Here is a 144,179-nt window from a genome sequence, read left to right as displayed (position 1 = left end):
GGAGGTGATTGTCACCACGTACTCTGCTCTGGTGTGAGGCTGCACCTCGAGTGCTGTGTTCAGCTTTGGGCCTCTTGCTACAAGAAAGACATCGAGGCCCTGGAGCATGTCCAGAGAAGGGCTACAAAGCTGGTGAAGGGCCTGGAACAAAAGTCCTGTGAGGAGCAGCTGAGGGAACTGGGATTTTTTAGTCTGGAGAAGAGAAGGCTCAGGGGAGACCTTATCGCTCTCCACAGCTACCTGAAAGGGAGCTGTGGGGGGCTTGGGGTCAGCCTCTTCTCTCAGATAATTAGTGATAGGACTAGAGGGAATGGCCTCCAGTTGTGCTAGGGGATGGTTAGGTTGGAAATGGAGACATTTCTTCTCAGAAAGAGCAGTCAGGCATTGGAATGCGTTGCCCAGGGAGGTGGTGGAGTCACCATCCCTGGCGGTGTTTAAGGAAAGGTTGGACGTAGTGTTTAGGGACATGGTCTAGTGGGCGATATTGGTGATAGGGTGATGATTGGACCAGATGATCTTGGAGGTCTCTTCCAACCTTAATGATTATATATAGTACTGTATAGCAAATTTAACTTCACCTACAGGAGATGTGCTTTCTTAAAAAGCAGCTATCAAGTATCTCATGACCTTCTGAAGTTAATCAGAGCTTCACTAATCACTGTGGAAAAAGTGATGTAACTGCTTCCAGTGAGCCCAGATCATTCAGAAAGTAAGGGTCCAAACTTGACTAAATCTAACTGACACTGTGCCACAGCAATCAGGTCCCAGAGTTTGGTGAAGTTGCATCCACATTGCATCCCTGTGAAAGCAGAATCTTTCTGCTCTGACCTACAGGCAGAAATCATCCAAGCTTAAGTTGAAGTGAAATCTAGTCGTGTTTGTCATAAAATCTGTTTTCTCCATGAATAAGCACAAGTATAAAAGCCTAGAGCTGGAAGCTCAAAGGAAAGCAGCTGTTGGATATTTGTAATTTAACCTGCCAGGAGTACAAGATTTTCTTTACATAATAGGCTGAAGTCATGCTGTGAAAAGCAAAACTGCCATTTTGAAGTCTGAGGAGATTGGAATAAAATCCTTGCTTAAATCAAGGCTTCAGGACAAAGAATTGGAAAAAAAAAAAAAAAAAAAGAAAAAAAAAAAAGACAATCCCAGTGAAGCAACCTTGGCTTTATAAATAGGAATTAATTTTATGAAGCCTGCTGTTCAGCTCGTGTTACCAAATGTAATTGCTGTGTAGGTCACTGAAGCAGTGCACTTTTAATTGGCTTGTGGACTCTGGCAGAGTTCAGAGATGCACAAAAAACTCTCAGGCCATCTCCACCAAGCACATTGTTCCAGCAGGATGCTGGCCTTGCAACCCACAGGGCAAGCACTGAGGTATGTTAGCATGTCAGACAGCAAATCACCTCTTATTGCAGAGGTATCTGTACAAACACAAAATGCGTGCTCTGTGGTCACAGTCCTGTTCCTTAATGATCTGATGTGCTACCCCATCGTTCCTGAGAAGTAGCAGGCAGTCAGCAATCATCGCTATTGTCTTTCCATGACTGCTGATACAAGGCTGCTCTGGGTTTTACAACCTTTCTGCACTCATACTCTTCCTCTGCCTGCACGTTTCCTCACAGCCTCCTCCCCTCTTCTCCCATCCTGCACCTTGAACTGCCATCCATACAAGCCCCCAGGCATCCACACTGTGACTACACTCATTTACTGACACCTTCCCCACTGCAGAAGGTATGCAGGTTGGGTATGCCAGTGCAAGCTGGCAGTGTCCCCACCACCACCACATCTCCTTTGCTCAGAAGGCTGTGCTTGGCTGAGGGCATGCACTTCCACAGCCAGGACAGGGCTGTGGCACACAGCCACACAGGAACTGGGACAAACCTAGGCACAGTGATAATAAGTTTCCTTATTTAGCTTTTTTTCTAAGCATTTCTCTTCCCTGCCAGCTACAGCCCTGCCTTGGGGCCCAGAAGCAGTTGTGTCTGCTTTCTCCCTGTACAAAGCAGTTTTGACAGCAGAAAAGACTGGATTCACCTCCCAGTGCCTTTCCCCCAAAAAAGGAGGAGCATCAGGAGAGCAGCAGCTTGAGTGAGAGCCCAGAGCTGGTTTGGAAGGTGCTGGCCCCAGGTCTGTCTGCACTCAAACTACAATCTTTGCAGGTTCAATCTTTGCTTGTCAAGAGACGAGTTCATTTCTAGATGATCCCCCCTCACACAAACCACAGCACACTGTGGTGCATGTAATGAGGTGGAGGGTAACAAGCCCTAAAAGTAAACAGAAATAGGAGTCAGTGGACACTTCAGATAGCAGCTGTCAAACCTGAGGGAATCCAGGAGTCAGTGGCAAAGAGGCCCTTTACAAAGTGATTAGCTCTCCAGGTTTGGCTTACCACATGCTTAATTTGGGAGTCCCTAGTCACCCAAATGACCAGGGCATGGGAGACTGTGCTGTGCATGCATGGGGTGTTGTGCGGACACACTCTGGGCAGCTTCAGTCTGTGCCTGTCTGCAGCTCAAAAGCCAGTACTACTACCATGAAGCAGACAATATAGATATGAATCCAAACAGATGGGTGCAAAATACAAGTATTAATGAAAAGAATGACAGCAGCAGCAGCAGAATGGTCACTTTTTCAGCCACAGACGTGTCTTTTACAGTCTTCAGTTTTTATTACCCGTATTTTTGCTGACGAAGAATGTCTCAACCTGACAGCAAGTAGACTGAAAACAATCCTTTCACTACTAAAACTTATTAATACACAGATGAAGCATTAAGGCATTTTAATAGACAGTTATACAAGCACTTAAAGAAACTAGAACTGGTGATTTAGGAGAAGAAGTCAAGTTACTTCTTCATTGCATCTTATTTCTACCCCATTGAGGCTCAGTGAATTTAGCCATAACTGACAAATACTGGCAGTCTGGTCCAGTCTAATACACAAAATACAGGTGTCATGTTAGTATGGTTTATTATAAAGCAAGGGATGGACTGAGGCAATGTGTGGGACCGTATTTATTTATTATCTTCCCTCTCTCCCCTTACCCTCCTCCAACAAAGAAGCTGCATCTTACCTTAAAAGATTAACAGAAATGCTAGTCCTCTACTTCTCTTTAGCTTTAAGCTTCAGAAATAATGCAGGAGAATCAGCTAGTTCAATACTTCAGCACTTGACAGCACATTCAGGAATCTGAAACTCATCCTACAAGAAGAGAAATGAAAATTAGTCATTGTACATGTTGGGCAATATATCACATGCTTAAAGCTGCAGATGCCTGGTAATGCCATGCCACTAAACAATAATGAAATTCACAATAATCACAAATATGAAAGGTTATGCCATTTTTGGCTTCCAAGGTGCAGTGCACACAAGCAATATTCTGGTTACAGTACCCTGGAAAGAAAACATGCATCTTGCAACCAATATGTCACCCTGTAGTGCTTTCCCAGCTTAAGAACTCTGTTCAACCAACAGTCAATGCAAATGCATAGAAACAAAGCTTTAGACATGTCATGATAAACCAGTTATGGAAATGCAGCACTAAATGTCTAAAGAATGGTAACCTGGTACTAATTTGAACTGAGAAATGCAGCAGAAGCCCACATGAGCTAAGCAGCAGTGCTATATAACCTGGGAAGATGCTTCTATATATGAATGACATGGAAGAATTTTATAAACTGCAATAAAGAGGCAGTGCCTGCTTTGTCCCATTTCCCTTAGTAGGCTTTTTTAGAAGTCTTATCTTGCAAGAATTTGCACATACTCCTAGCTCTTACACAGTAAAGACATTGAGACTGAAGTTCATAGCTGCACCACTGTAGCACACAGGATGGCTTTTCCCTTTTTCCCACAGCAATTCATATTCTGCCACCAAGGTTTAGACCACTTATTTCTCAACTCCAACTCACTTGGCATGTTTAACTCCTAAAACAAGCTAACTTTGCAGAACCACACACACACAGATGCCACCAAGACCCCCGTTCCTGGCTCTGATGCATCCTGTCTCACAACCATTTGCAGGTACAGTCCCAAGTCAGTACACTAGGGCTGTGCTGGAGACCTTCTGTATGCAGACATTGAGTAGTTTCATGCTGCTGCTGCTAGCACATTTGACAGCTGTCAAGGGATAGGACAGGAGAACAGTTTATATCTAACATAGTTACTTAAGAGGTTTGAAGATTATTTTATGGAAAAAAAACACATCAGGTTTTAACTGTGTACTTTCTTAGAGCTTTGGTATGAGAACACAAGGTGATCATTGGCCCAATCTGTGTAACTATAAAGGTGCAGGTTTAATGGAATACAAGTAAATCATACCAGGTAGGAATTAAATATTTTTTACTGTAAATTAATAGATAAACTGGCACACAAAGCAAGACATGGACCAATGCCTCTACATATACGTTTTTCAAATTCTACTCTGTTTACAAACCCCCAAAATAGCCTCCTAAAGGTAACTGTCTTCAAAAACCAACAGAAGTGGCATTTTTCTTAGGACACAAGGGCTGTCAATCCCAACATGCAAGAAGCTGGGCAGGGACATCAGGAGACCAGCTTGATTAAGACAAGACTGCTTAGCCAAACTAAAACACAAAAGCAAAATGCATAGGCACTGGAGGCAGAGGTACACATACTGGGAAGATTATAGGGATGTGGCCTGGGAGTGCAAGGAGAGGATCAAGATAGCCAAAGCACAGCTGAAACTCAGTTTGACTAAATATATCAAATAACACAAGAAGGGTTTCTTCAAGCACATGGGACAGCAAAGGAAGATAAACTTTCCCTGCAATGAGCAAAACATGAATGAGTTCTTCAACCTGCATAGAAAAGGCTGAGCTGCTCAAACAGCTTGTTTGCCACAGTCTTCATAGGTAAATGCTGTAGCCACATGGCTGGAGTCACAAAAGGTAAAGGCACAAACTGAGAGAATAAAGAACTACCCACTGTAGGAGAGGATCAGATGTGAAACCGTCTAAGGAACCTGAAGGTGAACAAGGTCCTCTGAGACCTAATGAAATACACCTGCAGATCTCATGGGAACTGGTAGATGCAAGTTCCTAAGTCACTGTCCATCAGTTGCAGTCCAGCAAAGCTTCCAGTGACTAGAAAAGGGGAACACAACCCCCGTTCTTAAAAACGGAGAAGAGGAAGACCCAGGGAACTACAGGGCAGTCTCACATCTATGCCTAGCAAGATCATGGAGAAGATTCTCATGGTAATTATGCTAAGGCACACATAGAATAGAGAAGTGATTGCTACAGCTGACATGGTTCACTAAGGGGCAAACAGTGCCTGACAAATCTTGTGGCTGTCTACAACAGAGTTACAGCATTGATGGTTAAGGGAAGAGTAACCAACTTCATCTACTGGGACTCGTGCAAAACATTTGACATTGTCCCACACAATATCCTCGTCTCTAAATTGGAGAGACACTTTTTGACAGATAGGCTACTTGGTGGATAATGAATTGGTTGGATGGTCACACTTAGAGCCAAAGTCAATGGCTCAATGTCCAAGTGGAGATCAGTGACTTTTGGTATTCCCCAGGAGTCTCTACTGGGACCAGAGCTATTTGACATCTTTGACAGTGATAAGGACAGTGGGCTTGGGTGCACCTTCAGCAAGTCTGCAGACAACACCAAGCTGTGTGGTGCAGTCAACATGCTGGAGGGAAGGGATGCCATCCAGAGGGACCTGGACAGGCTCAAGAGGTGGGCCTGTACAAAAAACATGAGGTTCAACAAGGCCAAGTGCAAGGTTGTGCACCTGAGTCAGGGCAATCCTGCCCATCTATACAGGCTAGGTAACCAGCAGATAGAGAGCAGCCTTATGGAGAAGAACTTGGGGGTACTAATGAATGAAAAACTACACAAGCTTGCACATCCCAGAAAGACAACCAGATCCAGACTGCATCAAAAGACAGCTGGCCACCAGTTCAAGGGAGATAATTTACAGTGGCCTTCTAGGACTGCAAGAGGGTCTTCTGGAAAGCTGGAGAGGGACTCTTTGTCAGAGAAAGTAGCAAGAGGACAAAGTGTAAATTAGTATATTAAGCTAAAAGAGGGTAGCTTTAGATTAGATGTAAGGAAGAAGGGTGGTGAGGCACTGGAACAGGTTGCCCAGAGAAGCTGTGGATGCCCCATCCCTGGAAGTGTACAAGGACAGGTTGGATGGAGCTTTGAGCAACCTGATCTAGAGAGAGGTGTCCCTGCCCATGGCAGGGTGTTGGAACTACATGATCCGAAGTCCATTTCTACCTAAATAATTCCCTTAATATTACAGAATCATAGGAAGTATAAGGGTCTGTCTGTGGGAGGAGAAGAGAGGAAGGATTCTGCAGGAAAACCCAAGCAGATGTTACACTCTAGAAAAAAATCCTAAATACACCATCTGTTACAAAACCAGAAATCCAAATGCCCCAGATGTCCCCTTACTTGAACTTTAAAATAGCATTCAGTGCATCTACACAATATAGAAGTTAACACATGAGGAAACTTGCGATGTTAGAAGACAATTATGTCCTTGGAGCTACATGTTCACAGATAATGGCAAACACCAAAGTCATGGTGTTTGTGTATAATCTCCTGTTCCACACTTTTGTGGAAAGTTTTAAAGCAGCTTCCTGTAAGAGTTTCAAACTGATGCCAAGACTTCAGATCTTCAAGACAGTCAGTTACACAGCCAGGCTCACATTTTGAGGACAATAAAAGTGTTATTCAAATACCTATTACCGTACTCAGAAAGCCTCATCCACACATCATGGTGTCATGATTGTTTAGATATTATTCATAAATCATTTTTGCCTCAAAAGATTGTCTTTGGATGCCCTCCCAAAGCCATCTTGTCTTTATCAGGTACTCACATTCATCTCATGAGTGTTTGTGCCCACACCTGATGCAGATCAGTTTGACAGCACAACTGTGTGATAAAGGCCACAACCAGGGAATGGTTTGAGCTCCAAGATGAGCAAGTGATAACTTTGAGAGTTGCACCTCAGAAAACACAAGTCAGATGTTCTCTGGGAGCTAAGATTTATCACACAGTTTACTGTTTTCCATGCCAGATAGGAAGAAAGCTTCAGCTTTGCCTTTTAGCCCAAACAAATCACAATACACACAATCATACTCCTACATACCTAAGCCCCACCAAAACAAAAACACTATGCTGCACACCCATGTTCCCTTAAGGAGAGAACAAACCACACCTAACAGGTGTTAATCAAAACATCAAACATTAGAAAACGTTCTGACACAATGGAGATTTAGAAAAATATGCAGCATCTCAAGAAAAATTTGAATCTGTATAAAACAGATGTATGTATCTTGTATCAAAAAGCAATTGTTCTTCTAAACTGCCTTGCAAATGGCAATCTAAATTCAGTCCCAGGAAGAAAACTGACTTAATTGATTAACACAACTGAGTGCTAAGTAGAAGCAAAGATAAGCAGAAATGAAAACAGACATACTAAAACAGTTAAGCAGAGATTTTACTTACACCAAGGGAGCAAGTTGACTGATAAAGTTGTCATCTTTACAGAAAGCTCTAACCTTGATAATACTTTCAATTTAAACAAAGCTCACTATGTAATAGATATTTTGCAAACTCACGTAGGCAGGGCTTCAGCAGCTTCTCATGGAAAATCTATGTACTTCACAGGCATATTCCAGCTTGACAAGATCTCTGCAGAGTACTCCACTACTCCATCTTCTCCTCTTTTCCTTTTTAATGTTGTTCAACACCTCCTCCCACACACACCTCCAGCACATGTACCTCCCTCCAGCAGACAGTCAGATTCACTTATCTAAAGAGGAATTTATGCTGGTCTGAAAAAAACACCAGCTCCCTCAACTGCAAGGACATGCCTGGATAACATATTGAGATATGCCTTAGATGTTGTGTCAAACACTTCAAAGTCAGTTAAAGATGCACTGCATAGCACCCAAAGGGTAATTACTCTCACTGGGGAAAAAACATTTTAAAATAGATTTGTACATGAAGGTAGCATTTCTAGAAGTAAACACATTATTTCCTAGTGAATGTGCTGTATTTTTGGACAGAAAGCCCCCAAGTAGCCAAAAGCAATATTGCATCTTCGTACACTTCACTGGCATAAGATCTCATAATTGCTAAAGGGAATAACTAAGGTTACGTCTGCATGGCACAAAGCACCATGCTAATTAACCTTGCAGAGACACTAATTAATCTGGGCAGGACGCCATGATAACATGACTACACTGCTGTCTTGGGAATCTCCCCATGCCAATGTATCATGCTCTTTGGTCATACACACCCACACACACCCGCAGTGTCTTTCGCATAAAAGAGGAGTTTTACGCTGAAGATGAATCCCTATAGAGAGGTGTTTCCACTCAGAAGCTGCCATATAGTTTTTTTATTATTATTATTATTTAAATCTGGGGTCTATGGTATACAACACCAAACTATACACTTAAATAATTCTTACCAAATAGTAAAATAATTGACTGGTGTTACAGAGGATAATTAAGCTGTTAGGAGGACCATAAGAGGATGTATTTATGGACAGTCTTCTTGGCATTTGAAAGTTGGCACAGAAGTTTCAGGAAATCATCTCAGAGGGATAACTGTAAAAATGGTGATTGTCTATCAGCCCTTCAGCAGCAGCAGTTCACCCCACAACAGTCCAGTTTCTCATCTGGTCCCCAGACACGGCAAGGAGGGGTGCTTGTACGTGCTCATGTAAGTGTTCACAAGTTAGTACATTCCAAATAGCAGATAATGGAGCCACTGTAGTTGTTAGCACATTTTCAAGAAGTTAAGTTGTTGCCAAACCAACTCCACAACTTTCCTTTTAACATTATGGTGATTAAACAAGTCTTGGGCTATAGCCAGAACAGCAGCTACCTTATCTGCTATAACTGATGCCACCTCTAGGTACAGAAACCAACTCTTCATATACTGCAAATGGACTTCGAGCTTCTGACTTGTTAAAACACACACCGTAAGTAATAATGTACTGAATAGCAGCTTTAAGTGCCTGTTCCAATAGGAACTGGTCTTTGAACGTGCAGAGAGCAAGAAGAAAAGGGAACATTTGGCATACAACACAACCTGCAACAGAACATAGTCTGCCCAACAGTGCAGAACAGGAGAACACAGAAGTGTCATTCACTGTGGCACAAAACAAGACAGAAAGTCATTCTACTACCAGGCAGAACAGGCAGTTTCAGAGAACAGCCCCTGTCCATCCCTCTTTCTCCTCTACCTCCTTAATCCACATTTAAAACCAGGGCTTTCCCAGACAATCCTCAAAGTCCTAGACTTAAACAATGTCCTAGACGTAAAGGATGGACTCTCAAGCAAGGCAGACCTACAAAGCACAGCCCCATGAATTTATGCATGAGCTACTTTAGTGTCAGAACTCATATTGCTGGTAAATGGGATACACAAGATCAGCTAGAACCTGGCGGGCAAGGCTGGCTTCTCATGTTTCAGTTAGTTTGCAGGGCCAGAGGTAACAGCACAACAAAGGGCAGCTTCACCTTGTCCCTTGGTTTGCACTACATCAGTCTGAAAACTTCTAGCCCTATGGAAAAAGTGACTGGTTTGAACAAGCGCACTGTTTCCTGTGGCAAAAGCACAGGGACAACTTAATCTTGGAAAGTGCACTGCATTCAGACAAGGACAAACCACATAAACTGCATCAAAGTGCTTTTAAGCCCTCCTTGCTCCTATCACAGACGACAAGCGCTCAAACAAGTCTGTCTGAATTGGTCACGTACCATTTCTACACTACTGGGAAAAGCACCACTGTAAAAAGCATAATCAGATTGCTAGAAATGAAATAGCCCTTAGATAAGCTGGTGTTAGTTGCAATTCTCATGCTTGGACCCAAGGTGCATCTGCTCAGAAGTGGAAAGGTGTTATTAAGAAAACACATTTGCTACATGATTGCTCTCAAAACTAGTAATCTTTCTTTCACACACATCTACATATCAGATACCCATGGAAAAGACTAATAAAAGCTGTCTCCTCCAAAGTGATTAATACTTTTTGACCCAAAGGCTGAGTGTTTTTGGATGGTACACAGTAACAATGATACTTTGGGTAAACACTTTAGTCTCTAACCAGCAAAACTGGTCTAGATTGTCACAGAACAGTACAATCCAACAATCCACATGAATAGATGTGCTGAGCCTTAATACCTTTAGCTGTCAACTCAGATGAGACTGACTCAAATCACTGAATCCTCAGAGGCCAGAACATGCCCTACTCCTTCCTTCCTCCAATACCTTGCCTAGGTAAATAGCAGAGTTCATCCTGAGTTTTCTGAAGGGTGATCTTTGCTTAGCAGGACAAACAGTTCTGTGACACAGCCACCACTCCAGATTTTTAGCTGGCAGACAGCAATCTGAGCCCTAACAAGAAACAGGCTAACTTCTTAAACGGATAAGCACAACTATCCATTCTCTAACTGATGCTACTATCATACGTGAAACTTCACTGAGAGTGCTTAGAGCTCACCCAGCTTTCTTTTATCCCATTTGCAGGGAAGTCACTGCTCATGGAGTGTGTCACTCTAGCAAGTAAGAGGAGGGAAAGTCATCAACATACACAAGTTTTTTTCCTCTTCCTTTCTCACACCACCCTTTCTGTAGGGGGGCCAAATTCTTTGTTATCTATCCAGATGACTTTAGCCATCACAAGTCAGATGGCCTAGGTTTAGAAGTGCAACATATTTTCTGTTGCTCTAAAGCAAGATGGATTTTACACAGCCAGTTTAGATGGGCTAAATGTTAGGCAATGAATGGAGTGAAGATAGGGTGTCACAACTGAAGCAAGTTACCTAAAAACAACTCAAGAAAGATGGAAAACTAGGGTGACTCTCAGCTACAGATGTCTTCAATTAACCTCTCAATACACCTTTTTTTTTTTTTTTTTAAACATACTGTATCCAGTTATATCCTTTGCTTGGTCACAATATCATACCATGTAACCCCTCTGGCAAGCAAAGTACCTAATAAATCTGTGCTTGCTCCTGTATGGAGACCAGGGATTACCAAAGGCTGTGAAGGTCATCCTTTTGTTCTACAGTGAAAAAGAACTGGAAAAGGGGAGAATGACACTGAAAGGGGCTATAAGAAACTTCCTTGCTTGCTCAGTTACTACATACAGATGGGCTTCTTCTGATGAGAGCCACCTGCATACCCCTCTGGTCCCATCACAGATGGTCCAACAGGAGAGGGAAGCTCCTCAGAATTTCTCCTTAAGAGAATTTCTCATTAAGGAGAAGCTCTGCCAGCCCGTAAAAGGAAGAAGGTTACTTCACTAAGTACACTTAACTTTCAAAGTTAAGTTAAAGATATAGAGCTGGTTGTCATTAGCTCCTGAAACAGCAGCTCAAACACTAGTAATTGATGAGCCTCAAAGAGTCTTAACTGCTGGATTTCAAGCAACACAAGCACAAGCAAGCCTCTGTAAAAACTGCCCTTTCTTTGTGTTGTTGCTCCATCCCCTCATTTCGTATGAGCTGATTCCCCAGCATCAGGTATCACAATGTATCTTCATGGGTATAACACAGCTAAAGGTGATAACAAAACAAAACATATATAAAGCAGTTAATCTGCTTGAGAACCACACCAAGAACCTGCATGGTAAAGTATACATGTCCTTCACATCTCCTTATCTAAGCTTGGAGCTCTGGTCCCACTTTGTCTTGGGACTGGCAACATCCTGAGGCTTCAGGGGAAAAAAGACAATAGGACTAACATCCCCTTCTGGCACCAAGGTAAAATTTGGACCAAGTCATTCTGCTTTGCAGCTCAGACTTTTCTATATCTGTTTTGTTCACATACCTTTGGGATTTTCAAATGGGTGTTACCACCATCTCCCTAATGAGATTCCAAAGCACTTACTCCCAAAAGATGGGGTTTTTGGATGAGCTACTGTAGAATAATCTCCAAGATCCATCACTGTTTTGAAATAGCCCTCAGCACCCACCACACACAGTCCTTCTGTTATGGCTCTATGGAATTTTTGATGCCAAACCAAGATGAGAATGTGCTTCTGTCACGCTTTCAGCCTAAAGCTTTGAAGATGGAATGAATTAATGAGTTTAATTAGCTGCACAGCACTGATCTGCAGAAGTGTGAACAGTCACGTATCACTGAGGGTTACTGTCATCGCAATGCTGTTTCCCTTGTGCAAAAGGAAAAACAAGAAATATGGCAAACTGTTGCAGATGTTCTGTATCAATGACTTGAGCAAGAAGAGCTAAAACCAAAGTCATTCTGAATTTCTAGGGATCTGGTGACTAAGAAAAGTAAGCAATCATGTGGCCTCCCAAAGAAAGGAGATATTGTCCTCCAGAGTCCCACCATTAGCTCTTAATAAAACTGCTTTCCCCAATTTCATTTCAACTTTATATTTCAAGGAAATGTTTGACTGTGTCCCTCAAATTAAGCAGGGGAGTAGCTGGTCCTTGTCCTAACACAAGGTAAAAAAATAGCAAGGGGAAGACAAGCACTATTGACATGCAGTGCCAGTCAGGATAGTCTTCTCCGTTGAAATTATCACGGGTAGTATATTCAGCAATGGGCTAGATCAGAAATTCTACTATAAGGAAGTACACACAAGTGTCAAAATTCCCGTCCCTTCTGCCAAAAAAAAAAAAAAAGATTGGAAAACAGACATTACAACAATACAGTACACTGGATTTTCAAGCTCCAACTCACAAGCATTGAGGTTGTAATTTAACAGCTACCTAATTACTTGTATGGGGGAGTAGAGGTTGAGAAAATTAATGATATACAAAAGTGAATTCTGTTATTTTAAATGTGTTTCCCTCAAAGAGCCAGCCAAAAGGAGCAAAACAAAATTGCAAAAATCCTCTCTGTACATACAGTTCATAAAACACGAAGGTCACAGAGCAAGGCAACCCAACCCAGACCCATTCTCCCCAAAAAGCTGCAGACTTTCATTTGCAAGTACAGCCCGCAGAAGGCGGGGGAGGGAGAGGACAGAAGAAAAACACGCAAAAGCCAGTGCAAAGCTTTGCAACCCTGCTTCATCATGACAATGTGAGGGCTCAGAGTGCTTGCTCAGGATCACCCCCGATGGAAAAAAAAAAAAAAATCACTAACTTGATCGCTGTCATGCCACAGCTCCAGCCTAACAGACTTTGATTTGTACAGGACAATCCAGGATGTTGCAGTATCCTTTATGCTGCTTGCCCACCACGGAGATACCGACGGAGGAATTTCTCACACACACGCGTTACACGCTCTCTGTAATACTTTCACAACATTAAGTACTACCCTTCAAAAACAAACCACCACTTCAAGCTGCAAGTACTCCCCTATTTAGATATATTTTAAATAGCCCATTAGACTGTAACACTCAAACCTACTCAGCCACACGAAACCGGGCATATTTCACTATTTCACAAAAAAATTGAAAAAGGACTAAACTTACAGGGTTGTTACTCCACCGTTTCTCTCTAGCACACGGCACATCATTGAACTGCAACGCCTGAAACAGTAACTTGACCTCTCTGGGAAGGTGGGCGGTATTATACAAGCTGAAACATTAGAAACATGCATAATTACGCTGGGTATTTGCCACACATTCTTTCATCCGTGAACAAATATGAATGGAAAAGTCACACTGACACTCCAGGCTTAGATTATGTCCAAACCATCAATTAAGAAGATTTTTTTCATGAGGCCTTGGGAGAACAAAAGTTTTCAGAGCAGAAGAAATTTTCTGTGGAGTTACACTGTGCATATATTACAAAGAGAGCACCGCCAGCTCAAGGCTGAGACAACAGTGAGCTAGACCAGGGAATTTCAGCTTTCTTGCCCGCCACCACCGGCAGCTTAGCCTGTCGCTTTGTTCTCCTGGGAGCACATGCAGCCGTGGCACCCATTCATGCAGCGCCAGCAAGGACGCCTGCCAGGGTGCCACCTGCATCCTGCCACTAATCACCCACCCCTTCCTGCGGTGACACCTCTCCTCCACGCCACTGCAGCACCTGCCTGTCCCTCAGCACAGCCCTGTGACAGCTCCATCCAACCAAGGACCTTCAGCAGGACCCATATGGCTGGTCTTAAAGCATTACCAAATGGACAAGGAGGGCAGGGGACTGGAGACAAGACACTGTGCTTGCCCACAGCTGCACCCACATCCATGGCTCACACCACAACTGCTCAGGCTTCTGGCAATGCCCCTTTTACACCAAGCATGTGGAGCTCCCTCGCTGTACATAGCCTTCTCTTCCAAAAACAAAGCATTTGGAGGAACTGCACACATATCTAACCGCAGTCTTCTGCTGTCACATTAAGGTTTTCTCTTCTTCAAACTCAAGACTTAGCCATGCTCCTCCTGTCCAAGCAAGATGCATCATCCACAGCTTCTATGATCCTAGTTTCTCTTCAAGATGTTTTGACAGTAACATCCACATAGTTTTTCCCAGGCAGCTCTAGCTTATCCCCTTTCCACAAGGGGACACTTTCTGTTCTTGATTCAACAATTTCATTCCTCATGCTTGCCCTACAAATAGATGTGGGATACACAGTATTTCAGCCAATTTCCCATGCACTACATACAGGCAACACATGCACATCTGTAGCACTGGTATGGAGCAGAGACATGACTTATTCTAGAATAATTCTTTTGCTTCATCCTTCAAGCAGGCCAGCTCCCTCCCTCTCTGGCCCTTTGTTTATATACTTCAAAGCTTTTGAAGGTCATAGCAAGGTATATATTGAACTACCTCTCAAGATCTGAGAATCAGCGTTGGATACAACCGTTGCTGTTTCCAAACATGAGTTGCCAGCAGTGATCACATAATAAAAACTTAAAGTTTTTCCCTACATATACCTGAATACACAAGATATTAAAAAAAATAAAAAAATGGTGAGTGCCAAGCAGTGTGAAGTGATACAAGAACTCACCGTGGATTTATTTATTCTTGCTAGTTTTAAACTTGTTTTTTCAAATAGTGGTTTATTCATTAGAGGTTAAACTATGCATACTTTCTTGGACACCTCTGAAAACTGTGGGGAACTTTATTTTGAAATTTCTCACCTTCTTCTTTATAACTTAAAAATCAGTTAGAAAAAGACAGAGCAGCCTTCTTAAACCTTACCTGAGATATCTGTTCAAAATGCCTGAGCTGTATGATGAAAAAGCTTTCAGTCAAAAGTGGTTTGTGGCCAAAAGAAAGGGAACAATGTGCATCTGCAGCATAGCAATGCCCACAGAGCACAGACCTAGGTTAGCAGCAAATCCTCATTGGAATCATTTAATTGCCACTATGTATGAATAGGAATTTATCAAGCCTTTTCCAGTATTTGCTTTTCAAGCAAATACTAAAGAACGGAATCTTAAAGGTATAGTATTGACTTTCCCATTTAGAAGTGGTTTGATAACAACCTTCCTCAAGTCATTCTGCCAGGAAGGAGTAGTGTGAGCACAGAGATAATCTGGGCTTGTTGGTTAAGCTCTTTCTCCTGCTTTATTCAGAAGGCCTAGACAAATAGTTTATCCATGGACAGACCTTGGGGCCTTATAAAATATTTTGTATTCTACTACAAACTTAGGCACATTACATAAACATCAGGAGTGCCCACTAAAAATGTGAACACCTTCCCCTCTGCCCTGCAGTAAGTGTCTTCATGACACTGCTTCATAAACTGATCCCTAATAGAAAAAAAAAAAAATAAATGAATGAATAGATAAAGTATTACAGAGGGCTTCCATCAAAAAAAAAAAAAAAAAAGTGTTGTAATTTATAGCCTGTCTATACATAAAACAGGGTTTGGGGAAAAAGAGAGGGAGGGGGAATTCAGGTGTATAAACAAACTTTTCCAGTCTTCCTTATCAGCGCTCAACTTCTGAGAGGAAGAAAGAGCTTTGTTTCATTACTGATAAGAGACTGTTTCCAGAAGTGTTGGAGACCAGACTGCTCTGGGGGGAAGTGACAGTGAGAATCATGTATGTTCATCTTCTCCCTGGAGGTACAGTCCTGTCTGGAAGTGCTCTGAGCACACACCAAGCATTCAAGTCATCCTGGTGTACACTGACACCTCCACAGACCAGGAGCACTGAAAACCACAGATCCTGCATGAAACAAGCAGATCTACAAAGGCTCCCAGCTGTATTGTCCATGCCAGAGCCCATAATTAGTGAACAAGCTGCTCAAAATGCAGCAGATACTTTGATACCACATTTCACAGCATATCTGGACTGGAGCCAAAGAGCTGCTTGCTGCCTGATAAAAGCTATAATGGGGGTAAGGCTCAGTCCTCCCGGGAATGGTTTCACCAAGTCCTAAAGCAGCAACAACAGTACCTTCAGCTTAGATTGCATAAATACCTGCAAAATCACTGCTATCAAGCTTAACCATTGGGAAATTTTTATTTTCAAATCTGTATAGAAGCTGTGCGTTACTGCGTACTTCAGCAACCACGTAATAGATGTGACTTGATTTCCTCAGAACACACTCGTCACAAAAACAGGGAAACATCATCCTTCACTTCTACTCCACGGGAGAGCACTAAGTGCTTCTGGTGACACACGGGGTGGTAGCAAGCAACCAGCACGGTAAGCTGTCATTCACATTTCACTCCAGTGAGTAACATGTATATAGTTTACAAATACACAAAACCAATTCATATGCTAAACATGAAAGAAACTGTCCTCAAGAGCTAGATGCTCCCAAGATCATGTTTCAAAGCAATGCTGTATCTTTCTGTTAATCTTTTGGGAAAACCAGTATGGATAGTCCGCTGCAATGTGATTAACACAGGAATTTGAGCCTCTCCATTGTGACCTTCCACAGAAACCTCAGGGGTCAAGAGGAGCAGCTTGTATGTGTTTTGCTACAATGCCAAGATATCTGAACTATCAACATAAGCCTTCTCTAATAGTAGGAGCAACAAGTTTCTTGGGGGGACTTTCACATACACCCTCTAAGACTGCCACAAAACATATTTTAGACAGCCATTAAGGAAAAGTTGTTCTTTTAAAAAGTAGTTTCAGAAATTCAATTTTGATATTCAGTTAGGAAAAAAAAAAAGGTTTAAAGACTATCAAAACAGTAATGAGAAAAGAAGAACTGCTTTCTTAGAACAGTGGTTAATTAATAAAATAAAGCTGAGAGGCAATTTCTTGCTCCAACAGTGAAGTGCTAGGCAGAGAGAAGGAGGGCTTGAGGAAGGTGTGTTTTTTTTTTTTTAATCTCATTCAGCCACATCATATCAAATTCTTGGAAAGCCCTGAAGTGCACAAGCACAACTGAAGCCTGGCAGCAACGGTGCTCTGTTGCTGGAGGTGGTCGTGCCATCCTCCCCCAGCTCAGTGACCTGCTTGGGGAGAAGGCAGTGAGGTGGGGAGGTGGCTGCAATCTATCGCTGCGCTCTGCAGAGGCCCCAGGCTCCATGAGAACAGCAGGTGAAAATTTAAACTCAATCCCACTCAGCATGCTTGGTATAAATAGCCCCAGGGTGGCAAACATCAAGCCATGAAAAGAGATTATCAGATGAGTTTTTTTCTCCTCATTCTTACCCTTTGCAACTTGAGAAGAGTGAAAGAGGACACCAGCAGCTAGCAAGGAGGCTGCTAATTAATTCCTCCTCACCCAAGCATTGCAAAGCTTCCAGCCACAAAGTCCCTGCCAATCTAAGAACAAGCACCTGATAGCACTAGAAGAAAGAGGCTTGATTCGTTCTGAAAAATGGCATCAGAAGAGACAGGATCATTTCACAAGATCAGCTTTTCCCCCCATAGGCAGGGAGAAGAGATGAGAGAAGCAGCATCACTCTTGGCTACACAATTTTAGGACAGGTTAACGTTCAGAGCACTGACTTGTGTCCCCAGTCATTTTGACGAAGGGTCAGCATGCCACAGGCACAGATACTTTCAACAGGACGACTTTGCATAAGGAAGAGTCCTTACGCTCTCTCTTCGATGAAGACACTTCCCCCAAAACAAACAGTCTCTGTAAGTTGTAAGAGAAATGGCTTGCTGTCAGGGCAGAGCCCACATGCCATTTCAGGGTGACAAGCCAGTGCAAGACAGGCAGCTGAAGCACTTGAAAGTGAGGGAGGCACGGCACTGTTCCTTTAGGTGCTCAGTTAACCTGGATAAAAGGCTATAAAAAGATCTTTGAAACTATCAGTAAGATGAGAGATGAGTCAGAAGAAATAATGGGAGAACAGGAAGAGGCTCTGCAAAGAGACTTCAGCTCTCACGAAGCCTTCTGCAGCCAGCAGTAATTTGTTTGCCTAGCACAGCTGCTCTGTTAGCACTATCACAATGCCAGCAAAGAAGCCCTGACAGAGGGAGCTGGACTCCTGGCTGTCACCAGGCAGATAAAGCCATAAGTCAAAGCATCATCCACAGCACCTGCAGATCAGCTGCATCTTTCTGGACTGCCAAGCGGACACCACAGCCATTAAAACTTCAATGAACAAACCCACCTGCAAGCACAAACACTGTAAAACCCAAACAACTTTCACCCTTCACACCCTATCTGTGTCTGTGATGTCCCTCCTTTCAGCTAAAATGCAATGAAGCATGCAGCTGCTTGAATTTATATTGTGGTTTTGGATGAGGGAGGCCAAGATATAAACTAGTGCAACACCCAGAGGAGATCTAGCCCCATCACCCTTTGGCAGGTATGTTTACACTCCCAGTTTTATTCCCCTTCACAACTTGCTTGTACCCAAGGCAAAGTGGGAGCACCAAGACCCTCCCTTGGCACTGCATGGGTCAAAGCTGGCACAGGACAGCTGGACAATCAGTAATGTAAAGGATTTGACTATGTCATATATGCTGTGTCATGTCACCCCTGAGCACACTGTACAACTGGAATGCATGGCAGATGTACGCCTAGTCAACTGTGTTTTCTTGCTTCAGCTTTCCCATCCCTTTGTCCCTATCCTGAAACTGCTTTTCTTCCCTCCTGCCCAGCAGCCTCAGATACATTTTTCCCTTGAGAAGAGGACTGCAATTTCTTGCCTTACCATGGAACACAAGCTTCCCTGAAATCAAAGAAGGAAGAATGCTTTACTTGGTTTGAATCTGAAGACACCTGCAGTTCAGTCTCAGGTGTGCAATTCAGAGCCAACAGCTAAAGAAGGGAAGTGTCAGGACCAGACACTGAAACACACCAGATTTTGCTCTGGGCAAACAAGAGGAACATTTATAATTTACATACACAAAGAGATTTTAAAGCAGAAATCCTCCACTGATGATACCCTGTTGCAGGTTAATCGGTTCCCATGGACAAGCTCCTCTGTGAGGAGACTGGCTGGCTTCAAGCCGTTTTTCATGCTTCAGCCTGGGAGAGGATGGCCAGAGGAACCTGGAGACACAGACAGGCTGAACCAGGAGTGCTGGTGGCCAGTGGCTTGTCTGGGTAAGCAGAAGTTACATAGCTATCCTCCAGATGATTACTGAGCATTTCACTCTAATGCTATCAGATCTGAAGCATGAGATGGAGCAGAATGTATAAAGGCAGAGTCTCTTCTTTCCTACTAAACTCGGTTTTTCATTCTCAGGAGCAATACAATGCCATAAACATTTTTTTTTTTTTGGTGTAAATTGAGGGCGTGTCCTCCCCTACTTGGGATAAACTCACTTGCACACATTCCTTCCTTTTACACTGTGTACATCACTGCTTGGTATCACAGGCAGTGTCGGGATGACTCACTGTGGGATGTTACCGATTAACAGCTCACTTCAGGTCTTTTCTGTGTGTCTCCACAGGACTCCTTGCTGATATCACTCAGGCATCCTGACACCACCTGTTTCTTGTGACTGCCCTCGGGTCTATCAGACAAAAACTACTCCAATAACCCAGAGTTCACCAGGTACCAGCAATCTTATTCCTCCCCTCCAGAGCACAGACCCCACCTGCTTGCAACTACGCAGCCCTGCAGCACCAGCCTTTCATGTCCTTGGAGGCTTTGCACACCATAAAGAAGGATTTTGGGTCTTGCTCGGATCCCAGGTGTCCAAGCTTTAAGAGACAAAGCTGTGAGTCACTGAACCCCCAGGGGCCAGGACACTGCCAGGCAAAGTGCCTGCCATGGGCTGGGAGCCTGTCGTTCACTGGTTTAAGAGCTGTAACAGATGACCAGCTAAGAGACCTTCTCCTGTTTCCACATGCACACCTGGTCTTATTTCCAAATGCAAGCTCTAGCAGTCCACTGTGGTCAGTCATGCCAGCCCCACTGATTTGCACAAACGCCAGAAATCACTCCTGTCTCAGGGGACTGGTAGCCCCCATGAGTATATTGTAAATATTACCAGATAATATTTACATCTGTGTCAAACCTGTGGTTAGGAAAAAAAAAGTTATTTCAGTCCATCAGTCCTTTGATCCTCTGACAGATCATTTCCCGACTCAAGCTGAAACAACACAAAGGACTTTGGACACCAACCAGCTGTCACAGTTGTGCTGTGAGCTGGCACTGAAGCCACGCAGCCAGAGGGGGAAGATTTAGGTGGTGGTAGCGGAGCAAATGGTAGTCTGCATTCACAGCTTGTTTCTTCTTTAGCTTAAACTTTTGGTGGGAGCTGGTGGAATGGGAGCCCACCAAAACATGTGAACAGCTGCTGCAGGACACTCTGACATCACCAAGGTATAGCAAAAAAAACTCTTGGATGCGCTACAACCAGGGACAGGGGAGGGGATGAAGGGGAGATGTTTTTTCTTTGTTTTTCTCTCCAGAGGATGCTTAGGCACTGTCAGAGCTCCAAATGCAGTGACCCCTTTTTGACCTTTGGGCCTGAGCTGGGAGAGAGACAAGTGAGCTTAACAAAGATCAGAGACACCAGATGGGAAAAGTGAAGGCAGAACTATGGTTTAATAGCCCTCTCCTTTTATCCTGTTTAAAATGAAGTATTCACACGGTAACCCACAACCTAAAAAAAAAAAAAAAAGAAAGAAAAAACTGATATTAGCAGCCTGCTTTCAACATCCTCCCTCAGATATTCTTCTAGCACAGATATATTCATATTTTCCTCTGTTTCTACTAGCATATACAGCACCTGGCAATTACAAAGAAATGCAGCTTGAGGGGAAGCAGATTAGAAGTATGACTTGCTACATAGTTCTGGTATGATGAACTCTTAATTAAAAAAACACTATTAATTCAAAGTGTTGAAAGGAACAGTCCACGAAACTAAGTAGTTTTTTCCAGCCTTCATCCTCATTTTAACTGATGTATTTTATCACCAGCCTTTGAGAAACCGATTCTACAGTCTCAGTGGGACTAACCACAGCACACAAAACAAAGCATGATAGGAAAAAAGAACCCTTGAGATACCCCTGACATTTATTAACTTTTCCTACAGACAGCATAAAGCTGAACTCCTGAAACTCCTCCTCGTGCCAGACTTGTTACTCTAACACTTCTTTAAAATGAGTTTTGGTTGCCAAGCAGCTCTCAGATGTGCAACTCGACCTGCCAAGGTCTGGCTGCACCAGTGTCTTCAAGCTTCACAGCACAAAGGGATAAACTTAATAAAACCTATGCTCGGTGCTTTGAACCAAGGCTAGATCCAGAACTGACATTACTGTGCAAGTCTCTGTTGTGATGCAAATGCTCAGCCTGCTCTCCTTCCCTCCCCCCCCCCCCCCCCCCCCCGAGCATCACTGCAAGACTACACCACCCTGCCCTGCCCATGCTCTTGCACCAACATTTCACCTTTGCAGCCTCCTGCTCAGCCTGACACTCATGCCAGCACACCAGCAGCCACAAGGGAACAGCAGCAACATGCCAGCGCTGTGTGTAACCCAGAGACAAAGCCAGCCCAGCTCCACAGCTGCTGGCCAAAGAGGGCAGCAAACAAACCGGGCAAGAGCAGAGGAAATGCTCATGTGGTGTTAGGTCAGGAGTTAAAATATCACAACGACCTGCAGCTTCCATCATGAACAGGATTGACAAATGCCAGAGCAGAGGAGAAGCTCTTCTGGACAAGGCATCCAGCTTACGATGCAGTTCCTGCCACTTGAGATGGCCAGCAAGGTGACAGTAAGAAGGGTCGTCCTTCCTCCAGAAGGAAGTTAAACTGTGACTTAAAATGAAGTTTTCAAGAAGCAGCCAAGTAAATGGATGGAACAAGCAGAGATTTCCTAAATCAGGGAGAAGCTTGGGATCTGAGTCTAACAAGATGAATATTATCCCTTTTCCACAATAACTAGGAGCCTTCTTTACCTGCAGGTCCATCTTCAGTTTCAACATCAGTGCTGACAGTACCATTACCATCACTCACCTCACCTGACTTCAGTCCCAATTGGGCCATCCAAAGTGAATCATAAGCCAGCCATGGAGTACAACAGCTTCCCCTCCCTCCCCCCCCCCCCCCCCCCCCCACACACACACAATAACAAAACATAATTCATACAGGAATGTAAAGCACAAGTCAGTCGCAGCCATACTTCTCCCAGAATGTTAGCAGCCTTGTAACAATCACCACTCAATTAACACGTTAATGAAAGGAAATCAAAAGGTCAGGTCAAATGCCATGTGTATGTAAGTCAGCATTCACAGCTAAGAAAATACCACTCTGCTGCAGACTCAGCTGGTCAGAGCCTCTGACATACACAGAACACATGTTGGGGACAGTCCACAGCCCACACTGCCCAGATGCAAGCATCTCAGACTAACAGCAGCACCTGTGACATCCCAAAACATTTGCATTCTGTGACCCCTAGCAAATGTGTTTTTTCCCTTCTTTTCCCCCTCCCAGTTTGATTTTATACTGTTTCCAAGATGACAACAGAAATGCAAGAAAACACACACACATACATGACAAAATTCAGGCCAACATGCCTTGCTGAGAAAAGTTTCCTCTCTGCAGCTTGCCAGGAAGTACTACGTGCATCTTTCATTAGTTACAGATATTTTTTCTTTGCAACTCTGAGTACCAAGAATAGCCAAGGCAGCCTAGCACCTCTTTTTCCATAACCAAACTATAACACCTCACAGGACTGCATCAGCCTGAAAAGCTGCAGTTATTGCCCAGTGCTGCTATGTTATGAGAGGCACCTGTATTCCTTCCTTACCTCCTCCCCCCCTTGTAATGAAGGGAAAAGTAACTGCACAGTTGACTCATCACTCCTGCAATATTCCCTTAAGACAAAGTTCAGGACTAACAGAAATTTGATGACAGACTGAAAACACAAAGGAACAGTTTCTCAAGACAAAGTTTTACTTGCCGAATTTGACAGAGGAGCCTGAGATCTATCAGGACCAGCTCTTTTACTTTTTATCTTATTTTTTTCTTGCTATGAAAGAGGAGGAGCAGGCACAAGTTGATGGGGAGTGAACAAAGCATGTGCTAGATAGAAAAGTTACAGGAAATAGGAGTCAGGGGAGCTGAGGCAGAGGAATAGCAAAAGCATGAGAACAGCAGAGATGTTTCACAGACACGTCTGGGCAAACATTCAAGGCCACGAGGTAAAAGTACCAGAAGCCAGGAGTCGCAGTGTGCCTCTTCATCCTGAAGAAAGCTATCCCAAGCAGCTCCCATAGGGACCTGCAGGCGGTGCCACGGCTTCCACACCAGCAGCTTGTGGGCAGCTGGGAGAAACCAGATGCGCTGGGCATCCAGGCCTCCCCTAATCCCCCTCAATCAATACTCAGCTGGTAATCAACGTGGCTTAAGTGGTCAGGATGAGGCAATCGGCACAGATGGGATGAAAAAGTCCAGCTTAATCAGGAAGGTGGTCAGCTGGCATGGCCCAGACAGAGCTACCCCTTGAGCAAGTTTAACCCCAGTGTCAGAACTGGTACATCTAGCAGGGATACTTTCAGCCGCCTTATATTCACGTGGTGTAGTCAGAAGCATCCTGCTAATCCTCCAGAGCTACCCTCCTAATTCACCAAAATTAGCAGGAAATTGATTTTAGCTTTCCTTAGGACACTGTGCTGAAGACTACGTCTCCACGAGCTGTTCATTCATCCTGCTGCAGGCAGATACCTCTCACTGTGTAGCAGGCTAGACAAGTGGGGGAAAGCACCATTTTGGCTGACTTTAATTTACCTCTGTATGCAAGTCAAAACCCATCTCAGATAAGACCAGCCTCTTTGTAGCAGAAGCTACAATGATCTACTGCAGTTAAATCCTCACCTGCAAGCCACTATTGCTTTAATTAGATTCAGTCGAATCCCGGACTCTGCAGTCTAGACATGGTTTAGCAATTGCTTTTATGTGAGTAACTCATTGCAAGAGAACACAGTTCTTAAAGGAATTAGATACTCATCACATGTTAGGTTTTATCTGGGTCTTACCTCAATTTTTGGCAAAGAAAACTACTCTGGATTTGGACAGGACAAAGTCAGCCTCGCTGAAGTATTCAAGCACAAGTCCAAATGAAGATTTTACACGGGAAAGAAAAGAAAATGTTCCCCTGATAACCCTAACACTTTTCCCATGTTTAGGCTTCCTGTTCAGAGCAGAAACATTTATGCTACAGTTTTGCAGAATAGTACAGAAACAAAACTGAGGCAATACAGATTTCTGTTACTTGTTCTGTCCCCTTCTGACAACCTCTGTACTACTTCGGGTTTTAGGCAGACAAAGAAAGATTGACACAAAGGAGAAAACAAAGTACCTGCTTCTGACCTACAGTACAGACACACCAATCACATTGTCAAGGACTTCCCATGCTCATGCATCTTTTCACAGAAACTTAAGGCAGGAACATCAGAGCAAATCTGTCTCAGCAACTTCAGGGTAGAAATCAACATGGCTAAACACTCTAGCCCCCAGCTCAGCTGAAGTTGGTTTGACTAAGTTTAATGTGCATAAAAAGTGCTGTTGGATGAGAGAAAATAGTAAGTGCCATTCTCCTAGCTACACACATATTTAATTGCAATTTATGTTTTTCCTCAAAAAATCTCTGGCAGAGTTTTGGTTAGACAGGGGAACACCAGCCCAGTGTTTCTGAAGATTGGATGTGCAGGGAAAGACATCTTACATACCTGTCTTCTTCCTCTGCAGGGCACCAGTCACCCCAGACAGCCAGCACTGGTACCAGAATGGCTGTAACTTGACATTGCATAATACAGTATTGACCAGCTCAATTAACAGTTGCTCTCAAAGGCACCAGAGAGCATAAAGACACCCATAAATCAGACCATTTTTACTCGAGCAATTGAAGAGGTCTTATTTTCTGCAGCTTACAGAGGAGAAAACGCTGGCCAACTTTTGTGATGCAAATCAACAAGTTGCTTGGAGGAAGAAGGGGAGAAAAGGCCTTTTAATTGAAATTGCTGTGAAACTTCCTCCCTACACAACAGCCGTGGAGGCTCCAGGAGCCAATTCAGGAGCACTGCACCTCCTCCACAACTGCACCACTCTCCTTCAGACCCTGCACAGCCAAAAATCTAGCCCCTTGTTTGCATGCTCTCACATGCCTCTGTCACATCACTGACCTGCTGTCACCAAAAGGCCTGGAGCCACCCAGAACCAGCACCAGAGCACCAAGCTGTTCCTGAAACTGGGGGGAAAGGGCTGTAAATCACTGCCCTTCCACGAAGGTGTAGCTACAAGCAAGCTGCTGCGACTCCTTCACGCAGCGGTAAGTCTCCAAAGCAGAGCGCCTGCCCGACTGAAACAACTCAGGAATGCGAGCAATGCGGGCAGGGGGGCTCTGATGGATACTGAGGGAGGACAGGAGCAGGCAGACTCCTGTGGTTTCCCGGCCGAGCTGAAGGACCAGCCCTGTCGACCCCACGCGTGCACGAACAGGCACAAGCATCACGGGAATGTGAGCAATGCAGACGGGGGCCAAGGGGGCTTTGCTGCCTGGTAAAGGGGAGTGAGAGCAGGTACAATACCCAGGGCTGATTCTGGTTGCTGCAGGAGTCTTTAGGTCACAGCAGATGGGTCCCTTCCCGTCCCAGCCTGTGCTCGTGGATGCAAAACTTCGCACGCAGCTTTGCAGCAAGACCTTTTGTCGCCAATACCTACACCGGCTGAAACAAACTGCAGGTCCGTCCCCTGGTATTTGGCAAGTTGCTGACATCAAAAACATACCAGCATCAGGAGCAATAAACACATGCACTTAACACGTCCTCAGCCAGTGATTTGATATTCAGCCCTACAAGCACACCCCTTCTGCTTTTTCTCCCCCAGGCTAAGCAAAGGAATTGCTGCACACGGAACAGACCTGACGCTCTCCCAGCTTTACTGCAGCCAAAAATAACAATTTCTTACGGCATGAGGAACGCTGTTTTAAAGGTTCATGAACAACACCAGGCTGTTTCTACCACTTTCCTAGTCCCAATATCCAGCAGAGAGAGAGGTTGGTGCAGGAGTGCTGCCACAGCAAGAGCTCCCCGCAGGGCTGATGCCACCGCCAGCCAGCAGCATCTCCTTAGCACGCCTACTGTGCACCTCGTGACAGTCATGATGTGTGCACGGCCACAAAGAAGGGCTTGTTTTCCTTAAAATTCCCCAGCTGAGAAGGTTCCTGGCAGCCACTAGTATTTTCGTGGATGTGACTGATCTCACACATTGCTTAAAAACATGACAATGGTCACGGGCAGCAGCGGTGATGGGGTGAGAAACTGCAAGAACAAACACACAAAAGAGATAAAGACCGAGTGATAAATCACTGATGGGATCAGGAAGAGAGCAAGAAAGCTCATACTACACACTGCTCAGCCCTTTTCTGTTTGAAAGTGATAATAATAATAAAAAAAAAAAAAAACAAAACACGGAAGAACAGAGTTAAGAAAAATGCATGAACTTCGTCAGCCCAGCAAAGTGAAGCTGACAAGACTGCAGCTTATCACAGCTACACCATTTTCATCACGTCCTGATTTCAGAGAGATTCATTCACAGGGTCTTCTTGCAGGTGACTCTGACATGGGGAAACTACCAACGTACCATAAGAGAATACAAGCAGACTACAGGCAAAGTACATGTGTGAAGAAAACATTTAGTCCCAATTTCCAAGCCAGAATAAGTCTTGCATTCATCTGAGAAAATAAACTCTTCAAGAGCTTACCATAAAAAAAAAAAAAAAAAAAAAGGCAACTTAAACGTTTAAGAATTATTTCAATACCACATCATGAGGGAATGGAACTTAAAAGAAAATCTCTTCTTGTGTTGCTTTCTGTAAAATCTTAAGGCTAGTCAGGGATAAAGACTGTTGTTTTAAAAGCAAATTGTTTATTGAGAAAAGTTTTTTTTTTTTTTTAAATGCTGTGAAGCAGCTTAATTCTAATCCCACTCATAAATCCACACTAAGTCTTCTGGCTCTTTTCAGGTGTCTTTGAATTAGAAACCAAAATGCAAATTTGCCTGCTCAAGAATTCTAACATTTTCCAAAGTGAACTTTTCTTTTTTTAAAAGAAAAAGTTGTTCTTCAGCAAAACAATTCATGGACTAAAATTATGAGAAGTGATAGTTAACATGGAAACTTTCTCCCTGTTTTTCGTTTTGTTTGTGGAAAACGAGATTATGAAGAGAATTTTAAGTTTAAAACATACATTTTTATTAACATCTTCATAGGGACAACCGATCTTTACTCAGCAAGCCAGTCTCTGCAAGAAAAGGTAACAGTGACAGATGAACAGAAAGCCAGAGAACACAGAGCAAGTTAGGAGGTATACTGAAAGACACAGGAGCTATGGAAACCCTACTTTAGGATAGCCATGAAGTCCCACCTTGGTGTACTTGTATGGTTTTCCATAGCGTTCATATGCAGTTTTGGACAATGTCCTCCACTTCGTTAGGATTTCTCCAGCCATACTGCGACCATCTTTTACTTCTGGTCTCTTGTGCACTTACACTGCAATGAACAAAAAAGCTGAGCCTGGCCTGCAAAATTACTTCTGCTTCCTGTCCCTGTTTGCCCCAGAAACCCAATTACAAAGTTAACTCATGCTAATGGAGCCTGAAGGGATATGCACACACTCTCAGCTACATGACAAGTCATGGTGAATGAACTGCCTGATTTTGACCTTTGTTTGGTGATCTAAAATGTACACAATGCATATCAAAGTTGTCTATCACAGAATACCAGATACAACTTGGTCTACCTGTGTGTAATTGGCATTAAAAGTCAGATTCAAATAGACGTATCATTACACATTAAGGCATTCTGTTCAAAAAAAAAAAAAAAAAAAGCAGGATCAACCCCAGCATCAGTTCCTACTCTGAAGAAAGTTTCAGCTAAATATCTTCTCTCAGCAGATATTTTGCTGTGTCAACTAAAGGCACATTCACTTCGAAGAAAGCAAGGCTTTGCTCCAGCAAGGCCCTCCAAAAGCCAGGCTTGCCGTGGGAAGCAGGCTGTGCCTTAGTATATCAACCACTGACATCACAAGTAGACACTGAAAAGAAGGAGTTGAAATAGAGTAGAACCTGTCTACTAGCATCTGGGTTACTAACAAAGCACTGGTGAGACAAAAAAAGACAAAAGCCCCACGGGCTTTAAATTGCCTTTGCCAAACTGCAAAACAGAAAAGACCTATCAACTCTTTTGTTCAGACTTTTCTGTCGGAAGCCTGGAAATCAGAGACACAAGTTTCACAATATTGTTTCATTAGTAATTATGCATGGGTCATGTCCCCTTACCTTTGTCTGATAATCAACATCTTGACTGTCCTTTGTTACTTTTTATATCCTAAAACACTTAAAAGCCAAAAACAAGAGAAAGAAAGGCTCTAGTCTTAATACAAAGATTTTATTTTTTTTCTTTCCAGTCACTGCACTTCTTGGCAAGTTCTCTGGCACAGTACTGAAGAACTGCAAAAAACTCTGATGTATCTTTCTTTCTCTGTCCAAACCGGATTAGCTGGGAGTAACCCTTAGAGATCCTCTGCATTACCATATGCTGAGACAGGGATGAAAAGAGCAACATTTGCAGAAAGTTTACTATTGTCTGCAGTCCTTTGGGTTTTTTGACACAGCTGTTCCAAAGCAGCTCTGGAATGAGACCCCTCCTTTTCTCATTTAGCAGCTCATGAAGTGAATGAAAACACTGTGACAGAAGTCCTAACATACACAGCCATGTTTATGCACCTAAACAAACACATTCAACCTTTGACATGTCTCACTCCAGGGGAGACTCCCAACCGTTACATATCAAAACTAATTACATTTAAAAAAAAAGTCAGAATAACTCAGGAAATCACTATTTTAAACTATACTCTTCCATCTCTGCATGAATATGAAACATGAGGCAAAGGCGTTTTCCAAATCCCACGTGCAGAGTGGGATGCTCCTGCCCACCACTTTCAGAGATGTTTGTCAATGGGACAACTTAGAATAAGCCACGTTGGCTTCCACAGGCTCATGGGGGAATCCCAGAGTCAGGAATTAACGGACACGAAGTCATGGCTCACCTCCGTGCTGGAACTGGGTTGCTGCCCACCCCTTGATCTAGGTCTAACAGGTTTGTTTCCAGACACATCTGGTGCTCCCAAGCAGTTTTGTCCCACAGCCCATTAATATTAGTGCCTTCACAAAGAAGCTGGCAGCAGGAGGACAGGAGGAGACTTCAATCATCTCAGTGGGGCACAGGTTTGCAGCAGGCTGCAGCCCTGCAGGGAAAAGCAAGGAGATGCAAGGATTCATAGCGATGGCAACAAGAGACACTGCTGCAGTTCCAGCACCATATCTGAAGTTCATGGTGCAAAACCACCTGGGTCACCCTGGGCAGCACCTTCCCCCCTAATAATTACACTGGAGATCTGGAAAGGGATCAGAAATGTGTCAAAATAATGAAAGTCTCAGAAAAGAAACTACTCTTGCTTTTAACAGATTGAGAAAGCACTATCTGGAAGCAGCTAAGGAATTACATAAAATAAAGAAAGGCACATAAAAAGTAAATCAGAGCTTCTTATCACACAGATGAGGTATGATCAAGCTATGCAATTGGGAGGCCAAAACAACAAAAGAATAAAAAGACATATTGACTACTCCCACTCCTGGTCGCATGTGCATGTGTGCATATAGATCCATGCTACAGAAGTCATCATCACTGCAAAGCATCCATGAAGACTATCAGCATGGTGAGGCTGAGAGAAGGATTGTACAGGTAATAGTATTATCCAGAGCCATGCTTGGCAACCCTAAAGTCCTCAGGGAAAACAAACAACAACAACTAGGGACTTAATGCTAAGAAAAAAGAAAAAAAAAAAAAACCACAATGTCTGCTAATTACAGACTGATACAAGTCATAAGGCAAGGGACAGATTAGTCCTCCCCAACCTTGTGTGTGCAAATACTACACAGTTCTCAAAACCTCTGTTACAAAACTCCTCAGCACAGAGCAGCCTTACTGGGGCTGGAGCTTTGCTGGAAAATTAACATCTTGGCTGTTATTTTCTCCCTGCAACCCACCCGAGCAGCCAGGGCTGCCCCAGGCCTCTCCGCTGCCTCCCTGTTAAAAGCACCCAGGTGAAGGAGAGAAGCCACCCAAACCACCTGAGGAGAGGACACTTGCTTGTGCCATGGTGGACCATGGACTGAGAGAGCAGGACCGCAGAAGACCCAGCAGCAGCAGCAGCACAACCCACGCCAGCCAGCGTGCTACAGCCTCACAACCATGCATGGGCTTCCCTCCGGGCATGGAAGAAGGCAGGCCAGAAAGGAAACCACAGATACTTGGCAACCTCCACCAATAGAGCTCAGGGCATTTACAGATGGGAAGGGCACCCTCTACTTCCATGGCAAGTGCCAAAGTTTCATAAAGCACGAGCTAAGAAGGCTGCCAAACCATGGCAGGCCAGCAAGCCATCTGGTCTGTCACTTGAGAGGTGCACTGAACGCAGGCCCAAGCCACACAGAGGTGTCCTTGCTGTCCCTCCCCTGGGTGGCCCATGTCTACCAGCTGGCTCTGAAGCAGCTCCAGCTCCCAGTCTTTTGTAGTTCAACCAGCCACCACCCTTCAACAGACCACTTTTCCTCAAGAGGCCTTGTTTTAGGGAAGTGTTGCAGCCTCCAGCGCACCAGGGTTGGATGAGATACCAGGGTCTAATGTTGGCTCCTGTGTGCAGTAGGAAGCCTGTGCAAACGTTTTCAAGATCAGTATTTTGGTTGACAAAAAGACCAGACTTGTATGACAGATTTGCTTAGCTACATTTAAGTTTCAACTGTTCATGCCTGATGCCTCTGCCTTCAGTATACTAACTCGTCTGAAAAATTAAAGGGACATTTGAACGCAAACTTATGACTCATGGTTAATTGTCAGGTGTCCTTCTCCAGTACAGTTCTAATTAGAAATCACAAACATTTCTGAGAGCAGAAAGAGACTAAAAATTGATATAAGCTGCCAAGGGAAGCCTGTGGCAGCATTTTAAGTCTAGCAAGGTGCCTTCTTTAACTTATGCTTTAGCTAAACTACTTGTTGGGCTTCATACATGGGTAAGAGCCTAGGGCCTGTGACAGCCTGGAAGTGAGGACAGACTGCAAGAGCATCTGATCTGAGTGACAGAAGTCCTTGCATTACTAGCAAAGCTCAGAAAGCATTTTCAGTACCAACAGTTGACACCTGAAAAGTCATTTCCTGTTTTCCTCATCAATGGAAAAGTACAGTTTAATGGTGAAGAAATGACTATCACCATACACATCTTTCTACTATCTTGCAGAGGTTGCCAGGGAAAATTTTGTAAGAATAATATGGTTATGCCTTAAACCAGTCTTCAGATTTAACTTCCAGTCTCAACATAGCTGTCATGATTGCAGACAGCTTTCCTGAGTAAAATACATGTAGGAAGCAAGTGAGATAGAAATTAGAGTATAATTCACAATACAACATGGCTAGGAGTAACCTTCACAAAATATATAACTGCAAGAAATAATCAACTATCCTGTTCCTGACATGTACTATTATTTCTCTTTGGGCCCCAGCCGTCTGACATACAGACAGCTTGCACATTATTTCACCTCAACAGGCAGCATCTATAATGGTAGTAAGAGATAACCTTGGAGTATCAAAGTTGACAAGCCTAAGTGGTTTCCATGATTTCTCCATGAGATGCCTAAATGCTTTTTAGAGCACTGCCAATTATTCAACCGCAAAAACAGATACTTTTAAGATACTTAAGATGAATCATTTCCCACTAGAACCAAACACATTAAGTTTGACCATAAATCTGAATCTCTAGTCAAGACAAACTCATGTATCTTTTGTAAGTAATTAAATAAGATTTGTATATAAGAAGTCAGAATACAATCCAAACAAAAATGTTTTAAGTAAATCCAGTAAAAAAAAAAAAGTTAGAATTTTATTCACACAAAAAGTTAGAAAGTTATTCACAAGCTACATATACTGCATTGTCAGAAAATTAGGTGGAATCAAAACTTTTTGCAAGTTGTTGATTGTTCACTTTGTGTTGTGATTCCAAGTGAACTCCTCATCATTATGACACAACCTACCTATTAGCTTAACACTTGTCATCTTGCCACAATGCATAAAAATCTAGGGAAAAAAATCATACTTGCACATGTACGTACACACGAGCTTTCAAGCTACCTTGGGAGTTCTGCATTTCTTCCCTTTCTAAGGCACACAGGCAAGTTTGGATGGATCAGACAGTACAAGCAGTGACGCCTGAAACTCCCACCATGCCCCATTAGCCAATTCCATTAGCTAAATGACTAGGAAAAACCTCCTTTTCCATGACCTACCACTACAATAGGTGCTGACACCACAAGAAAATTTGCAACTGTCCTCAATTAACAACTAATGCTTTGGTAACTAAAAGCACGATCAGCTGCCTGTTTCCGACAGCTCTGCATCATTTACATAAGAGACTCTTCATTTAGAAGTTTTCATTTCACTTTCAGCATCTATTATTTAGATACACAGGGCACTGCAGAAAACAAGTCCATAAGCAGTACCAGAAGCTTACAAGCCCAAGAAAACTGCCTAAAAGGCAAACATATACAAGGGGGAATGATTGAAAAGACTCGTCTCATACAGAAGCCATTCATAGTATGAGAAATACATCCATTGCCAGTTCTGCCCATGGCATGGAAGTAGTGTTTAGAAACCTGCTCAAGCAGCACCTAAAAGCTCCCCCTTCAGTTTCCAATTGAGGGCCAAGTTTTGTCCTCAATTTCCCTAGTGCAATTTTAAACTAAGACCTAATCTCTAAAGAAAGCAGGTTTGTGCAAGTTTAAAACCTGAGGCACTGCGGACTCCTCTACAGGCTGGAGTGCTACAGAAGTTGTCAACAAATTAGCCAGAGCAGTCATCAGTAATTTATTTAATGGCAGTATCATGTTTGCCACCAGACAACCATCCACACTAATTGATGAGTTTTCCTCTGGCTGGGACTCAGGCAATAGACAGAAAAATCTCACTGTGACATCACATAAGAGTTCAGAGTAACATCAAACCCCACCAACAAGCACATGATGGGTTAATCACAGATTTAGATCAGCAGTAGAGTGTGTAGCCACCTACACCTCTGCCCAGCCTGGTGTTATACTGCTGCTGAATGCTGTCCTGTCAGAGAGAGCCACGTTTTCCCACATGCACCTACACCCCACGGGATGCTCACACTATGAACTCACACAGCCAGTCCCCCCAGGTCCCACGCAGCAGAGGTACAACCTCTGACTCGAAATGGCTGGAGGAACAAGACAAGTTCCTGTGCCACAAGACACCTTATGCTGAGGAAGCATTCTGGGGATCTGATCCCATTTTACCTAGCCACTAACACGAGCCAGATGTTCCCAGCTGGAGGAGAGACAAGACTTCATAGATGCAACTGGCTGGCTAGATGGGTCCCAACCAGGAGCTGTGCCCCACATGCACCATTCCCTTCAGGAACCGGACTCATGAAGACCCCAGCAGTAATTCCAGGGGCTTGAAAATCCACTGAAAGTCAGGGCTTTCTTTCTACCTTGGGTGCCTATTCTAGGATTCAACCCTTCTAAAACGTGCATTAAACCAATCAGCCGCCTTCCACCTCTCACATATTTTACTTTCTTCACAACATGCACACACAGCCTTTAATCAGAGCCAGCCACCCCATCAGAAAGAGTGAAGTAAAAGGGCAAGACATCTGATATTTTCAATCAGCAAATTGCCGTGGCCACCTTTCTTGGCTAGCCAAGATTCAAGGTTGTCAACTAAGCTACAGAATTGCCAGAAGGGCTATGCTGTTAATTAAATGTTTTAGAGCTTTGATTTTACAAAAAGCACACCACGACTGACCTTAACATCAGAACAAGAAAGCTAAACATAGCTTGGTCTTAAGTAAAACCCAGGGCCAAAGAAGTCACAAGAAAGTCATTTGCAGTACCGAGGCTTACAATTATGCCTGAATAAGTTTTTAAACACAATCATACACCGACTTATAGGGCCTTTTCACGTTCTTTGTTTCAGAAAGAATAAAACAGTTTTCAGACACACCATGACGTCTTTAAGTGCTTTTCGAGATCCATGCACAGCAGCCAAAGTTAATGCACGTTCATAAACTGGGCACTAAAACCCGAAGCTTCCCACCTCCACCGCCCCAAAAGAAAAATCGCTACTTTTAAGTGCTAGCTCACAGGTCAGACGGTACCGAAGGCAGTCAATTTAACCGAATCACAGCTCCCTTTGTGGATGCCACCCGCTCCCCACGCCGACACCCAGCCTCGCTCCCCCCTTACACAGGTGCCTCCCCACCTCCCCTCTCTTCGGCCCCGAGACGTGCACACGGGACAGGTTCAGTTCCCGAGACAAGCAGCAGAAACCTGCCTCCGGCGTGCTGCGGGCTCTCGGGGGGGGGCGCCGAGGGGCAGGGGTACCGGCAAGGCGTGCGGCTCGGCAGCGCTCCGTGCCCCGACACCACAGCGCCGGCTTTCCCCTGCAGCACGGTGGCAAAATAAATACAACAATTAAATAAACAAAAAGACATAAAAAAAAAAAAAAGTTCGCATACCGCCGCCCGCCCCGCGGGAAGCTCCGGGCGGGGGACCCGCACCCGACGGCGGGGACCCCCGCGGGTCCCCTCCCGCTCCGTCCCCTCCGGGGGGGCTCCGCCGCCCCTCGCCCCCCTCCCACCGCTCACCCGCGGTCTGGGCGCCCCGCCGGGGCCCCGCGGCGGGGGCGAGCATCCCGCACGCCGCTCCGCCGGCTGCTTTGTACCGCCGGCCGCCCGCACTGCGGCTGCGCGATGCCCAAAACCGACGGCGGTCCCCGCTCTCGCCCCCCGACGGCGCCGGCCGCGCAGCGACCCCTCCGAGTCCCGGCTGAACTCTCCTCCCCCGGACCGGCCGAGGGTGGGACTTGGTGGGGCGGAGGCGGTGGGATGAGATGGGATGTGATGGGATGCCGTGGGATGTGGTGGGATGTCGTGGGATATGATGAGATGCAGTGAGATGAGATGGGATGCCATGGGATGCAGTGGGATGCGATGGGATGGGGTGGGATGCCATGGGATGCATGCCGGATCACCCAGTCACTGGGATGCAGGAGCTCCATGCCAGGGAGAGAGTGGTTACTGTCGAGGAAAATGCAGCAATCTTGGGAAAACCCCACAAAGATTCGGGGTTAACCTGGGAGAAGCCCTCCCCGTGCTCTGGGTGGAGGGACTGACCCTAAACCCTTCAGGAGGGTTTGGACCAGCCCCAGTGCCGGGACAGGGCTGTGGGCAAAATGAGTTTATCGGCCTCAGAGCCTGGGCAGGAGGCACCTGCCCACTGCCAGCCCCTCTGCTAGATGGGGGCCTCAGCCAGGAGCTCAAGAGGAGAGCAAAATGTGATACAGCTCCTCTGCACTGCTTTGGAAATCTCAGCTCAGGAGCAGTGTTATTAAGCTGCTGCCTTGATCTTTACTGGCCTGAACAGGCTGACTCTGAAGCCCTTGAAGCTATGAAAGGGCACAGCGGTCTCTGTTATGTGAGTCCCGAGTTTTTGGCTTAACTGCTTGAATATTCAGTGTGGATTGATGCATGGTTTCTTTCACTCTTCCCACAATTAACCCAGGTGCTATCCTCATTGCCCCAGGCTCCCAGGTCCCTGGGAGCAAATGCTTTGGAGGCTTTGTGGTGATGCCACACAGCTTGGCACACCTCTTTTCCTGGTCTTCCCTGCACTACGGTGTCAAACGCTGGCACCTTCTCTTGCTCCCTTCTCATTTCTTTCTTTCTATGCCACTCCTCTGCTTTCCTTCTGCCTTTTCCTGTGTGATTTTCCTTAAAACATGAATATTTCTAGATTTTTTTTTTCCAGATATAACACCTGAAGCTCACGAATGCTGAACAGCATGGATTGCTTCAAGAATATTGATTCCAGAATATAGCAAGGAAGACATTAAGAAAATTTTAAAATTTCTGGTTTTCCCAGTGGACCACACCCAAGTAGCATTAGGCAAGAAATTATAGGGTTTTCTTGTCCTATAAAAAGCTAGCAGGCTCAGTGTTATTTCCATCTAAATAATTTCCAGTAGTTCTTCTGAAATACCCAAAGCCATTAAAACATTTTAGAGGTTAAAATGCACTGAGTATTTTCGTAAGCAAAGCCGTTATGATGTTGGTATAAACTATCTCTCAAACCACTAATATTTGCTTTATAAAAAAAAAAAAGACACTTTAGTATATTTTAGTTCAAGAGCACATATTTTTAGAAATATTTGCAGCCCAAGTCCGTGACCAGGCCCTGCAGCACATTAAGACACTAATAATTATGACTGTGCTAAGTCTCTATGAAAAGGCAATTGTTTATGGCTGAGCTACCAACTCTAGAAAAAAATGGGAGGAAAGAAATAGTTGAGACAACAGAGAGTACCACTTACCATCAGATATAACAACAACCAGAAGGAAAGCACACTCAGGCCAGCAAACAGCTCCTTAGCATCAGCTCATTCATCCAAACAGTTGGGTCAGGACCGTGTTGTACCAGAAACTGTACAAACACGGAGTGAAAGCACTCCAGGCCGCAGCAATGAACAGAGCAAGCAGATAGGGCTCTTTCTACTCCTCCCACTTAATCCTTTCTTTCAGGAGTTGCCAGCTCTTGACAATTTACACAAGTGAAATTAAATAAAGAAGTCAATTGTTGGTTACCTGCATAAATGTGGCCAGAAAAGACTCTTAGCGTGGCCACGCAGTAGATGGCACTTTTCTCTTGGACATTGCAGCTGAAACCAACAGGCCTTGGGTCACCCTTCAGCAAACAGGGGTGAACCTGGGGGTCAGCCAGATGAGGAAGAAGGGGGATATAAGGGAGCAGAAAGAGAGGAGGGCCAGTGAGCATCTTCATGTTCAGCTCCATCCCCCATGGGCACATGCACATGGGGGAGGTTGGGAAGCGAGGTGGCAGACACTCCCCAGACTCCCTGGAGGGAAAAAACAGCTCTAGTCTAAAGGAAAGCTGACAGAGCCTAAGGGAGGGAAGGGGTTGAGGGTGCCAGCATGTTCCTTGCCCACTGCAGGTGGGCACATTTAGTGGAGGAGCAGGGAGCAGCTCCCTGGCGTGCACTGCAGGTAGGAAGGGTGGATATACCCCTAACTTTCAGCAGACAAAACCAACCCACTCACCCCCTAAACCAACAGGAACAACAACAACCAAAGCACAATCCCACCTATTTTCCTAAAACCAAACCAAACCAACAAAACAGGTGCCACGTATTGGTGAGCAAGGTGGCCAAGAAAATCACAAGAGGCATGTCCTGGGGTTGAAGAAGTAAATTAAGGTAATTACTTCAAGAAAGTGTTCACATTGCAATTTCCATGATCAGGATCTGTCCCAGATAAATATTGTGTATGCTTTGACACACTTGTCTGTGAGCTATTACTTATACTGTGAGTGCAAGTGGCCTGGTAGCTATATCAGAGGCAGGCTGCACCAGCCCTGCTCCCATTTGCAGCCCAAGTCCTATTTCAAAGTGCAGAAAGGATTCCACAGATATCCCAGAAGAGTCACCTTAGGGCTTCCTCTAACAGGCATGGGAATCTGTGCCTCTACAGCAAGCAGCTCCTCAGCAGGACAGTGGATGGAAAAGGCTGATGCTCACTGATGTTTTGCACAGTGCCCCGCCACCACCTTCCTGCAGCACCCCAAAATCTGAGATGCAAAAATCTACAGCTGCTGCCAGGGCTCTGCAATGCTCGCAGCTCCAGGGAGGCCCCTGAGGCCACAACAACCTTCACCTGGTCTGTTGCTGTAAGTGGAAACAGCCCTGCCTCCTGAGCAAAACAATCCCATTAAAATTTCACAAACAGAATAATCTTGGTTCTGCCAAAACAAATCAAAAAGTTGAAACTTTCTTTCCATGGAAAAATCCAGTGCTTCCCTGATTTTGCCCAGCCTAGAAATATCACCAACACCAAACACACACGCATAAACACACAAAGAAAAGTCTCCTTACCAAAAAGAAACTCTGGCTTGTGGCAAGCAGCGTTTACAGCATAGGTCTAGGCCACATCATGACCCTAGTTCAGCCCTGCCTTAGTCTTCCTCAGGTACTGCAGATGGGGTGGGATGGGGATGCACTGCAGGGAAGCATCTCCTGCAGAGCCCTGGGGTGCACCGCTGCTGGTGTGTGAAGAACACTTTGAAGTGCTGATCACTGCCCAGCAGCTGCTGCTGCCAAAGCTGAGTACCAGCTTAGGGAATTAAGCAGAAGTGCATCTTAAAAGCACTGCTTCCTTTCTGCCCTGCAAACCCTCCTGCAGAGCAGGGGCCACACGCTGTGCTGGTGTGGATGACCCCACTCAGTGGCCACAGCAGCTGGGAACATTACACATCCCAGGACTTAGATTAACCCTCTCTGTTAGCAAGCCTGTAAAAGCCCAACTCTTTTTTTTTTTCTTTTTTCTTTTTTCTTTTTTTCCCTCTGTGCATCTGCTGTCCTGACTCACTTTTTAGGGAAGCAGCAGATTCGGGAGGTGTACAGACCCTCTGTCACTGCTCTCAGCCCGGTACTGCGCTAACAGATTACACTGCATGGCTTGTTCCCTAACGCCGTCTGCAAAGGAGGGAAGCTACACAAACACAAAAGGAGGCAGGCTGTTTTCTTTGCCCTGGCTCAGGGCTCACATCTGTGGCAGCCTGGAAATAGTACCATGTGCTCGCCTGTCAGTCCAAAGTGAGATGAAGCGATGCAGTGTGCGGCTGAGTTCCTATCGCCTGAGTTTTCAGCCCTGGAGGGTGCATGTTGCCATTTGTCACACGTTGTCTCAGATCCCACCATAATGCCTGTGGACATTTGAGGCTCAGCAATTTTCTTGATTTGTGCATGAATGCACAGGAATGCAACTCCAGAAATCATTTACCAGATGAAATGTAGCACTTGCCTTCCCCCTTATCTTTAAAGGAGCAGTGCCAGAATACTATACTCCCCAAGCTTTGACCGGGTCGAATAAAATGGGGGAAAAGTCACCATAATTTTGCCTTCCAGATTTAATCTACCTTTTATCACTGAAATGTCTCAAAGGATGATTGTTTTTTTCCAGAGCTACCAGACTTTTATTTTACTTTTGAGCTGGGTGAAAAAGTTATTGCACTGTCAGTTGAACCAGCAGCATTATGCAGTTTTTGTTACCCAACTCAGCCTCCACAAAGAGCTTTACTTGGACTTGACATCTGCCATGAGTCATCTGACAGATAGAGCGGGCACATAGTAATTTCTGTAATGGGTACCTGCATAGAGCAAGCTGGGTCTACAGCTACTTTAGGGAAACATGCTACAACCTAACATTGCCACCAAAGGTCTGTTAGGACAAACACGATGGAGGAGATGAGTGGGACCACACGCCAGCTCAGGAACAGGAGGGTTGGGCTGGAGAAGTTCACAGGACACCTGTTTCTTCTGCCAAGGCAGGCAAAAAACTTTTCACAGCACCCCGATAGCAAACTAGAGACCAATAGTGAAGGAGAAAAGGAATAACCATACTGTGCCATAAGAGGAAAGCAAGAGAGAAAAAAACACTTCAGCAATTTCTTGCTGGAGCCAAGATGTTTGCTGAGTGATATCCCAAAGTTAGACTCAAGTCAGAGTGATCCTAAATCTGCGCGTGTTCCCCCCAGGGAACGGCAGGGTCAGGAAATTAATGATCCAAGCATTCTTTTACCTAATGGAGGAGTTCCTGCCTTCCTTGGAGCTGATACTCATTGCTGACTTTGGCTCTGCAGCAAGAGATAGGACCTGAGGGACACTTTGAAGGATCCCTGCATTTTACATGCATTCAGAATTTTCTTTCTGTCTTTGTACACTATGAATTCTTGAATTAAAATGTGCTCTGTTCAAGATTTGGACTAGTATGGACTGTTCTAAGGCACAGACAGATCTATTTGCTTTGTACAAATGATGACTTAATTTCAGCTATGGTTTTCATGAAATTCATTAGCCAATTGTTCTCTTAGGAGGACAGCTTTCTCAAGATGGAAGATTTCTCAATCTTCATCCTAGTTTCACAATGTCATTTTAACTTAGCAGAATGGCACTATCCTTCCCTCCTTCCTTCCTTCCTTCCTTCCTTCCTTCCTTCCTTCCTTCCTTCCTTCCTTCCTTCCTTCCTTCCTTCCTTCCTTCCTTCCTTCCTTCCTTCCTTCCTTCCTTCCTTCCTTTCTTTCTTTTTCTTCCTTTCTTTTTCTTCCCTTCCTTCCTTCCTTCCTTCCTTCCTGCCTTCCTGCCTTCCTGCCTTCCTGCCTTCCTTCCTCTCTCCCCCTCTCCCTCTCTCTCCCTTTCTCTCTCTCTCTTTCTGTCTTTCTTCTCCTTCTTTCTTCTCCTTCCTTCTTCTCTTTCCTTTTCTCTTTCTTGTCTATTTTTTTTTTCCTTTTCCCACTAAGCTGAATAAAAGAGCAAGTTCTTTATTCCTGTTTTGCAAACAACTTTGTGAAGCTGCTTTGACAGAGACTGAGGGAAGTTTCAGCTGCTCTTCAAATGTATGCCTGGCTGATTAACTGGTGATTTATAGCAGAGGAGCTGGGTGTGTGTTCTCCCTCATAACTCAGAGATTCTTGGTCCTGCTGCATCTGATTCTGGCTGCTGCACGGGTAAGAAACAGTACAAGCTGAACCACATGCCAGGTCTAATAAAGCTATATTTATGTTTTGAGAAACTTGTGACCACCAGTGGAAATCTTCAGCCTTTGGATGTACCTCCTGACAACAAAACCTGGCACAGACAGTGAGTACAGATTCCTCTGTAAACAAAACTGGCCTATTGCTTCATTTTTGCCAGGCAGAGGCTTAATCTGGGATGTGGTAGTTATTGTACACACACAGATGCCCTCTTACTGTGGTCAGACCATTCAGGAACAGATGCAGAGTCCCTGATTTCAACATACGGTGTGCTATTCCCATCTCTGCAGACAGTGATTGCACCTCAGTGTTTCTAACCACTCCACGGGCAGCCCAATTAGATGAGTTGTTTTTACTGATACAGAGCACTGCTAGGGATTCGCAAATAAGACAGTCCTTAAAGCATTTCTTGGTTTGTTGCTTTTCCTGCAGACAAGGCTGTGACAACTCTGTTTCACTGAGTAAGGGCAGTCTCTCAGTCCTGTTTCATGTATTCACTAATGATCTGGGTGATGAGGCAGAGTGTACCCTCAGCAAGTCTGCAGATGACACAAAGCTGGAAGGACTGGCCGATAGGTCGGTAACTCCACAGTAATTCCAGTGCCCTTGGAAGCAGTGCCCCTGCTGCCAAGAAGGCTAGCAGTATCCTCGTCTGCATTAAACAAAGTATTGCCTGCAGGTCAAGGGAGGTGATTTTTCCCCTCAGCAATGGTGAGGTTGCATTTTCAGTGCTGTATCCAGTACTGGGCACCCTGTAAAAAAGACCTGGACATACTGGAGAGAATGTGGCAAAGGGATACTAAGATGATGGAGGGACTGATGGGAGCACCTCTCCTATGCGGGAGGCTGAGAGAGCTGGGACTGGCCAGCCTAGGGAAGAGAAGGCTCAAGGGATCTCAATGTCTGTAAGTACCCAAGAAGGGTGCAAAAAAAAAGAGAGACAGGTTCTTTCCAGTGGTTCCCAGTGATGGGACAAGGCAACGTGTGCAGACTGGCACACAGGAGGTTCCCCCTGGACACACTTCTGTGCCGTGTGGGTGATGGAGCACTGGCACAGGCTGCCCAGAGGCTGCGGAATCTCCTCCATGGGGATCTTCAAAGGGCACGTGGGCCTGGGCACCCTGCACTGAGTGTCCCTGCTTGGGCAGGGACTGGGACTAGATGTCCCCCAGAGGTTCCTGCCAGCCCCAGCTGCCCTGCCATTCTGTGATCCCACCCTCCTTCTAGCACTGGCATTCAGCAGCCCCTTGGTAGCACATGCTGGCATGTCTCAGCTCTCCTATGTAGTTTTCTCAGTGTTCTCCTGCACAGCTGTGAACCACAACACCTTAGCAGCTTCATAGCAGCTCCTTCTGACACCTGACTGTCCTTCTCAGCCCACGTGTGTGTTGAGGTGTCTTGGTACATGGCAAAAACTAGAACAGCATCACGGAGGGCGAAGATGGGAAGTATTTAAAAACAAGCTGCTGAACTTAAACAGGGGATTAAACAAACGCAAATACCATGTCCTGAATGCTTTCCTTTAGTGGGCTGTGGGAGCGATCAGCAGGGAAGGAAGGCATAGCTGACCTTTCTAGGAAAATGGCCTCCTCCCGTGAAATGTTCTGTCTGCCAGCTGGGGCCAGAGGGTCAGGGCCCCTCTGAGGGTGCCTGGTTTGCCAGCACGACCCCGGTGGGTGCACTTGGGTAAAGCCCCCATCAGCTAGTAAGAGAGATCAGCAGTGAATCTAAACTAAAGGGAATGTCAGGGCTTTCTGCCTTTGCCCTCTCTTTCCTCAGACTGTTCTGTGAACTGGTATGTGTGCAAAGAGCAGTGCAAGCTGGAAATCCAGATACAGATTTCCCAGCCCCTCACGAGGACAAGATGGGCAAGAAGCAGGAAAGCAGCAAAGCACGAGCCTGGTACTCCCTTTTCAACCAGCAGCACTCCATGAAAGGAGTGCGATGCAATGCAGCCATGTTCTTGCTTCCTTATCTGGCGCTCGATGGCGAGGGCAGCAGCACCCCACGCTATGTACGTGCTTGGAAATGCTGACAGCAAATCCTCTGCTTTGAACTTTTAACGGCATGAAGTCACCTTGGCCAGATTCCTGTCTCTGATGGGAGCTAAAAGCAGATGCCTAGGAGACAGGACAAAAACATAGCAAGTATAGGAAAATACTTCTGTCACTGTACACATCCATCTCCTGGAGCACTGCAGTGCAAAGACTTCCTAAGCTGGGTTTCGCCTTCAACACTGAGTTTAACTGATTTCACCGTACCTTCCTTCTGTAGATCGGTACAACTACCTATTGAGTCTATTTATATTTCTGAAATACAGACTCTCTTGGGGCAAGGAGTTCCAAATCTAGTTCAAGTTCCTATTCTGGTGTGGAAAAGGTTTAGGTCTGTTTGCCCTAAACCTGCTACCCTATCATTATCATTCTCATGCCACGTGTATAAGGCAGCCCTTGTTCACCTTCTCCGTGAAATTCATGATGCACACCAGCAACATCTCCCCGAATACCCATATTTCCAGGCTGAATTGTTTTCACCCGCGGCGTCCCTTGCCTGCACAGGCCATGCAGACGGCGGTCACTCTTCACAACCATTGCTGCAGGAGGTGTGTGGAGCTGTGACGCTGCTGCCCGGCTGCCTGGACCCTGCACTGCAGGCACAGTTCAGGAACCTGCTCTGCACCTTCCATGGAAAGCACAGGGTGCCTTTTGTTTGCTGCTTTTTTAGTCTTCCAGGTCTTGTGGGAAACTACCAAAGGCCAGGCAATCAGTAAAAAATATACACCACAACCAGCACCAAGAAAATCCAACAGTAACAAAACCCCACCAAACCAAACCAAACTAAAACAAAACAAAACAAAAAGAACCCCCCAAGAAGAATAAGGAAAAAAATTACAATTTCTTCCCTGTTTTCTAATTTTTTAATCTTCTGTAAATGCTGTTTGCCTGGCAGTTCCCATGAAAGGACAACACCCTGGGTTTGGTGCTCAGTGCCCCAGGCAGTCTAGAAAGTGAGGTGCATCTTACTTCTTTCTCCCTTTGTTCCTTTCAGGGTGCTGGGTTTTCATCTTTTGCCCTCATAAATGTGCCACTTATTTATTTCATTATGGGTGGATTTCTTTCACTGAGCTGTAACCTTTGCCCCATGCTGAAGCAGGTCATGGGGGCTACTGGGTTCCTCTACAACCCGAGCCTACCTAGTCATGAAGGACTGTCTGTATTCTCTTTAATTTGCCATGCATTACAAGAGTTTTGCTCTTTCTATTGTAATCAGTGGCTGAAGACTGATACATGAGCAGATTTAGTTGAAATTTTCTAGACCCTGTCAGATATTCTCCCAATGTTAAAAACTGGAAGCATAAAGTTACAGTGGAGGTGGCATCATTCCAAGACAACTCCAATCTTTCAGGTAAGAAACATCAGCTTAGTTTTTGTAAAGTTATTATTGCTTGCACTTTTTATTTTATTTTATTTTATTTTATTTTATTTTATTTTATTTTATTTTATTTTATTTTATTTTATTTTATTTTATTTTATTATTTATTTTATTTTATTTTATTTTATTTATTTATTTTATTTTATTTTATTTTATTTTTGTTTTTAATTGTAGTATCAGGTAGGGAAAATGTCACCCCAAGGGCTCAGTTTCAAGTCCAGGATTTTATGCCTTCACTCAAGAAGGAAGGTAATCTTTTGGGAGCACTTCCAACCTTTTCTTGATACCTGAAAAGGGGTTGTACATTTCTCTTACAGTTGACCTACAAACAAAGAAAATCGTATGTTTTTTGTTTGTTTGTTTTGTTTGATGTTGCCTACTTCATCCTCTTATTAAGTCCCAAAACACTTGTTTGCTTGGGGCTTGAAGATCACTTTCTGACACTCTGAAGTTTTGGATGTATCAGTGATAATAAGCTTTTGTTGTTGCTGCTGCTGTTGTTGTTGCCTTTTTTGTTGTTGTTTTGTTTTGTTTTGTTTTGTTTTGTTTTTCTTTGCAGAGATTTCTTCGGGAAACTACAATTTTCACAGTCATTCACATTTCAAAAGTCAGAAATGTGCAGCAGGAAATCACCCCTTCCAGTTTTACAGATGTTTGCTAAATAGCATAAAACATAGTTCCCCTGCTATCCAGCTGAAATTCCTTCTCCCTCTAATTATTAGAGTTTCACTTACTTTATAATTTGGATTTCACCAGTAGGCATCCAATACATGTTTAGATACATGTATTGGATACATGTAGACACAAATACAGGAAAAACAAACAAACAAACAAAAACAACAACAAAAAATGTATTCCTATCAAAATAAATAATATGAATTATTACATAGATATTTTTCTGTGCCATAAAATTCAAAGTCAACTTTGTAAGTTATGAAAAAACATGTGTAATGATTTAGAATACTTACAATTGTATTTATGTATCTTCTATTTCTATACACATGGAATTTAAATAAGTACATACCATTTTTTCCTCACAATTTTCATTGAGAAGGCATATAGTTTGTTAAAAGTGTGTAGTAAACAAGAGGTAATCCATGCCTAGGTCTGTATAACACAGCACATGCTGCATAAACTCACTATAGGGAAGATTTAAAAATTAAAAAAAAAAAAAAAAAAAAAAAAGTATAATTCAGGTTTGCAATTTTTTTTGTAAAGGGAAATTTTTGTTTCGAATGGTACAAAGCAGCAAGGTTTTCTAAACTAACCCTAAAAAAAATAAAAATAAAAATAAAAAATCCAGGGTCATTGGCATTTTTGTTTGTGTGCCCTGATCAGCTGAACATTTTGTTTGATATTCTCAAGATTTTTATTAAGCAGGATTGCATGACTCTATTATTTGTGAAAAACTTCATAAAGTAAATATTCGTGTTGGAAGGGACCCACAAGGATCATCGAATCCAACTCCTGGGTCCCCAGAGGACCACCCCAAAATCAGATTGTGTGTCTGAGAGTGTTATCCAAATTGCTTCTTGAACTCACTTTGTTCAGGCTTGGTGCTATGACCACTGCCCTGGGGAGCCTGTTCCACTGCCCAGCCACCCTCTTGGAAGGTTAGCTTTTTAATTCTTCAGCACTTGGAAAACAGTCAGTTTTTTTAAATAAAAACATTTCATTTAAACCAATCCCTCACTGAGAGCATAAGCAGCCACGGAATTATATTCATTTTACCCTGTCAAGCAGTCAATCAATGTCAGGTTTTACTGTTACTTTTCCAAGTAGTAATTGAGCTCTGCTGTGAGCATGCATTGCCTTTATTCATGTAATCAAAAAACAATTTTCTAGAGGGGCCCCTTTTCCTTTCAGTGCCTGGTTAGACCAGTGCATTACCCAGGCTGAGATGACTTACTTTAACCACGTAATTTAACCCGCTTAAAATATTGTTAAAACGTAGTCAATTAAGCCACTCCTCAAATCACCCCACTTCCAAATGCAACAGTAATTCCAACATCCTGTGAACACTTTGTATGTGGTCCTGTCTTCCAGAAGGAAGTGGCACTGTAACGCAGTAAAACACTGTTATTAGGTGGTTCATTTCTGCAACAAACTCTGCTTTGAGAGATTGTAACACCTTGAGGAGTTCTTGCTGTTGTGGCAAGATGGGGCACAGGAGGGGCTGTGAACAAGCAGATGCTGGCACTGAGCTAGAGGATTCCAGCCTTTAAGTCAGCCCCACACTCCTTAAAGCTGCTCCTTGGTGGTAAATGCAAGGAGTGAAACGAGGTGTGGTAAACTCTCAGCCCTGTCACCAGTGAGAACCTTTGGGTCTGGATGGAGATAGTTTTGTTTGCCTTTGATTGCAACAGTCTCTGTAGTTTACCCCTGAACCTATTATGTGTGGACACACACAACCTTCTCTGACCTTGAATAGCCCAGAGAGCATGCAATTGAAGAATCAGGTGTGATTCTGCATTATACCTACACACCACAGGAAGAAAGGAGGGCTTTACGGTCATTGAGCTTCCAACCTGCCATTTTTCATGGCAATTGAATGAAAAACGAAGTTGTAAAGCAAGCTGTTACCTATTACCACTGCACAGACACAATTTATCATAAGGACAGATGAACGCTTTCCCATCCCAAATCTTTGCTTTCTGCTGAATGGATGATTCTACAAGGAAAGGTTGCTCTTACTGAAGCTTTCAGGCACATTTTTCCAAGGTATAAGATATAACAAAACGGTGCTTCTGAACTTCCTATGAAACAGTCACTTTATTGAAAAAAAAAAAAAGAATATCATAAGGTAGAAAATTTACATTTCATATAGTTCAACTCTTCAAAGAAATGTACAAACCATGTGTCATTTGTGGAGGGGATGACGTGGGTTACAAACTGAGGGCTAGACTGGCCAACTGTTTGAGGGTTGTTGAGCTCATAAAACTTGAGCATTGAGTCCTTCAGTATTCAAATTACCCAGAGAATTGTTACAACAGAAGGAGAAGAATTGCACAGGACCATGCAATAAAAAACACTTCATTACTTTTATATACTATATTGTACACCTGTAGGACTTTTTTAATTTTATTTGATTTTATTTACCTGACGTTTCTGATATTTAGCAGTAAAGGATAAGTATCTTGTAAACAATGAGTCTGGATTATGGGGTGGAGAGGTGACAGTATTCTCACCTTCTTCCAAAATAGGCTGTTAAAGAAGATAAGGGGCTAGGCTTTGACAGGCAGAGACTTCATGACTTCAAAGCTTTGGGAAATTAGTCATCTTTTTAACTTAAAACTGTTTCACAGCAGCTTTAATACAGAAAAGCCACTTCATGGAGGTGTCTTTTCCTTTGAGCTTTTTATAGTATATATATATTTTTACATACTTTGGACGCTTTCACTTCAAAACTACAGAATATTTCTGATTTTTACATTTAGCAAGACTATGAATGAGAAGGGAAGTATTTCCTTGCACTCTAAGTGCTTTGTAAGTACAGCATTTTATTTAACTTGCTTCCAAATCCCATCTTGTTAGACCATCTCTGGTGAATCTTCTGCATATTACATGCAAAATCTGGCTTACTCAGATGTCAGTGGAAGTGCTGGGAATTCCTAGGGACTTCTGGGAAGGCTGCAGATGAACACGAAAAGTCAAAATGTTTCCACTAAAAGCAGCAGCCTCAGCCTACCTTATGCTGACACAGCAAATAGGCTTTGTATTGAGAATCACATGGCATGAATTTTGAGAAGGTTCACTGTAATTTTTCTAAAACAATTTACATAGAAAAAAAAAACTCCTTAATTTCACTGTTTCATTTAATTTTAACATTAAATTATGTTATTGGGTAAATGGGATTGGTTACTTGAATCAGCATTGAACTATCATTTCCAAACTGTGAAAAGATGCAGGGAAGGAACTAACATCAGGGAACTTATTTCAAAACACAAGCATTACACAGTAAACAACGTCACAGTGCAAATTGTGGTTCTACCATGGCTTCACTAAATGAGTTCTAAAGTCTTAATATAGCTGTGTATCAACATCCCCATCTGCAAAATAGTAATAATATTTCCCTACTTCAGAGAAGTGTTGTAAAGACTATTTAGTAAGATGCTTGCTCAGGGCTCAGAAAATACTAAGCATTAGACATTATAAATTACATGCTGATTTATCTTAAAATGCAGTAAAGCCTGCATAAGTGCTCTGTAGGAAATCCTCACTGTGTGCTTTTGAAGTTAATTTTGTATAAGGTTATCTATGTAAGAGCATTACATAATAAAAATCAGTCATAGCTTAGCGCCTTCTTTTTAAGCTATTACTTGTTATCTTTGCTAAACATCACAGAATCACAGAATTGTCTAGGTTGGAAGAGACCTCAAGGTCATTGATTCCAGCCTCTAAACATGACACTGATTATGAAGAAATACAAGAAATCCAAGATGTCAGGTAGTTGTCTCTACATTTCACAAGTAATGTACATACTTTTCATACAAAAGAAAGAAAAATAAAAGAAAATCTGTAAGAATTATTTATTGCTACTTGCTTTCTGAGCTTTGGCAAGAGAATTTGTGCAGAAATCTCTCCGCAGTTAAACACTGTGATGGAAACTGGTGATAGAAACTGAAGGAATTTTTCCTTCCTACAGCTCCAGCTCAGTGAACACTGAGCAGGGGTCCATGTCCCTTCTCATTAAGAAAACATTTAAGCATGTGATTAACTTCCAGAATGTGTTTTAGTGCCAAATGGACATGGATAAATGCTGCCTTGGAAAAGGAACATAAATAGATGTCATTCCCCAGCGTCTCTTAGATATCTTGTTTGGATTCATGTAACACCTCAGCCAAACCTCAGCCTGCCAGTGGCGACCAATCTCATGCCACTGATCACTGCAATGGTCTGCCCCTTTTGCATTACATGACTATTTCACAATAAATGTAAAAGCATCTAAAAAGCCCCCTGTTTTTTCCCAAGCCCTCATGAGATATAGTTGATTTGGAGTCATCCCACAGTTCTCTGATATCTCATTTAAATGCATGCTGTCCAGAAAGAGCACATGCTATCTTGTAAGAGGAGATTTCTGATTTCACTGGTGTTGAATAATACTCCATCACTTCTTGCTTCTGGCATGAAACTCTTCCTTGGCTGAATCAGTTAGTCCTTAGGTGCTTTGTGAGCTCTGGGCATCATATTTCTTAAAACTGTGGTTATGAAAAGATTCCCTGCAATGAAATGGATCCAGAAATAAAGTTTGCAAATTAAAAAAAATCCAGGAAATACCTGCCCCGTGAAAAGAAGCAGCTTCCAAATCACCAGCTGAAACATATTACATGTGTGCAGACCAGAGGCTTAGTGCTTCTTCCCCTCCCACCCCACACTGGACACAGTGGATTTGTGAAGAAGCATATATTTTTAAGTAAAGTACAGAAGTAAAGACTCTTCTGTCGCAGTCATGGGACTAGACTGGATTATGTTATCTGGAAGTGAAAGAATCACTCTTACTTCATGCTGGCTAACAACACAGGGTGCCATACATTCAAAATATACATGTTCTTATCTGGCTTCAAGTGTTTAAGAAATGGTTAAGATACACTTGATCAGGTTGAAGGGGAAGTCTTATGTCACCATGCATTAAAATGATATCAGTCCCTAACCCCTGATGGACGTGCTTGAGAAACACAGTTAATACTACATTCTGCTCCAGTGGGAGTCAGCAGACTTCTTTCATCAAGTATGAATTTGATACTGTGTATTATAATCTGTTTTCTGCTGCTGGGAAACCTGCCTTTTCTCCTGAGGGAAAAAAAAAAAAAAGGCATATTTTTGGGCATATTTTTGTATAGCTGCAACAGGAAGTCCTGCCCTATTTGTACCTTGTGCTGTGGACTTTCACTACAGCATTGTACAGTTCTGGGATCTTTCTCTCAATCATAGGCCTAAGGTTCTCCTTCAGCTTCCCATAGTTTTTTTTGAGTTCTTGCTGATATTCCCGCTGGTCAGCAGTTATAAGGCGCTTGTTCTTATCCACTGCTTCACCACACCTAGATGAAAGGAAAGAAAAGAAGGCATGAAATGTATCACTTAGTTCTGCTAAGCTCAGTAACTTTGTGTTAGGTAATTTGAATGGATTGTTTGCTGGCTCCTCCAGGCCAGGCACTCCTCTGATAGCTGGTCAAGTTGAAAGTGAGAAAGTACTAGTAAGAAATCTCTGTCCAAGTGCACAAACTGAGGTAATATTTTTAAGGCCATTAGAAATGCATGAAAGAGCTAATAAAAATAATAACAAAACACCAAACAATAATAGTACTAAATAAATATAATGGCTGCAGAATACTGAGTAACTGGCCAACTTACTGTCAACACATGCATCTACAGTATTTGACAGTAGTATCATATGCACAAGGCTCATTCTGAGTTTATTCAGAGTTGTCTTTCAGTAATTGTGCTTTGTCTGGACTAAAAGGATAAGTATCTTGCTATATGAGTATGCTTATTAAAATTTACAAGTAAAGGACGTATGTGTCCACCACTACCGATGTGTCTTGAGAGGGTCAAACATTTTCTTATATAAATATATATAAGAAATATTTATACATTTATATTCCTATATATAAACATCATTTAATAAAATCAAAGCATTAGTTTTAAGTGCTCAATTTCCCTAGAATATCAGAAGATAAAACTAACGTAAGCTCTTATTTTCTACATAATTCTTTTGAAGTGTTAAAATTTACTTTCATTTGGGATGCAAAACCCACCAAAGCACTGACCATGAAGTAGAGACAAGTTCTGTACCAAGTGTCTGAAGTGTGAGCTGTCAGGATTTGTGGTTCTAGCTTGCGTAATTAATTACACAGTCATACTACTGTTGCATTATTGCCATTACTGACATTATTGTTGCAATTCAATATTTCAGTTTTGTTTTACTGACCTCATTATAAATTCTTTGAAGCATAACCTCAGCTTGTTGTGATGTCGATAAAGTTTGGGGTCTGCTGGAATTTCAGCCAGGAACACTTGTGCTACCTCTAGCGGTCCCTTATAGGAATAACAAAGGAAAATATCAGAAAAACATCTGCTTAGACTGAAAACAGATCACATGTTTGGTTATTTTGTTTGTTATTTCATGTGCAGAATTATGAAAGAAAGTAAAAACATGAACAGTCATGAGAACTGGACTTTTTTTTTTTCCCTATTTTATTTTTGTTAGAGTTTTTGCCTATGATATTTTATCCTCCCCTCCTTTTATTTCTCCTCCAGGCCCACAAAGAAGAAAAAGAACAAATTCTAGTCAGTAGAGAAGATCTGGGGTAGCTGTACTACCAAATCTGGTTACATGATAGAAACACAGTTCCTTATGCCTGGTATTACAAAGACCTCAAGGGAGTTAGATAAGCCCAGGGCAGAAAGATGCCACTCTCCAAGGCTCAAAACTGCATCTTACTTCATACTGGAGGCTTTGACTGATGAAGAATCTGGAGAAACCAAGTGTATTTAAGCTTTCAGCAAAGACACCAAATCCTGTGAAAAAGCAAATAATGCCAACTTTCATTCTTTCCTATCAGATTTTTTTTTTTTTATCCCTCTGCCAGAGAAATCCTCTGCATCTGTATTGGTTTGAAAAGAAGGAACTGTGGACAGGAAGGAGCATGGAAAACCTTTCCTGTCAACAGAGACATGTTACGTCAATTTAGAGCATTTCCTAGACCTGACACCCATACCTCAGCTGATCTAATTCATGTTAGAGGCTCCGTGACCTGAGAACCAACCTCTCATGAGATGTATCTAGCACTTCTTGTATCACCTGGGATGGCAATATCACAGAAACAAAATGTCTAAGCACTTTAGTGTTTCTGCTTTAAACGAAGACTTGGAAAGCATATGCAGGTGCACAAACCTGCAAATGAATGGAGGGTAAACTATTTATGCTCCCTAAATCTAAGAGCAGAAAGTCCTAATGACTGGATAGAATACAAGAACTACATATCAAGGGATAAAGTCTAAATGCACATTGTGACTAAATGTGTCTGACTAAATGTACTTGTCCCAGTGCAAGAGATGATTGCAGAAACAGTGCAGAGCATTATGAAGGAAATATTAATCTGGCTTATTTTGATCCCTTACCTGATTTACAGTGGCTCCAACTGAGCCCTGCAAAACCATTTGTAACATTTTGGCATCTGGTGGCTCTTGGTTTGTGGCTGCAGTTAGTTCCTGTGTTTTTTTCCTCATATCTTCAATAGCAACTTCAATTGGTGTTAAAATAAACTAGTGGAAATGGAAGAGACGCTTCATTATTTGAACCATAAACACAGATGAACTGTTCTAAATCTGGCAGTAAAACTACAATCAATCCATGTTAGAGTAGTACTTGTGAAGTCCAGGAAGACTGTTCTTTCTAAATGCCATCTTGATAAATGCTGCATCTGATCCACAACTCTTTGGCATCTTACCTTGCAAGAGTAGGATTTGGATCAGACTCCGTATTTGTATATACTCATTATTGCCCTAAGTTACTGATTTCATGTCTTAAACAGTTTTCCACTTCCTACTGCTAAGAAAGTTTCCTTGTCTCTACAGCAGCCCTGAGCCCAATTTAATTCTTTAACTGTGCTTTATCAGCTGAAGTACAGCCATAAATAGAGCTCCATGTATCCTCCTGCACAGCAACTCAGAGGTCAAAAGAAGGATGTATATCCTCCATCCTCTCTGCTTCACCGTAAGTACTCATCTTGCATTTCTCTACCTAATCTATGCCATTCCAATTTATGAAAATGTCTGAAAACTTCAGCGTTCTTTTTTTCTGTCAAGCAAAGAATTTGAAAATCTCCCCCTCTCTCTACTCTCTCTACCCTCTCCCCTCTGCCCAGAGACTCCTTTAGCCCCTGAGAAAGTAGATCTGTCCTCAAAACCCAATTACCTCTTCTTTTTGGATAATATTTATTCTGGTTTTTATGTAGGGGAAAGCATGCATTGTTGTCAAGATGGTGTTCCTCTTGTATTGCTCGCTAAGCTCTCCTCTAGGGCGCCCATCCATGGTGAAAGGCGTAGTGTACATGAACCGACAGAGGTTGAAGTTCTTCTCAAAGTAAGTTACCCTGTCCTTCATCTCATACTCATCAAAATATGGCTCCACAAAAGTAATCTGTATGTATGCCTGAGAGAAGAGGAAAGAATCATTACAGTACTTTACAATGAAAAGAGTAAAGGAATGGTACATATGAAATATCCCATAGTTCACACTCGGCTAAGGATGGTCTGGAGCAGCACAGAGCTGCAAATCCTTTAGAGCTCCTTCTTTCCTCCAGTGCTGACAAAACTTATCTCTGGAGAGGGCACAGTATAACTCTGGGAATCAAAGCAAGAGCAGGGACTGGAGATCAGAGCTTCAACTTTCCATCTGCTGTGACTAGCTACCAAACTGAGCCTTTCACATAAGCTTTCGTAGAATCACAGAATATTCTAAGTTGGAAGGGACCCACAAGGACCATTGAGTCCAACTCCTGGGTCCCCAAAGGACCACCCAAAAGTCACACCATGTACCTGACAGTGTTGTCCAAACGCTTCTTGAACTCCATCAGGCTCAGTGCTGTGCCCACTGCCCTGGGGAGCCTGTCCCAGTGCCCGACCACCCTCTGGGTGCAGACCCTTTCCCTAACCCCCAGCCTGACCCTCCCCTGTCCCAGCTCCATGCTGTCCCCTCGGGTCCTGTCGCTGTCCCCAGAGAGCAGAGCTCAGCGCCTGCCCCTCCGCTCCCCTCCTGAGGGAGCTGCAGGCCGCCATGAGGCCTCCCCTCAGCCTGCTCTGCTCGGAGCTGAGCAAACCAAGGGGCCTCAGCTGCTCCTCATACATCTTGCATACATCTAAACTCCTCACCATCTTCATAGCACTCCTTTGGATGATCTCTAATAGTTTTATGTCCTTTTTGTATTGTGGTGCTCAAAGTACTTGAGGTGAGGCCACACCAATGCAGAGAAAAGCAGGACAATCCCTTCACTTGACTGGCTATCTCCTTGATGCACCCAAGAATATGGTTCACTCTCTTGGCTTTAAGGACCTCCCTAGTCACACAGGTATAGCTGTAGGTTCTTTTGTTTGTTTGTTTGTTTGTTTTTTTGTGCCTTGCTGTTTGAGTATAAAAGCTTCAAGGAAGGAGATCCCTCTCTCTCCCTTTCTCTTCTGTGATCAAGTATTCAACTCAGTAGTACTTTCCCTACCTTATTAGGATCCAGCTTGCTTTTGTCTACAGGGGCAGAGTCTTTAATCACTTCCACAGCATCCTCCCCAAAACACTGGCCATAAAATCCCTGGAAAAGAAAAGGAATTATTCCAGAGTGTGCTTAGTCCTTAATACAAAGCTAATGACCTATGTGTTTCTAGGGAAAAGGAGCAACTATGACTATTTCTGGGCTCTGTACAGTAAACACACTGCTTCATGAACAACAGCTGGCCAGGCTCAGGCAACTTACTGACAAAGCTCAGTGTGAGCTGCTCACAAAAATGTAAAGATAGCTAAAAAAGACAGCTAAAAAGAGAAGATAGCTAAAAAGACAGCTAAAAAGAGAAGAAGAGAACATTGCAGTTTGAAGAAAAAGTTGAAAAGGTACCAAAGCAAATATTGGGTCTGTTTAGATCAAATCATTCAACATATCATGAATCTTCCTGTTAGAGACATGGCCTCAAGGTACTGAGAATGGATCACTTTCATCATTTCACTGTAAAAAGGCTATAAAAGAAAGGATATATACAAAGGGAATAATCTATGGTATAGATCAGATTGTGATTGATTTCTATATATCAGTAATAATAGTAGAGTTGTGCACATTCATTAGAAAGTATGACATAGCATAGGAGATTATATTATCACAACATTTTTTTCCTTACCTCTAATCTGTGAGAAATCTCAGGAAGTTTGGTAATCGCAGGCTCCTTATAAACAAATTCCTGTTCATCTAAGTCCCCAAATTTGGATCCATAGAAACCAACACGGAAGTAAGTTCCAAACATTCGCTTTTGACCCTAAATGATACAGACAAAGAGGAAAATTACAATTACTTCTTATTCAATGGCAACATAGAATACTTCTTTTTTTTTTTTTTTTTCAATTTGATGCACTGAAAACAACAGAAAACCTACTAGGCCTACACCTTCCTGTATTTCAGAGCCATATTTAGTTTTCTGTGTTTTCAATGCCAATGAATTAGAAGCACATATTCACGGAAGAAAGCATAAAGGTGAAGGGGACATTTGACTGAAACCTAACTAAAAATTTAGGCTGATCATGAAGTGACTTTTACAAAACAAAATAATATATTCCTATGTTTCTTTAAGTCCATCAAACTTAACAAAATTCAAATTTTGCAATGAGCAAAGGTCGGTAAGAACTTGAGACTGACTAGACTCAGTAGTAAAATGCTTCTGGAGGTAGAGAAATAAGGGGGCAGCATGCATGTGGAGAATTCAGCCAGGCATTTGTCTTTCTTCTGTTTAAGCATTGAAAATACTAGCTAATGGACAAGAAGGTTGTTTTTCTTAAGTCAACATGGCCAGGTTGAATCAGGCAATTTCTTATTCTAGGTCTGTTCAAATGTCCTTCTGTAACTCTGAAACAGTTTTATATTCATTTATTCCTTTTCTTACATGGAGAATAGAGCCTGTTTCACTGTACAGTGTACTTCACAGGTAAAACAAAGCATATGGAAGCCATTGTTACAAAAAGGAAATGGACCTAGTTCATACCAGTTTTTATTTTATTATCACCAGTCATAAACAAACAGTGTAGCCCAGCAACCTGTCTTGCTAGTGCTGCCTTGCCTTACAAGTACCTTATTAATAATGCTGTCAAAGGCCTTCTGTAGCTTGCTGTGTGTCAAGGTAAGCTTTCTGAAGTCTCGATGTGCTTCCAGTATAGGGATGACAATTTTGTACACCTCATTCACAGTTTCATACAATCCCCCCTTGGAAAAAAAAATCAAAATTAAAAACATAGAAGAAAAGAAATGAGTCCTCAGGTACTCTGAAAAGGAATTGGACCTATACCAATGGACAGACTGAAAAGGGTATTTATGGGACTTCAATCTGTTATGTAATTTGTTTTAGCTTTCTAAAATCCAGTAATACTAGAAGAGTAGTTCTGAAAGTAGCTCTAAACTGAAAACTGGTTCAAATTTGGATCTCTGATCTGTTGAACACTCAATGCAAAATTCCTGTGTGAAGGACATGGTTTCTGGTTATGGACCAGAACAGTTAAGAATTTTAGGTGAGACGAAGGGAATGGATTTATTTTGTGTGTATGGTTTTATTGAGACCAATGAGCAACAAAACCTGCATCTGCAAAAAAAGTACCCACGTGATTTCTTTAGAGATGCTAAACAATGTTCTTTACCACTGCAGCAATACAATGAGCTAGTTGAGTATTAACACCATGACTCTACATAGTAAGGATATATTTTTAGGGCAGTAGTTGTCTTCTGTGTGAAAGCATAGCAGCAACTCTCACATCTTTCATAAAATCTGTATCTTAAGCAAGACCTTCTTTTTTAAGATGTACCATCCCATGAAATATATCAGCCAGAAAGTCAATCACTTTCCACTGATGCTGCCTGCAATCCCCACTGTAGAGGTGGGCACATAGCTGAGCTAGGCTACTTGTAAAGTGTGTTAAGTGGAGCTGTTTGAGACAAGGCTGGGTCAAACACAAGATGCATCTTGTTATCTGCACTGGGGCAGATCTGTGGAGGCTGAACAGTAAGCCTGTCCTTCCTTATGTGCAGGAAAACAAGCTTGCATAGCTTCTCTACATCTCCACATGCTTTTGGCCCTCACTCACCGTGCTGAAGAGTTCTGCTGCTTGTTCCAGTAGCCCCACCAGACCACTTTCTGAAAAATACCTCCCAGAGCATATACCATCTTCATCTGGGGACAAAACATCATCTGAAACAGCAGATTCCTCCAGCACATTGGATGAAATGTTCTAAAGTGAATCAGAGTAGAAAAATCAGGATTCAAGAGCAATAGTCTACAGTAAAGACCCAGGCAGAAACAGTTTCAACATACTTATATGACAGAAAGAAGAATGAGATGTAAGTGCAGCCAGGGGGTACATAGTTAAATCTTATTTAGAAGCAAATGGAACATCATAAATTTTCACAGATGACAGATCAGGAGATTTTTAGAAGAATCCCAAGCTTTCTTGCCTCAGGTTTAAAAGGCGAACTCCTGTAGATCACTAACTGACTTTCCTCTGGTAGCTGGATTCCCCTGGATCTGCAATGCACAGAATCTCCTATGCTCCAGGGGTCACTGGCAGCCATGCCCTTTTAGTTTCTATTACCTCAGAGATGAAAAAAAATCAGGCTGCACTTCATGTCTCCCGTGAGCTGTTTGAAGAAGCTGAATTTTCAAGTTGTTAATTTTATGACTTCAGCAAACGAAGTAGAACACAGACGATATTATTCTACAAACTGCAATACTGGAATGTTCCTTCTTGTCTCAGCCTCTACCCTGTTACACCTTGATCCTGAACAATTTACTCACTTTTTTTTGTTAAAGTTACTGATCTTATCATGTGTTTAAATAAAACTAAATAAATTATGCAGTGTCAAGTCACTCTTTGAGATTCTAGACCACAAAGTAACAAGTCTACAGCTCTTCAGGATCCATTTGGATAAATGACGTTGGGTAGAACCAACATAAAAAATATTAGAATATACAGAACTACATGTAAATGCACATTAAAATATGTGCAAATACAATATGGAACTAGCATATGTGACTTTCAAGAGCAGCAGAAATCCTAAGGTTCAATTTGCTAGGGATTAAAAGAAGTTAACTTCGTGTCATGGTGTCTCACTTCAGCAGAACGGACAATGACAGCTTGTCTGAGTGCAGGATAGATGCCAGCTGGCTAGCTATCTGATTCCTGAAAGACATCTTTATAAAATGGCAGAGACACTGAGGGCTGTTACTATTGATCAGATTTCAGATAAAGAATTGGCATCACACATCATTAGCAACACAGGACTTTTCCCCATGGGTTTTGTAGCTGTATTTATTTCCTCCATAGGTGAAATTTACTCAAGCCATGCTGCCATTACTGTGTCTAACAGTAATGTAAGCTCCACTGTGAGGGTGGGTGCAAAGTTCAGGACAGCATTTGCAGGAGTTAAGTATATGTCTGAATTTCAGCCAGAGGGAAAACTGCAGCACCTTTTAGCATTCCAATGCCTGCCATTTTTGACCTACCAGTCTCATGGAAGACAGTGACATAAACCACAGTTGGCATACCTGGCACATATCTAGAGCAACTCATACAACATGTTACAGTCCAACTTCTGGCTTTCCCTTTCTGTAACAGTAGCCGTTAGGACTGTTTTCACAAAGTGGCATGCAGCTTTTGAGGGCTTTCTTGTTTTGTTTTCTTTAGCAATGGGAAAAGTGTCCAGAGAAGTGATTTATTTGTAAGAGAAAACCAAGAAAATCACAGACTTTAATTATTTCTTCATTAGCTCTAAATCTGTAAAAACTTATATCAGACACGTATTTCCATGTTTTACAATCCACATGTTCTAATAGGAGGCCAGCTCCATGACATATCTCTGGTGCTAGTATGATGTTTTGCAAAGTGGACATACCTCATTCACCTTTAGCCTTGATCTACCTTCCATATGGAATAATTTTATAAGTCACTATATGATAAAGGCAATACATAAGTTACGTCATATATTATTTGCAATTATTTTGGACCTCACAGACCTATCTTTCTTTAAAGAAAAGAGACATTTTGTGAACTCAAGAGGGTTGACAGTGATCATTAGCCCTTATCCCCATGTTAGGAAGGAAAGATGCAACTTAGATCCCTAAAACTAAGGAAGGCTAAGGAAGACTGGACCTCAGATCCCCAAAGCAGCATGGCTGAATTAGCCTAACACCAGGCACAGGCTAATTAGCCCTGTGTCTCAGCAGGTAGACACACACATACTAGGACCTTGTCTGTAGTAATATAAAGTGACTTTATAGTTAGTCCATATGTAGTTCATACTCTCCTTAAGTCCTCCTCATCACTTGTAAGGGTGATTTATTGCAAACACAAATTGCTGATTTCCAGGGATAGTTTTATGATTGTAGAGATGGGAGCATACACAGTTTTGCCTGGCACAGTATAAGGACAAATGTTATTTTACTGACAACCAGTTGTCTGGATGTTAATGGAATCGTTGCAAAAGACCTAGGTCAACTCGTTTAATTCTTTGCTACACCACTTTACTCTTCTATATATGTACACATATATAAAAGATAACACTTCTGCTCATTCAGAACAATAGTTTTAATACACATTAAATCTCAATTCCACAACTGAACGCATATCACCAATACTAGTTAATTCCATATTCAAGCTCAGTGGAGAAATGGATACAGAAAGAATCATTGGGTGAGATCTGGAACTCCAGGTAAAGCTGGGACACTCTGAGTAGTGTTATTCTACTTTAAAGAGGTCATCAGAAGAATGTAATCACAGGTGCTACAAAACACAAACCTGTTTGTAAGGAACGGGAGCTCCTCTCTTGAAAGGCTTTGTGAAAATGCAAAGTGTTATTATAGTTAATTATTGTCATTGAGCAAATTGAGGTTTAAAATTATGCTGTCAGATAAAGAGTTTTGTAATTGGGTTTCTGGTCATTAAGGCATTTAATTACCGCTCTCCTATGGAGCAACTGTTCCTTTAGCAAATGTAGTTACATAAGCATTTTGATGAGGGAGACAAATTTGCCTAAGTTACTCTTAACTCCTAAGTTTTAACTTTTCTAGTGCATTGTAGAATAGACTTTATTCTCTAAAATAACTGGAACCATACTCATTTGTCTGATCAGTTTGGGAGAAATGAAAGAAGGAATTGCATTAAGGTCAAGTGTGCAAGATTACAAGTGTTCATGTTAGTCTGGGAGCAGCAAGAACTTGGAAAAGGAATGCAGATTTCATCTATATCCAGATGATAATCATATAAAACAAATAGGGAGGAAAGAAGAAAATAGAAATAATTAATGTAAGTTACAAGTCAGGAATGCAAAACTGATAGGGGATGCAAAAGAATAAGGGATGCCAAAGTGTAAATCCATGGCCAGAAGATTATCCAGTAAAAAGTATATACAGATAACTACCAATGTAGTAATTGTAAAGGAATTCTAATAATGCTAGTCCATTGCCTGACTGCTAAGGTGGAATTGTGAATACTATTCCCCAACATACTCAACTCAATGCAAAATGCCATGTGGTTCAATAATATTCACATTTACTATTCTGAAGGGAAAAAACAAATGTGTTGTGATTATATCAAGGGATGATGAATGTACCAACTACTAGTGTTAGCCATTTCAAAATCACCTGGACCATAAAATGTGCCCCTCAACTCTTTGAATGAGCTAAGCAAAAGGGTATTGAGGCAGCTAGTACCGAGTTGTTGCATGTTTTGGAAAACTGGAGAAGTTCCAGGGGAGGAAATGTCTTTTGGGGACTACGTTTTTAAAACAGTAAACAAGATAACCATTGGTAGGTTTATCAGGCTACATTCCAGACAAAATAGTGGAAATTCTGATACAAAATTTTACTAAGGAAAAAAAATCAGAGATTGCAATTAATCAACACCAGACTATAGAAACTCAGGTTCTACTTTTAAAGTGACTATAATCTGACAAAGGCAAAAATGCCCAAACAGCAGATGTCTATACAACATCTGAGATAGTACTGCACAACATTTCTATTAATTGCTTAGAATGATTCCAAAGCATTGCAGCAAGTGTTACAAACGAAAAATAGTCTTACAGAGATCTTCACATGTCTTAGATAATAATCACAAATGAAGAATCAACACATGGGCGTATTTTAAGGGTACAGTCATTTCTGGTTTTTAATTATGTGTGGAAAAAAAAAGTGATAAACTAAGTTTTGATACACTAAGTTTGCACAAAAATTAGTTCAGGATAGTTCAGGATAACTAAAACTGCACAATCTGATAAACTATGTACAAATAAATACTTGCATTTCGCAATGTCTAATTCTGACAATAAAGAATGACCTTCTTATCCATGAAATGTAGAAAAGAAGTGTGTAAGAAAACAAATAAACAAACACACAAAACCCACAAAAACTCTTTGGAAAAGATCAATGTATCACTGAGAAATGAGCTCAACAAGACCAGTACAACCAGTGGGGTCTCTGGAAATATAACTGAGAGATACTTCACAGGATTAGAGAACTTAAGGGACATTTTTTCTGCTTATAGACTAATACGATTATGCCACTCACTACTCAGAAGGATGTTGTTTAATAACTAGAGGACAGTCAAAGAATCAGAGAACATATCTAAAAACACAGTAGCTCCAATTACCTAGCTTATCTGAAAGAAGGTTGAAAGATTCATCTGCAGTTATTAAGAAACAACCCTAGGAAAAGATACATAATAGAAGGATTCTATTTGGCAAACATGAGATTACAGCATCCAAAGGATGCAAAGAGAAAATAGAGACAGAGAGATACTACAGTACCAGTTTTCATCAGTGAGTGTGATAAAACTTAAGCACAACCTATCAAAAGTACTGATGGATTCACTGTAACTTTTCCTATCCATACATGCACTTTTACTCTGCTTTAACACAGGGAGAAATACACACACCATGACAGATCACCTCAGCCTTATACTGTCAGAACTTTGGATCCTCTCCTTACCTGAAAGCTGACACTGCCCACTGGGAGATAGCTATGATCTTCAAGCATGCTGAGGTACTCGGCCACCAGTGCTGCAGCATGGACAAGACACATGGCCGCTTCTGTGTAGCACTTCCTCTTGGTGTGCTTCTCTGCCATGTTCTGCAGCCAAGTCAGTCTCAAGTCAGGCGATGTCTGGTATCCTTTGGCAATTCTAACAACGCGAGAAAGAAAGGAAACATGACTGATCTCTTCTTCTCTAATAACAGAGAGGACTTCTATAGTCCTCTACCCGGGCTAAATGGAAGATGACACGTCTTTATGCCGTGAATATGATTCACTGAGCACTGGGCAAAAGAAATAACTAGGGAAGAGGAACCATGACAGAGAGAGATTATGAGGAGAGTAAAATTGCTGAATCCTGGACCCTTTGGTGACCCTGACTCCTGTCCTACCCCAGGCCTATGTCCACCAGCCACCTCCCACGGCTCCACTGCAACACTGTCCATCCTGCCTGGGCCCCTGCAAGAGGCCAGCTGTGCTGAAGTGGCAGTGTACATACAGAACAGCTATTGGTTTTGTCCACAGCTTGTTGCTAACATACACAGCTCTTGTGCTCACCTCAGTACAGAATTTCCTCAGAAACAATTGTAAATGGATTCACCTGTACATGAGATCCATGAGCATCTCTGGATCTTCCTGAAATTCCCTCATTTTCACCGTATCTGACAGGATGCTGTTCAGATTACACAGCAGCTCCTCTACCTGCAGTAATACAAAGATCAACATGAATTTCTCAGGCATTTTTTTCCCTTCTCGAAAAATACCAGCATCTTCACCAAATGATAAGTTATTCCCATTTAGTTCCTCTTAGCCAAGGAAATGACAGGATGTTGAATTGCTACTAGGTGTGTTTTTCCAATTCTACTCAATGAAGCAAACACTGCTGACATGGTAAATCTTATACATACATTTTGATGAATCAAAATGAGTTGGACCCCTGTGATCAGTTTATTTCTGAATGAAAAAAATTAAACAAAGTAAAACACCACAAATCTACGTGCTAATTTAGTTCATCTTTACTTGAACTGTGATCTGATAACAAAGCAGGTGTCTTTGTAAGTCTTCAACACAAACTAAGTTATTTTAAGAATTTCAGCAAAGCACCTGGAACTTGTCTGAAATATTTTTCATTATTGCTACTGCTGCCTTATAAATTGAGAGATAAGTTTCCACAGTGCTACTTGTCTGAAAACATAATTAATCAGATTCCTTCTTGGGAAACTCGTATAGTGTACAATTCCTGCTGGAGTCTAGGAAAAAGCTGTGCACAAAGCTAAGAGATAACTTCTCTAATGTGATTCCAATGGAAATTTCCAAGAGTTTATTCTACAAAATTACATCCTCCACTTTTGTCCTGCTTATTATTGCAAAAGAAATAAGCTCAGGCAATAACTCCTGCATCCTTATTTTCATTACTGCGGAAGACCAAGATTCTAGGTCTTGCTCCAAGCACATTCCTGTGTGAAAGCTCTGATATAAAGCCACAGATATCACAAAAGATTTGACCTGAAGGGGAAATGGTGTTGCCTGCATATCCACATCTTCTTCTGCATAGGCCAGGATGGTTCGTAAGGAACGTCGAAGGAATTCCTCATTAAATTCGGGTGATTTGCCAACCAAAGAAGCTAGTGACATGGTCACCTGCATCTTCACTCTTGCAAAATTCTTTCAGAAGAAAAAAACAAAAACAAGAGAATGATGGCTACACAACACCATGCATATCAGTTCCCATATCTCTGTCTCCTGCATAAACCAAACACACTTTCCCCTGCCCACACTGAGTGGATAAAGTCACTGCTCAGGCAAGTAAGAATCAGCAAACCCTGACTCTGACGTGTCCATGCTTTGGGGCAAGAATGTGCCTTGGAATACATATGCTTGCTTCAGACAGAGGAGAGTCAGAAGCCCTTCTCTTTTTGCCTTCTGGACAGGTCAGCAGGTGTATAGGTCAGGCCATCCACAGAGAAGGAGAGGCAGCAGGACTCTGTAGGCATTCTGGGAATGGGAAGTATGGGAAGCAAAAGGCCACTGAGGGCTTTACATGGTAATGTACCATGCCTTGCTGGTTAACTGTCTAAGAGGCACATTCTGCTCCTGCAAAGCCAACACTTTTTACATGTTCAAAGCTTTAAAAGTAAAAGCTAGAGGAAAAATACTGTGTAAAATCAGATGCTATCCAAAATGCTAGTGAATGTCCTTACAGGCTAGGACATTAGGAGTCTATATGCATAAAATAAGCATTTTGCTCTGTATGTATGGGTAGAATCAGAGCCTAGTTTACTGTTCCCTATACAAAAGGGCAAGTGGAAAATTCACATTAATAACAAAATACAGTTGTTCTACTGAGGCTGTAACTGCATTAGAGTAGAACTGGTCTATTTTTAAGCAGTTCTGACACAGGAGTGAAAAAGAATACCAGAAAAACTGAAGAGTATTGTTTACCTATAGAATCACGGGATCGTAGAATCATCTACATTGGAAAAGACCTTCGAGATCAAGTCCAAACAACAACCTGACCTACCCAGCCCAATCTCTAGACCATGTCTTGCCCTTGTTAACAGAAGCCTGTTTGAAAATGCATTTATAGATACTGCATAAAAAAAAATAAATCACATTTTCCTAAACAAGACACAGAACAATAATTAAAACTACTTTTCCCCTACACTTGTAGGCAACTCTATGACTTCAAATATGTGAAACAGTACAACATATTAATCTGCAGATGCTTCCCATGCGTTATCACAACTTAAGTTTTACTTTCACTTGGTCAAGAAATTGGTGTCACAAAACATACTGCCGTTCTCAGAATCTTACACTGGTAGAGCTGAAGCTGTATCTCATGAGGAGATAAAGAGTAGCACACGCTTGAGTCCGTGTAACATCTATGCTGCTGCTGCAGTGGTGGAGAACTCTTTGACACAGGTCAGCACACTGTTCCACCTCCTCTTCAAACAGGAAATCTCCAAACTAAGGGAGACAGAGAATACATCATTCATTACTCACATTTCTGGCCATTAAAATATGAATTTGTGCTTAGCACACAAAAATCATAGGATTCAGACAAAGATTAAAATTTGCAAAAAAGATATTTTATGTCCTTTGATACATACATCTGATTTCTGTGCCTCTGTAGGTTCCATTTCCAAGCCTTTTTACAGAAAAGAAAGGTTTGAAAATAGACTTAATGTTTAAATAAAGAACAACAGATGGAGAAAGAATAATTTTTTTTATGGAGTCCCATGGATCCAGAAGATTGTGAAAGATCAAATATTGCAAAATTCATAAAAAGCACGGAGAGTTGTTATTTTCAGAATATATAATGGTTGATGAAACATGCAAATATTTCCTTAAGCATAAGGAGCAATTACTAGCTTTTTGCATCAACACCCTACCCTTCCTCAGCCCTCCAGCATGTTCTTCCTCCTACGGTATGCCACAAAACTTCAACTGCCCAGCTTTCACCCAGACCCTCCTTTAAAGCATCTCCTCAATGCACCTCATAGACAACAAACCCAGGGGACAGGATGTTTGTCCTACGGAAATGTCAGTGTACACAGCACAGATGCACCAGTACCATATGTACATAAACTGGATTGATAAAGGTGTGTGAACATATTGTGAGGATATTATTTCTCATTTGCAGGACTACATGTATTTCCCAGTTCTCAAACTTTCTTCACTTGATTATCTCACTGTTTTGTGCCTAATTTATATTACAAGCCTGCTGGCACAGGGTTCTATCATTTTCATTTGTTTATAAAATAACATTTATATACCTAAGGTGTAACAGAAATAATTGGAATGATTGCTTCATAAAATAAAGAACTGAGTCAGCTTAACTGGAAGATCTATTTCAATGAAATAACGATTGCTTCACAAAATTCATTATTTTAATTGGAAGTTAGCTTTCAAAGATAAAGTACAATGAAAACATAATTATGAGTTTCATAACTGCTCATATACATACCCTATAATTAGGCTTTGTCATCCAATCTGCATCTAACAGCAGACAGGCATTAATTGGACAGGAGTATCCTGTTCATTATTTGCATTTTTGGAATGTTTAGGTGAAAAAAGCATTTCGCAGATTTTTCCTTTTTGGAAATGTTTTTCTTTGTAGGTGAATGGATCTTTACCGGATTTTAGATTGGAAAATGGTTCTGATGATATAATAACTCATTTTACTTTATGGAATCTGTGCAGTCCCTAGAGTTAAGATTCCTAATTAAAATAAAAAAAATATTTAAAATCATTATATGGATTTTTTTTTAACCTTTTTTATTAGTGAATTTTCTGTATTTAAGAATAAACTGCTAGAACCACCAAGTTATTATTGATTCAGTTAGTCCACTTTTTGTGGTCAATGAAATAATCTTGCAACAACTGAAGAAGTCCCTCCATGTCCCTACAGACAGGCATTGGTATTTACATATGCAAAACATATGCATATGAATATATGTGAATGCCACAGGAAAAATGGTGAGTGTATGCACACAGCTCTGCTCTAGAAATGCTGCTATAATAACTTGACTGGAAGCATGTAAACAGAAGTATTTCAAGAGCATACCTTAGCAATGAGTGCTCTGAGTGTAGCAAAGCAGTGAGTCAAATAAGTGGTGCTCTGATCACAGCCAAGAGAATTTACCAGGACCTTCAAAACTCCTCCCAAAAGATTGTCTCTGCATTCTGCCGCAAAGCTTGCCTACACATGGAGGAGAAAAACAACAATAACTGCATTAGGTAATTCAGCAGTGAACTGGCACGTAGGAATTGGTTGTTCTGCTATCCTGTCCACAAGACACATCCGGCAGCTTGGAGATCACAGTTTTTTTGATTTTTTTTTTTAAATTTGTTAATATCTGCTGAAAAGGAAACTCAAAACACTTTTGTAGTGATCAGAAAGATGAGTGAAAACGTTTCCAACATTTCTCAACATCCACAGACCCCCAATGCACTTTTAAGCTCAGCCTGCAGCACTGTCCACTTTCTGTCCAGTGTTTCATGCACCTTGGATTAGGAAGTGATTCCTTGTTGGCCATGCACCGGCCTTTTTCCTCATGCATTTCCTGGGCATACAAGCTACACAGGCATACTGGTATGCTCTGATCAAACCAGCAACCTGGATATTGGTTGCCTGTAAGGCTCTATGAGGAGTGTCATGCAAAAGTCATGCCTGGTACTGCAACTATCTGCTAAATGCTTTTCAACTAGCAAGTTTTGAAGAACAAAGTTTTCTCTTTGCTATGTATTAATATGTTTGTTGCTCCAACAGCAGTATTCCAATACCCATGAATTTGGAGCATCTTTCCTACACCTTCCCGGCACAGTTAACTATCACAATTCCACTGTGAAATTTTACTTCATCTGACTCCTGCAAGTTAAGTTCTTTACATTGCTGTAGGGGGGGAACATCAGCACATCCTTTTCAGAAGCAAGATCTTTTCCTGCATCAGGTACTCTGTGAGAGTCAAGGCTAAATCCTTTTCTCTCACAGGATCACATGAAAGTATGACCTAAGGCTGGCCACCAGCCCAGTTACAAATTACTAATAACTTTAGATACATTCCTAACATAAATGAAAAATTTTCTTTTCACATCCTCTCCAAACTCCCATGTCATGGTAAAACAGCTGAACCAGCTGTTGGTCACATCAGCTGAAGACATGGGGGTAGTTTTCCATTTCATTCACACTAGTGTAATGCTGTATAGTAGAAAGTGCTTGTGACAACAGTGTAAAGCAGTAGTTTTGTCTTTGAATTCATTCATCCTTGTCTTCACCCTCTCCACTCCACTCCTCCACCCCAATTACACAAGCTTACAGGAGGTCTTTAATGAAAACAATTTGCAATGCCTAAGAACATAAAGGATTGCTTCCACTGACTTCTGAGGGAGCAAGGATTGGTACAAAGCCAGCTCTGCAGTTTCCCACCTGGATGATGTTCTCTTGCATGTCAAGAATGATCAGGTTAGCTTCAGTTGCCAGGTTTCCACTGATCAGAGCTTCTTGATCTAGCTCTGCTTTTGTCCTACAAAAAGGAGTTTGAATTAAAGCACACAGCAAGTATGACGGGAATTAGATGAGCTTCAATCTAAAGGAAAGCAAAATATGAATGATGGTATTCTGAATGATCCTGTAAGAGCAAACAATGAAAACAGTGTTCAGCAGTGTTTCTTAAGAACCAGTGTCAAATGAGGAGAGCTGATACTGTAGATTACAAGTTCTAAAGGGAACACCTGAAAAATAGTCCACTGGATAGGTCAAATAGATGCCGATGCTTCCTTATTGGCTACTCTACCCTCAATATCACACTCCATTGTTCAATAACCTAGGCAGATATTTCTGAATGCATTAGCAGGACAGGAAAACCCAAAATGGAGAAAAAAAAAAAAAAAAAAAAAAAGGAAAGAAAGCTGCATTTGGCAGAGGGCAAACAGCTTCAGTGCCATAGCAGCTTCAGTGCCACATCAGCAGTACTTAATATAAGAACTCAAGAAAGCTGATTTTTGGGCTTGTTGACAATACAAGACAGGTCCCATGGCTGCAGGGTCAGTGCAGCAGCACCACAGACCACCTAAGAGAGGTCTGAAGCACTTCCCTAAGACAGAAAGTATGGCAATGTGACAACATTTTAGTTGAGACCTAAGGATGAGATCTGTCACACAGCTCCCCTGCAGCTGAGCACTCTGAGCTTGGGGCTCAACTCCTAAAAACTGTACTTTCAGACATGCCATAAACACAAATAGGAGATTTTATTCTACCTCCTAAACCACTCAGAAATGGGCTATTGCATGGCCTGAAGCTACTCTCTAAAGCTTGAGATTAGAGCTGCTCTGACTTGGGCCAAGTGCACCCAAAGGTGTGTTTCTTGGATAGATGAACAGTCTTAAAACCACACTTCTGAGTGAGTTCATAATCTGTGGCTTTTCTGCTATGTTTGCTTCTCTTTTCTGCCCAGTGGAGTCGCACCCAAAAAGAAAACCAGAAAAGTAAAGAGCCATTCTTTGGGGCACAACCAGGTAAATCTTGAGAGGGCCAGGACAGGAAGTCACGACAATAGTACAGTTATTAATTACAGTGACTCAAAGCAATGAAGAACAGAAGGGTCTGCCAAGAAGCTGGCTGTGGATTGCTAAATATGAGTAACAACCGAACAAATCAAGCAAACAACATAGCCCTTTGAACCATTTCCAGCAACCACACAGTCTTACATAGTAACCATGCTGAATGGATCTTCTTCGACACCACACTTAGCTTATATCTGCAGCTGCCATCCCAGCCCATACTGGGCTCAAGGAGAAACAGGCTGAGTGGCCAAGTGCAAACTCACTATACCACATATGCCCTGCAAACACCTTACCAGCAGGAGGTACTCTATGGAGATGCACAAAGGACGAGAGCAAAGATCTCACATACCATAGTCACAAGCGCAATGAAACAGAAGTGCCTTGACAACATGCAGAGCTTTACTTATTTACCAGAATTTGTAATTTAAGTGGTTTAGCTGAACCAATATAAATAGATATTGTAGAGCTGCTGCTTGAGGTCTGGCTTGCTCTGGCTTCGGTGAAACTGGGAGAAAGCAAGCTGCTTTCAAGGCAAAGTAAGAATATCCTCACAAGATCTGCACCTCTTCCAGTCTTGGACAGACAGCAGAAAGATTACTCTTTTAAGGTTCAAATAAATTCCTAATTACCAATTTTTGTGTTAAAAATGCGTGTGATAATCACAGATGAATGCTAGGTGGCAACAACACAGTTGCTGAGCAGAGCACAACCCAGTATTCTCAGTTCAAGCTCACACACGTTGAAGGATATCATGGGAGCTCAGAGCAGCTGGACTGGTGAGAGGCAATTGTGTGTCAGATAGTCAAAATTCAAGCAAGTATCTATGGAAAATGATCTATGCACAGCCTCTTTAGGGAAAAGCAATGAGTTCCATGATTATAGAAACTTAGCACATACCCTATGAAAATACTGTTAGTAGAAAACCTTTCTTGAAAATATGGTTTTCAATAAGCCTAGACACTCACTTGTTTACTACAAGTACTGAAAAGGTGAAACGTATTGGTACATCATAACTTACGAACTGCAACAGGAAAAATGTTCACTGTGGAATCTCCTTCCCCCGTTCCTGCCAATAACTCTCCCATTAACACAGCACATCAAACCCAGCTCAACTTATTTAAATGTGGCAAAACTTACATCACAGTGTTAAACACAATGAGGTGCTATAGCAGCACCAAAGTAAGCATCATAGCAAGCCTCTGTGGAGTATTTGATATGACATGTAACAATGACTAGTGTTTCTCACTCTGGTATCAAAAGGAAAAAATGCATAGTGATTTAAACATCTCATTCAAGCATTTGTGATCTTTTTGTTGTGCCACAGCAACAGCTGGACACCTTTACTGCATAAACATTTTCTATTTCTTTCCCTTTGACAGAGGAGTGAAAAGATTGAGACTGGTGATTTTGCAATACAACAACCCTATGAGAAAGAACAAAACATAATAATAATAAAAAAGCTTGGTTCTAATAAAAACAATATATTTTTACTAAATGACTTACTTATCTTGTCTCTCATTTGCCTGCCGCCAGTGAGTCTGCTCCTTTCTCCACCTCAGGTTTTCATTTAGCCCAGCTGACCTGTCATTCCCTAAAAGTGCAATATATATCAGTGAGATTAAAGGAAAGAGGGACACCTGAAATCTAACAGCTCATCGAAAGAAAGAGCTACATGTCTGAAACAGTCTGTTAGACTCATTTGATTTTATGGCCTCAGGGCTCTAGCAAAAGGACAGGATCATTTTTTCACCTAGGATTTTTAGAACATCAGCTTGTGTACAGCTGTCTTCAAAGACCAAAAAAAAATAATTATTCCATTTATTAAATTAAACTTTTTTTTTTTTGCTACAATTTGTTCTCACTTATAATCCTGACACTATTTCATAGCTCTTGATTAACAACAATTTGTCAGAACAACTTAAAATTTTCTGTTTGCTTTCATATTTTTCACCTGAGAAGAGGCCAGTCCTAGCTACCTGTTGCATAGTTAAAAACTAGTAATATTTTTATCACAGCAAAATAAAATGCTGGGAAAGAGAAAGGACTGTGGGAGGAAAAGATAAGGATGAGAACAGGCAGTGTGCATAAAACACAAGTTTCATGAAACTTCAGGTTGGAAATGAGGAGACATTTCTCCTCAGAAACAGCAGTCAGGCACTGGAACAGGTTGCCCAGGAAGGTGGTGGAGTCACCATCCCTGGAGATGTTTAAGGAAAGGCTGGATGTGGTGCTTAGGGACATGGTTTAGTGGGTGATAGTGGTGATAGTGGTGGTAGGGTGATGGTTGGACCACATGATCTTGGAGGTCTTTTCCAACCTTAATGATTGCATGATTCTATGAAATTCAACAAACGTATTTGCATCTACAACCTCTTGAGATCCTGTCAAAAGACATTGGGGAAAGTACCAGCTGGTATTCTGCAGCGCTTCATCATCTCTCCTCTGGCTCCTTCACCTCTCAATAAAGCCTCTTCTAATCGGGCCTTCACGTCTCGGGACTTCTGGAGTGCTTGGGTGCTAACTTTATCTGAGCTTTGTTTGCCCTGCAAGTAAAGTCAAAGCAATCATCATCAGTGCTGCCATCTTTCGGCATGAGTCCAGGTTACACCACCAGAACCAGAGACAACAGGAAAGATTTGGACAGCAGGCAAATGTCATAGACTACTACACAAAGGTTGCCAAATATACTTAAAGGTTGCAGATGAGGAAGGAGGTAGTATATATATATACTACTGCTAATAAACACAAAGATGTAGCTCAGTGTTACAGAGAGAGGAATCAAAGCACAGAGAGAAAGCTTTTTGACCCATTTCAGACCGGCTCTTTCAGAGAGGGGAGTACTGATGTCCAGACCCAACCCTTCGCTGAAGGGTCATCTGCCAAGATCTTGCTTTAAATGCGTAGTGCATAAAGAGAACAGCTCCAGTAGTGACAGCTTCAATTGCTTACATTCCTACATGGTTAAAAAATACTAGTAACTAGTGAATACTGTAATTTACTAGTAACTAGTAAATACTGTGTGTGTATTACCCACCCAAAATAGCCTTCAAATCACCAGGATAAGGGTAATAATACAACAAATAATAAACCAACTTTATAAGATGCGTTCAAAGGTTTCGATGGCATTATGTTTGAATGTTGGTGTCAGTTATTTTGTCTGAATTAATTTGTCCATTTGTAGTGTAGATTAGACAAGAACTAATTTAACACTTGCCAATAACAATTTCCCCTGGACAGCCAGAAGGAAAAACAAACAAACAAACAAACGCGACAACAAAATCAGGCTATGTTTCACTTACCTTATACTCAAAGCATGAAACACAAATGAAAAGGAGGTCTAAAATCCTGTTCAGTTGCATGGATGGAAGGTCTGCAATCCATTTCTGTATTAGATTCTGATCAGCGTTTTTCATGATCCAGAGGAAACAAATCAAAAGATTGCGAGTGGTGTCAGGACCTAATGTGGCACTCTGTCTGTAGGGCTGGAAGCAGATAAGGTAAATCTCAGTTGAAAGAAGAAAAGGAAGAGGGAGGATATTCAAGTGAAGTAATGTTACTTAAATTTCAGTGGAGTAAAATCTCAAGGTTGGGTTTCAGTAAGTTTAACCTCTTTCAGGTTATACTAACTGCATTTTTGAAATCTATGCATGCGTATTAGTGACAGCAGGTCTAGTTGTATGTACATGAAAGACAGAAGCACAGAACCACTGTTGTTAGATGACTGTATTTTAATTTCTTTAGACTAATGTAAGCATATATTCTATAACTGTTTAGTCCCCTCTTTCTAGTTGCATCAGCCAAATTGCACAGAAGACAAAAGCAATCACAAAGAAAAAGATTTATAGAGAAAAACTGAATGGAGCTGTGACAGAGGAGGTTCAGGCTGGATGTTAGGAAAAGGTTCTTCTCCAAGAGGGTGGTCAGACACTGGGACAGGCTCCCCAGGACACTGAGGCTGCTGGAGTTCCAGAAGTGTTTGGACAACCCCCTAAGACATATGGTCTGATTTTTGGATGGTCCTATGTGGAGCCAGGAGTTGGACTTGATGATCCTTGTAGGTCTCTTCCAACTCAGATATTACATAGTTCTATGAAAAGATGGATCCAGAGCCCTAAATCCATGGATTTAGATGAGACTGGGACCGGGAGGTGGAAGGGTGGGAGATGGGAAGTTATAGTAGCATTTGCTGATGTCAAAATGTGACTAGGTTGGGTGTGAAGATAACAATAGGCACACAGAAGAAAAAAATGGAACCACTTATGGTGAAGAAGCAATTAGAAGATTGGAACAGAAGAGTACGGGACAACAGGAGGAATACAAAGCATTCTTGGAGGAAAGAAGAAAACAATTTCTTATGACTGTAGTTATTAGTCATAAGAAAGGATACAAAGATGAAAAAATATGCAAAAAAGGAGACTGGCAGAGCCCTGGACGTACCAAGGATGCCAGCGATATTCCAGAGCTCCTGAGGCTGAACTGGTTCCCCGCAATGGCAAGCGCCACATTTTGATTGATTGCACCTGCAGAATCTTGTTCTTCTTCTGGGTTTCCTGTGCGCCCCTTTCCACTGCGTGCATCTGAAACTAGATTTGAAACATTCAATTGGGACTTCATCATCAATCCAGTTGTTGCTGCTCACATTTCAGTCTGCCATTAGGTGGTTACCTAACAATATGTTTGGCACCTCCCTCCCTGAGACTGTTGGTCTGGCTGATGTATTAAGTAGCAAGAGGCATAGCATTAGCAAGATTGTTTGGGGTCACTCACAAAAACTGTCAACTTGTTCAAATAAACACAGGGAAAAGAGATATTCCCCAAATTCTCCATGTGTTCGTGGAAGCTGAATTAAAAGCAAAGGCAGTAGCAAACATGAGGTTGGCTCTGAAGTTCAAAACTAAGCCAGAGATGTTCAATTTCTGTCTATTCCGTGTGAAAGGATCAATGCAAATGCCATGCCTGTGCTTGGGGATATTCAGCAAAGTAACTAAGTCTGCTAACACCTAACACAGGCAATATTTCCTGCGGGTTAAAAGACAAGTTTAATTTCAGTTATTTGGCTGTTTCTATTCCCTTCAAGTTATTGAAATCAATTTTCAGCAAATGATATTAGTTATAACCAAGCTTCATAAAAATCTCATTTGATTCTGAGTGTCCACTTGTGTTTTGCAAGAACTGGTTTTCGGAGAAACCAAGTGACCAGCCAGTCTCAGTGTGTTCAGAACAAGATCAACAACCTCTGATACTGCAGGTATTCAAAATGAAAGGCACTCTAAAAACTAGCCATATCAGTGCAGCTGGGCTTCTTCACTCTGACTCCTTTTCATCTGTGGCATAAGGACAATACTTATATTAGAAGAATGCAGTGAGACCTGATTAAACTATGTGTAAAAAATGCTTTTATGTTATTAGACTGAAAGTGCTCAATAAGACATTCATAGTATTAATTGTTTTGTCCAGACATCAAAATGCAAAATATTTTCAGAACCAGTGACAAAAGTATATTCTTCAAAGATTACACCTTTTTTATTCTCTGTAGTCTTCTTTAGTTTATTTTTATGAAAGTGAGAGGTAGTTTTCCAAGTTGCGAAGATCTACTCTCAAATAAACAGTCAAATTGTCATTCTGAGCAGCTTAATATGAACATACTTGTAGAAAATAGAAGAAAGTACTTAGATAAAAATGTATTAAAAGGCTTAATAATATAGGGCAAAGTTCGAAGTTATAACAGGTGATAAGAACATATTTCCTGACTGATAGTTAAATTTACTGGAGATTAATTTTGATATCATGTTAATAACCCTAAAAAGCAATAGAAAAATGTGGAAGGTATACAATCCAATTTATTTAATTGTGACATAATGCAATGTCCCTATCATTCTTGTTTTCTTTCCCACTGTCTGTTAAACCTATCTGTATCTCAATATTTCTTGCAAAATCTTTTTGCAAGATTCTACAGATATATATCTCTGGCCTATGGTTTGTTCATGGAGTGAGGACACTTAAATTTTTCCTGTCTTTAAAAATCCTGTTTACTTGGAAGTAAAGAAATATTCAGCCTTGCTGAACTGTGGGGAATTTCAGTGCTTAGGGTATACTTTTAAATGTTTAAGTCAGATTGTTTAGACAAGCTACTAGAGTAGCTTGATCTACTGGGAGGTGTACCTGCATGTATGTAGGTATGTATGGCAAGGGGGGTAGAATTAGAAGGTCCCTTCCAACCCAAACCATTGTGATTCTATGAAGAGCCTGAAAAAGACAAACGAGTAAGGGTCTTACTTGTAAAATCATGGAGCTGTGGCAGTGAATCCAAAATAATACCAACCAAAGGGAGGTATAAAGCTGCAATTTTAATCTTCACTTCTTTTTTGGAGCAACGTGGGTCTAGGTCATGGGAACTCAGCAGGCTAAGGATAGCACTGACAGCTTTTTTTTGTACCTTGCTAATCCTGTTAATGCAAAAAATAGCCATGAGCTCCATTAATGAATTATGCAGAAATTGTTTTTAGATCAAAGATTTAAGAAACAAGGAGAAGGTAGAAGGAACAAATTAATACCTCAATATTCACTATACAATAACATCCACTCTGAGCAGAGAGACATGTTCCCTGCAAAAGATAGATGTCTTACGAGGCCAAGTCAGTTCAGAGCACCCAAGTCTTTCAAAGCATTTCATAAAAATTCAAAATGGCAAAGAGAGATGCTTAAAGATAAGCACCAGACCCTGGAGAAAGTTAATCTAAACTCTTAAGCTTAGACAAATGCAGTGGTGTTTTAGAGAGGAAAGCAACCGAAATCTTAAGCTGTGATCTGTCTGCTTATTTAGCCAACAATGCTGCAGCAAATAGTACTTTCACACTCACTGCGATCAACATACCACAGATAAAGCAGTGACTGTTTTATTGCTGTGTTACAGAGTGACTCATTTAAAGATGGTGAAGACCATTCTTTTGTTTCCCTTTCTCCACAATCATTTTTCTTCATAATGACTGATTTGTTAATATTTGTGAGAATTTCTGTAGTGGGTATCTAAACGTCCACTACATTTTTATATGAACTTCATTTTTATATTAGGAAGGTTCATGCAGTAGTGCTTCTTTATGGAGGGAGCACCAAATAAGATTTGCAGGACTCACCCACTCTGTGCCAAAGACGGAAAATATTCTTTCTCATAACTCCAGCCAACATTGCCACAATACATTCAACGCATCCAGGGGATAAACAGGACTAACCTGTAGTTAAACTATGTCCTAGCCAGCAGTAATAGTGTAACAGAGTTCCATTCTAAAAGTTTCAGATTGGGATACTTACCCCTCACTGTCTGCATCCAGTGCTGCTGACAATTCTGTGAAGAGTAAGCCAGTCAAAAAGTGCTGCTGACGGTATTCTGATGAGAGGTCAAACATTCCAGCAATTTTCTGGTCCTGGAAACTAGAGCAGGAGCTAGAGTTCTGCAGAAGTATATTAGAAGTAGTTAAAGGATGATCACTGAAATGAAACTTTCTTAAAAATGTTGTAGGATAGTCCATGTAGATAACAAAATATCCTACCAGAGAAGTACAGACATTAAAAGAAGTTTGGACATTTTAGAGGAAAATACCTGGGAGTGAAATAAAAAAGCATCCATCTGCACAAATCAGAAACTCATTTGACATTTTTTGAGACATAAAATTCCTACACTGTGTTTATCAGTTTGGGTAGGAGACAAAGTCAGAATTTTCTCCATGTTCAGGATTCTTCATGGCTCTTACTGTTGCAGAGCAGATGAAGGGGACTTTGGAAATCAGAAGCTTTGCACTCTTCAGCATCCACAATATCTACCATGGAAGTAAGGTCAGGAAGGTTATGTGAACAGTGTTTCCTTTCACCCTGGAAATCCTTGACTGAGCTAGCTGGCAGCAGGCATAATTTAGAGCAGCCTTCAAACTGCTGTAACTTATGACTATGACTGATATACGGCCAGTCCAGGAATGGAAAGTTGCTGCTATATATGTGTTGTGAACTTTTTAGCTTCTCCAATCATAGGTGCCATAGGTCACCTAAAATGCTTTTATCCCCTGATCAGGTGAGCATAACTCTTAGACTCAACTCCACAGTGCAGCTACTGGGGTTTATGAGTCCAAAATTTGCTTTTAATTTATATTGTTCAATATTCTCCCCAGTATTTCTGTCAGTCACCTGGGAATAGTCCCAGAAAACAAACACATGGAGTAGCAGTATACAACATCATGGAAGATGACTTCCAGCATACTGGATCAAATGAAACCCACATCTCTGAGAAGCCCCATATTTTGGATCCACATAGCTCGACCTACTCCCATTTAAACCTCAAGCAGACAAGCACTGGATGTGATTTGTTTGTGTGGTATAAAACTAAGGTGAAGAATATCCACTTAAAGTGAATTTGGCTATTCTCCAGGAATTCCAAAAGATTTATTCACAAGGCCACATTTCTTACTGAAAATCTAACTGTAGTTGGGTAGCATTCCTGCAGACAGGTCAGAATTATTGCAAGGATGGTCAGCTATTGTATTAAATCATGCAAGGTTCTCGGAAGCCTTATTTATTTGTGTAGGTTGCACTTCACAAGTTACTCCTAAAGGAGAAAAAGAGTTGATGCTGCTTGAAGGAAAGAATGATCAAATTGGTGCCTACCCGGCTCTGATTTGCTAGAACTAGTTGCAAGAGCTATGCTGATTTCCCCCACCTCTACAAGCAGTGGACCACTATCCTAGCCCTTTGACATTCAGGATTAGCATTAAGTAAAACTCTGGGACTTTCATGCTTTGATTTCAGACCAGGAGAAACTCCAAGAAAATATTATTTACTATTAGTGAATTACTATTAGAAATTAGTGAATTACTATTAGAAAATATTATTTACTATTAGTGTGGCATATCTGTAGCAATGACACTTGAAGAGGTAACCATAAATTTAAATTGCTCCATTTACTCAGAGAAATCACTGGCAAAGTCATAGCATATTCTGTACTATGGGGTAGGGAGGAGTCCAAGAAAAGAACACTGCTATTTAACATAGAAAGAATGATAATCCTTCTCTGAACAACACTACAGCTCAACAGAAACATTTTCGATAATATTGAAAATTACAGTGGTTTAGTCACTAACTCACATAGTGCTAGCACCTTCATCCACCTGGAGAACAGGAACTTCAGCTAGAAGGCAAATGCACTGAAAGTTTGCTGTGTACTGCCACATGCACAATTTTCCATAATGTCTCCAGACACTGATATTGAAATACATATTTGTGGTTGTGTGTGTGTGGAATATAGGTGTGCCTGGAAATAAGCTCTGGAGCTTCAGAGTCATGTTCTTTTTAGACCTTGTATGTCTACCTTAACAGTCATTGCCTATTTACATGTTTCCAGAATTATGCTGAAGAATTACCACAAATATATCTGTCCCATACTAAGTTTTAACTTGCGTAGGTCAAATTTTGCAGTAGCACTCCTTAGTCTTTACTCTTTTGCCCCTTTTCTTACAAGAAGGAAGTTGTTCTTCCTGATCCAGTGGTGGCTGAGTAATTCTAACCTAAGCAGCGTAATACAGAGCAACAGAAATCTTTCCCTGCATTCATAGATCAGGTGAAGTCCACATAACATTGCCTGATGGATGCCTACCTGGGAGGACAAAGAGGGGGAGGGGGATGCTGGAGCAGAGGCTGAGGTCATGAAGAAGAGGTTCAGATTGAGGTAGTGCTCATGGCTGCAGAGAATTCTCAGGAATTCCAGCCTCATGGAAATCAGGGTGGAGAGTGAATTCAGCTTGTTTGAGAGCTAGAAAAACAAACCAAAAAATGTGCCTCGTGACTGGTGTTTGCTATTTAAATTACCATGCAGTAAAATATCCTCCTTCCTGAAACAGAATCAGCCAATTTAACAGAAGTAGCCAAATAGCCCAGCATGCATTAAAATGCTCAGTGTTCCCCTGTACCTAACCACTGTTTCCATCCATTAGGTGGTGTTTGTTTGGAATGGTGGGTGATGTTTTTTTTTTCCCTTCTGGCTGACTTCCCAACTTCCCAACAAGAGACTGTCATTTATTTTTTCCCTCCCAAAAGAAAAACACATAATACTTTTTCCCTTTTACATAACAACAAGATTAAAATCAAACAACACTTTGCTGAGCCTGTGGCAAATTCATCAAAAGGCCAGCTAGTCAGCACACAGCACCAGTGGTCTTGTGATGTCCCTTCATAATAATAATGACATTAGTCGGGTTTTGCACATACTATACAAAACTGGGGTGGCAGACACCTTGAATTCTCCCATCTCCTATTAGCTGACAGCTTTGCCTTGTTTTGGCAGAAAACCTGCAGCAGGTATATTGATTCACAAGAAAGAAGGAAAACCTTCCAACTCAAATATAACAAATAATTTCATACTATTACCCTGGAAACATAATTTATTTTTAATTTTTTTTTTTAGGTTTTCTTGTCCTGGTTTCAGCTAGGATAAACCACAACACTTGTGAAGCAAGAAGACAGAGGTGGATGATTTTGGTTGAACCTCCCAAATCTAAAAATTGCCTATAACAGCAATGTTTTAGTGAGAGACCAAAGCTTCTCTATATACTCTGCAGGCCTTGAGGATCACAAGGGCTGCTACTAAGGGATGTAAAAAAGAAAGGGAAGAAAAGTAGCCCCATAGATGCCCTGCAGCAATGTAAAGTATGGCATTTCTAAAAGAATCCTAACTTCTACTCTTTTTTTTTTTTTTTTTTTTTGTTTTGTTTCCTGCAGACCACAAATCAAGAGGCTTAAACTCTCTGTATATGCAGTAGGAAATAGGAAATTTACCTCACCCTTTAACACAACTCACAGGATCCTGATGGATAAATGAATCAAACAGAACAGAACACAAGACTGGCAATAAGCCAAGCACAATCCCAATCACGCATGATGCATACCTGATTACAATAATGTTTGATGAGATTAAACACAAATCCTCGGTCCATTAAAGAAAGAAGATCATACAGGAAAAATGCCAAGCTGATATTAATTTTTTCTGCTTGTTCACTTTCCTTTAAAAAAATAAGGGGGTGGGAAAGAGAAGGGGAAAGACAGTTATGATTTATAAATGTCATGTCACCTTCATATAAATGTCACCTTCAAAGGTGGAAGACTTTTTAGAATCACTGAAAAATACTGCAGGGGACAGCTCCCAGAAACATGTCATGGAATAGACTGGACAAATTGTTTCACTTCCCTAGTTTACATGATCTTGTTAGAATTATGCAGAATCACTCCTGTAAATGATTTCAACTGTTTCTGCTTTCAGAGAAAAATTGGAATAGGAAGAATGACCAAGTTTATCTTTGCAAACCTTTGGGCTGACAACACTGAAATGGAAATTGAAACCAGGTCTGAACTACCTAAGGGCTCAAAAATTGTATATGCCACTTTCTCCTCTCCTCTCCACTCCACTCCGCTCCGCTCCCCTCCCCTCCCCTCTCCTCATTGCAAAAAATGTTTATGTATTAAATATATTGTTTTAAAATATTATTAATAAAAATATTCTCTGGATATACTGATGGAATGCCAAGTATTTTGTTCAGAAATTTCATGTTTAAAGCTGATCAGAAAAAGATTATCTCTAAGATAAACCTGTGGGTTCTAACACTTGGCAACTAAACTCCTTTATATTTACAATTGGCCTGATTACCAGAGGCACACAAAGAACTCCACATACACTCTAAAACAAGGGTACAATTATTCCAAACATATCAGTTTAAATTATAATAGCTCAGTAGCATATGTTGTTCACCAAGAAGAATTTGTGGAGGTGCCCGAGGGGTCTGCCCACGCTTAATGCTCATAGCCCTCAGGTGGGTTAACTCAAGACTGACAGGAGATGACTGCAAAAAATGTTACTGCTACTGTTATCTCTGACTAGTGAGAGCAGGTGTGCAGCACCTCAGGGTGCTTATGACTTAATTTTTCATTTTTCAACCTTTCTGTTGCTTTTCAGGAACATATATATATATATATATATATATATACATACATACATACATATATATATACATACATACATACATACATATATATATATATATAATATATATATATATATATATATGTATGTATGTATGTATACACATTTTATGATATGTATTTACACTGCAAAATATTTTTCAACTGTGCTGAAAAAATAGTTTCCCACCAGCTTACAGGGTATTCTAAACCTCAGTTGAATCTAACATGACCAACCATGTATCGAAACATAACAGATTATAACTTCATGGGTTTAAAAAGCAGACAGGTATCAGCTCCTGCTGTTCTGTACAACTAATCATCAACCTTAATTCTACAAACACTGCAGTAAGATTTTTACACATAATTAGGCTCTGTATACTCAATAAAAATTGAATTGAATTAACAGTCCATAAAAACCCATGTATTTCTCATGAAAAAGCCATAAAATACTAATATATTGGCAAAACTTACAGTTGTATTAAAACATTTTAATGTAGCAATTTTTTATCACACAACATAATAAAAAAAAATCACTGATGCCTTAAGTGAACATTTCCATGAAATGCTTTCCCTGCACGTGGCCATCACAGTAGCACACCAAAGGACGGAGTGGAACAATGGCTGATAACTTCAGAAACAACTTTTTGGTGGACAGTGATGGTCAACTATGCCATTCCCTCTCCTCAATTGTCTGGTTGTGGTCCTTCACTAGTTTCAGCCACTTGACAGCACAGCTGGGCACAGGTGGAGAACTGGACTGGGGACCCAAGCTGGTTGAGCAGTAATTGACCAGGTCAGCTTTCCAGCCTGGTTTGCCCTGTGGCAGAACGTACTGCCCTACCAGCACAGTGCTTTGGCAGCTCTGGGGCGTGAAAATAAGCCAGCTGCAACAACAGAGTGAACAAAAGTCACCCACTGGGTATCTGTGGCCTTCACTTTATGTAGTGGCCAGTGGGGAGTGGCATCAGTGATGCCAGTTAACAGTACTGATGTTAAAATACAAATTGCATTTCATGATCCCTTTAGCTTTAATAATCCGTTATACCAATGGAATGTTAAAATATACCAGGAGAAAGACTTACATGGGTTTTACATTTATTTCTTTTCTTTGAGTTTCATGTGACCAATGCATCTTCAGAGATATTTGGGGTTATATCACTCATGGCTAAGTTTTGCAGACCTCAGGAGGTACATTGCATTCATGTTACAACCAGGGAAGTCAAACGTAGAAAGAAGTGCTATGCAGTAGGATTGAGGGTAATGGGAAAGGGGAATAATAGAAAAAAGCCACACACAGGCTGCAACTTGATGCCCTGGACAACCAAACATAAAACAACACTGCTACTGAAAGAGGGAGTCCAACCTTTCCTGTCTGCAGGAAAAGGGATTCCCTCCCACACCAAGATAACAGCCTCAGTTTTGGTTTAATTCTTGTGACACTCTTGAAGGTAAAATAGGATTAAATACAGCTTAGTGTAATGTAACATGACCAGCCATGATGCTTATTTCATGCATTTACCTTCTGTGGTTTGACTAAAAGTGCAGCAATCTCTGAAGTAACCACACTGACTATGGTGGTAATATCATCTTTGAAACGGTCAGAGAACCGGCTTCTTCGAGGGTTGTCCTGTTTCTCTATATTGTGAACATACTGAGCCATGCTTTTTATCTGCAAAGAAAAAAAAAAAAAGAAAACAGAGGTATAATGGAGATATAACTACTGCTTTAAGTTAGTCCATGAGAGTAAGATTCATAAGATTCTTTACCTATTTCACCCTGAATGTAGCCAGCTTCATCTTCTCAGAGTGACTTGATGAATCCTACCTTTATTGGCAATGACAACAGACCGGTCCCCTGCCCCTGAAGCTCTGAAATTCTGCTGTTTGTACCTTCTGGCCCTCATAGAATCACAGAATCACAGAATTTCTAGGTTGGAAGAGACCTCAAGATCATCGAGTCCAACCTCTGACCTAACACTAGCAGTCCCCACTAAACCATATCCCTAAGCTCTACATCTAAACGTCTTTTAAAGACTTCCAGGGATGGTGACTCCACCACTTCCCTGGGCAGCCTGTTCCAATGTCTAACAACCCTTTTGGTAAAGAAGTTCTTCCTAAGATCCAACCTAAAACTCCCCTGGCGCAACTTAAGCCCATTCCCCCTCGTCCTGTCACCAGGCACGTGGGAGAACAGGCCAACCCCCACCTCTCTACAGCCTCCTTTAAGGTATCTGTAAAGAGCAATAAGGTCACCCCTGATCCTCCTCTTCTCCAGGCTGAACAAGCCCAGCTCCCTCAGCCGCTCCTCGTAGGACTTGTTCTCCAGGCCCCTCACCAGCTTCGTCGCCCTTCTTTGGACCCGCTCAAGCACCTCGATGTCCTTCTTGTAGCGAGGGGCCCAACACTGAACACAGTACTCGAGGTGCGGCCTCACCAGAGCCGAGTACAGGGGGACGATCACCTCCCTAGCCCTGCTGGTCACACTGTTTCTGATACAAGCCAGGATGCCGTTGGCCTTCTTGGCCACCTGAGCACACTGCTGGCTCATATTCAGCTGACTGTCCACCGTCACTCCCAGGTCCTTCTCCGCCAGGCAGCTCTCCAGCCACTCATCTCCCAGCCTGTAGCTCTGCTTGGGGTTATTGCGCCCCAGGTGCAGGACCCGGCACTTGGCCTTGTTAAAATTCATGCAGTTGACCTCAGCCCATCGGTGCAGCCTATCCAGATCCTCCTGCAGAGCAGGAAAAATGATGACACTTTCGGAGTTAATTCCCACTCCTTGACCTGCTGTTGTGTTGTTTATATGCTTTCAGTGGAAACCAGTATGTCAAAAAAATTTCCAGTGGCATCTGACTGTTGTACATGCTACATTTCACCATCAACTTGATATAAAACACCACTGACATATCTTACCAGGAGTTCAAAGAAGAACCAGGCATACTTGAAGACAGCCTCTCTCACCATACCTGTGCTGACCACCATCTGCAGTGCCAGCTCCTCATGGAAGTGCTAGATAATAAACACAAAGTGTTAGTCAATGGCTTTTCATCCAACTCTTCCTTCAGTTTCAACCAACCCCCAACACTCACACCTTCAACATCTCTCATACTGGAGTCAGTAGCTGGCTGGGGACATGTGGACTTCCCCATAGGATGAGAAGGTTGATGTTACTAAAATGCCACATAAGTAATGAGGGCAGCAATCAGGCTTTTGGATCAATTTTTCTGTGGATCCAGAACCTTGGATAACCAAACTGGAAAATGACTTTGGTCCATCTTCAGCCTGTTGGCTGTGTGCCTGGCAGTGAGCAGCCACATTCTCTGCTCTCTCCTGAGTGTTGCTATTTAGTCCATTCCTGAGAGAAGGCAGAAGTAAGATTAACTCTGTGGTGGGAGAGAAAGACACAGCAACAACCACAGCAGAGCCTTCATCAAGTTTTTGGTTGGACACCACTCTCTTTGCAGTGAGATCCAAACATAAGACTCATAGTCCCAACGATCTCAACTTTTAGGAAGCTCAGATCTGGACTTAGCATTTATTGCAGTGTCTATTGTCTGTTTCTGACACACAAAAAAATAAAGCTAATGAAATTCCTAAGGCTATTACATTCAGTAGAACACAATAATGCAGACAAGATTCAGGATGGGTATGAACCTATGCTTTTTGACATAAATCAAAATGATAAACAGGAATAAGAAGGAATAAGTGTCTCTTAACCACAACACAATTTCTGGACTGCTCACTGTAGAGTTTTTCCCTAGGTTCTTCATCCAAGGCCACTCCTGCTGATTAATGCCAAACATGAGATGCAGCTCTGGAGGAATTAGCTATCTAATATGGTATCTTCTATGTTGTCAAAAAACTATTTGGGGTTACATACTCAGGATGAGGAGGAATTTCTTGGTTCTAAAAGCCACAAAAAGGGGAGAAGTAAAACATCCCTTAGAGAAGACTGAGGTGGCAAACGTGTCTGAATGCAATTTATGGTAACATGTAAAGGCAGGTATACAAGGGGAAAAAGCAGTGAAAAAAGACAGAGGCCCTAGCACCTTGAGAAAGAGAGAAAAGGGAGGATCTGGGCAGGCTGCTACTTGTCTAAATCTGTCCCACAAAAAGAATCTAAAGACTCTGGAGCAGAGGCAAAAATGTTTGGGCAATATTTACCCACAGATTCAGTATTCCACCACAGACTCCCTGTTCAACAAAACTGGTTGTTATTTTGTTCTCCCTCTCCCCTCTCCATGTGTAGAAGTGCTTATTACCAGCACTGTCCCCAGAGACTCCATGCTCTGTTAATTTGCACTCTTACACTTAGTGGTAGCCTACCTTTTTATTGGATGGTCTTGGATTTGCACAAACATTTGGCGTATCATTTGTTCCTTCAATGTAAAAAGACATCCGACTGGAGCTGTGATCCACAGGCTGAAGAGAATGGCCAGAAGAAATATATACATAATAAGTTAGTACATAGAACATGCTAATTACCAGAAAATAAATCAGCAGTGGTGTTTTCTTGGCAGGTAAATACAGATGTTCACCTAAACATCTTTTCTGCTTCTTTCTCTCCCACTGGTCCTCCTCCCCCGGGGAGGCCGAAGACCACCTGAATTTGGCAGACACAGGAGTGTGAAAATACCAACACTGACATCATGTGCCCAACGTCAGCACTGCAGCTGTGCTTTGGAAGCTCTAAATTTCACCCTCTAAAGTCTTTTGAAAGGTCCTTCAAGTATATTCAGTAGTTCTACATCCTAAATAAACTCTCATTTGGGATTCTTCCTTCCACTAAAAGTAATGATAATGTAAAGACAGTGAAATGGCAGTAGTCACTCAAGCATTGCAAATTGCTACATTTATCAATGTGATGAAGCTGTAATATCAAATGTTTTAACTGTGTATTAATTTGGAAAAAATAAAAATATCCTGAAATCAGTTTTTGTTGTTTGTTTGTTTGTTTAGGACACAGTATCTTAGAATAAAATTTGTAAGGCTATTAAGTTGAAATCTACACTATTAAAAATTGCTCTGGATGTATGCATATACCCATTAAAACAAACCAAATAGATTAGCAAAGCCTATGCACCTTACTAGTGATGGTTTAGTTTGCTAAAGACAAGCCGTTGTTCACTTTAACTGGAGATGCACCTGATCATTCACTGGAAAAAAGACCTCAAAATGTTTCTGAAAATAACCTTCTTGAGAAGCAGTATTTCACATACATAACACTCAAAGCAAAAGGAAGGGGCATATGGTTCCAAGATGCTGCAGAGCTGTGCCAGGGCTGTAGCTTGGAGCAGGCTCTCTGCACAGGGGTAAAATCCTGTAGCTGTGAGAGCCCAGGCTTCCTAGCTGCTGCTGAATGAGGAACTTTAGATTTTGTTTCCCCCAGTGAGATGAACACATCTGTCTTCAAAAAGCTCTGAGATGAGCAGAGGACACTGGAGATCATCAAGTGCTTGGTGCCCAGCAGGGAAGCAAAATCACGCTTCTTAGTTCATCCCTTCCTATCCTGTAATCTCTTGGTGGCATGTGTAGTTCTGGATGAGAAGGACAGATGAAGATTGTGCTTCACTCTGTGTGTGAATTAAGCATTTGGAAAGACTCAGTTACAAAACCCACAGAAGACATCTTCACTGTAGATGATATCAAATCATGGGGCTGTTGCTATCTATATTGCCTAACTATTATTTATTTAATTGGAAACTATTTACCACGAAGCAGGTTTTGTGAATATAAAATAACAATAAAAAGAGTGAAGAGGAATCAGAATAAATTATCAGTGTATTTTAGGAAACCTATTTCCATCTCAAGGACTCTTTCACTGCCTTTAGAAAGTGAACCTGTTCCCACTGTAATCACCAGCAGTCTTTTCTCACACTGGCTTTCTGAAAGCTGGACCATGTCTCCCTGAACACTCTAGGAAATAATGTGAACAGAACTTAAACATGAAGAATGGGAGAGTGAAGCACCTTGGAAAAGCTAATCTTTCTGTGGGGTGGCTAAGCCTCAAACTTGGTCACAGTTCTAAGCTCTTGCTCTACTTACGGATAGGAGACATCAAAATTTAACAAAGGGGATATAATATATGCACGTGCCAAATCAGAAAAACAGCAGATGCTTCTGGTGATATATACAGTGCAAATCCAACTCTGGTTAGTATGTATACATATCACCAGAATGATATGTACAAGAAGCAAATCCAACTCTTAAAGAGCAAATCTAGATTCTCAGCCCAGGTTTAGGCCCATACACTTCTCCAGATACTTGACTTCCTTCTCTTACCTTGGATGACATGATGCTTTTGACCTCCTCATCAGTAGCAGCCTGTGTAACAGTAATGTCAGGATTGCTGCAGCTTATAACCCGGCTCTGCAGAAGTTTACTCCCCACGGCCACTGCAGAAGCACGCCCAAACGTGTAATAACGAGACTCCGACAGAACGGCACTGCCCCCTGCACCTGCTCAGGGGGAGATGTTTGAAATAAGACTGAAGGCCATATTTATTGAGATTCACTGAGATCTCTGCTCGGTGCTGCTATAGCAGCAGCAGTATGAATAGTATAGAGTTCTCAAAAATCTCAACACCAACAGCTTTGTTAACAAATTAATTAGGCACTGAATAACAAGGAAAAGACATTTTGGGAGACTACAGGGTCTACAATAAGGTGACTGTGCATGTGGTTGTGAAAGATTAAGAAGACTATCTGAGTAGCAGCACTACTGTAGTAGTTCTTTCTTCCCTCTATCACCTCTTTTTAATTTTCTATAGATCAAGACGTGCCTGAACAGATAAAATATAACATCATACTCAAAGTAGCCAAGAAGGCTGGTAGATTTGCCTGTAGGAATATCGCTAAACAATTACATAGTTTTCAGCTTCCCAGTGGATCTTATTTTTCCAAGATAAAGATTTACTAATCTTTAGGCAAACTTAGAGGTTTGCCTAAATGTCATTAGGATGACATCCAAATGTCATCCTAAATGTTCCTCAAGGGAGGTTTAAATGAGTATTTGAAAAAGACTTCCATATCTTTAGTTCCTACAGCACAGCTGCTTGGTGGTATGTCAGTCAATACATAGCAATTGATCATATGAATCCTATAGGTTTTAGGACAATGGACACCAACAGAATCACAGAATCAGTGAATGGTTAAGGTTAGAAAGGACCTCTTGAGGTCATCTCGTCCAAACCCCTCCTCAAGCAGGTTACCCAGGTCCCTGTCCTGGTTTTTGAGTATCTCCAAAGAGGAAGACTCCACAACCTTTCTGGGCAACCTATTCCATTGCTCCGTCACTGGTACAGTACAGAAGCATTTCCTGATGCTTAGATGGAACCTCTTGTATTCCAGATTGTGCCCTTTGCTTCTTGTCCTGGGCACAGATGAAAAGAGCCTCACTGTTCTTCGTTGCATCCTCCATTGTTATTTAGAGAAATGGGTAAGAACCCCTTGACCCCCGTCTTCTCCAGGCTGAACAGTCCCAGGTCTTTCAGACTTTCTTCATGGAGTGATGCTACAGTTCACTGATCATCTCGGTGGCCCTCCATTCAACTTTTTCCACTATATCCATCTCTCTCTCGTACTGGGGAACCCAGAACTAGACACAGCACTCCATCTGTGGCCTCACTAGTACTGAATAAAAGGGAAATATTGTCTCCCTCAACCTGTTGGCCAATGTACAGGATTTTATTCTCTGATGACATGTTTAATGCAATGAAGAAATCAGCAAAGCTTGGGCTTGTGCCACTTAGCAGTTAGTTGATTTGCATGGAAAACAGTTAACTGATTTACAGGCCAGTAAGAAATTGGCACCTTAAGGCCATTTTAATTTTGGAGGAAATTTCTTTGAAGAAAACCTCAGTTTAGGACATGTCTTGCACTTTTGTCTCCATGGAGCTACATGTTGCATGTAGCTACAAAACCCTCTGACCCAGACTCTGGATTTTAAACAAAGGACAGTGAGAGAGAGATTATGGGAGGCAAATCTATGTTGCTCTCTGCAGCACTCAGATCCTGACCCTCTGAGAAAACTGATATATCTAAACGGTGCTGTGCTTGAAAGGTCTGGGTATAAGAAGTTCTGTTTTGCTATTTTATGGGTCAGTTTCCTGTATCTCAGAAGCAGCACACTAACTAGCATTTAACAAGAAAAAAGAATTCTTTTGCAACCATTGCATCAATATTACCTGGTTTGGCCACTTCTCTTTGAGGGTCTGGCAGTCGAAATACATAGTAGACATAAGATGCCAGAAGGCAGTTTCTCCCATGCTGGTCTTTGCTCAGATCTTTGCTGTTGTGGAGACTGTTCACTATTGCAACCACAGATTCAAAGGCAAATTGTGAGAAGTTGGCTGTGAAGCAAAAGGCAAGAATTAGTCTCAGCCCTGAAGGGTGTAACACAAATAGATCAGGGCATTTCAACTAATTCATACATGCTTCAATTCTGTCCTTAACAAATTCACAGCTACGGATAGCAGTTGTTATACCAGGCCAGAATCAAAGTGTATATAGACCAATAACCCATCTTCAATAGACCTACTTCCTGCTTCTCCACCACTTAGTGCTACATAAAGGCAGACCCTAACTCTTAATTATCATTTCTAGCAGCCTTCAGGCATTTCCTATAAAATCTCTACTTGAAAGGCACCAATACTCATTCTCCTCCAGCTGACAGGGAAATACAAGCTCCCAGGCTCTTCCACAAATAATATAGTGAATGACAAGTACTGATTATCAAAATGAGATAGGAAATCATCCACACCACTCTCTCCAAGTATGCTTTCCTTCCAGATATAACATAAGTAATAGGCAGCTGGCAGCTTCAGAAACATAAAATGCATGAGTATATCATCTCTGTTTTTGTGTTCACTCAATTCTGTCTAAAAATATTTGGGCAGAGGAAGTGGTGCAGTCAGCAGTGTCAGCTGTAGAATAAGTTATTTTGCCAGTGTTTCCCTTGCAAAGCAACTAACTCTAAACAAAATTAAACCACAATCCTGCTTCTGACATGTCTCTCCAGGTAAGTAAACAATTACAATTAAAGCTATGTCTAAAAGAGAGGCACCTCTAAGAGTCTTATGTGTGGGGAGAAGGACAGACAATCTAATCAAACCTGATTAAATTGCATTGTGAAATTTTGTCTTGAGAAACACTCAAGGTGGTCATTCTGAAGTGGACCACCCAACTACTAAATCTGAGCCTGGATAATTAGCAAGCTTTTCCACATCCACATATTTAGTTTGCTTACACTACTATTCCATGACCATGCATCAGTAAATACCTGTCTGGCCAGCTATGACCATGGGCTGTACAGCCAGCTGGAAAAGTTTATCTAGTACCAAATGTAAAAACAAAACAAGAGGTTCAAGGCGTGAAGAATTCAAACAGATAATGCTGAGCTTCAGTTCATGTTCCAGTGTAGCCTCTGTGATCTTCTGGTCCATCAGTCGAATGGGGAAGGTCACTTGACTTTCCAGAGAGTGGCACAGAGTGAAGAACTTCTCCAGGTGATTGTCCTGCAAACACCGTGCACTCACAGTTAACAAAGTTGATATAGGTCAGCCTGCTTCTACCTAAGCAGAGCCTGATACGGGGAGAAAAAATATTTTAACCCTTCTGGCTTAAAGTGGTGATTAGCTCTAGAGACCAATTTCTAAGTTAACTGCCACAATGATTTCTTTGCTCCTTTTCATCTGGTTCAAATTCAGAATGTGGTTAGCTCAGATTAAAAGCAGAAAAACTAACAGCTGCAGTAAAGTGATTGCTTCATTTCATGATAATGCTGTTCCTTTTCCCTGTCACATCCTAAGTTTATAGCTCCTCTGACACCTGCATCTAAGTCTCACTTCCAGCTATGTACAAGCTATGTGCCTTATGAGTAAGCCACACTTGTATGTAAAAAGTATGCTATAAAAGGGTAGCAGACCTGCTTCAGACACAGGATCTCTGGTTGTTTGGATGTAGCTATCAGAGTTAACCAGAATAAGAAGGAGAGTAGGAGACACAATAAAACACCAGAAACAAAGCAATCTGTTGAGCTTCAAATTCCAACAAAAATGGGAAAGCTCTGATTTTCCATCACATTTAAATGACCAAATTCCTAGAGTTCTCATTCAGCACTAAGCTTGGGTCTCTAGACCACATGGCATGGAAGGCAGAGCTGCCTAAATCATTTTGGCAGTCCAACCTGTCCCTGAAGGAGGGGAGATGCCATGCTTCTCTGCAGATGTGGGTACACTGTCTGACCTAACTTCGCAGAACAGAAGACACACACAGAAGAAACTGGCGCTGCACCCTGACAGTGTCCTTCAAACACAGCCTCAGCAGATCTCTGCTGAGATGAGAGGACATCAGACTCCCTATCACTTGATGTGACTGGCTGCTGAGAGTGCTCATTTGTTCACTCACTGAACCCACAGATTTCATTCACTGAGAATATCAGGTTCTTTCCACAGCTACAAGGCAGTAGGAACATTTTAGTTGTTTTCAAACCTGTGGAGGCTTAAATGTCTCCAGTCCTCAATCAGCCTGTACATCTGAACTCTCTTTGAAATGAAACTACAACTTCATATTGCTTCTGATGCATTACCTGGGTGTGAACAGATGAAACAGCTTGCACTTCAATATTGAAAACACCCTTGTGTCCTTCAACCCACTTAATAGGCGGTGTCTGTGATGGAACTTTCTGCGATAGAAAAGAAATACGGGAATCATTGTCTTCCTTTCAATGATCAAACAGAAAGCCTGTTTACATGGGTCTGTAGGGTCTTCATGTGTTCACTTCACTTCAGATACCTAATTCAATGCCATACAGAGGACCCAAGTTAGGCATCTTCTTGCTGTTATAGACTATATGAATTAAAACTGATGCATTGAAAAGGGAAATGTGGAACATTTCAGCTGGATGCCTAGCATAGACAGTGTAAATGCACATCACCTTATGGGAATTTTTTAAGGTTAGAAGTTCACAGTTAACGCAATGCCAAAGGCACTCATTGGTGATATCGTACCCATGGACAGTTTTTAAACCCATGGACAGTTTCTAAACCTGTGAACAGTTTCCTAGTTGCCATATTTTACTCAGATGGCAGTTTTGTGCTCTAGTAGCAGCACCTGATTTCATTTCCTCTCCCTTTCCCACACAGCCACAAAAAATGAGCAAATCATGCTGTGAAAAAGCAAATTATTAAATTGACACCCTCTAAACAGATGTATCACTGGTTAGACAATTTGCAATGATCTGTTTGGATTAATAATTTAAAAAACACAATATAACAATTTAAAATAATAATAACACCAATAAAAATAACAACAACATTTTTCTCCAGAGCTTTCACCCTTTAAAGTACAAAAAGGGGCAATTGTCTACAAACAGACACCAATGTTAGATCATAAAATACTCATAATGTTCTTCTACACTGGGAAAATATTATCTTTTTATAATTTTCTTTGTTACCTCAGGAGAGTGAATCGAGTAGTGAAAAGGCAGCTTATCCAATGCAACAGGAAGACAATAATGTCCTGTTTGAAGGCGATCATTTAGCAGAATTGGCAGCCACTGAAACAAATGAAGAGAAAATGCAGCAATATTCATGACTATATATGATTAGAGCTATTTATCTAATTTGTTATGGACAGTCAACAGAACAACAAATGAGATATTGACCTGAGTTTCTCTGCTCCAATCCATTCAACAGTAATTTGCATTTTAAATTCACTGATAGCTACTGTAGAAAAATGTACAAGACTGCTTTACAAACCAACTCTTTTGAAGAAAACAAACACAGAGCTTTTAAAGTGTGACATATTTTTCAAATAAATCCTACCAGAAAGATTTAATAGGGCCCATGTTTTTATTTAAAAAATAACTTGTCTTGAATAGGCTGATCTTTGGCTTTGAAGCAAATCAACGGAGTTAAAGTTTTGCTAGGGATAAATTGAACATTTTGCTCAATGTCATCATGAGGATTAGAGTCAGAATGACCCATCTGAACTCTGTATTGGTATCTGGACACAATTCTTTTTGCTCTTATTTAAATCTGAAAGAGGTTGTGCATTTGAGTAGTACAGTGCAGAAATATTTCATATTTAGGTGAGTAGAAACCGAAAAATTAAGTCCTCGCCTATGTCAAGTCTTGCTTTTGAACTACAGGCTAATTTACTTCTTACCAATACCATTGGCATTGGTGGAACTGTATCTGTCCACAAAAGAAAGCCCATTTGAAAGGATTATTGGTACTGGAGTCAAAAACAAACACATACTTCACAACCAGAACAAATGGATAGTATTTATCTGCCTCCACAGTTCAAGAGCACTAGGACTTTTTCCAGTCTAAAGTATTACCATTATTTATGCTTTCCTCTCATTTTAAAATCTCTCTAGTTAAAAATATCTATTGATAAAGAAAAATGTCAAAGAGGTTATACTGCAGTATGCATTTCTTATGCTAAAACATGCTAGGTTCAACATGAAGATAAACCAAAGTGATAGAATTACGTTTTGGCTTCTGGATTTTTTGTGTTTTTTATTTTGACAAGGGTAAAGGCCAGTTTTAAGATAAACTATGCATTATAAAACTTAATTAAAAATATTATTTTAGTTGTTACCTATGTATGAACATGTTAGATAACAGTAAATAACAGTAACTGCTTTTTAATTTTTTTTTCTAGTTAATAGAATCTAACTGAATTAGGTGTTATACTATAAAGCAGTACTGTTGAAAATATTTAGGTGTATACCAAACTTCACTTGCTTTGTGTGAATTCATCAACTTCAAAGATGCTTACCAATGTAAAGTTACAGGACAAGAATGTACATAGCACAAGTTGCATCTGTATTTTTAAAACCTGTACACTTAATGAACATACAAACATGCCTGTGCTATCTGTGAATTGACTATGAGGACCTTCTACAGTTTTTGATGTGTTACCACAACCAGAAAGGAAAGGTGTGACAAAAGTCTTGACAAGCAGAGTCTATATGCATGGGATGCACACCATGCCCACTTACCCACCATACATGTACACATTTTTATTAAAGGAAACTTACTGAATACCCAACAACGGTTTCCACAGATGCTCCTTGCTTTGGCTGGCAGCTGATATGATAGAATGTGAACAATAGATGGTGTTTCTCTGTGAGCTTTGCTGGCAGTTTAATTTTAACTTCTTCATAAAAGTCAGGAGACCTGTTTAAAATAATAAAAAAAAAAAAAAGACACGCACATCTCCAGAGTAAGTATGAGACTGGGCAGAAGGCGTGTTTGCCAGTAGGTTTCCAGATGTTTATAAGAAAAGTATAGATACTGAAGACAGCCTCTGAGAAAAGTTAAACAAATGGGGTACACCCATCTCTGGACATACATATGAACTATCTACAGCTTTGAATCAGGGAAAGCATAGATGCAGAGTGTATCAGCTGGAATGTTTCAAGTTATCACCAATCTTCTTACTTTCAAAACCATTCAATCTTAATTTGGGATTTCAGCTGTTACTGTATAAAAACAAATCTTGAGTTCACATTCATAAGAGAAAGCCCCTTCAGCTCTTTTGGATCTGTGAATTCATCAAAGTGAATGTTATTACAGAGTTGAGCTGCTGCTTCCTGCTTTTATTCCTTAATCTTCAGACTACAAATATTTTTGACTAGCCTTTGACTACAAAGCTCCAAACAAAATAAAGCAATGGTCACTTACGCAAATGCATGTAGTAATCCAAATTAAATACTGACAAGTACTCATAAAATATAAAGTTTAAAATGGATTAGTACCATTATTCTTTGATTAACTGTGTAGGCTGAGAGTTATGTAAAGAATTCATGAATAATACATCTCACCTCATACAAATAATAAGAATGCTTACTTATTATGATATGTGATAGCTGTGTATATCTCCTGCACAAATTCTGGGCCTGAAGATTTCCCAAAAATTACCTGCATTAAGAGGAAAAGAAAGTAACAGCAGTCAGATCTAAAGTATTTAATAGTTATCATCCTGTATCAATTTTAAGACAGTATCTCAAAGCTGAAAATAACCCTTCAATTTGATTTTTGCATGTTGAAACAAATGTGTTATTACCTGGCATCTTCCCCACACAACAGTCAGTGTAAAACACCAGGAAGATGGGGCAAAGGCACTGACTATCTTATATTACATCGTCCAATCATGCACTATGAAAAGTTAGGAACTGCAGAAATGAAGTTGTGATAAGCCTCTTGAACATTACCACATTGCCTTTCATCAAATGTTAAAATGTTAAATTATCTTTTTTAAGTTTGTTTTTCAGTTGTATCTTGATCATTTAGGGTGAGGTTCACCTCACCTTAACCTTAGAGGTCCACAGCTCCTTTACGTTTAATGGTGTTTGATTCACTTTTCTCATTTCAGCCTCTGTGGTAAGGTGCTGGAATCCAGCAACCTTAAAGGGAGACCAGGGAAATAAGATCAGACAAGGATATCTGTACAGCACAAACCCATATGCACTGAGGTGAAGCTCACACTCACAGTGCAGAGTGATGCAAGACAAACTGCCTCTGTCCTAAGTGTTCATCAAAACTTAATTAGTGACATGGGCAAAATTTAACAAAACCAACACTGCAGTATTGTGTGAAAGATAAGTGTTACACACATATGGCATAGCTCCAGAAGAAGAAATGTGGCTTGGGAAAATATTGTGCTGATGCTCAGATTTCAATTTCAGAGCTCATCTGGAGTAAGGCATGTACAACTGTAAAGTATGCACTGTGTCAGCATACTCATAAAGGCTGATCAGGTGTCAGTTCCTGCTCCAACATATTGCTGACTTAGGGTTCCTCAAAGTAATATTTCCGTTCACTATTTTTCCCTTTAGCATAACTAAAATCACAAAAGACGTTATCCCATGTCATTCTTAAATAGCCAATGACGTGATCTGAAAGTTTCCCAAACATTTCAGTCTGAAGGTGATGCCTACAGGGCTAAAGTACTTCAAGCCTAACACCTGAAGCTTAGTAAAATTGAGGGCAGGATCCTATAGCGAGAAATGTTGGATGACCTGAATACTGACAGCACTGCCTGCTCTTCTAGGAGTGCATTCATGTGCCATAACACACATGATGGTTCAGAAAAACCCTCTAACTAAGCCGCATGATTGTGCACCAATTCACATTCATGCAATGAAGACTCCAACTTCTGTGTAGCAGTGTTAACATCCTTTGTGTACACAGTGCATATGGATGGGTTACACTGGAAGGCAGAATGCATCATTCTTAAAAGGTTTCTGAGGCTCAGTTAATTTTACTGGCAAAGTTTCCAACATGGCATTGGTTTAATATATTGCCACTCTTTTGAAAATAAAGTAGGAAGAGTTAGATAAGAGGGAGAGATATGCCCATGCTCCACTCAAGAGACAGTTTTTTGCTGGCATGGGTCAGGACTGCAGCTCTGCTCCACGATGAAATGACAAGCTTCACAGTCTCTCTGATGTTTGCCTTCCTAAGACCCAACTAGAAACTGTGGCAACATAAAGTAAACAGTGAGTTGTCTCTTCAGTGGTTCCTTAGGAATGCACCTAAGCAAAAGGTTGCTGAAAATGCTCAGCTTTTATTACCGGCATTGCACAGGATGGGTCTTCACCGCACATAAACTGGATCTTGATAGTAATGTTTCTTGCAGAAGCTGGTCGGTTAGCAAAATTCAGCCTCTGAGGGTAAACATAGAGGAGATTTCTGAAAGAAAGAAGAATAAAATAGGCAAATGGCAAACTTTTAAAAATGAAGTACACAAACTAGCTTTTCACTTCTCTCTATTTTTTTTCCCACTTCTCTTTCACTTCTTTTTTAATTTCTCTCCCTGTTCTTCAGTCTCACCTATATAGGGAAAGCTTTGCAGGAACAATTTTCCAAAAGTTTGCATGGAAAAGATAAGTTCCTTCTGTGACATAAAACATGTTGTGTTTAGGGACTCTGATTTCTAGATACAAATGAATGAATAACTTTGCTCGATGTAATAAAAAGTAGGAATCTCTCAAGAAAGCAGCTCCCTTCTCAGATACAAAGAATCAGATTTTGAAAGGGGAAAGGAATCACTCAGAGAATCACAAATAAAACCAACAATATACGTGCCTAGATTATAACACCTAAAGTGGCATGTGTTTCTAGATTATGCAAATTGAAAGGTAGTGTTGATAATGCTAAATAAATATAAACAATAAATATAAACAAGAAATTTAACCTGTAATTCTAGAAACTGACTGGAAATGAGTTTCAGAACTCATTTTTTAGTAAGAAATACAAACAATTCTTTAAAATACATCATACTTTAGCTTCTATACCCTGACCGATTACTAAACTTAAAACGCAACATTAATTTCTGTGGGCTATTTGGCAGCACAGATGGTCTTCTGAGTTCTAGACCCAAGAATTCCAACAGAAGAGTCAAACTGAAAGTCAAAATGAAAATACAAAGCTTTTTCTCCACTGAAGTCTCTGAGATTTCAGCTAGACCTGGACTGCACGCATTCTGGAATCAAGACTATGTCTATGTAATGTGTCATTCTCCCAATTTGGTATCGGATTCTCACTCTTTGTCCTTATAGTATAAGAAATAAGATGAATATTTGGTGGAAGCATGTTGGCTTCCAATGAGCAGTACTCATGGACTTTCACCCTCGTTTTGTGTCTGTGACAGTCAGAAACTACACACAAAGTTGCCCTGTCCTTAATCATTGTACCTGAGCTCCTTAGTGCTGTTGTCAGCTGAAATTGTGCGGAGTAGCTTTGGAAAACATTGTCATTAGATCAGACAGTCCATCTTCCTGTTGTTGTATTCCAGGACATGGAAAACTAATTTTCTTATTGAAACTCCTTACTGTCATGTGCCAGAAAGTGACAATATTCTTCAGTTACAAGGTCCAAGCTACTTTGCCAACCAACACATGCTATATGAGCCATGGCATGTCGTAGCAAACAGACCAGTACGTGACTTGCCTTTCCCTTTGCTCAGCATAGCACTCCTGCCTGCCACACTAATGCGCTTTCTTCCTTACCTTCTTACATGCACTTTCTGCTCTACCAAATTCTTTCCAACATGACATTAGCAAAAGCTAAGTGAAAGTGAGAAATATATCAGTAACCTCCACTGAATTATGTCTGGGGAATGGCATACTAAATGAAGGATATTATCAACATTATGTCTGTCAGAGATGAAGAAATACATATCGGGGACGGTGCATAATCCAGTTGTTGCTTCATTAATCTGCAGCCCAGCAAAATATGTCACAAATCCATATAATATCCCTGAGCACTGGATTTTACATTTAGATGTGACTTGAGATGAAAGATATGGAAAATCACAAACAAACAGAGCTCTCTGCTGACTCTGCTGACAACCAAGGAAGCATTACTCCAGCATGTACTGTACTGAAGAGCTAAAGCTTATGCCATTTATGCTCACGCAGTTTTAGGAACCTTGCTTACATGTGTATTAAACCCATTGGTGCTGAGGAAGAACAGAGGCAAACACTGATTCTGGGTACCCTGAAGAGGTGAAAGTGATGGCTGACTCTGAAAGTAGGAAGCTGGGAAGATGATTGAACGAGGTTTCTTGGCACTGCAACAGGGACAGGCATGAACAGTAGATCCTTTGCTGATTAGTGCCTACAGTGCTCCTACCTGCCAGCATTAGTGCCCTCCAGAAACCTCAGAGCCTGGGCATTTCCACACAGAAGTTAGCATGCCCTTAAGGATATGGTGAGCTCCAGGAGCATCATGTCCCCCTTGAGGCTCTGTGCTGAGCTGAAGTATTCAAACAGCATGCCATAGCAATAGCTTTCAAATAGTGTAATTAAATTTCTCCTCTCAGTCCCTCAACAGAAAGAGCAGGGGTCTTTCTCCAACCATAGACAGAAGTGCATACAGAAAACAAAAGAGCCATCCACAAGTCCATAGGCATCTACAAAATCCATGGCAGAACACCCAACACCAACACCAGGGTCCTGAAGGATAACAGTGTTCTGGGGGAGGCACTGATTCAGACAGGTTCTCTGGGTCTGAGGCTGACCCAGCAAAGACTGTAAAGTAAAAGGCTGTTTCAGTATTGTAAAGCTAAGGGTCCACACAGCTTGACACAGGACTCAATGCAACAATTCTCATTTGGATTTGCTGACTTTTCTATACTTTCAGAAGACTTAGCAGTGATGATTTGATCACTTCCAATGGCCAAAGCAATGCAGACCAGTGTTCTGCCAAAATAAAATCTATGCATACTTTTCAAGACTGTGATCTGACAGAATTTTTGTCTGTAATAATTTGCTGTGTATTATACGTGTGATATAATGAAATGTTTCTTCTTGCTGTTACATAATATATAAGGTTTCAGCAAGTGCATCTCAACTTCTGTTATTAGAAATGCTCATTGATGACTGTACATAACAAATGCCAGTATATTAACAAATAGTCACTACTGATAAAAACTACAAATTGTATGTACGTGTACAGAGATTGATCAATCAGCATTGCTATATGCTACTTATGGTATTGGAAACAAAACCTGATACTCCCATTAGTTATAACTTTCAATCTTTCTTGAAAAATTTCTCTTGTTCTATTCTTTTTGGGGGAATCTTCAGAAAAAAACGGTTGAAACTGATAATGTAAATCACAAATACTGTACTAAAGTACTGACCTTACCAGCCCCTGGATAGAACAAATGGCATAATGACAGAACTTCAACATGTCATATCTCAAAGGTTGTATATATATCATATATTGTGTACCCTAGAACAATTTTCCTCTAGTTTGGACAATAGTTTGAATATTTTTTCTCATGTTGTCAAAATTATGATGTATTAAAGAGCCAGTGGTCAGACCACATTAAATTCTGATTGAGAGTGATTGTCAGTTTAATCTGTCCATTAGCATTGGTGTGTAAACCTTAATAAACATTCTAGTAATTTTTTAGTTAAAAAAAATGTTGCTAGGGGAGTGGAGTGGAAGGCTGATTCTTAACATCACACTCCTGTAGATTGAAATCACATTAAAATTATGAAAAGAAAATATATCTTCCTAAGTCTATATGTAATCTAGAGCTTAGAGTCAAGTCAGACAAAAATCTTAACAGCTTTCTCTCCAGGATCCAGTTATTCTATACACATTGTTAAACTGACTTTGTGTTACTTCAAAAATTAAATATTACAAAAAAGTAGTCAGTCACGTAATGTGATTGCAAACCATGACCAAAGACACTTATTTAAGAGAGATGTGAATCATAAAAAACACCAAGTAAATAATGTTACCTATCATAATAATTTTCTAGTGTGCAAAGGTAGAGAACTTTATCACCCACAATTGTCTACTTCACATTTTCTTTTTCAGAAGTTAGTCTTAAAACAACTTTAAACTTTTCCAATATGAAAAGCAAAGAGATTATACCACCTTCTGAGGTCTCTACCCTCACCTTGCAGTCCTCTGCCATAACTAAATCCACTGCTGCACTGATAATAATCTCACTTCCTTAACTTCCCGATTAACAATGTTATTTAAGTGGATAAAGTGAGTGGATATCTACAAGGTATTGACTATTGCAATATGAAGACACTGTAATAACAAGATGGTAGGTCATACATAAGGCATGGCACTGTCACTTGACTGAAGTATGAAAAACTGAAAAAAGGAAGACAGCAACCATGACTTAGAGCTGTATTTTTACATTCATTCACCATCCCAGAATGTGCAATTCCTCCAGCTATGTAAACCTAGTTGAAGTTCTATCTCAAAATTATTTGTAGTGAGTGAATCCCTGGTAATCAAGGACATACTGGATTTTTACACAATAGTCAACCTATTCAAAATATGGTGGTATGGTTTAGAATTGTGATGGGAAAATTTTGGCTTTTAAAATTTCAGTTGGAAATTTAAAAAACTTAATGGTGGCCATAGGATTCAGCAGTAAACCTAGCACACAAGATTTATGCAGCTAGAAGCCAACAAGTGGAAGTTGGATTTGTCTAAACTAACGTGTTGATTGCATTCACCACCACCACCTCCCCACCCTCCCCATATCCTGATCTGCAAGGCTAGAATTTATACTGAAAAGCTGCAATGCTCTTCAATGATCCCTCTTCTCTAAAGTGTATGCCTCAAGGTATCTAGCAAGCAAGAATAGAAATGCATTGAGAAAAATGATGTGGTCTCTGCAGGAAGCCCTGCAGAGCTAAGCTAAAGAAGTCACCTGTCTTACCAAATGGGAAGCCACCTACTACTACCACCACTAATCCAACACCTTAACAATTCTTGGGTGAAGTTCAAGCATGTTCATTTTGGTGGAAAGCAAACAAATGGTCTGAAGGAGAAGGCACAGTGTCCTGAGGTCACCAACAAGATCTACAGGCTTGGAAAGAAATTCTTTCAGTTCTAAGAGTCCTGGCTGAGAGCTCTTCACCATAGAAACAGATTCAGTCAGTATCTCTCAGGCTCGCACTACTAAACTAGGGTTAGTATCAGTGATCAGAGTAGCTTCATTATTTCTCTCCAACACCTTCACACAAGTATAAGCCATGGCCTGCTGAAGTGGAGCTGCAGCTAGACCAAAACAGTGAAGAGGATGCTTCCATTCAAAACCAGCTGGAAAGGTAGATGCCTCCTAGTAGTTGTTTCTTCTGTGTTTTCAGTAGTTGTTTCTTTTGTTTTTTCAGTATAACTTCTCTCTTGTGAGGGTGGTGAGCATTTGGTGTTGCACTAACTGGTATCGATAATAATAAATGAGGAGTTCAATTTTTCTGGGAGTGCTTGACAGAGTGCTCTTATCTTAACATCCTAGAGTAGGAGCAATAGTCATACCTTTTACAAGACACAGAAGTGGGAAAAAAAAATAGCCTCAATTTTGGGGAATCAAACCACAACAAATTCCCAGAACTGACTGAACATAATATACAAATGTTAGTGTAAACCTTCTGACGCTCCTGCATGATAGGCATCTCACTGTGGATGTGACCACGCAGTTGGAGAATATGAGATACAACCATTAAAACAAGGTTTTGCAGAAGTCAGTGGCAGAATTGGAACTGAATTTAGGAAGAGCCATTCAGTCCCACATTTCTTATACTTAAGGATGCTGTTTGGACTGAGATACCTACATGTTAAATCCATGCAGTCTTTAATCCCTGGTAGGTCTCTGGAAGACTCAATTTTACTTGCAAAAGACACGAACACTTTTTTCTTTGGTCTACATTATAAATGATTTACATTTACTCTCTGTTAATTTCAAAGCTGACTTCAACAAGATTTTCTTGCTGATAGTACTCTTTTGTTTCCACACATCAGACTGAAGAAATAATACTGAAGCTGAAGAACAAAGGCATAAAGAATAAAACATCAGCTATGTTTGGAGGCAAACCACAACATTTATGTAAGATGTGACACTACATGGGAGATTTTAAATAGTATAAAAGTGCTATAAAAAGTAGTATAAAATAGAATGTGCAAACAGATACTATACTAATGATTTTCATACAGAGCAGCTATTTAAGACACCAAATTGTCAAGATTTGGTTAAATGCTATTGCATTTCAAATCATACTTGCTTAACAGCCAACTCAAAACTGTATTTATGAATCTAATTTATGCTGTTAAATTACAATTACCCAAAATGTTTTGAACAACCCCCAAAAAACCTTTAAGTAAAGTACTTGCTTTTTTTTTCTTTTTTTTAATAATAAAACACTTTTCTTCTTTTCTTTAGAGGCTTTGCTTTTGTCTGGAAGTTTAGGCAAATACACATTTTATTCAGATTCTCTGCTCAGTGAATATGCAATGATTACCATGCCATGGTGGCATGTTTTTCTCTGTGCCGGTACTAATGTGGATTGTCATGAAAAACAAGCTGTCTATGGGAGTGGGGCATGTGCTTCCACAATCCTGTCTGTGAAATTTTTGTCTTGTTTTTGCTTTGTTATAAAGTATTTGACAAAGTCATTTTTACCTGCGTAATAAGCAGAGGAAATTTTATGAAACCTTCCATGGAAAGTCTTAACTTCCCTCTCCAAATCTCGTCAATCATAGACTCACAGAATCATTGAATCACTCAGATTGTAAAAGACCTCCAAGATCATCTGGTCCAACCATCCTACTATGACCATTATCACCCACTAAACCATGTCCCTAAGCAACATCTCCAACCTTTCCTTAATTGAATCCCAGGGATGGTGACTCCTCCACCTCCCTGGGCAACCTGTTCCAAGGCCTGACTACTCTTTCTGAGCAGAAATGTCTCCTCATTTCCAACCTGAACCTCCCCTGGCACAACTTGAGGCCTTTCCCTCTAGTCATATCACTGGTTATCTGCCAGAAGAGGCCGACCCCCAGCTCCCCACACCTTCTTTTCAGGTAGTTGTGGAAAGCAATAAGGTCTGCCCTGAGCCTCCTCTTCTCCAGATTAAACAGCCCCAGTGTCCTCAGCTGCTCCTCACAGGACTTGTGTTCCAGGCCCTTCACCAGCTTCATAGCCCTTCTCTGGACACACTCCAGAGCCTCGATGTCCTTCTTGCAGTGAGGGGCCCAAGCTGAACACAGTACTCGAGAGGCAGCCTCACCAGACCAAGTATAGAGGGAAAATCATTTCCCTAGTCCTGCTGGGCACACTATTCCTGATATAAGCCAGGATGCTGTTGGCCTTCTTGGCCACCTGAGCACACTGCCAGCTCGTACTCAGCCAACTATCAACCAATATCCCCAGGTTCCGCTCTAGTAGTAATAGGGGAATCACAGAGCATCATTTACCTACAGCCTTTCCTCACTCAACACTACTTAAAGACAGGGGTGGAATGATTACCACTGAAAAGCCTCCAACTAACACTGCAGACTGCAGACTAGAGCAAATCTGAGCACACTGCCAAGTGATGTGCAATTATATGAAATGAAACAGCAAAGAAAAACTTTTTTTCCCACTTCCCCTTAAAAATCCTTTAAACACTAGGCACTTCCCCTACCAAAGTGCAGACTTTCCATGCCTGGTTAAGCTGAGTTACTGCCGAGGTGATGGGACTTAACCATCCCTCTTTCTCAGAACCAACACCTCACAGGGGCAGTAAGCATCACCATTTTCATTTATACTTCACAAGAAAATAAAATGATAAACAAACTTTAAATTATACGGATTTTCCTATTAAGAATAGAAAGAAAGGTATTGAAAGAAATAAATCTTTGAATGTTTTGACATTTTCAGGGAGCTATTTTTATTAAAGAATTGTAGGTACACAACAAAAAGAAGTGTTCAATTTCTCAATGCACAAAGAAAGTGGGCTGGCTGATCTCTCTGGCATAAATCAGAAATAGAATTACCTAAAATAATGGCCTTACACTGGTATAAAAACTAGCAAGAGCCAAGCTCAAAGAGTACTACAGAGGACTCTGTTTTTCCTACAATAGAGAAAAAACTATTACTAAAAAAGAAACAACAAAACAAACAAACCAGACTTTCCAACACCCCCCCCCCAGGTATCTTACACTGGAAAAAAAAGAAATAAATAAAAAAAGTAAACTAAGTCTCTGGATCTCTTTTAAACATCCAGGCAACAAACTGAAGGTAGATATTTCATTAGTATTGTCTGGACATGTGCAGAAGTATTATTATGTTAGTAAAATCTTACCAGACTGTATTTTTAAAAGCTTTCATTGATTTGTTATTCAAATAGATTTCTATATGTAACCCTCTCCTACATTCATGGTAACATGTTAATAGGAAACAGCTAATAACTTCATCCATTTTTCATTCTTTTAATACCTAAATCCATAGCATGGGTAAATAAAACTGGTTTGTAGACTTACAGTCAAAATTAGGAAGCATTAAACTGACTTCAGCACACCAGCAGGCTGTCACATTCAGTTCAGTTATGACTATATGCTAGCACATTGTTTTATGAAGCTATGGTTCTATGATTCTATGGTTCTTGAGATAAAGGAAAAATAATAAAATAACATACAAAACTGGCTTTGTTCAAGTAAACTTCGCAGAGGGTAGCTTTGTCTCAACATCAGAACAATATTTACCATGGAGAGAACTAAACAAGGAGGCTTGGATGGTGGTTAATTTAAACAGATAATTGGCCTGTACTCCCTATCAACACTTATGCTCACCAGAAGGAGCACTGGTGTATATGGTGTAGGAAAAGCACCTCAGACACAGCTAGGTTATTCTAGCTTGTAGGAAAAGGAGGTGTTTTCAATGTTGCCAGGTGCTATTTCCTGGCCCCACCAAGTCCGCGTTTTGTAAGGTTTGCAAAGCTGCCTCATTTGAATTTCTGCGGAACTATTTCTGGAGTTCAGAATTATTAACTATTTCAGCAGCCTTTATTGGCAGCACCCTTGTCTGACTCCAAACATGGTTGCACTCACAAAGCTGTCAGAACACAACCTAGCATTCTGGCATTTTTTTTTCCCTTTCCCCCAGTGTACTAAAAAAGCTGTCTCCAGGGTTAAATTGAGGTATTAACTGATTGAGTTTACAGTTCATGGCATAATACTATTTATGGCATGTCTGTTGTGTCATCACCATTGATTCATTAATCAAGTTAAAGATTACCTAAGGCAAATATACTAAATAGATCTTCTCTTTATTACTACTAGTTAGGCATAAAAGCATCAATTTTGTTGCCACAACTTCTACTTAAAGTGAAATCAAAACAGAGCTCAAAAAAAAAATCTGAACAGGCTATGCATGCTGGGTGTGAACAACTGTTGAGCAACAGCGAGTTTCTTCTAATGTGGACGTGTTTGTGCAACACAGATGCCTAACTACTGAAGATGCGTGGAGACACACCAACTTGCTTCTGGAGATCCACAAATTAATTTTTAACATGGTGACTGTGGTATTCAGGATGTCTAGCTGCAGAAATTTACCCTGGTGGGAATTAAAGAGAATGTTCTGTGTGGACTCAATTCCCTTTCTAGTTCAGGAACTCACAGTGGTTGCCAATGCTTTTTGTTTTCAAAAATAAACCTTTATACACTACAGGGCTCAACACTAGAGCTAGAAAATGCTGCTCATTTTTAGGGACAGATAATGAAAAGGAAAGTTAAAGCTTCAGCCTATTTTTTTCATTCAAAAAAGTATTGTTACACAAGTTCATTTACATTTACATTTTCAATTGCATAAGAACTACCGCTGCTTTTCTTCCTTGTTTCCACTAACAAAACGGTTACATGAAAGTATTTTTTATCTTTAATACTGCAATAAACACCTTTTGAATTATTGTTAGTTAGCTATTTCCAGTATCACTACTTATTAGAACACTATGCTGCACAAACACATTGCAGCACATTCTTTTGATATCTGTTGCTTCTTGGAGACTCAGGTATGTCAGACCACTGAGAAAAGCTACTGAGTATTTTAGTCTCCTTGAAACAACCAGAACAGATTTAATGAAATAAATGACATAGAGTCCATGTTCAAAGTGAAAAAATACACAGAGCTACACATTACTTCCTTAGATGGCCAGATGATAAAAAAATTAACAGTAGTAATTATCAAGCACAAATATCTATGAAAACTATAAATATTAAAAATAATGGTAATAGAAATAAACACACAAAAGGAAAGATGATTATATATATTAAAACATATTTTATATGTATAAAATATGTCAAATATATATATGTGCGTATCAATTATATATACGTAATATCTATGTCAATATATATACGTCCTTTATATACATGTATATGTATGTCGAGTCAATGAAAGCTGTTAGGTTTTTGGACATTTTAGAAATATTTTGCATGGGACAAGGTAACTACGTAACTAAATAGAACATCCAGCAGGTATCTGAATTTGTAATGGCTAACAATATCAAATCATCAGCATAACACATAGTTTTAAGCATTTAAAAAATATTTCTGAAAAAATAAATCACAATTATCTTTGCAAATGGATCTTAAGAATGAAAGAAAAATAATCTTACCTATAAATGGTATGGGGAACATACACTTCTCTAATTGGGAATTCCAAAATCTCTTTGTGAGGACGACTACGGTTTTCTGGAAATGGCTTCACTGGTAGTAATTCTGGTGTTAGGCAATAGCCAAGGTTTTCTGGAGCTGGGGAGATCTCCAGTTTAAGTGTTCCTTTAAAGAAATCATAATATTTCAGAAAAAAAAAATACCAAAAATAACTAAAGCATAGAAGTAAGCAGAAGTAAGAACTGGATCTTTGGTTTGAGGCCTACATAACAATAAAAACATGCACGTAAAAGGATACACAGGGAGCTGAAAAAAGGTGCTGTCTAGCAGAGTTCTGTTCCTCTCCATGAAGATTCTGCTTTGATTAATATCTGCCAAAGCAGACACCACCCAATGGGAACAACATATTTGCTGTGGTCAGCAATTATATGATTACTACTGATAACATTGACACAAAAATTAACTAGGCCTTCAATTTAAATTTTGGTAAGTGAACACTTTTGGGGGAACACAGACTTGGCATTTCTGTCTGTCAGCTAAAAAGGCAAAATAAGCTTTGCTCTCAGTTCGTGTTTTCTTAGGTTTCTCTACAATCCAGAGGAGTTTAAGCCATAATTTATGTAAAAAGTAAAAATCAGCTGGTCAAGTGTTTCAATGTAGCTAAACTCTATCTTCACATCTCTACTTTGTTAGCTAACACTGACCCAAATACAAGATGAAATATGTACAAATTTTAATCTCCTTCTGTAAAATATGACCCATTAAAAAACACTGCAGGGAAAAACTCCTTTGAAAGCACTGTCTTCAAACAGCTTGAATAATAATAAAAGGCATCCAGTAAATACACCTATAATTAGGGAGGAAAGCAAATCACTGGAGAGTATCAGGCTAAATATGAATCTTCATACCCACTCATGTGGACCCGAGGAACCCAGAGAGTTCCACAATAGTATATTATAGAGTTAAAAAAAAAAAAAAGAAAAAAAAAGAAAAAAAAATTATTATATTTTGGGCTTGTAGTTGATAGAGCAATTTAGAGGAGAAAAGTACGTATATTCTATTCCATCCAAAATGAATTATATACCTGGTAAAGTCTTAATTCTTCTCTGCAAGGAAGATGATCTTTTGAAATCAGCCAAAAATTTGAACAGATCTTCATCACTAAGCCTGTCACCTTCCTACAGGAGAAAGACAAAAATCAGTATTCTTATACCAATACTCCATGACACTGAGAAAAATTTCTGAGTAAAACACAACCTTGAGGCATCCAAAGCAGGTGGGCCACTGCCAACTCCACAGCAATTATCCTCTGTACCCCCACTAAAATCACTGGGTAATTTTTCCCAACACAGCTCACATGACACATATGAAATATGTCCTAGGCAATCAGAAATAAAGAGCCTCTTGTACCTGTTTAAAGAAGGTGCTGAGCGTCAGAGAGATTGTTTTGAAGTTTGATGCTGGATAATTGTCCTCGGAGCTGAGACTTCTCTCAGAAAGTCTTCTTGCCTGTAGCAGTGTTGCCTTCTTGTCACTAGTTGATCCTTTCCCTTCAAAAGGAAATTAAATAAAATACCAGCTTGCTTTGTATTGTTTCTCTATGAAGACTATAAGGATACACTAGAAATACAGAAGTTCCTGGTAACATCAGAGGACAGAGAACAGTACCTACTACCTTTTGTCTGCATTTCCCACTACTCGTTATTTCAAACTATGTGACATAATGGAAAGCCGGGACACACCTAGTGTGACATTATTTCTGCTGCAGTGCACAAGCTTATTTAAATTTTTACTTAATGGGTTTTATAACCCTCTTTGGTCAATGTTGGGTGCAACTTAAAAACATCACTTGTACACTCCAGAAACCATGTATTTTGATTCCTATGTATTGCAAATGGACTCCATGTAGTAAAGACACTTTCCCTATTACAAAGCCAGCGTTCAAACAAAATTGACTCTAAAACATGGAAGAATATTTAGAATACATAAAGATACATAAGCAGAGATGAAATAGTGAGAATATTAAATTGTACTTGAAGGCTGAGAAGGTATGAACTTGAATCTGCCAGTCATTCTTGAGGCCAGAGTGAATGACATTGTTTTCTATGCACAAAACCACCTAAGAGCTGCTTTGTGTTAGTTAGAAAACTTAGATGACTACCGTTTAAACCTTCAGTCTCAGGTATTTCTCGTTCAAGTGTGGAAACATTGAAGAAATTCGTTAGGCTTATGGGAATCCAGGCAAACGGCATTCTGTATTTCCCCAGCCGCTGACAGAAGGATTCAGCTTGTGCTTTCAGTTTTTCAATCTTTTCTTTTGTCTAAGACAAAGAAAATAATGAATGTGTTAAAAGCAATCAGTTAGTTTAACTCAGTTAGGAGAAAAAAAATAATTTAGAGATTTAGTAAATTGCACTCTTATTTCTTGCATTTTCTTGTTACGTTACTGCCAGGATCATAGCTGTTTTAATTTGTAATTCACTTCCCATTTCTTTTAACGAGTTCATTTTTATTATAAAAAATGAGTATGCAGATCTTTTTGCAGTGACCCTTATGTCCATCATGAGCAAGCACAATAAAATGTTAGAAGGTTTAGTTCCTTCAACAGATACACAGACAATATTCTATTGAAAGTGATATCTAAAAGGTGAGAGATGTGGTGGGATTCTAGGAAACACTATCAGCCTGCTCCAGGGAGGTAAACAACCATGCATTCCCTGAATAAAACTCACGCTATCTAGTGGTGTCAGCAATGAAATGGTCATGCACACACCACAACAGGTTAGTTGTCTATCTAAATTAACAGCTTGTCTCTGAGGTACAAATATTTGTGCTAACTCCATTTTGCATTGTCATCTCTTTTGTAAATCCCTAACTGCTTTGTGGCTCAAGACTTCGGAATCAGTACAGATTTTCAAAGTGCCCAGGAAGCAAAGTCTTCTTTGTGTCTTGTCTTCTCCTGACTTCTTTATGTCAATCAATGACACCAAATTGCTTGTCCCATGGATGCACCAACTGACTTCCTTCCCATTGTTCTGTTCTTTGGATTCTGTCCAATTCCATGTGTGTGCATTTTTTGATCTAAACATTCTTCATGGTTGTTGACTTACCTTGCCAGCTTCACTTTCTTTAAGAACCATGTAGGGTTCTGCACAGTCTCCAATTTCTCCTTGCTGAAGTACTTTTTCTATCTACATATAACAATAAAATAAGTCACTCAGAAAGGAAAAATGTCACCATAATTAATACATTGCTTCTCTAGCAATACAAAAGAGCCAGCCTAAATTTACAGTACACAACTCTTAAAGCAGTCTTTATGGACTAATGTACAATAAAACTCCTCCCAGTTTTCCATCTGTTTAGTTATAAAGCAGAAAACCTGTATGTGACAACACTGTCCATCAAGTACGACTGAGTTTTCACTGAAATCAAGAAAATTAACACATTCCAAATGAAATGGTTCAGGCTAACTTAGTTTCAGACTTAAACATACAAAACAATGCAAAGTGTACTAAACCAAAGGCCCTTCTTCCCCTCACCCCCCAATATTATTCAAAATTAAAAATGACTTATTTCACTTTACTTTAAATTTTCCTAACAAAGAGAGGAAACTCTACCTACTAGAACTGGAACACAGAGTATTGATATAACTTCTTAGCTTGGGAGTGAGATATACATACACCTGTATGATTAAAAATTATCAGAATATCTCATGTCAACCATGGGAAACTTATGTTTGTTAACTATTTGTCAACTCCACAAACTCAGACAACAGGCACGGCTGCGAACAGGAAGCATGTTGTTGAGGTAGCACTGTAACATACCTTTATTACTAGGTATATATCCGATGAGGGATAAGTGACAGAAAATACTGCTGATCTTGCCTGAGTAGACAGGTCAATGGAGGGTGTATGAGAACGCAAGAATCCTCTTAATGAATCAGGGTTCAGGTCACAGTGAAAATTTTCAGAGATCTTGAAAAGAAAAAGATTTAAAATGTATTGCAAAATTGAAATGCATTGAATTTTGTTTTAATGTAAGTCAAAAGAAGTAACTGGAACTACAGAATAAACAATTGCAAATGTGGTAGTTTGAATACAAAGAAACCTGGATCAGGCTGCACGTGTGCAAAAGTTGTGTACTTTTTGTAAGCTATTCTAAATAGCTTTTAGAGTTAAAAGATATAAATAAGAGGTAAAATCCAAGCCAATTTAAAAAAAGAAACAGAAAACAAGATAAACATCCTAGAATTTTCAAACAATAATGAAATTAATCTGAAAAAAGTAAATGAATAAACAATTATTATTCCATTCCTTTTTTAAGCTGTAGTGCATACTTACCTTTTTTCTTTCTTTTATATCATAGAGAGCTATGCATGCAAACAAAGGTTCAATCTCTATATCAAACCTGTTAAGGAAAGACACACAGTACACTCATTAATATTGTACTCCTAAGACTCTGCATAACAAAAAAAAAAGGGGGGGGGGGGGGGGGGAGGGATATATTTTCACTGGTATTTCCATTAGGAAGTGAGGAAAAATATTTAGTTTCAGAGTCTGGCTCTCCCAAAATCTGGAGGATTTTTTTTTTTTAAATAGTGCCTTTCATTAGATGATTTGAAGAGGGGAAAAAAAAAAAAGGAGTAAACTGCTGTCAATGTATTTTCTAAATGGGTCTGAAAACTCTGGTGTCAGATATCAGTTAAGATGATCATACCATTCTTGATTTTTTTTTTCTATTTATCAAGTCCACTAGCATGTACAGAGACCAATCCAGTTTTACTCAAAATATATAACTGGCATCATCTCCAAATCCTTTTCACCATGACAATATAAAGACTTCTGTAAATATAGATAGAAACAGTTTTCTGCCAAAATTACACCATGGCAAGAACAAGCAAGCATGTAAATGCTTGTTGAACAGGGAACATGCAGTGTAACATGTCTGTAGCAATATAATCAAATAAATTAAGAAACTAAATGAGAGCTGTAACTGAGGCCTGCCAGAACTGGAGCATGTAAGGATACTTACTTCAGAGACTGCAGCTTTACCAAAATCCTGTTACCCAGGTGTTCCTTTGGGCGATCTGGCACTGGTCGTATCTCCACTGCATCTTCCTATCATTAAACAGTTATTCTATTCATATACTGTTAAAGTAATTGTAAATTTACATGCTTACATAACAGCTTTATGTGATGTAACTTGGCTGCTGCTACAAAACAACGTTCCCTCACTCAGCAACCATTTCACCTCTTCAGCCAGAAAGAAAATTGATATATATTCCCAAACATCTACACTTCTGACTGTCATCTGGTGTGTTTCCCAGGCATGTGTTGCTTGTTCTGACACAGATATTTTAACAGAATGTGGCTTGACCCACACTAAATGAGAGTAGCAAGGCCTCAGGCAACACCATGAGTCTGGTACAAACTCTTGAATGCACATACAAAATAGCTTGTGGAGCCCATGGTGGTGTCCCTTCACTGTGTCATTACCCAAGCTTGACATGCAAAAGCAGAAGAGGCAGAGATCCAGGCCAGGAGCCCCATGTTTGAATGTGGAGCAGACGTCCATCAACACGCCAGGAACGCCCCATCCCAGCAAAGCACAGCTTGTGCATGGGAAGTCCTCCGAGCTCACCTCATCCACGGACGGGTAGAGGGCAAGGAGCTCAGCATGCCTGTTGGTTCGCCGGGCTTCCTCGTTCTGCCTCTCAAACTCCTCAGCGCTGACATGCCGCAGCAGGTTCTCCAGGCGGGGATCGGGCTGCAGGCTGCGCAGGTCAAAGTCACAGGAGGCCGGGGCAGTCCTGGAGGTGTCCTCAGGGAGCGTGGGCACGTGTCTGGGCCCCGTCTGTTGGAAAATGAAGGCACAGCAAAACCTCTTACAGCCCAATGTGGCTTGGACTTTGTGAGGTTTCTCTTGACTATCTTTCACCTCTACCAGGAGGCCCAGCAAGTGGGAGATGATGGCAAGTACTATCCTCCACTTTGTGCTTCTCCGCATGCAGGGGAACAAAGAAAAGGGCAGCACACCTCCAGTTTTCTAGGTGGACATTGCTGAAGTCAAAGCAGAGCAAGCTGAGGCTGTGAGCCATTGCAGTTCTTCAGGTCTCTGGGCCTGACTACATCCACATTGAGAACAAGCAGGCTGGGGGACCTCCAACAGTGCATAGCCTACTTTGTTGCTCACACTTCCCTATCAGGGGGTGGCAGGGGGAGTTACACAGCCACACCAGCCCCAGCACTCATACCTCCATGTTCTACAAACAACGGTTACGGAAACTCCTCATAAAGAAAAGCCACCTGCTACAGAGATCCCAGTATGCTGCACCTTGGCTTCTTTTGAAGGAAGCTACTATATCGAATAACTTTTCCCAGAGAAAAGAAAAGATACCTGAAAGGTTGCTTCACCAGAGTCCAAAGTTTCTGATTCAAATGTTTGCTTCTGAAGACGCTTGTGAAAATCTTTTCGGGATCCCTTATTTTTCAGATTACAAGTATCTGAATTCCCTTGGTTCCTTTCAGGATGTCAGGATGGAGCAAAGAATGAATTAAAGGAAAATAAAACAGAAAAAGAAAAACCACAAATTAAGCAATTAAGCAAATTAAGTATATAAAACTATTTATTCCTTTTAAACAATCTGCTAAATTCTGTAGTGGCATTTTTGGAATCAGTCTCCTTAGTTACAGTATCCTGCTCTGTTCATTTTCCTTTCCATAGCGCTCAAAAAGCAACATCTAAATATCTCAGTATTTTCATAAAGATGTCACAATATGTAATTATTGACCAGGGAGACAATTTTTTTTATTATATTTTGAGAGCAACTGAATTATATCGTCTTACGCTTATTAATTTTAATCATTTGAATTTTACCAGGTCACTGCAAATGAAAACTGAAGTCATAAAAGAGATAACCTCATCTCTCCTTGGTTATTACCTTATTTTGGAACTCCATTAATCATGCAGAATGAAAGACAGAAATTCAACACAAGTTAGAGACACCTTAGCATCCATAAGAGGTTTTGTTGATTTATTTTTCACTACCTCTAGTGTCAATCCAACGATAAATGCAGAGATTTGCTTACCTGAGATCATACATTCCCTGTGAGGCACAAGCTATACTAAAGATGCCCTTCCCCAAAAGTGTTCTTGTAAAATCATTTATTTTACTTATTTTTAAAAGGATCATAGCAATTACAACTCACCAGGAGGCAAACTCTGTTTTTAACAGACATGTTCACATTAATGGTTGAATTCTAAAAGCAGGACAAGGAAAAGAAATAAAGGACAACTGAAGGGAGAAATCAACAGGCACAGGAACTCACCTCACCTTGGCCTATACCAAAATCAGACTGATGGCAAAACAAACTGCACCACACTGCTCTTTCAGTCACCCCCCCTCAAAGGAAGGAGTGCAGGAGAAAATATGATGAGGAAACCAAAACCAAAAACAACCCAAATACTCACTAGCTGAAATAAAGATAAGTAAATTAAAGGATATTTAGTCATGTCCTGAGAAGCAGGACCTCAATACATGTAGCAGTTGTTTGGGAGGACAGATATCATGTCAGCCTCCCTCTCTTCTTCCCCGTTCCCACCTTTTATTTTAGTGTGACACCACAAGATAAGGAATATCCCTTTGGTTGGTTTAGGTCAGCTGCCCTCATGATGTCCCCTTCTCACCCCTTGCCCACTCCCTGCTGGCTCTGGGGGGTTTGCAGGGGGTCTGGGTGCTATGCCAGTGCTGCTCAACAAGAGACACAACACTGGTGTGATACCAGTGCTCTTCTAGCTACAGGTGCAGAGCACAGCACTGTATGGGCTGCTGCAGGGAAAGTTAATGCAGTACCAACACAGTACAACCACAAAGACCCCTCAGCTGCACCTAGCCCCTATTGCATATGTCCCTCTGCTCAGAGGCACGAGGACCATGAGACCTCCTCAGTCTTTGCTCCTTGTGCCACCCACTCTTCTGCCTCTTCTGTCTCTAACTCTTCTGCCTTTAACTTTCCCATCCAGAAATGGATGAAAGCCACACACACATTTCTATCATCCACAGCTCTCCAGACCGTAAGTTCAGTTCCCTGTCCTATGAATCTTTATCTCTCAGGTTGACAACCACATCCTTTTCGGACTTTTTCAATACAGTGGAAAGGTTTCTATGAGTACTTTCTCCTCCCTTATCTTCTTTGCCTCCTCATACCTGTTCAGAATAGTGCCCCAGCATACCATTAGACTCCCAATAGCAACCACTGGTTTTCCCAGCACTGAAGCATCTTTTATGTTATCTTGTTCTTTGCAGTTTTTATTTGTTTACTTTGTTAGCCTTCAAAGGTCAGCTTTTGAGGGCTCAGACTTAGTAAAGTGTCTGAATTCAAATTTGCCTCACCTGAAACAGTGAAAAAATAAAACACCCCAAAAGTCTTTTCATGTGTGTGTACTTCTCTGGCTTCATTCACATTTGTGCATGCACACATAAGAGCAAAAATAGCCATGTGCTATTTATTGTTCGCTGCATGTACTTGACTGCTCAGTTCCTATTTGTGTGCAGAGACAATGCTGGCTCTTTACAGTGCACTCAGAGCTGCGCTGTGTGAAAGCACAAGCAACGTGCTCTGCACGGTGTATGTAGTGAGGCTGCAAAACCAACCAGCTTCTTTCTGGTGACTCACTGTAGAGCACTTCTGAGAACTGAACCAATTTCATAAGCAGCCCTGGAGGAAGTCTCCTCACAGCTCTCGGAAGCTGCTCCCTCCCCACACAGGTGGCAAAACTGAACAATGCAAATTCTGTACGGCCAGCGGGAGATCATCCACAATGCATGGTTGTTGACATACCCCCTCATTAGTAAAACAAGTAGCTGGGTGACTGGGCACACCACAAGGACAGCAAATATGCCACATTGCTCCTCAGGAAGAGGGAGGGTATGAGCACATGAGGAGGTGAACAGGAAGTGCTGCAGAAAACTGGAGCCCCAGAAAGGTCTTTCTGAGGAACTGAACAGGAGGGGCTGCTGGAGAAGGAGGAGAGCTCCACTGCCACACCACAACCCCAAGAATCTGGGGATGGGCTCCCCTGCACAGCAAGCATGTGCTGAAAGTTCCCTTCATATTTAACATGTGAAATTGAATGAAATTAAATAAATATTAAATAAATAATTAATTATTAAATAAATAACAGATAAGAGAAGAAAAAAAAAGAGAGGAGGACAGGACAGGACAAGGATGGCACAGGACATAATAAAATAAAATAAAATAAAATAAAATAAAATAATAAAATAAAATAAAATAAAATAAAATAAAATAAAATAAAATAAAATAAAATAAAATAAAATAAAATAAAATAAAATAAAATCCTGTAATGCATAGATCCAATTCTCTGTGTTGAATTACACTGACCCAAAATGCAGAAATCCTTCACTAGATTCTGTGTAAAATAGAAATCTCTGCCAGGAAAGCCCATGATTTTTTTTTTTTTTTTTTTTTTTTTGGTACTAGGACTACACTTCCTTTTCACACACCACTAGAAATCAAATCATGTAGAGTTTTCAGGGCATGTAGAGGAAAGAGATAGTCCACACATATTTATCCCTGTTCTCCTTCCTTTTAGTGTTATGAAATAGGAAGTTAGCATAAATCCAAATTAATGCAGACTGGTTATTTTAGCAACAAATGTAATAAAAATGGGAAATGTGCTTTCCTTGCACTGTCAATTGTACAGTGTATAGTTTTGACCTTTAATAAAATGATAGCATTTTCCGTGCAGGGGCATGTTCTGGTAGCATCTGAAAATTTAGCCATGAGCAGAAATCTGTCCTGTTTCTGCTTAAGGTGATTCTTTAAATCTCCTGTTTTCTGACAAGAAATTCAGAAAGTTTTGGAAGCTGTGGATCTTCAGGAAATCTATAGCATTTGCAAAACATAATTACAAAAACTTTATATATAGAATCATAGAATACTCTGATTTGGAAGGGACCCACAAGGATCATTAGGTCCAACTCCTGGCTCCACACAGGACCACCCAACAATCTGACCACGTCTGAGAGTGTTGTCCAAATCTTTCTTGAACTCCAGCAGTACCAGTGCCTGACCACCCTCTGGGTGCAGACCCTCTCCCTAACCCCCAGCCTGACCCTCCCCTGTCCCAGCTCCATGCCGTTCCCTCGGGTCCTGTCGCTGTCCCCAGAGAGCAGAGCTCAGCACCTGCCCCTCCGCTCCCCTCGTGAGGGAGCTGCAGGCCGCCATGAGGCCTCCCCTCAGCCTGCTCTGCTCGGGGCTGAGCAAACCAAGGGGCCTCAGCTGCCCCTCATACATCTTGTCCTCTAGTCCCTACACTATCTTCATAGCACTCCATTGGATGCTCACTAATAGTTTAATGTCCTTTTTGTATTCTGGTGCCCCAAACTGTACAAAGTAAATAGTGTACAGTAGTAATCAAAGAGCCTGAAAAGACTGAAGACTAGACAGCTAACAGCTGTATATTAAAAGCCTGGTATGAATGGGTAGAGTGAAAACTGACAAAACTTAAACTGCAATGGTCCTTGCATAAATGCACAAAACCTTAAAAAAAAAAAAATCAAAAATCAAATAAAAGGAGAAAAAGAAGGGATAAGAAAAGAAGGGATAAGAGGTCACGATGAAAGATCAACTACTCACCACATAAACACTGAGTAGACACCGAAGCTATTACAGTAGGAGAAGAGATTAAAAGAGCTTGGCTTGTTTAGCCCACCAGTTTGAAAGCTGGGGCAGGATATGATTGCTGTCCCTCAGTGTGCAAAGAGGTGAAAGAGTAAGGAGAGAAGAAATGGCGTAACATTGGCCTACGAAGAAGAGGCACACATGGCTATCAAAATGTTTAGGCTGGGACCTGGAAAATGACTGCAAGTTTTAGATGAGTGAAGTTTTAGGACAACTGTAGTAACAGCTACTACTACTTACTACTAAGATACTGCATTAAAATGGAGATGAATCAGATTAGAAAGGTATTCTGAAAGCAAGGGATCGACCTGACACCCACTTGGGCCACATGGTTGAGGAATAAAATTAGAATATATTTGAATTGGTTCATTTGTAATTTGTTAATGAATTTATGACACAGAAATTTTAATTACCAGGCATTCAAGAACTAAGCTTTGTTTTTCTGAAGATCATGTTCCACCAAGTATGTTACACTTGCCAATTAATTGGCTCCTGAGAATGAAAGGAAGCGCAATGAATGTATCCTGAATTAATCCTTATTTAGATAAATCATCATTACAGACACGTGATGTGAATTACTTCCCGATTAATTCCTAGAGAACCTGAATATAGGAAACAGGTACAAAATTATTTATCCCATCGGCTCAAACAAAACAGTAGAGTAAAATGACTGAGAAGTCAGTTCTGATTCAAATTATTTTTTTAAAATTACTAACAACATGCATCTTCTCTCTGTCAAATAGGATGCAAAATGTTTTCTACTTCATTTACTTGTAGGTAGCTTACTTTCTATTCACAATCAGCCAGTCCCGGATATATGTCTGAACACAATCTCTGACATGTGAATCCAGTTCAACCCTGTGGAAAAAGCAACACATGGTAAATATATTAGTAACTAGGTCATGCCTTAAGGACAGAGAAATTTATCTAAACATGCTGTTCAGATAAAGGCCTCACTATTAGTTCTCTCCTGTATGCTTATTTATTGCTAAGCTATTGTTTGAGTTTTAAAGAATATGTGTACTGTATAAGTACCTTATGCAGGTTTTGTTTGCTGTGTTTATAAATTAACAAACAGAGATAACCACTTGCCATGAATGTAAGACTGGTGTTGGTATAAAGTACTGCAAAATAAAATAGTGTACCAGGTACCCATCTTTGTGTTTTTCCAATAGAGATATTTTTCCAGAGGCCTCAGCTCCTGTACTCTTGCAAATACATAGTCTCTTTGTAAGACTTCGGTATAACTTTCTTTCTCATAGAAATGGAGAAAATTTCAGAAATGGACCTTAAGTATTTAATCAGACAGCTCAAAAAAACCCCACATGTGAGATATGAAAATACTTCACAATTTTGTGATTCTGAAATGTCTCATCTAATGTAGAAAGTTGTCAGTGCTGCCTGAGAGGCTGGATACCTATTGGCACTGAAATATTATAAGCTATAGTCAATGTTAGTGGTCATGAATGTGCTATCATGATGTTGTTGCACAATTACCCCACCTCTATTCTGAAGAAAGTTAGTGACCTGTACCAAAATTGAATGTTAGCACTTTCCACGCAGTGCTCAAACAGATTTGCAGCCCAGGCTGGGTAACAACCGATCGGGGTTGAGACCACCCCGTGCCACGAGTGCGCTGAGGCAGCACGTGTTGACTTCCTGCATCAGAAGGACATGCTTTTGTCAGCAGCCTGCACAGATGAGGGTAACCTCATCTGGTTGGTGGTGTCTGCTTCCTGCTTTCGGCACAGGAAGGTACCAAAAGCTGCATTGCCTGCACGCAGATTTCCAGTGTATGCCCTTCCCAAGCGCTCACCTCCCTAACATGCCGTGCATCCTTGACTGGGATTTTCCATGTGGTGTTAATATCCATAGTGGCAGTGTAAATGGCTAAGCAGGGTGCTGTTGTATAAAAAAGTCGGCTGAATACAATTTTGTTGCTACTGTCTCCCCAAGATATGCCACAGATGCCTTTAAGTGTCTTTTAATACCACTGTGGTGGGAAAAAATAACTGCTGTTTTAAATAACAGTTATACTGGGAGACGGTCCTGGAAATGTGTGTGTATGGGAATCATTTTTTCCTTTAAAATCAAGTTGAATAACAACTTGAGTTGCTAATAACAATAATTTCACTTACTCACTTGTTGTGAATAACAATAAACTTAAGTTGCATATTTTTTTACTATTTTCATCCTGTCTTCCTGTCTTATTAGTAGTGTATTTATATACTGAATGTGAACTCCAAGCATCAAAATATTGTCTTTTGATATCTATTCTCTTTCCCCAGCTACAAGAAAACAAGAGTTCATAAGAAAGTGTAGAACATTTTCTATGAGTGACTTCATGTGCAACTTTAAGTCAAAATCACATTTTGTGCAAATTTTACAAAATCTCATAGGATCTTTATGATTCAAAGAGCTCTCAGGGTCTGCATGATTAGTGTGGCATCTTCTCTACCACCTTTGCTCTTCTGAGCTTCCTGAGAGTTAGATTAGGCCGGGAAGGAATTTTCAGGCTGAGAACCTACCTAGGGGGACTCAGCTAGTCCACAGACAGTGAAAGTCACCTGAATTGTCAGTCCCACTTAGCCTCATCACGTTTGGTGTGCTGAGCAGAAAGCAATGAAGGGATACGGTTGTAGTATAGGGCTCTAACTCATACAGATAGATGGTATAAATTAGGACAGGCTGTTACATCCCACGCAGGAGCAGAGGGGGATGCATGTCTGCCCTGAGCCAGGACACTGTAAGCTAAGCCTGTTCATGCCTTCAGCACTCAGGTTCAGCACAGCAGAGGAGCCAAGCTGTGTCCCAAACACTCCTACACAGTTAGCCATCTTTGCAAACACAACAGCTTGGGGCTAAACTGGTGCTGAGTTCAGGTTTATCTGGCTCTTGCTGCTTGCAAACCTTGCTACACCTTTGTGGTTCTACTAAAGGGTAACATTTACAGCCATACAATCCATGGAGAGTATTTTGCATACAGTGCACAGGACTCTCCTAAACCACACAAGAATATTCTCCAACACAGTGCTTTTTCTCATTCTGAAAAATTCTTTTGCTCATATCTTCCTTGTTTATCAAACCAACATTAGTATTTCCAGGATAGATAAGTACCAGTATCAACTCATGCTAACTATTATAATTTAAAAACCATTGAAAATAGTGTAAAGCTTCCTAATTATTTCAATGATATATACCTGGGCCCAGAATTGACTTCTACACTAGAAATTGATGTTTTTTTTTTTTTTTTTTCTTCCCCCAAACTTTCTGAATATTAAGCAAGGAAGATACTGAGAAAAAGATGCTTAGTGATCTGATCAATGCCATGTAACATGTAGCTTTTGGGAAAGAAAAAAAGGGGAAAAAAAAGCTTGGTCCTATGGTTACTACATGATCAAAATCAACCTCCACCTCCAAGAGTCACAGCTATAGAATTGTTTTTCATCCTAGCCTCCTGCCCTTCTTCCCTCTTTGTCCTGGTCTACCCCTACCTCCTATCTGCAGCTACCAGCCAGAGCAGGAAGTTGTGTGAGTTCTTGCATAACTTTAACTGTGACAACAGGCCGAACAGAATCAATGACAAAGTTCAGATGTTTAAAGCTGAGCATGTACATGATGGCTGGACGGATAGCAGAGTGAGGTGTCTGGACCAATATCTTTATGCTCAAACCTATTTTTAAACCTGCAGCATTTCAGAGAGAGACAAAGTCTCCTTACCCATCTTCTGGCATAGAAGGTTGTAAAGTCCTGCACTCTTTGGGTGTAAAGACAACGTCCAAGTCATCTTCAGGAAAATCACCAAGTTCATGTGCCAGTTCTGAGTCCAAGTTGTTCAGCTGCATCATTAGGAAGCCTTCAAAGTCTAGTGGGTCTACTGCGTCATAAAAGGAAGGCTAAAGAAAGAAACAAATAACTTTGTTTTAGTAACAGAGGTATTCATAATAGTGTAACTTGGGCTTCCTTATTTAATTCTTGTCATTGTCCCATTTTTGTTAAAAATAAGAGCTATCTTGCCTAATGTAGTGTGCCATTGCATTGAATGCAGGGAAAAGTTGCTAACAAAACATGTAGCTATAAAAGAAAAGAAAACAAAGAAATAAAAGTTTTAATGTAAAACAAAAACAAATGATCAAAAAAAACAGCTAAATTCATATTTGCACCTATTTTTCTTTTTAAGCTTTCACAGATGTTGGTAGGAGTAGTGCTGTCTGAAGTACATTCTGGATGCCCACAGATGTACTCTGCTGGATTCCTGTGAAGTATACCCGGTCCCTCTTGTCCAGTCTGTGGTGTTCATCAGAGTGATAGAACTAGCAGCAGAAAGTAGGAAATAAGGGCAAGGCAACCAACATGACAGTGGTCAGCTGGCAGGGAGTTGCCAATGGACTGAGCCACGTGTGATGAAAGGCACTAGAAATAACAAGACTAAGGCAGTAAGTCTGGTGGGTTACTCCAAGCTAAATGACAGCACCATGGCTGCCATCACTAAGATGCCTCTCAACTGGGGTGTTGTGCCTGAAGGGTACCGGCTATTAGAAATGCTATGTGCTTACAGCTCCAAAGTTGAGGGCAAGATTTACCCAAAATAGGAAGAAATTATTTTCCTTCTCCGAATGTTGTTGGTTTTAAATTGTTTGGGATTTTAATTTTACTTGAGTTTTAATTTTATTGGATTTTTCAACAGTTAGTAAAATAACTATACAATATATTATATAGAACTACTAAAGTAATTATTACAAACCTTAGATAACCACCATTTCTATGGCATGTGGCATTGCACCTTGATAGAGAACAGAAGTATTTGATTTTATTTTATCAGTCATTCTTACACAGAACATTCAATCCACAACAAAGTTCAAAAAGTGGAAGCTCTGCCACTTGTACATGCTGTGAAACTGTCTGGCTCTTTTTATTTGGTTAGTCTCAAAAACAGAAGCAGTAAACATTGTTTGATATCATATCTAGAATTGTTACACATAAATGTAACTTCATATATTACTGTTGATATATTTTTCCATTTGTATATAAAAATGACATTTATTTTCACTTTCTATATGGTCAATAAAAATAGATTGTATATGTTTAGAAAATAAAATATCTGTCTAGTTGTGTGCAGAGACCAGCATCTCATATTATTGACCGTCTTGACAAGTAAATAAGAGTTCTAAAAAGTACAGATTTAGAAAACTCTGGTTTATGTTTTGTGAGTTCCAGAAAGGCCATGGATACCTAAATGCAGTAATATCAATGAAATATAGTTAGAGCATTAAAACAATAGCACTGAAATACCTTATTTACTGGGAGGAAGAATTTTAGCCAAAAAATAGATATCTAATCATCCTTGACTGTGAAGAACAAGTATATACAACTCTATAGCACCAGCTAATGCAAACACACTTCACACAATGGCTTTCTGAAGCTTCCAACTATAGTTAGTCTGAAACTTGATAAGATAATCTATCTCTATGGTTCTGTTAGTGGGGTGTGAGGAAAATAAGGCACCTGATGTCCCTGATAACAATACTGCCGTTATATGCAATGTTACTGTGACAATTGTCTCATCCATGGTATAAACTCAAGCTATTCTCTTTACATTTCCACCTTCTTCTCCACAAATAAAGTCTGCAGGTCAAAACGATGAAGTTTTCTCTCATTATTACTGAGACCTACTCATGGAAGACTCTCATGGGATTTGGCTGGATTTTCACCTGAGTATGAATTTACTTCTTTCAGTGACAGTGTTGTACCCAGGAATTTTATCTTAACAGGACAATGAAGAATTCTGCAACTTATGAAAAGTACAAAGGTGCACAGCAGTAACAAAGGTCTGGGTAGCTCTGAAATAAAATGGCTCACGCGTACCATGCCACATCACATCAGTTACTGTAGATAAGGAGATGAGTTAAAAATGGTTAGTGGTATAACTACAAATATTGGAGGCTTATTAGCATTCTGGAAACTTGAGTAAGGAATTTATTCAGCTAATGAAAATCCAAAAACATAACAGAAAGTGAAGCATATTTTGGAGAAATATTCTAAAAACATCTAGGAAATGCAAAGAATTTTAAACATTTTTTAAAAATAGATGTGGCAAATGATGCTGTGGAGACCATTGAGCACACCCCCCCAAAAAACACATATTCCTCTTTTATAGGGAAACTATAGTGGTCTCTACATGAGCGAAGTGTCAGAACTTGCCCATCTGCCTGTACATTTAAATGATCTATTGAATTCTCTGAAGCCAGTTTTGGAAAAACATTTTTTGTTCTTCTTACCCAAAAGGAAAACCTAACACTGACTGGGTATACTGGGTCAACAGTTATGAGTAAATAGGAATCTTTATTGGCTATTGACTTTTCATTAATAGTTCTAGGACTATTAATGTCCTAGGACTTGAATAGTCCTTGAAGCTCATTTACTGTACTGTCCTGCTAGTAGGTAAAACATTCTGTGTTAATGCGTAAATATGTATTAGCAATCTGGACAAAAATAATTTGCAAAAGATTAAAGCAAAACGCAGTTTAAATTATATATATATATAAACACATATTATGTCCTTTCAGTTGCTGAAGATGCAGTGTAGTGTTTTGCATGCAAAATAATGTTGCTTATTGGAATCTAATTTTCAATTAAGCATTGCATTTCCTTTCAGATACCACACTTTGTCATTCCAACAAGTCAAATACATCACAATTCATTATGTCTTGTAACTTTTTCTAGATGAAGTGATAGTAATAATCTTTAATTAATGGAACTGTGTGTTTTTGACTATTGTGAATGAGATACAAATGGAAAAGATGGTGGAAAAGGTAAATACGGGTGGACAGTAATGGTCTCCCTAACTGTGCAAATTATCAAAGGAAACAAAGAGAGATACTGTTTCAATCCAGAAGCCTACACTGGTATTCACACATCACAGAAGTGTGCAAAACAATCATTCTACTACTACTACTACTACTACAACGACAAAAAAAAAAAAAAAAAGCCACAAATCATTACTACAAACATACCTTTTTAAGGAGGATGGACTAGAGGCATGGAGATTGTGACAGCGCACAAAATGGCAGCTACGGTGCAATACCCAGGAAATGAAATGTTACCGAGTTTCTTAAGAGCAAAAGCAACTTTATGCATGCAGAAGAGAACCCAGCCTCCACTGTCAGAATAACCACAACGAACAAGTTGAAGCACACCACAGCATTTCAGATTAAGGAAGTGAGCAGTGGCGGAGTGGCGAGAGGCCCTGACACACAGGAAGTAAACGCTTACATCTAGTGTTTTTCATTTTTCCACAATCACTGGTGCATAGACACTTTTTCTACTCCTACTTATTGAGTCTCATTAAAAAAAAAAAAAAAAAGTCTCTTTCTCTCTCTCTCTTTTTTTTTTTTTTTTTTTTTTTTTTTTTTTTTTTTTTTAATGGCATAGCATGTTTGCAGAATCCCCGTCTTCCTGAAAGGCAATTAAGAAAATCTGGTATTTTTTCCCTTTCTCATAAGGGCAATGTCATATAGTCTGATTTTGGGGGAGGGGAAGAGGATTAACTGTGGAAGACTGAATTTGGAGCCACATAACCATTGACTCAGGTCTATACCAATCAGGGCACACTTTGGCATTTCTCACTTAGCACGCTTACTCAACATCACTGAAAGGCAGGCTGGCATGCTGTCTCTGCTGCTAGCTCTGGGAACTGTGAAATAAGCCATGCTAGCTGAGCCTCCACCTTTCTTTTTTAATTTTTTCTTGTTGATCTCCTTTTGCAAAACATCTGTGGCCACCACACAATGTGTTTACTTGGTTGTGGAGTTGAACATTTCTGGCAAGACAAGGTAAAGCCGTTATATATTCCAACACTATTTAACTTTGATTCTCAGTAGTATGCAGAACGACTGTCTATTTCAGGCTCCAAGGACCATTCCTAGTTCTTTTAAGTGTGTAATACCCTCAACTTTCCGGGGAGCATTTTTAACAGCTTGAGGCAGAAGACAGGTGAAATAAAGATGGCTTCAGATTACAAACTTGCACATAGAAGACAAACCCAGAACTTACCAGATGAAGAGTAGAAAAGCCAGGTGTGCTTAAACTTCGTTGACAGAACTGTGCAAAGCCTGGTTGGAGAGTAAATTGCTTTCTTATTTCTGCAGAGGAGTACCTTTAATTAAGCAGAGAAAACCCCTATAATTACAGTTATATACACACATATGTCAAATCCTACACCTCATCCAATCTAGCCTCATGTCCCAATGTTTGGAAACATCTTTTGAGTATGTCCTAGACACCTCTTATTTTGTAATTCCCACAAATCTCAAAAAAAACCAAAAACATCAACATTTGCAGTCCTAAGTAATTAATATTCTGACACTCTTTCAACACATTTATATCATTATGTATCCTTGCAACTGGGAAGGATTAAGCAAGAAAGAATTACCTTGCCCTTAAGTGAAGTATGACTGCAACCTGTGGCAGTGATACCTGCAGATTTGTTTCTGTAAAAAAGAATTAGAGAATAACAGAGCAAAGAAAGAAGAATGAACATCAGAGAGGAATATATTTTAATGAGCTAGTAACTCACCAATGGATAAAATTAAAGTAGGACTGCTCATTGAACAGTGTAAGCATAGATTTATTCTAATAGTGTCGTCTGTTCTGAACAACACAAGAGAAACCCAAGTATGATTTTAAAATACAGTCTGAACTGTGACAGCTGAACATTTGAGGAAAAGACGACTTAAGTGGTAATTAATTGATTTCAATGGGAACAAAAAGGCCAGTCCTGAGTTCTTTGGAAATCCCAGAGTGGTAATACAGTTGCATATACCCAGAGTGCAAAACAGAGTAGCTTGCTCATTCTTCGAGGAAATAAATTAATAAATATTTAATATTATTTAAGACTAATCAGACATGAAGTGATAACAAAACATTTACAATATATTTCTCCATGAATATTCAGGAGAAGACTTTCAAAAGAAAAAGAGGCAATTAAGCAGATTCCAGACCTGAACAAAAACCTTCTGGCAGCGAGCCCACCAGGACAACCAACAATCAGACAGGAAAACACAGAGGCAAGAAGACCTTCTCTTTTATATTAGACTCTCTTCCAACTCCAGCAAGCATTGGTAGGTGTCTTCGAACTACCAGATGCCACAGTCTCCTTATTTTGTGTGCACCTTCTCTCCTCTTGGTTTCCATGACTGCTTGACCTACATGTATTCTGTTGCATGTAGTTTCTGGCTACTGCTGTTGCTCACAAGTATGACAAAAAACAAATTTTTGCTGAATGCAGTTATACTCTTGTTAAGGGACAGGCATCCACAAAAGATATTCATATTTTTGGCCTTATTTCCAAAGTATAGATGCATAAGATGTATAACTAAGAGTAGGTGCTTGGAGGTCAAGGCCTGTCATGAATGGGACATGACTACACTCTAAAGGCAGCAGCAACTGCAGACAGAGCAAAGCCAGAGTAACAGAGAAAGAAAAGGGATCCATTTGGAAGAGAAATTCCTTGTCAATACTGGTATCCCAAATCTCAGGAAGGACAATTTTTTTTTTTTTTTTAAGGTGATTCAATAGTTATATAAGAAAGAAGCCATGGAGGAAGAGTAAGGAAGTCTGCAGACCTCCTCATTATTATTGCCCTGTTTTGAAAAGCAAATCTGTTTGTATTTCAAGGTTATTTTTTTTTTCATCTTCCCACTACAGACAATCTCTGATTATGAATGTATGTAACAAAGCATAAAATAAACCTCAGATTATTAAAAAATATTGTTTTCCTTTGAACAGAGTAAGTCAGTTTCTACCCCATGCAGAAATACCTGTTACTGATGTAAATAAAAGTCTAGCAGCAGATGTATTCATAAACCTGTGTTACAGTGTATTGCAGAAGCTGCTGCTAGGAAAAAAAAAAAAATACACCAGATATGGGGTCATTTTTGAAAAGGAAATGGTATGAACTTTCATCCACAAAAGAGGAAGCCTGCATGTGGACAGAGGGGCTAATATATTGTCTGGTAAAAGCCTGTACAAACCCAGCTAACTGAGAGGAAACAAGTTTCTCAAAATTAGTTCCAGAGGCCCCCCAATATGCAAAAGAAAGAATTTGCAAAATAAATTGCTTCAACTGAAGAATAAGCCCATAATCTATAAAGGTGAAATTCAAAAGGTTTAAGAATAGTTTAATTGATTGATTTCACATTTTCCTTATCTCTGAAGGAAGAATGAGAGAAGAAATACAGTAATAGTTACAGAAGACAGCAGGTTTGTTTGATCTGACACAGAAATGATTGGCAGGATCTAATGGGAATAAGTAGAGGAAAGACACAGCTGCTAAGAGCCATTAAACCCAAGGTACAAGTCAGCTACCCAACATGGAGAAAAGGTGGGTGCTACAATCAGAGATTGGCATGGAGAGTTTTGAAAACCTGAGTACCAGACTGGGAAGAGATGGACATTCTAGAGCCCCTTCACGATTATTTGAGTTCTCCATTTTTGGGAGGACTCAAACAATCATGGATCAGTCAGCTTGTCTCTGACACTCAAAAAGATAGCAAAGCAAATTTCTGGGCACTCAACTGATAACCATCTGGAACCAGTCCAGGTCCCAAACTATAACCTCCAATTGAAGCACAGGCCATGAAATCAATTTTAATCATTAATCACCATAATAATGCCTGTTTATTATTAGCTTGACAAAGAATTGCACAATGAGCAGCTAAAGGTTGTGTAGAATCCCAAGGTCTGAAAAGTTGATGATTTATTGGTATAGAAAAGAAAAATTATATAATGATGATTATGGATTTATCAAATGGCAGTCACATGAAGTTTTGTAATACTTTTCTCTGAGTTAACTGTTTTCAGCAAGGCTCTTGTTAGTATCTCTCATGGCATTCCCATAAACAAATTAAAGACATAATGTCTAGATGGAATCAACACAACTGTTTCCAAACTTGGTTAAAAACAATCAAACAAACAAACCAAACAAAAAAGCCTACCTCCACACTTATTCAAGATGTAGTCATCAAAAGTTTAGAAGAAGATTGTGAACAGATTTCAAAGAACGTACTGTAAGTGAGTAATTTGTCTTCAGCCTATCTCCAGCCTAGTATTTTATTCAAGAACACCGATGATGGTATAGATAACATAGTAATGAAATTCGTGGATGACATCAGACTGGAAGAAATTGTAAGTACTGAAAAAGAGGGCTATACTTAACATGATGTCACATTTAGAAACTGCCTAAGTCAGCACAATTAAATTCAATAAAAATAAATGTAAAACCCTAAATGTAGGAAGAAGAAAGCCCATCAAACACAGAAATACAAAAAGGGAGATGAACTGTCTAAATAAATAACCACGCTGCAGACAATCTGAGAGAGAAGACCAAGCCACTTATTAACAGAGTACTAAAAGTGCAGAAAAAAGGGGAAGTTATTTCTATTTACATGTATTTAAGCCAATGGCAGTCTTAAAGCTGATGTACACACTAAGAATACCTCAGAGGAATATGCAATCACATTGAAAAGGCTCCCAAAGAAAGCAATGAGAATGCTTGATGTTCTGTGAAGGATGATCCACCTGGTAAGACTGAAAAAAGTGGTGTCCAGATTCCAAAACAGATGAGTGAGGGGAGACAGAGCAGTTGTCCCCAACTATGTTAAGGATAGCAAACCATAAAGAAAACAGTGAGCAATTCATGTCCATTAATGGAAAAAAAAGTAATCTTAAACTAAAATACAAAATATTTAATAAGCAAATGGGAAAAATGTTCCCACTTCAAAGGTAATGGGACACTGGAAGAAGCTATCTGGTGATGCCACAGTGATGAGAGCATACTGGCACTGCAGTGAAGACTACCAAGAACTAACAAGAGGCAACAGCTGAGCAGCTGCAAGACTTTCACAGAGCAGAAGTGGCACCAGCAGCATTAACAGCTGCTGCAGCTCTAACAGCTCTACAGAGCTATAATTTTGGTACCTGTTCCCCTCTTCCTCTCCTCCTCCTGCTTCCTCCCTTCTCCTCCTCCACTCCTTTTTTCTTTTTTTTTTTTTTTTTTTTTTTTTTTTTCCCGTAGGAGAAAGCCGCCTGAAAAATAAAAGTGTAGATTTGAAGGAGTTTTTTTTTTTTTTTTATTCCCCACAAAAGTCATGGTGGAATTCACAGTTAGTCAGTAGTCCCATGTTATGTTGCAAGACAGTATAAACCTAGAGAAAGATGGGAGATGATTGCAGCCTAAGCCTTTCCTGTTTTTTTTTTTTTTTTTTTTTTTTTTTCGATCCTTGGTTGCTCCACAGTGTTGGCGTAAAATAATGTCAGTTGGAATTCATTGCTTCACTCTGTATTGATGTGTCCCTTCATGAATGATGATGCAGTACTCCTTGGTGTGCAAATCTTGAAAAAGCTGGAGCTCGCCAGGCTTTCTGAATCACCCAAATATGACTACAAGATAGCCCAAAAAATATACCAGTGCTGTTCTGCTTAATCAGATTTTTAACAGCATCTGCGTCACTCATCGATACAATCCTCTAGCAATTCTCCTGAATTGATGAAAAAAAAAGTTGAAACATTCAACTTTTCATTGAAAAAATACTCTCCAATGCAAAGAGTACAGTTTGTATAATATATTAAACCAATACTGCAACTGATGTAACAGACTGTACCTGTGGGTTTTTAAAATTAAATCTAACTCGTAGGTCAAATTCTGAGATGTGTCTCAGTACAAAACTCATAGCAGGTTTGGGGACTTAGAAGTTTGGGGTAGTGCTTGGGCCTAGATGAGGGGTCAGGAAAGGAAGGTAACATTGTCATATACTTTCTCTCTCTAACATGTAATACTATGGTTTAACACTGGTAACTTCTATAATTAAAATGATATGAATACACATTATGCAAGAAGCTAGTTCTGTAGTTCTTTGAAACATGTTTAAAAGAAGAGACAGTAAGGATTTTGCTAGTACAGATATCATACAAAATCTTCAACACAGAATGAGGGGTTTACAGAGAAAAGAAAACACAAAGAGAATAGTTTTAAAGATCACCTATTAATTGGAAAACAGAAGGTATGTAATGGGAAAAAATCTTAAAAGTATGCTTCATACACCTAAAAATCCAGTTATCCAAAGAAAATTAAATATTATATACTAGAATGGGGTATGAAGAGAAAATTTTAACACCCTGACGATCTCTGTCAGCAGATTCTGAGGAACGGTCTTCTGCAAGAGCTGCCTACATAATATGACATCAAGAAAAGATGAAAAAAAAAAAAAAAAGAAATAAAAAGGGACTATAAGAACAACCTCCAAGGATGGAGAAACATTTATACATAAATGTATATAGATGGGAGAATCATAAAGTAAGACAGTGAAAAGTTTGGCTTAACAGGTAAAGTGTTAATCTTTAGCTACCCTGAGAAGTAATCCCTTCCATCTGTTGCTGGTGCAGAAGCTTCTCAGCTAGCTTTTGTTCTTTTTCTGAGGCTTCAACATACAATTTCTCTAGTTACAACTCAAAAACACGGAACCAAAAATTCTGGAAGAGAAAAAGCTATCAAATACCTATCCCTCTTCTCCACTCCCACATACAAACACAGAGATTTTTGGGCAGCAATCCAGATCTTTAACTAGCAAATATGGGAACCTTGCTTAGAAGTTCTTCTCTTGCTGCCAGTGGAACTGCCTGTTCTTTTAAGTTTATAATTAGTCCTTAAGGCACCAGAGGCTGGCTTTGCTACTCACTGTTTACAGCAGTGGCTGATCTGAACTAGCAGCTAATTGGCGACTCAGGTAGGCTGTGCATCCTTCAGCATGCTCTTTCTTAGGGGTCTACCACATTAAGTGTGTATCAACTAAGGCAATAACGATCCTATTCAATTTGGCTGAAATTTAACCACAATCTTCCCAAAAGAGATGGTGCAGGAATGAAGAGAGAAGTCTAGGAGAGGAAATTGACTTCATTACACTGGCAGCTTGTTACATTATAAAACAGGCAAGAGGTCACTTTTTATTTTTGTCCCGGGTCATGTATGCCATTCATTCAGTGAAGACTTTTCACTGCAGCTTGGCTTTGCTGTTTCTCCCTCAGGAAGAGACAGACATAAGCATACAAACAATAATAATACTCTACTAATAATAAATATTTTCTAATCCTAGCAGCGGAGGAAAAGGACAACCATATTTTCTTGCCATGCAAAGAAACAGAAGACTTAGGATGTGGCCCTGATGAAGCATGCTTTTATGTGCTTTTTAATCACGATGTTTTGTGGATAATATGCAAAATATAACATTTGAGAAAAGATTGTACATTCTTGACTGGTTGAGTGTTTGTAGGTGTAACGTTTCATGTGACAGTATACTGGTACCTCCTGGAAAGCAAGGTATATAAATTAATCTTACCTGTTCATTTTAGTATAGGTTTAAACTGATCATGAGAGTTTATATACTCGATACAAAGTTTCTAATGAATATTTCACATGATGCTAATTAGCAATGCTAACAGAAGATAAATCTGCATGGAAACTTTTTTTTTTTTTTTTTTTTTAAATGTACCCATTGGCTTAAAATCTGATGGCATTCTGCATTATGTACACAAATCTTTCATTCTGAAGGGATTAACCTCAATTCATCTAAGGATAATTTTCCATGGTTGTCTCAAGAGAACTTTCTGTGTATGCTAAAGCTCACATTAGGGCTTTTCTAAATAGCCATTTCAACTGAGAGGGCTGAAGAACAGCGTTCTAACAAGTGTTCCCTGATCTCTACAGAAGACTGTGTGGGTATTCCTGGGCAATACTTTGTGGTTGTGCTTAGTTTTTTGTTTATACATTTGTTCTTTGCTGAACTGTTTAAATGGCTTCCAAAATCCTGGATCATCTACAACAAAAAGGGCAATTTCAAAAACATTAGTGATCACACGTGCTAGCTTTTATACTGTGACTGAAATGTAATGGAACAGCATCAGCGTGTCCTTCTGGATTTTCATTTGTTCTGCACAGTTCTACCAACTCAAAACAAGCTGATTATGACATAAATGTAAGGATTTATCTTTCAGTTCATGCATATCACCCGAACTTCACAAAGACTTCATTACAAAAGTGCTACGGTAATACTCACAATTTTATAGAAACCCATAATTATACTAGTTGCCATACAAGATAATTATACAGAGCACTTTACAGAGCACTTTAAAGTTATTCTTGGGGAAATTTCCATTTTTTCTATGACAGGGTTGGTTATTTTGCCACTTCTTTTCTTTCCAAGACCAAGGTTGTTATTTTTATCAAGAACGAAAGAATGTGTATTTTGTATCTTTCATGACGGACTTCAAATCAAATTCACAACATATTACAGATGAGTCTTTCATACTGCAATAATGTAATTATTTCACAAGCCAGTGGAAGAGATAATGAAAACAACACCGAACTGGAAAAAAAAAAAAAAAAAAAAAAAGTTAATATTTTGGCCCCTCATTTCCTAAGAATACTGATCTGTAGAACTTCGGTGTGACCTTTCTGTGGGTGACCTTTCATTTGGTTCATGAGGAAGCAGCAGAGCCCTGCTGTGATGTTGCTAATGACATAATGTGGGACTTATACTGATATTGTTAGACTGGCATCTTCAACTCTTCTCCTTGTGGCCTATGCTACCACAACTCACTCTGGAAGAGGCTGCTGGGTCTTACTGTAGATGTAAGCTCTTTATGACCCAGTATTGATGGGAAGCTCATAATGCTGATGGTTATCTAACTTCTGCCTCTCAAATATGCCTAAAAGCAGTGATTGATATTGGAGCTGGCACTGGGATAACACATAAAAGCGTACAAATCTTGCCCCACCAAGCTAACACATTAGATCAGTAACAAAAATAAAATTCTTGAGTGTTTTCTTTTTTTTCCCCAGTTATTTCTTAGAATAAAATTTATATTTTTTTCCTTATAGCTTTAAATGTAAAGGAAAACAAAAGGATCTTCTATTAGGTCTGTGTACCTGAAAGACTTGGCACAATTTCAAGTACATGGGGAGGTACTGCCATCTTTAGAACAGAGAATTTTGATTTCAACAGAATAGAGAGCAATAACTAAGATACATGTGAAAGACGGATCTTCTGCTCACACTCTTATAAATAAAAAAAGTCCAAAGAATTTTGCACATTAACAACAAAGATGTTAAAAATAATATATTTTTGTATTTGCTGGCTATTGCTAGAGGTACAAATTCTATAGAAATTATGCTATACACACTCACACACACATATTGGGATGTTGCATCATGAAAACTGCATTTCAATTCTTAATTCATCTGTAAAATGTCAAGCTTTGGAAAAGCTTAAATGTTATTCTAACGGTGTTCTGGACATGAGATTTTGTTATTATAATGATTGTAAAGCTCAGCTCATGTGACTACTGAAATAAAATTTATTCATACCAAATCCAGATTGCTTGACTTTAGGTAAAAATATTAATACTGAGACCAGGTGTGCTAACTCTTTTATAAAAAATCTCAAGGTCATTATTGTTGGAGTTAGGTAACTGCATGACTTATCACATGAAGGTATTGCTCTACAATGGTCAATAGAAAAAATGCTGTTGACATGTTTTTTTTTTTTTTTTTTTTTGGTGAATTTGGCTAAACAGCTGGTTTAGTCCTAGATCTATTCTGCTGTAACTGCATTCTTGGTGGCAAACATTCAGGATGGGTATGGTATCTAGTAAGCGCTTTTCAGAGAGTAGAATTTACCTGCTGCTACAAACAATACAGTTATCTGTTTTGATTTGTTTTGTTTTTGTTTTTGTTTTAAAAAAAGAGGTAATGAAGTTAGAATAGAAATAAAGAAAACGATGCTCAGCTATGCTCACGTACAATAGTTTTAATGACCATAAAGCCTAAGATAAGTTTCATTTTTTTTTTCTTCTTTTTTTCTTTTTAATGAAATACAACATTAAATATTCTTCTTTGCAGAAAATCATGTCTGAAAATTCAAAATACCTGGAAAGGTAAAATCAGAAATGTTCATATGTGGAAACTGGTGGACATAAAGATGTTTCTCTTTTGCAACTTCACTTTTTTTGTATGTAAACTTAGCATTTCCTGTGCCACAAAAAACGAACCTCATCTCAGACTGCAGCTTAGACTTCCCAACACATGTAAATGTTTGAAGTCTGAGAGTGACATAAGATTTTTGAAATGGATTCTAAATGCAGCTTTTGTGCAGAGCCTAAGGTCCATTTCTTGCTCATCTTCCAGAGATAAACCAAAACCCACAGTATTCTAATCATGCAGCACAGATTATCATGTCTGGCTTAGTGACTGCACAGATATATGTACAGTATAAATCCAGTCTTCAACAACTGTTATAGAAAATAGCTGTTTTTTAAAGACAATTTGTATACCCAGTCAGATGAAGAGATTACCTTCCAGCTAACAACAGCTGTCAATAACATCTGTCTTCACAGTAACAACAGTATTCTGCTTGCATGGCCAAATGTTCTCTAAAGGCTTTGTTTCTACAGAGGCTGTTTGCTGACAAGTGGCTGCTATTACCTTGGTTCTATAGCAGGCAGACCACTCCAGAAAAGGTAATCATAAAGTTTAGGGTAAACAGTACAAAAGTACAAAAGTCATTAGCATCCTCAAAAAGTAGGAGAATGGCATTTTCTTACTCTTTCTATTCTACTTCCTAAAAGGTGTTTTTTTTTTTTTTAAATATATGTTTATTTATTTTTTATTATTATTTTTTTTTTCCAAGCAGGAAATGTAGTCTTTTGCACAGATTACCATAAGAAAGGTCTGTGCATTTAGTCTTTGTAATGGACAACAGGATGTCAAATCTAATAAGAGTGTTCTGAATAATCTTATCTTTGAAACAATGAATGGATACTTATAGACATTTATCTCAGCACTATGAGTTTATATCCTATGGCATGATCTTGGTATATAATGTTGATCACTTTGTAAACTCACTGCAGTAACTGATTTACAATCCATCTCTGTCAGAACCAATGTTCACAGTTCCCACCAGGATCAAGTACTTCTAAAGGATTCACATGGTGTTGCATGGGCACATGTGTTTTTGCAAATTGTTTGCTTTTCATTAACTCTGTGCTTGTACAAAATCTGACAGCTTGCAATCTAATCTGAGTCTATAACATGTTTATGGGAATTTGAGAAAAACTTTATAACCATGTTTGTCTTTACATGCAGTTGTCTCTCCTGTGGCCTCCAGCTAGGTACTAGCTCATATGGTCTACAGCACAGCTCACTCCCAGGTGCAGTCTGATTGTGTGGATGCATACAGGCTTTGATATAGTTGCACTTAAATGCAACAACTATTAATTGCAAAAATGTTATATGCAAATCAGCTGATACTGGTTATATTACACATAATGACCAGCCAAACTGCACCACCTACATTTGTCGTTTGCTCAAGTATGGCTGTAAAGCAAGTTTAGAAGCAGTGCACTGATGTAGATTTAGTCCAGTTTGACTACTCACTGGAAACACCCTAGCAAAGGCAAATGAATTATCTTCAGGGCTGATGAAAAGATAAACACACAGGCATTAAGAAGTTCCCTCTATTAACTGCAGAACTACTTACTATAGACAGGATCCCTACCAAGCCTGCTTTAATATTTTTAACTATATGGTAGATTTAGGTCATTGTTCCTGCAGGTTACATCTCCCCCTTGGAGTGGAAGAGTACCTGTAAACATGTCCCAAATTAAGAGAGACAGGATACAATACCTAAGGAAATAGCCACCTGAGACATCTAATGGATGTTGCTTAGCCTTTCACATGCAGTGAGCAGTCACAGCTGATACAACAGGGATGAAACTGTGGTCAGAAGTCCTCCTCAATTTTTCTGCTCACTCAGATTGTCCAGAACCCAGGAAGTAGTGGGATGGGAGGTAAAGAACTTATATGCAGAGGCTACAGCAGGGATTGGCCTTTGTGAATAGCACATGAAGGAGCAGACTTCCCTGTCATCTCTCTTCTGCACCCCTGCTCTAGATGCATGTGCAATCTATTCCTTGTGCCGAATACAAATCCAGAAGACACAAAAACAATGATAACTTGAAAAATATATATAAAAATAGGGCAAACCAGCTTCCTGACCAGTAAGTCAGGAAGAAAGGAGTGTCCTTTCCTGGGAAGAAGTAATTCTTCAGAAATCAGGTTTTTCATATGTATAAAGGAAACATGTCTAAAGCCAATAAATTACGTGTTGGATGAACAGACGGTGAGGTACTTTGAGAACTGGCTGAACGGCTGGGCACAGAGGAAGCTCAGTGGCCTGCAGTCTAGCTGGAGGCCAGTAACGAGCTGTGTACCCCAGGGGTCAATGCTGCTTCCAATCCTGTCTAACATCTTTAATGATCAAGACACATGGGGCAGAGTGTACCCTCAACAGGTTTGCAGATGACACCAAACTGGGAGAAGTGGCTTGCTTTTGTGTACACCAGACCCTCCATGTCTTGCTGCCATCCCTCCAGAGTGACATGGACAGGATGAAGACATAGACTGACAGGAACCTCATGAAGTTCAGCAAGGAGATGTACAAAGTCCTGCACATGAGGAGGAACAATCCCAGGTGTCAGGACATGCTGGTGGCCACCCAGCTGGAAAGCAGCCTGGCAGAAAAGGACCTGAGGGTCCTAGCGGACACCAAGCTGAACACAAACTAGCAATGTGTTCTTGTTGCAAAGAAGGCTGGTGGTATTCTGGGCTGCATTAAGCAAAGTATTGCCAGCAGGTTGATGAAGGACATGGTCTGTGGTCTGTGCACGGTCCTGGGCAACCTGCTGTAATTGACCCTGCCTGAGTGTGGGGGGCTTGGACCAGATGACCCCCAGAGGCCCCTTTCAACATCAGCCATTGTGTGATACTGCAAAAAAAATGAGCTGATAATTTGATCAGTTCACACTCTACCCTGTAAACTGGGAATAGGTTATACATGCTCTGGCAATTGAGAAAAAAATGCATGTTGAACCCAGATGAAAAAATGAAAAAAAAAAAAAAGAATATAAAAATTAATGAAAGGTGAAAACAGTGTAGTGATAACCTCTAAAGACAACTGCCCAAATATTTCCTATAGCCAAATTAAAAGGCTGTCAAACAAAACTAGCATGCAGAAGCAAGATGATAGCCTGTTCTTTATGCTCCCTGCATATGCAAATCAAAGCAATTTCAAAAGTCATCTTCTCATTTAATTTCATGGAAGTCTATGAAAACTGTCATTTTAATATAAACTGTTAGTAAGAAGCTGTTACACATAAGATATAAAACTTATGTACATGCCATTTTTATCTTTAATTTGTTATTACTGCTTAATATTCTCCACACGAAATATAAAACCACTTATTTCACACATGTAGTACATAAAAAGCAATCTGTTGCCATAGTAATTACAGATTAGTTTTTTTTAGCTTCTCTTAAAAGCCATACTTATATGTATATTTATGCTTTGGATCTCAGACCAATTCAGACAGATTACTATTTGATTGCTTGAAAAAACTCTTTTGAATATAAGCTTGCAAGGGCTTATTAATCAGAGTTGTCATCACTCAGATTCCCATTGTGCAACTCATTTGAGTAAAACAGGATTCAGAGCTTTGATCAAGTGTGCTTTTCCCTTGTGACTGTCTTTCCTGAATTAGGTTGATTGTGACTCTCTTTCCTGAATTAGGTTGACTCAGTAAAAATGAATACAGGATTTTTAATACTACCACTGTCCTAACATATGCTCAGACAATGGTTCAGAGGTCATATTTGATAAGAAGTAGATAACAAGTAGCTTTTAAAAGTTGAGAAGCCATGAATGTGTGTTTTAGGTTTACAGCAAAAACCCCATCTTAGCTATTAACATACTGTTATTTTATTGAGGTTTCTATCATGCACTACTTTATGTAGGAAAATTTCTGAGTTTTTGAAAAGTGCATCTTTATACTTACCACATGAGCCTGTTGTACATACAGAATATAAAAGAATTGAGGATCTCTCTGCAGCTTATTGAATATATTTAAAATAAAACGAACAAAAAAATAATGAAAAGAAATATCTTGGCCTATGCAATGAAGTCTGGAAAACTATTCTAAGTAATTATCAGTTTATTATATCCATTCAGTAAGAGTTCTATTGAAATTCAATCAAAAGATACATACTTCAACCCTATCAAGGTGATGCAGTGAACAGAAATCTGCTGTCCGTATAGGTAGGAAATGGCCTGTTCTGCCACTGGAACCATTCTGTGCTGTACCTGACCCCTCTGCACTAGGCTTTGCCATTTAAGGTAATTTCTTCTGAACCTTCAGAGATAAGACTCTGTACAATACAAGAGGTTAAGCTGGCTTTATTGTGTCAGGTAGGAGTAACTTTAATGTATTGTTGTTATTAGTGTAAAGTAGAGTTCATGGTACTATTTGAGAATGAGATAAGGTTTTGACTGTAACCTTAAATTTTATTTTCAATAGGATTTCTTGAGCCAAAGGTTTGCCTTAATTTATATATTTTTTAAATATAGGTCTATGACTCTAAACTCATCCTTAAATATACTTCTTAAAAACTAAACAAGTAAAAAAAAAAAAAGTTTGGCAACTGGACAATTTCAAGAGCACAGAAATTAAATGGTAGGACTAAATACTAATAATGTTTTATATCCCTTGCAAATGCAAACATTGGTGGTCTGCAGAGAGAGTTCAGAAGTATGTCTGTTGCAAGGGTTTTAAATGCATGGGTCACATGACGAAGTTAAGTGATATGTTAAGGGGTTGTAGTGCTGCTTTTGATATAGCTTTCTGTTTTGTAATGTATCTGTTGAAATGTTTTGATTGTTCAGGTAGGTGCCTAAAGCATAATTTTATTCACTTGAAGTCAAAACAAAGTACTACTACTGAAAGATCTATCTGGAAGATAAAATAATAAACTATACTAGCTAAATAAAAGTAACAAAAATAGAAATCTCTTTAGTGAATGTTATGTTTATCCTAACCCACTGCTGAGGCAAGCTGCTTAAAATTCAGCTTATATTGCCTCTCAGACATACATTGCTCAATTGCTACATGTTAGAGCCCACACTTTTGCTAATTATTTCTTTCTTCAGCAGAATTGCTTTCTTCAGTACTTTAATAATTTTTTTTTATCAATTTTCTTGGTTTCTGGTTAGAAATGTTGTGATTGAAAAATGGAAACATTTACAACATGCAGTCCAGGTACCTTTAGGTTATTATCTAGGAGTTACTCAATTCAGCATGGACAAACAGCTTTTTCATGTTCCATGGTGGTTTCTGAAAACTTTGTACCCCTAGCACTCTCAGACAGCACCAAAAACATCTCCCAGTAGTGCACAGTTAGGAGGGTTTTATTCCCCTTCCTTTGCTCTATGCAGGAAGCCATTTGGAAAGACACATATAGCTTATTTTCTTTTAAGTGATACCTTTATACATTCTTTGAAATGAAGTCTAAGTTGTAAACAAATTTAATTTCTCATGTAACAGTAATAAATATTATTTGAATAGGATGTTTTCTGTGGTCTTGCTCAGTTTTCAGCCACTCAGCTCTAGGTAGTACACAAGTAGGTTTTAAGAATGTTGCCTACCATGAGGGACACTAATTTAAGGGCTTGCTCCTTCACTCTTCACTCTTCACTCCTTCACTCAATGTTCATTCAAAGATGAACATTGTTATATATAAAAGTTATCCCATTAAAACAGAAGGAACTACTCACACATGCGTGCATTAAAAACACATGTGCAAGTCTTTGCAGGATTAAAAAAGGCAGGAAGCAACAGGTTGGGGCAACAAACACAGGATGGGTGGAAGGAAAAATAAAATGATAGGAAGACGTGGTTATGTGGGTTATGTAGGTTGCATATGCAGCCTACAAATCCGTACTTATTTTAAAGCCTGATTTTAAAGTTTGACCTTATTTTAAACAATTGTGATGCTTGTCATGTAATAATCATTCCTGAAGCATCTGCAAGCCCCATTGCACATGATCAAGGACGCATGCTTACTTTAAATCATGACACCAGAGCACTAACACAACATTTTGGATTATGTCAGTGCTATTTTTTTACAGAACTTTGGTCAGCACAGCTTGTAAGATGGTTGCATGTCTATCATGTTTTCCACAAACACAAAAGGCTCACCCATAAGATCATGGAGACAGCCAGTGTTGTTGTACTTAGGAACCAGTAAAACTCTACTGGTCCTCGCTGAAAACTGTATAGCTTAGTCAAGCCACTGGTGAGAGAAAGAGCAAGAAAGAGAAGAGCTTGCATGTGTATTTGTAGTGGATGGAGAGTAATTATACAGACAATGTAATAGCTCTTTTAAATGATGCCTTGCCAGTAATGACCAACTTTCATTAAGAGTTGTATTTTGAAGAAGTAATGTCAGGAACTCTGAAGAAAGGGGAACACAATTTTATAGCTGTAGAACAGCCTTTTGTGCACAGACAAGTAAATTTAGACAGTGACTTTATATTCCTCTTATTTTGAAGATTCAAAAAAAAGCTCTTGGGTCATGCAAAAATGGCCTGGTCCTTCTGAAGAAAGGGAAACATGATGTTCTGCTAGCAAATACACATAATTCCTACCAAAGTGTAAAAGCGAACATTCTTTCTTGCCAAATAAACATGCAGGTTGCTAAAATGGAATTGCAGCCAGAACATGATGAGTAACATATTTGAGCATTTGACTTACTACCAAAAATACTGAATATTTTGCTATCAGATCAAAATAAAAATAAATACAAATAAAATCCAAATGGCTTAATTTAACAACAGTTCTTACTAGTGAAACTTTTGTCAGCCCTTGTAAAACAATGCCAGATTAATTGGTAGTGCTGCACTCCTTTGCAAGGCTTTAGTCACACAGGCATACAGTGACCATCATCACAGCTGGGAAAAGCTGCCAGAAAGCTGACCCTAAAAATAGGAAGAAAAAAAATAATCCAAGTCCTCTAAATATCAGCCAGTTACAGTATATTCAAACAAGCTTCCAAATGATCAGAAAACACGGCAGGACCCTGAAGGGAACCACTCATCTGATGGCTTCTCAATATGATATCTCAACCTTGTGTATATTCCCCATAAATTTAAAATGAATTCTCAAGGGACAAGGAAAGGTACACTGATGTGTACTCTGCCATGGGAAAGGCGTATCGCAGTGGAGCTAATTTTATCCTCTGTAACTGAAAACCCAAGTCTTCCAATAAATTGCCGGGGAGGTGGAATTTCTGTGCATACTTTTCTCTCTGGCTCAGAGATTGGCCTTATCCTCAGTTTATACATGTATTACCATTGTGCTATTTGCTCTTTTACGTGTCAGCAAACTCAGTTACCTTGTACTTACATCAACACCCTGGAAACAGAGATTTTGTCTCAAACAACAATGCTCTTGAAAAGCTGGCCTGTGTTTCCCTTTAACAGTGTGAAAATAATTGTTTTGCTTTCCTACTGCTGCTGCAGAGCAGAGACCAGCTGAGAGTCACCACTTCCCTGGGAAAAGACACCAGAGTCTAGCAGTCTGCAAGCTCAGAGTTTGGTGTTCAACAGCTAACTCACGCACTCGATTCAACGGGGGAGAGAAGGATGCATTTATTTCTAATCAGTAGGATTTTTTCTTTTCATAGGTGAAAGGGTAAAAGGAAAAAAAAATAAAAAAAAAGGCGCACGGAGGTATACTACCGCAGTACGGACGCCCTACATAAACCCTCCTTTTGCCAGGTGCGACGCTTTCAGCCTCAGATCTTTTTGCCGCTGCGTGCGGAGAGGAGAAGGAGGAGAAAGAGGAGAAGGAGGAGGAGGAGAGGGAGGAAGAAGAGGAGCCCCCACCTGCCCTCGGCAGGCTCGGGGGAGGCGGCAGAGCCCGGCTGCCAGCGGCGGGCAGGCGGCTCCGCGACCGGGGGGCTCCGACCCGCCCCGTCCCGTCCCGTCCCGTCCCACCGCGGGGGTCTCTCTCTCACCTGTTGATTTTCAGGGCAAACGCCCTCCTCTGTGCGGCGGGCAGAGTCGCCATGCGGCCGCCGAGGAGGGCAGAAGCCGGCTGCACGCACGTCGGGCGCCTGGGTTATTACTTATTATTATTATTGTTATTAATGCTACTACTTATTGCATGCTGCGGGCTACGGAGCCGGCGGCCGTCTGACAGCTCTTGGGTGGCAACTTCCGCATTTACCTTCCTTACCGAAATCGGCCCCAGTGGGAGGGCTCTGCCGCTCCGCACCGACGGCTTCTCGCCCCGCTCCCCCGGGACGGGGGGCTCCGGCGACCCCGCCGCGCCCCGCAGCCCCCGCTCCCGACCCTGCTCCCTCCCGGATCCTTCCGAAGGATCCGGAGGGGATCAGTGGAGAAAGCGGGAATTGGACCGGGAGAATTTGCTGTGGAGAATTCGCCTCGCACCTGCGGGCGAAGACCTGTGGGAAGTGTTGAGCATCCCCGCAAACACCCCCAGCCCCTGTCACTGTGGAGCCGTGGTGTTGGTGTTGCACATCCACACACTGCCCTTTGCACGCGTGGGAATAGATGGGGTCGCTTCGCCGTCCCCCCAGCACGGTGATGGAAGGGTTTAGACAGGTGGAGGTGGCAAGGTTGGGAGCACATTAGGGTCAATACCTGGTTATTGAATACATGCGAGCCACAAGCCACATCTGCAAGGAGGAGCACACCTCATCACAATGAAACACAGTTTTAAAGTCTGTGAAACCAAGGATTAAGATGTGAATAGATGTCACTTCTTGACCTGTGATGATATTTTGCCGATACACACATGCACCCTGGATATATCTCCCTCTTACCCCTTAAGTACTTGACTAGTAAGGAAAACGTACAACTACCAATAAGTTTGGCTCTAAGCAGGCACCACTACTGTACTTTTCACCTTCACTTGCAGCTTGACTCTTTTAGACGGCCATTTTTAGTAAGTATCTTGTGGTTGTGTTGCAAAGCGATGTTTCCTGACTGGTATGCTTCTCTTGGCCTTGGTGCAGATTTCACTGCTTCTGCAATAAGCAGAACTCGGGCTTCATTGAAAGGGGAAACAGAAGCCAGAAATGGTTTCTGTAGATGAATTCTGGGTAGAAGAGGCAATTCAGTTTAGGCAGTCTTCATTAAATCATTGCCTTGGAGACAAAAATGTTAGGATTCAGTTGTTGAAAGGCAGCCACAGCTTGTTTCTTCGTTCCCAGTGAGCTGAAGGGTATCTACAGGTAAACAGCGTAAGTCAACTGAAGCAAGGAATGGAAGAATAAAAAGAATAAAACTTTATTAAAACTAAATTTGAAAATGGAAACAAATACAGACATGTTTAGGGGAAGAACATGCAAAGATC

The 144,179-nt window shown here is 40.5% G+C and overlaps 2 protein-coding genes across 7 annotated transcripts in view; both read right to left on the bottom strand.

Annotated features, from left to right (window-relative positions):
- The window catches only part of KANK1 (KN motif and ankyrin repeat domains 1), a 125,682-nt gene extending 90,504 nt beyond the window's left edge, over window positions 1-35,178 (bottom strand). For 2 of the 4 annotated variants that reach the window (XM_072030827.1, XM_038170256.2), the window contains exons 1-2: window positions 13,453-13,558; window positions 3,074-3,201 (exon numbers count right to left, since the gene is read on the bottom strand). The gene's annotated coding sequence lies outside the window, so the exon portion shown is untranslated. Of the gene's footprint in view, window positions 1-3,073; window positions 3,202-13,452; window positions 13,559-27,674; window positions 27,800-35,024 lie in introns of those variants that run through there. The other 2 variants (XM_038170255.2, XM_072030828.1) reach the window with 2 other exon arrangements.
- A 13,749-nt stretch (window positions 35,179-48,927) lies between these two features.
- On the bottom strand, window positions 48,928-143,016 carry DOCK8 (dedicator of cytokinesis 8). 3 transcript variants are annotated; one of them, XM_038170767.2, is made up of 48 exons: window positions 142,816-143,016; window positions 125,913-126,015; window positions 121,581-121,756; window positions 118,647-118,718; window positions 113,554-113,677; window positions 112,798-113,010; window positions 112,189-112,274; window positions 111,498-111,564; window positions 110,982-111,131; window positions 110,268-110,348; window positions 109,319-109,478; window positions 108,568-108,707; window positions 108,242-108,335; window positions 107,160-107,322; window positions 96,816-96,933; window positions 95,090-95,160; window positions 94,278-94,416; window positions 92,685-92,786; window positions 91,818-91,913; window positions 90,510-90,744; window positions 89,416-89,580; window positions 87,513-87,688; window positions 85,557-85,652; window positions 84,144-84,239; window positions 82,751-82,900; window positions 80,163-80,276; window positions 78,875-79,030; window positions 76,546-76,685; window positions 75,514-75,683; window positions 73,675-73,820; window positions 72,537-72,719; window positions 71,645-71,780; window positions 70,741-70,828; window positions 68,102-68,198; window positions 66,740-66,874; window positions 64,987-65,139; window positions 63,679-63,837; window positions 62,774-62,874; window positions 62,131-62,323; window positions 57,239-57,382; window positions 56,235-56,366; window positions 55,294-55,428; window positions 54,627-54,716; window positions 53,330-53,566; window positions 52,534-52,677; window positions 51,341-51,447; window positions 50,283-50,450; window positions 48,928-49,631 (listed from the first exon to the last, which is right to left on the bottom strand). In XM_038170767.2, the coding sequence occupies exons 1-48, from the start codon at window positions 142,866-142,868 to the stop codon at window positions 49,571-49,573; spliced, it is 6,315 nt and encodes a 2,104-aa protein (XP_038026695.1). In that variant the 5' UTR covers window positions 142,869-143,016; the 3' UTR covers window positions 48,928-49,570. The 3 variants fall into 3 exon arrangements, with proteins under 3 accessions (XP_038026695.1, XP_038026697.1, XP_038026696.1); XM_038170769.2 differs by lacking the exon at window positions 142,816-143,016 and adding an exon at window positions 126,292-126,335; XM_038170768.2 differs by lacking the exons at window positions 125,913-126,015; window positions 142,816-143,016 and adding an exon at window positions 124,874-125,033.
- Between the last annotated feature and the right edge of the window lie 1,163 nt (window positions 143,017-144,179).

The sequence above is a fragment of the Anas platyrhynchos genome, chromosome Z (assembly GCF_047663525.1).
Source record: "Anas platyrhynchos isolate ZD024472 breed Pekin duck chromosome Z, IASCAAS_PekinDuck_T2T, whole genome shotgun sequence".
NCBI classification, from domain to species: domain Eukaryota; kingdom Metazoa; phylum Chordata; class Aves; order Anseriformes; family Anatidae; genus Anas; species Anas platyrhynchos.
Note: the sequence above shows the minus strand (reverse complement) of the source record. Positions and strands in the feature narration are given on the sequence as shown.

Coding starts and splice junctions, on each gene's coding strand:
- DOCK8 (XM_038170767.2), bottom strand. CDS start 142,868: ATGGCGACTCTGCCCGCCGCACAGAGGAGGGCGTTTGCCCTGAAAATC. Junction 91,914..92,684: donor ACTCGATTCACTCTCCTGAG/GTAACAAAGAAA, acceptor TTTCTATCGCAG/AAAGTTCCATCACAGACACC. Junction 62,324..62,773: donor CTCATGGATCTCATGTACAG/GTGAATCCATTT, acceptor TCGCGTTGTTAG/AATTGCCAAAGGATACCAGA.